The 121,896-nt window shown below is 38.7% G+C and overlaps 1 protein-coding gene across 6 annotated transcripts; it reads right to left on the bottom strand.

The window, feature by feature from the left end:
* Nucleotides 1-11,359: 11,359 nt before the first annotated feature.
* Nucleotides 11,360-119,161, bottom strand: slc2a9l2 (solute carrier family 2 member 9, like 2). Of its 6 annotated transcripts, none has more exons than XM_032514710.1 (13): nt 119,062-119,161; nt 103,295-103,380; nt 100,943-101,044; nt 94,951-95,111; nt 92,781-92,905; nt 90,965-91,110; nt 78,553-78,685; nt 69,868-70,055; nt 68,386-68,496; nt 61,387-61,488; nt 60,931-61,006; nt 36,154-36,281; nt 11,360-12,889 (listed from the first exon to the last, which is right to left on the bottom strand). In XM_032514710.1, exons 2-13 carry the CDS (start codon nt 103,361-103,363, stop codon nt 12,650-12,652), a joined length of 1,581 nt encoding a protein of 526 aa, XP_032370601.1. In that variant the 5' UTR covers nt 103,364-103,380; nt 119,062-119,161; the 3' UTR covers nt 11,360-12,649. The 6 variants fall into 6 exon arrangements, with proteins under 6 accessions (XP_032370601.1, XP_032370603.1, XP_032370602.1 ...); XM_032514712.1 differs by having other exon boundaries at nt 100,943-101,041; nt 119,062-119,139; XM_032514711.1 differs by lacking the exon at nt 119,062-119,161 and adding an exon at nt 110,581-110,867 and having other exon boundaries at nt 100,943-101,041.
* Between the last annotated feature and the right edge of the window lie 2,735 nt (nt 119,162-121,896).

Here is a 121,896-nt window from a genome sequence, read left to right as displayed (position 1 = left end):
CGAAAAGTTTATACTGCAATTGTTTTACTCATCTGTCAATATTCAAGTATGGGCTTACCTGTACATGTGACTTGCCTGATTCAGCTGTCTGGTCTATGGACACAATATCTGACAAATCTGGCGAATTTACAGTATATCACTTGTAATTTAAACTGTGCTATGCCTCTTATAATGCAGGTTTGCTGTGATATTATGAACTTTTCCATGTCACAGAGGTAAAAGCACAAGTTCCACATCACAAATCACAGTCATGTGTTACATTTACTAACATCATTTTGAGATTATGACACTAAGATCAGGTACACCTTAAAGTCAACACAGGACACACAGAGTACAGACACTCACACACACTTCAATCAAAGTCTGGGTTGTCCAGTGTTGCATGGCCATTTAAAAAAAGGCAACATCGCGAAATTTCATCCATCACTGCACCTCAGTAGTTTGAGTGAAAGAAAGTAAAACAAAAAAAAAGTATTAAAAAAACAGAACCCGCTTTGAGATTGAGACTTGAAAATACAGTGTAATGTGAGCACCAGGAACAGTATCTCTCTCAGTGCTTCATGTACTAACTAATTATGTATTCCGCGGTATGTACAAAAACCACACACCTCTATTTGGCGGTGTAAATTTTGTCCGCCCCTTATAAGCATTGAATGTCCGACTCCTCGCTACGTTACAAATATTAATAGTAATTTAGAAAACTGACACTTTTGTTTGATTAACAAACACACTGTCTATTTCACTGTCCATTTCTGTCAATGTCACATAAGTTTGGTCCTCAAATGTGCTTCATAAGCCTGACTTTGACAAGCAAGTCCCTTTTGGCGTTTTTCCATTGCATTGTACCTCCTCGACTCTACTTGTCTTTTTTGGTTTTCCATTACGAAAAAAGTCCCTGGTACCTACCAACAGGTACTTTTTTTTTTAACTTTTGTTTTTGTTTTTGCTGCCTTCAGCTTCTTTTGAAACTAAATTTGTCTTCTGGCTGTGGCAACAGGCACATGCTGAGAATCAAAAACAACACACCTTTGACGTTCCGTGTGTGTTTTGCGTTAGGTCACGGCAGTTTCCTGCTATGACGACCGGCCATGCTCGCCTCATGCATGAGGCAGTACTAATCTGCAGAGGAAACAGGAGAACAGGGCACTGTGGCCGAGTTGAGTCAAGCTGAGTCGAGCCGAGTCAAGTTGAGCAGGTACCATGTGATGGGAAAATGCCATTTGAGACGTGTGGCTGACCCGGAAAAACTATTCTGTCCTCATCGATAATGCAGAATAGATTGACTGTCCACAGTATAAGACTGACTGTCTTGTTCAATCACCTCTATGCCTGAAAACATCAGGTGTGAGATGGCTCAGCTGAATGTTTCCCCCCTGAAACTACACTACAAAGAGAGAGGAAAAATTGCATCGCTGAGTCAGGTGCATTTGGCATACCAAGTGGAGCCACACAGGCTTTCTGAGATGCTCACAGCAGCTGCTCATCTGCTTAACAATGGGGCTCATGGTAAAGCTTCTTCCTAAACAGGGTGGTACATTTTGCAAGTATTTTACATGTTAGACAGATTACCTGAGATTCTCCTGCAGTTTTTTTGACCACACACCACGGTATTCTTGGCCCCCTGGGTAGATGCTGTCATTATAGTAGGTCTCGTCTTTACCTTGACTTTACAAGTGTTATTGCCTGTTGGATGTTTTGAATTGATCCTTCCAAGTCATGAATTAATTTCCACAGCTTAACTCAGCTTTTCCTCTCTATCAGCTGATGGTCAGGGGGTGAGGTTTGGTCTATCCTAGCTTTGTTATATTAATAATATGTGTGTATGTATATGGCTGTATGTAAATTTGGGTCCCAGTATGACATTTGTTTGTTTTTTACAACCAGCGCCACTGTTTTTAAATTGCCTACTTTCTACATGTGCATAGCGACCATGGTATAGTTAGGTTAAGGACAAATTATGATTATATAATAACACATGGTTAATGTTTGGTTTGGGTTCTAAAACACTTGGTTGATACAGTATATAGACAAAAGTTAATTTTATATCTGCAATGGGACATGAATACCAGAACCCTCCATGAAAATCAGTAGACCACCAATCCATACCACTCCGACCTCCACACTGTTAAGCTCAACTCAAGCTCAACTCATGCTTACCACATCGACGTACAAGGGTTGGGTCTGCACAACATGCAGTACATGTCCATGTCCACCAAGGTCCATGCAGACATTACCTGTCTTTGGTCCTACTGTGGTCACACAACATTTTCTTCCTTTGACATTTTCAGTGAATTTTAACAAAGTTGTACTTCCTCTTAAAATCTGCATTGGAAATGTGCATTTTATTTTCTAATGTGTAAAACTCATCTGATTATGCAGACCCCTGATTGTACAAACCATTACTTTTCATGTAGGTGCATAAATGGGGCACTACTTTCTGCACTGGCACTAAAGCATTGGACGTCTTTCAAATTTTGACATAATCCCTAGGGATACTGGGCTGATTTTTCTACGTGACTGTGTTAGGTCGATTTGGTAGGTTTGGTTACATAGGGTTGCTGTCTGTGTGTTTTGTGGCGTAGGAGCTCCATCATCCACGCTGAGTGTAGGTTGAACCTACAGACTTGGATTTGCAGCTGCCTGGAGGTCTTGAGTGCTGTACAATAAGAGCAGCAGTGTTGTTTGTCACTAGCAGCACGCCCATTAGCATAACTGGTTCATTAGCATGACAACCCCCTCCTTCTACCCCTACAGTGATGAGAGGCGATGTATTGCTGCCTGACTAAGTTGGCTTACTTGTACTGTACAAGGCAAAGCCGCTTTATTTGTGTAGCACATTTCAGCAACAGGGCAAATCAAAGTGCTTTACATAAAAAATTAAAAAAAAAACATTTAAATATACAATTAAAAACATAAAATAGGAGAATAAAAGTTACAGTGCAGTGTAAGAAATTAAACATTAAAGAGCAGTTAAAAAAAGTTAAACATATTAAAGCAGTAGCCTTCTTTTTAGGACAATGTACAAAATTCTTAGAGTTTGGAATGGTTCCTTCTTTAAGATAGATAGGTAGCTATGCAGATAGATGACACTGACAATCTTAATCTGGCCCAAAAAGGTTGACTGTTTCTCCAACCAGCATAAACAGCCATTAAAGGGTGCAACACCACAGCAGGGCTCTAGCTGTGCTAACAGAACCAGGCTTACGGCACATGACCATCGTTTCATCAAGTTCCTTTTGGGTAGATCCCAACGTGTAGCTTCTTTGATCTGTGGCAAAATTTAAATAGTGCCATGATGAATCTTGTATTTTACTGTATTTTACACAAAGTCAGTATTGTTTCAGTTGAGACTACACTGGGTGAATCATCTGGATTTGTGTCAAACATTTAAAGAGAAAATGGAAAGGTTTACGAATTTAATTGAGATGTTGGACTATGAGTCACTAATTAACACACTGACTCATATCACACCGCGCAGCATGAAAAACTAAGTTTGAATCCAAAAAGCAAATTAGCCTATTTTTTTTTTTACTTACATTACAGATAATAATTATATTTAGGGGAAACCTACATAACTTTTAAAGAATGCTTCTCTTGCTATCAGAGCAAATTATAATGGGAAATTTTGTATCTCTTGGCATCACTTTCCATTTAGCCTGGTCAACTATAAACAACCAGAGAAAGAAAGGCTTTTCTCACCTGTCTCCAGCACTCTTAAGCCTCTTTCACACAGATATTCCCCAATACTGCTGTAAAGATAATCAGCCATTTGCTCTTTTTACACTTTATACAAACAACAGTATCAAAAATGCTGCCCCAGTGGGTGATTTTAGCATGTCACCAATTCGGGGACAAATGAGGCATGACAACAGCGTAGCTGTGTGTGTGTGTGTGTGTGTGTGTGTGTGTGTGTGTGTGTGTGTGTGTGTGTGTGTGTAACTGAGTGTAGTGCTGCCCTGCCAGCTGTCCCTTTCATACAGATGTTGATAAATACACGACCAAACTCCCAGACAAATTTTCTGTGTCAATATTCAACCCAAAATTTACCTGTGTGTGTGTGAAGTATATTAGCACCACTGAGACTGAAGGAAAAAGCAGCTGTTTTCAAGGGCACAGCAGCATAATGGAACCGCTAGTTGAAGGGCCCTTAAGCTAAATCACTGTTTTTTAAGTGCAAATATCAACAAAGGCTCAACCAACACAACAAACTTGAAATTCTAGTAGTATCTAGAATATACACCCCCCCCCCCCCCTCCCCCCCGGGTGACAGGGATTCAAATAATCAACTCTAAGGTCAGTCTGCAAAAGTGGATCAGAAGATGAATATACCACACAAACAGCAAAGTGCCTAAAGGTGTGGGAGGCTGGGATACAACAGGCCAATGTTACTTTTAATTGTGCAAGTTTGTATTGTGTTCCAGCAAATAAATCAGTCATTATTTTTACAAACATGCAAGCATCCTGGATAGTTTTCAGGACTTGGGGAACAAAAATAATGACACATTACAATAATGCAAATCACCTAATGCATTTTTTCATTGATGCTGGTGTAAAACCTTCAAGCAAGGTGCTTTTTCCTTGTGATACTCATACTTACATCAGTGATGCATGGCATACTACCTTGTGGTTAGATCAATGTGTATGTACAATTGCCACTCATCTCTGTGGATGCCATTGAGATCAATTATGATTTTGCCATTGTTGAGAACCTACCAATTTTATCTACGGTGGCTAATAGTATTAACACGGGAAGATTAGGGTAGTCTAAATGCACCATAGAAAATGTTCAGAAATTTCAGCGTAAGGCGTATAATATCAAGCCTGGCTGGAACAAGCATAGAGCTTCATGCCAAGGCTCGGTGTGCATTTAAAGCCTGGATAGAGTTTGGTAGAGATAGACAGGGTCCTTTATTTGAACAGAGAAAATGTACACATGCACATTTGAAATACACAATTAGAAATTTAGAAATACCCCCAGAATGACCACAACTCTAATCTCACAAATTGTTAACAAAAACATCCCAAAAGGCACCAAGTTACTCAGTTCACTTCAATGTTTGTTTCAGTGAACAATAATGATAAAAATGTCCCCTTTTCACCACTCAGTTGTTCAGAAATGTTCATTAGAACAGTCAAATCACTGTCTATCTAATAAAGTCATTTAATTTTACCCCTGCTGATTGTCATGTAGTTTCAAGAAAAATCTACTTCAGTATAAGAAACAAGCAATCATTTAAAGAAAAAGCCACATAAAAACAAAAAGTCTTCAGCATTGATTTAAAAGAACAGAGAGTTGCGGCGGACCTGCAGTTATTTGGGAGTTTGTTCCAGATATTTGGAGCAGAAAAACTGAACACTGCTTCCTCCTGTTTAGTTCTGACTCTGGGGACAGAAAGTATGATGGGTAATATTCTCATTAATCACCTAATGTACGCAGATGATTTAATAATCTTTTGCCCATATAGTGCTGGTTTACAACAACTTCTTAAAGTTTTTTCCCGATATGGTGTGGATTTTGATATCAAATATGAAGCAAATAATAGCAATACCCCCTTAATGTGTGATGAGATCAAATATCTTGGCCATCATATTGTTAATGATTTATTAGATGATAAAAACATCAATAGACAGTGTCGTAAGATGTATTCTCAAGCTAATGTGCTTGCACGTGTTGTTAATATAAAGGTAGTATTCTGTACACTGCTGTATACCGTCCACTTGTGGTATTCCTCCAGAAAAAGGAACATGTAGAGATTGACTGTTTGTCAATGTTGGTGTGCCTACCTGTTCTGTATAAGAAATCTTATTTGTCGATAAATGTGCAGGATGACAGTCTCAGAATACCTTTAAAGGCTTTGGCCCACACTCATCTTCAGGTTCACATCTAGACTATGGAGACATTGGTGTTAGTGTTTATATATTTCATCTGTGTGCATCCATGTCCCAGAAATGCTTGTTACTGATTTAGCCCTGGGGAGATTATTCCCTGGAGTACTTACGTTATTGTTCACCCAGCAGTATTTCCTGGATTAGGATGGCACCCAGGCGCATAGTCAGTAATGGGCCAGGACGGCACTTTACTCACTGGCTCGTCCAGCCAAGTCTGATCAAAATACATTTTGGTATGAAAACAGAACAGAACTAGGTGTGTGTGTTTAATGCGTCTTCTCTTCTGCTTAAATCAAAACTGTTTAAACCATAGAATAAGGATCAAACAATTAGAAAGCCTTCAGAACATTGGTGGTTACTATGGTAACAACAGGCAGACTCTCCAGGCTGCATTCAGCAGCTAACGCTAGCTACCTGTCTTTTTACATAAATTACCATGGATGTGTTAAGCAATGCACTGTTAAAAGTTACCGCAGCAGCAATGACTTCTCTTTAAAGTTGTATGGACAGTTTTTGTTGAGTTTTAAAAAGTTAAAAACAATGTTTTGAAAGCACTGTACGATGTTTCTGTATGATGTAGCCAGGTTAGGAAAATAGGCATTCTATTTCTCATTGTTTTTCTCTGTAAAGAGGTCAAGACCGACCCTATTGTCTCTCACCTTCCTCCTCTCTTCCTCTGTCTCTAAAGAATTGATTAATCCATATCTATCATTTAGCATACATGTGGAAGCTCATTGACCCCACAGGAAAGGTAATAGCTGCCCCAGCCTTTGGACTGATTGGAACAAAGACTCTGTATTCAGGTAGTTTGAAAATAGGTGACACTGACTTGGATCCTGTGGCCGTGTGTGGTCTTCTTTGACCAATAAGGAGAGTTTTCACTTAAAGAACCACCCTATACTGTAGGGGATAAATGTGTGTGATTTAGAAATTTTCAGGACTGATCTCATGTGACTCCATCAGGGAGAACTATGGATCAAGTCCGCGGTCAGCTGCAGTGTTCTTATGTTTTGTTTCTTATTGTCTTTGTCCTATAATTTTCATCATGCTGTTTCATTAAACCTTTTGTTAGTTTCCATTGGACCAAAGCATCCTCCTTTGAGAGTCAATGAACATGCAGTTAGAGTTTTCTAACACATGGACAAGCTTTTCTGCAGCATGTGCAGACATTTCCCAGCGGAGCTGACAGCCCATCAGCGACAGAGGAGTTTGTTTGAGTGCTGGCCCTCACATTAAGTAGGCTAAAACGTGTTTCATGCTCCTTGTAACCTAGCAGTGTAGAAAAGGCCCCAAAGCTATGTTAGTGTTGATATTATTTAGTACAGTTGACCATATTGTGCTTTATGTTTCGTGTTTACTCCCGTTTATGCAGTGCTTGCCAAAGCACGTGCTGGTTTGTATATTATTGGTGACGTCACACAGTTAATAAGCAGCATGATAGAGTTAGTCGGTCAGTTGAATTGTAGTTGTGAGCGGCACCTTCCTTCAGAGTGTGCGTAAATGAGAAGAGTAATTATACATATCTGCTGCTTCACTTGTGATATTGTATTTTTTCAATGCGACCGTTGTGCTAATTATAGCCACGTTCGTACATGCTAGTTTTGAGCTTCGGCTCATTTGACTTAGTACTGTTGAGTTATAAAAAGTTAAAAACAATGTTTTGAAAACCATGTATTTCTGTTTATGTACAATGCAGCCAGATTAGGAAAATATGCATTGTCTCTGTGAAGAGGTCAAGACCGGCCCTATTGTCTCTCACCTTCCCCCTCTGTTCCTCTGACTCTAAAGAATTGATCAGGTCAAGTCTGGCATTTAACATATAGAAAGAAGCCTTTTTCCTCACACCAGGAAGTAACCTTCTGTCTCCTACCCCCTCCTATCACCTTAAGAATATATCAAGGGTTAAAGGACTTATGTGTAAACAGGACTTGGAAAAACTGGTCCATGCTTTCATCTTCAGTGGACTTGACTACTGTAACGGGGTCTTTACAGGTATCCCTAAAAAATCAATCAGACAGCTGCAGCTGATTCAGAACGCTGCTGCTCGAGTCCTCACTAAGACCAAGAGACTGGATCACATCACTCCAGTTCTGAAATCTTTACACTGGCTTCCTGTGTCTCAAAGAATTGATTTCAAAGTACTCTTGCTAGTTTATAAATCCCTTAACGGTTTAGGTCCAAAATACATTTCTGATCTGCTACTACACTATGACCCCCCCAGACCTCTCAGGTCATCTGGGACAGGTCTACTTTCTGTCCCCAGAGTCAGAACTAAACAGGGTGAAGCAGCTTTCAGTTTCTATGCTCCTCATATCTGGAATAAACTCCCAGAAACCTGCAGATCCGCTGCTACTCTCAGTTCTTTTAAATCAAGGCTGAAGACCTTTCTTTTTGATGCTGCCTTTCTTTAAATGAATGCTCATTTCTTTAAATTTCTTATGCTGCACTGTAACTTTTATTCTTGTGTTTTATGTGTCCTAATGTTTTTATTTTGTTTTTAACTGTCTATTCATGTGTTTTATTAGTTTTTAATGCTTATGATTTTTAACTGTTTGTACCTGTGTTTTATCTGTTTAACTGATTTCGTGTAAAGCACTTTGAATTGCCCTGTTGCTAAAATGTGCTATACAAATAAAGCTGCCTTGCCTTGCCTTGCCTTGAAGTCTAGACTAGGCTAAGACAATACAATGTTGATTAACTGTATTTTTTGTAGAATTTCCTATTAACATGATAGAACTTTTTGATCTGCGACTGAAAACAACCCCAAAGGGGCAGAGTCCTTCCTTTATTGTACAGCAAAGATGCGCTCAACATGTTACCATGCCAACAACGGACTAATGAGAATGGATTTGAATACACCAGGTGAAAAGGAACCACGCCCAGGTCCAGGGGATAAATGTGTGTGATTTAGGAATATTCAGGACTGGTCTCATGTGACTCCATCAGGGAGCAGTATGGATCAAGTCCGCTGTCAGCTGCAGTGTTATCATGTTTTGTGTCTTATTGTCTTTGCCTTATCATCTTCATCATGCTGTTTCATTAAACCCTTTCTTAATTCTCCAAAGGAACCTCAGCCTCTCTTCGTTCTCATCAAATCAAAGAACACGTGATAGTTTTCTAACAGTACATCTGGCCAAAAATATGTAACATCGTGTTTAAACATGTTTCTACTTTTACTACACTGTCTAAGATTTGGCTTCTTGCTGGACACTTTTCATTACATCGTTAATAATTCTAACAATGCTTGAATGGAAGTTTTCATTCTTTAATTTTCTTTTACTGCTGGTAATGCATTTGCTGCTCATGATCCGACCATAGTCCTGAAGCAACAATGCTGTTATGAACGCACAACGCATATGTTACATGTGCAATTTCTGTCTGATGTATTCTGTCATGTAGTATGTAAACGCCTTCTTTGTTGTTAGGGTTCATGTTTAGTTGCCACAGTTGACTGAGCTTTGTTGGTTGAGCATGTTGTAGACAGTACTGCTATTGCCGTTGTAATGCAGTATATGTTGGAAGGTAAAATTGTTGCTGTTTTTTTGAGTTTGTCCTTTTTGCTACTTCTACGTCTTTTAGAAAATGGCCCACTCACTTTTGTACTGGCTTGCCCAAAATACTATTTCTGTCTACGCCACTGATGGCACCTAAATCATGGCTGCAGCAGTTACCATAGTCCCGCCCCACGCCCTGCTATGCCCGGCTACGCTCTGGAGTGCCCTGATTCACCCTGCTTCACCCTGTAACGCCCTTCAGTGCCCTGCTACACCACTGCTACTACAACTACTATTTGTAGTCATAGTTCCATTATCTTTATTGTGACAATTATTGCCACTGTTCATCACACCCTAACCGGCATCATCAGACACCGCCTACCAAGAGCCTGGGTCTGTTTGAGTTTTCTCCCTAAAAGGAAGTTTTTCCACACCACTGTAAATTGTAGAGTGTGGTCTAGACCTACTCCATCTGTAAAGTGTCGTGATATAACTTGTAATGATTTGATACTATAAATAAATTTGAATTGAACACAGGTAAAGTTTGTGGATCTGTTTTTTTAATTTCTATTTATTGTACCATATATTTATTGCTATATGTTTGTATATGTTGTCTATTTTTTTTACTGTATTATGGACCTTCCATTGTGTCCTGAATGAAGTCATTATATTATATTATGATGGTGATTTAAACACTGATGGGATATGAAAGGTCTGACACCTGTAATTTGGATGATAAACCGATTATTCTTTTCAATTACTGGTGATCAGATGGAGAAGCCATATCGAGCAGAGTGCCAAATGCAATAGGCAGGGAGAAACTAAAGTGGGTTAATCCTCCACAGCTGAGATAACTCGGTCGGTTGCAGGAATGACAGAGTGTCAGGGATGTTGAGGAGTTTAATACATGCACACTGATGACAAAGTGTGGATAATGTCAAAATCATGCATGAAGGCATTTGATTAGCCAGGTGTTTATGAATGTTCCAAGTAAACATTGTATCCCTTCAAAACATGGAAAGGAGGCATAGCTTTGTCATTAGTTTGCATGTAAACGTACTGAGGAAAGCATGCAGATGTTTGTATGAATTGCACTTCATGTGCATCCTGAAGACTGCATGATGAAATGTTTTTAAGTTTATGGAGTATAAAGAATGTTTATGGTTTTGAGGACTAGGAAAAGGCACAAAAAAGCCTTTGCATATGCTGACTATTCTGTGGGACCTACTCAGACCGGCATCCATCTGCATAATAAAGAGAGCAAAGACACCTGTACGTGAGATTACATACTGAGGCAGAGTACGTGGAGGAAAAACGAAGCACAATATGGCCCATTCAACACTGAAGTGACACCTGCAGAGAAAAAAGCCCAATCTCCTTTCACTGCAAAGCATGGGGATAATGTTGATTATTCGTTGATCATGAATTATGAATGTTGATTATGAACCTCAAGTCTCCAGAAAACACAGCTGTACTCTGCACTGAAGGTCACATCAGAAAAAGACACTACTGCTGATGGGTCATGGCCACCAAAGTAAGAAATAGTTTTTTTCTTGTTTTCATGCCTCTGCGCCAGTGACAACCATGGCTGGGTTTGGTGACCAAAGGTCAAGATCACTGGAACCTCAAGTCCATGGTCCCATTCTAGTGAACATGATATCTTAAAAACGCCTGGAAACAATGTCTTCAAATTTGGCACAAACATCTACTTGGACTTAACGATGAACTGATTTTGGGGGTCAAAGGTCTAGGTCACTGTGACCTCACGTAACCTTGTTACTTGTTACAATTAAAAAACATTACGAATCATTCTAAACCCTTATTATCACCGCCAGAGCGGTAGCAGTAACATCACATAAAACAAACTAAATAAGAAACAAAAATGTCTAATCTAATTTATCAGTAAATATTCACCTGGTTCCATAAAAGCTGCTTGACCTGTCTTTTATAAAGCCCTCGTGATGATAGGAGTTTAGTAGCAGTAGGCAAACTATTCCATGCCATTATACCAGAGCAAAAGAAAGAATTCTTAATTGCATTATTAGCTCTTGGAACTATGCAGGAGCGGATGCTGGCCGTAGTATTATGACTATGATGCGTGTGGACCATGGTTACATTAGAGCATAAATATTTGGGGGCATGACTATTAACAACTAAGGAGACCACCCCTGGCCCCACTTAGAGTCCATGTTTTCATTTGTCGGACTGAAAGACAAGTCATATACAATGAAGTGCCTACTCTGCCTCCTGAAAAATTGCGAAAATAATGGCCTTCAAAAACGTACCGTTGAATTTGAAGAAACATATTAAGGTAAGTTATAAATATAATACACAAATGGCACACCAGCTTGAGTTATCAAGAAGCTGTCCTAGCTGTCCTTGTTCTGCTGCTACAGCCAAAGGAATTGCAAGTGTCCTTTTAGGCTAAACATTTGAAATAAAATAAACAACATGAAATTCAAACTTTTGACTGCTTTCTTTAATAACTGCACACAACAATACTTGTACTTTTACTTTAAGTACTTGAGTAGTACATTTTAAAATAAACTACTTGCAATACTACAGTACAAACATTTTTGAATATTTTAGTACTTCCACTTAACTGTGGTGCTTTAAGAGCACTTCAACTTCTACTCTTCATTTTTATTCAAGTCTGGGTCTCTGGTACTTTATACATGTCTGCCTAATGGGAAGTTTATTTAACATTTCCTGAGAGAATACGGAAGAGTTTGGACATACACATTTTTAACACAGCATTACCCTACAGTGCATCTAATTAAACATGTAGTATGTATGTCTTTGCTGCTAGGATCTCATAATTACTCTCCCATCAACAATCACCAGGACATCTTTCTGCCAATTAGCCACTAACTAACTCCGCTGAGAGTATAACACCTCGAGAGTAACATGCTGAACAGAATTTTGAGAGACAACACTTCCCATTATTATTCTCCTCACTTCCCTGCCTGCTTTCCAGTTGGAAAAATGCAATCTGTGGAACTCTAGCTCACCGGATATGATCAGGAATTAAACTGAAACGCAGGATATGAAAATGAAATCTCCCTACCTCTCTTCAACAAAATCATTTAAAAACATGGACACCCCTTTACCACATAACACACACCTTTGTATCTGTGTCCAAAATGCATTGGACCTGAATCACTGGTTTTCATTTAATAGACCACATTAAATAATATGTACAAACAACAAATACTTTCACTTTATGTTTCAACCCTGCTTCTCCACCATTAGTGTAGTTTTTTCAGCTAGAAGGAACTCTCCATCTTAGCAATGTCTTGGACTCCATTCATGTCAGGCTTAATGGACAGAATCAGCTCCATTTCATTGCTGGGCGAAGTAGCAGGGATTTTGTTGATCTTGGCAAAGCTCTTACTGATGTCCATAAATGTTTTATTTTTAGTCTCAGGTAGGACAACAAAGAGATAGATAGCTCCCAAGACGCAGACCATCACAAACACCAGGAAGGCGAAGGACTGCAACGTGTCCTACACAAACAGAAAAAAGACAGGTAGGAATTAGACAGATCCGATTAATCTGTGTCAAGAAAATACAGTGTACATTTCCTTAAAAAACTGACAGGTTCATGTATGAGGGTATGGGCAAGTCAGAGGAAATGTCTGCTCCAGATTTTTAAACACTATGTTGAAAAATTGTCCAAGTATCCAAAGTCTGAAAGCTAACCTTGTTCAGTGTGGTATGCCAATAATAGAGATTAGTAACAGATTTAAAAATACACACTTAGTGATTACCCAGAAGGAGATTTAGAATTGGAGGGAGGGATTGTGTGTATGTGTGTGTGTGTGTGTGTGTGTGTGTGTGTTGTGTGTGTGTGTGTGTGTGTGTGTGTGTGTGTGTGTGTGTGTGTGTGTGTGCGGGCTTGTGTGTGTGTGTGTGTTAGAGAGAGAGAGAGAGAGAGAGAGAGATATTTTGTATAAGACAGACTTGACTGACCCTCACCCGTGTGTCACTGAGCTATAATACTTGCTTATGAGGGGACATAACTCCGACAGAATGGAAATGTGGCGCTGTGTAACTCGTATTAGAAATGCAGTGTCCAAACAACCATGACCTCAATGAAAAACTACTTACTGCTTTGATTTCAGCTGTTATATCATCACTGCTGTTTCTCTGACACAGTTTTCCTCTTTTGAGTGTATTTCATAATAGCACTAAAAAACAGAGCATCATGCAAAGGGCTGGCCCAGTTTCCATGCCACCTCTGTGACGTAACGCTCATTTGCAAGTTAGCAATTTCCACAGACAACACTGCCTTCCTCTCACAGTTGTGATATGAGATGATTCATGCTCCAAACAGGTCTGTCATTTATCAAATTTGAGGAAGCCCCATTGATTGAGGAGAATGTGACCCATATTTGATGCAGGGATATGCCTTTGATCTGCTGTAGGCCAAGATAGCCTAAGCTAGAACAGTACAAGATGGAAATGGCAAAAAACAGGACCAGATGGCATAGGACAGAGCAGTGCAAAATAGGACAGACTGGTAGCCTGGCTCCGCCCTCCTACGTACTTCAGCTCAATTTTTATTTTCCTTCAGTACTACGTCAGGGTATGCGGTGTATTCACGGGTTTTCTCCGGCCAAATATTTGGCGGAACAATCAGCGATTTTAGGTTTGGTCATCTTTGGGGAATTCTGTACTAATGGCGGCGGAGAATAATGCGAGCAAAGCAATTCGGTCCGTTGTGGTAACGCTGCCAAGTATCTAGAAGTTAAAGCCTGAACAAGAGCAATCTTTGCTGAGTTTTGTTGGTGGCCATTAGGGCTGAATGATAATGTGTTTTAGCATCGACATTGCAATGTGCGCATGCGCGATAGTCACATCGCAGGACGTTGCAATGTTGACGCTAATATTTTTGCTCCTTGATAGAAAAGTAAACTTTCAACATTCTCCTTTTACATGATTATTACCGGCCGACCCTTCCCCTTTAAGACAGGTGGCCATGTGGGCAAAGTGTGTATGTGACGTTGGTTGAGGGGTTGTTATGGGAAGTGAGGCTCTCCATGTGTACCTTAGGCAGCCGCTACCGCTGACACAGTGGTGCGCATAGTTTTCAATAGGTAGTCAGTGAAGCTACAGTCACTGCAAATAAAAACTAAATCACCTGATTAATGCAATATAATCACAACGTCTCCCGGCCATTTTCCCCTGCAGAAAGCTGCTACCAGCCAGGCTAAAGCTAATATAGTTAGCCTAAAGAAACAAGGGGTCTGTCCGTCCCAGCTAAGGTTACGATTCAGAGCCATAACGCTGGAGACGTAACACTAATCTATTACAGAAATCTGTTTGATCTAATGTAAATTACACTGATTTAATTGTTCTTGGATACACAGAGTCTGTTGCTAGTGCGCGTGTCATGCAGGTCTGATCAATTTATCAAGCAGCCATTGTCATACACTTTAGCCTGGATTGATTATCATATCAATACAATGGTGTCATGCTAGGCAACCAGTGTTTTTCTACCTAATTTCCCTCTCCAAAATATCTTCAGAAGAGTAGTCACAGCGCTTATTTCCTCAAATGTTTGTAAAGCATTAAAGTTCAACAAAGAATGGTTCACATTAGAAAAGATCCTTTTTAATTTTTATCTTCTATGTAGATGCACTCCCCTACAAAATCACAGCAGTAGTCGAGAATTAAGTATTTCCAAATCAAGCTATTTATATCATCTTAAAATTTACTTTTTTCATATCTAAATATATATCGGGGGGGGGGGGGGGGAAATCACAATGTTAGATTTTTTCCAATATTGTGCAGGCTAGTGGCCATAATGTTGTGCCCCTCCTCCACATGGGGTTTGGGAAAAGATTGATTTTCCAGCTTGCTCCGTCAGTGGTGAAGGAGTTACCTAAGGCTAAGGCTAGCAAAGCCGACGTCACGACTGAATGTTTTGGCAGATCCAGAGTGGCTCCAAAATCTTTAAACTTGAACAGTATACCCGCCTTCAAGGAAGTTAACACTTGTCAATGGAGAGTGACCAGACTCTCTGTACAAATGAAATGTACAAGAGTCTGGTAGGACCAGGCTAACAGACTAGGATAGGACAGGGCAGAACAATACAGGGCAGGGCATGGGTAAAGGAGAGGAGAATGTTAAAACACCCACTGTGGACATGTGTGGACTGTCCGTTGCTGGGAGGCATACTCAGATAAGAACTAAGAAAATAAATCATATTTCTCCTGTATTAGCTTCTCTGCATTGGCTTCCTGTAAAATCCAGGATTGTATTTAAAATCCTTCTCCTGACCAACAAAGCTCTAAATGATCTTATCTTTAAGAGCTCTTAGTGCCTCATTGTCACTGGAGCACTATGCTCCCAGAATTCAGAGTTACTTGTGGTTCCTAAAGTCTCTAAAAGTAGAATGGGAGCCAGAGCCTTCAGCTATCAGGCTCCTCTACTGTGGAATCAGCTTCCGGTCTGGGTTTGGGGGGCAGACACCGTCACCATATTTACGAGTTTAACTTGAAACTCTCCTCTTAGATAAAGCTTATAGTTAGGGAGTGATGAGTTGCAGCGTCCGCCTAACCCGGCCCACCTGCTTCTCGTAACAGATTCATTCATAGATTCATTTACCAGATAATCTCAATATAACAAAACTATAGAGAGGCAGGGCAGTACAGCCCGAACAGCCTCCTCTCTTTACCCTGTCTCTCTTAGTTATGCTGTAATAGTTTTAGACTGCCGGGGGACTTCCTTTGACACACTGATATCCTCTCTCCTTTATCTTTCCATTTGTGTGCATCCATATCCCACAAATACCTGTTACAAACCTGGCTCTGGGGAATCATTCCCCAGAGTCCTTATGTTCTTTTTCCCCCAGCATGTTTCCTTGGATCAGGGAAGCTCCAAAATCGTGTTTGCAGCTGTCCCTTTGGTCCCGCTATACATCTTGCGATGCCCTGTTTCATCCTGCTACGCTCTGCAGTGCCCTACTATGTCCTGCTGTGCCTTGTCATGCCGCACAGTGCCCTGCTATGCCATGAACTACTACAAACTTCTATTTTTTTTTAGTCACTGTTCCATTATCTTTTATTGTGACTGTTATTGCCACTCTAAATTTCAACACCAACCGGCCAGTCAGACACCGCCTACTCAGAACCTGGGTCTGTCCGAGGCTTCTTCCTTCCTTCTTCTTCCTTTTTCCTCGCCACTGTCGCTTGCTCTGGAGGGAAATACTAGAACTTTTAGATCTGGTCCTTGTAGATTATAGAGTGCGGTCTAGATCTACTGTATCTGTAAAGTGTCTCAAGATAACTCTTGTTATGAATTGATACTATAAATCAGTCAATCATGGTCACTGGTTTCTGGTCCAACAATTAGTCATCATTGGTGGTAAGGTGTGTAAACTGTGTGCTGTGGTTGTGGGGGTCATTTGAATGTGTATAGGCTCATAGATTGTTTTGAATCTTGAACCCAATGAAAGACACACTCAAGGTCCTTAAGGTCAGTCTCTGCGATGCATAAGAGACTGCTGTACTAAAGATTACAATGCAAATGTGCACCCGGCTGTTTAGAGATTTAATGGATTACCATAAATCAATTCTGTCACAACTTGGGAGCATGACAAAGGAATGGCATACAACCATTTAACGTCACAGTGATGGATCATAGCTACGGTAATCCCAACTCATCAGCAACACAAACACTTTTGTATCCAAAAGCATACAAACTTTTGATGGCTCAGTCTTTACAGATGTCATCAACAAGAGCCTGTTGTCATTTTCTATTTCATAGTGCCATTCAATTATATAATGTCTTAAAGTAATGAAGAAGATCATTTAATGCAAACAAGATGCTAAAGGCCAATTTTCCATAATATCCATAAACAACATGAAATCAAGGAGAGGGTTAACTTCCTGCTAAAGATTTCCCACCATGGTCAGAAAACACAGGGGAGACACTTTGTTTCTCTCACTATGCCCCTAGAGTCGGTACTTGCTCCAGAGCTATTCACCATCAGTCTCTCACTTGCTCTACCACACACTCTCCATGCACACACACATGCCAGCACTGGTATTGTCTTAGACAAATCACCACACAGGAAATGCAAAAGTAAAAAATTCAGGCCACTTTATATAGGCTATAGCAAAAGCTCTGCGGGGAGTCTCCACAGAAGCATAAATCCCTTAAATCGCTAACAATGACCTTCAACACACTGATCAATACACTGCAACAGATAATTCCAAAACATGCATTTCATGAGAAACCTTTGTCCTCATTAAATGATCTAATCTGTCGTGTTCTTCTCCTGCTGCCTGTTCTTCAACCGTGACACATACCTGTCTACCTTATTATAAAGAAGAGTAAAGACTAATGGCGTTTGCACTTGATTGTCACTGCTTTCCTCTATCTTTGGCTTGTTAGGATCAGAACTTCTGTACGAAATTACCCATTAATTCCTTTTGGAAAGGCGATCAAACAACCGCAAAGTGATGCAAAAACAACTACAAAAAAACAATGTGGCCGTGTCTTTTGTGTCTTGCTCATTCCTATGTAGTAGGGACCTATTACATATTTGTGTCAAAGGTCCTGTTGTCCTGTAATGTGTTCATCGCTGTTGGCTATTTGGAGTTACAAATAGCGACTATTTATTATTTATTTGAAATTGTTTTATTGGCATGTGTTTAGTACATTTTATAAACAATGCTACCATCAAAAATATACAGTTTATTATTGTCAAGAATCAGAGCTTTAAATTTGAGTCTCAACCAATTTTTACTCATCTCCCAAATGTGCCACCCTTGTTTGAAACTGTCCAACCCCCCATTCAAAAGTTTCAAAACCCACCCCTGCAGACTCTAGAATGACACCTCAGCGGTGGCCTGTCATGGAGGTAAAGGGATATGACAATGCAGCGGTGTGTTGTCTGAACGAGGGTCAGAGCTGTTTTCATGTGCCAGTCAGTAACCAGTGAGTCGCTGCTGTGAGCTGGTGAGTTCCTGGGAGTAAGTTGGCCTGGCAAAACCCAAACAATACTGCAATATTTGTGGCAACGGGTGACTAAAAATAACCCTCTGTCGCTTTCTCTCTCTCACAGTTGTTTACTCCTTCCTCGCCTTGGTCAGCCTTACACCCCCCCCCCCCCCCCCCCCCACTACCACACACAAACTATTTTCTTTTCCTCTCGATACTATCCATTTCTATGTGTCTCCTATGGCATCAAAACCTCTTTGCTGTATTCCTCTATCGTCTGTCTTATTATATATTCAGCTCCACTTCCACTTGCCCTTTCACTGACTGAGTGATGTATTACCACCAGACTCATTGTACATCAATCAAATTGAAGGATCTATTTCATCATCACATTACATCGCTCCTCTCTTTTTTCCTATCTGTCCATGACACCAGGCAGAAAGCATCATATGTTCATTTATATATATACTGCATTAATATCAGTAAATTAATATATGAGCTCACTAGATCCAATCAGGTATTAGAGCATAATGTGACAGTGCAGAGAGACAGTGGTGAGGCGTGTAATTAGTGGCCTGTGGATTTGCTGACACTCTCCATTCAAGGTTTCACATACCAATTTAGATCTGGTACCGTCCTGATAACACAGCAAGCCCCCTCTAATCATGTAAACTAGTAGACATTAATATGGTAGCCTATAGGATCACACATAGAATAGCCCTTTCCCATTTTCCAAATTGTGCATCCGCAATTCCTCGTTTTGCACCTTAGTCCTGCCCACGGGAGACTCGAGCTGAGGAGTTTGAGCAATAGAATCAAGGAGAGAGGAGTCAAACATGAGACATCTTTGCCTCGGAGCTATTGTTTAAAAGCAACTTCAATTAAATATGACGTGCGGCACAGCTGCATCCGCTGTATGTTTTATCATAAGCTGAATTTTTATGATCACTGTCAGATAAGCAAAACAGTGTTCATGACAACTTCTATAGCCTATTTACATTGAATTCAGTTCACAGCGTGGCATAATGTGATAAGAATGTACGGCTGTCGTACATTTTTATTGGTTGTGTTTTAAACATTTATATAATATAGGCTACATACAGTAAATAGGCTATATATAGCCTTCATAGGCTGTTTTAGTGTAAAACTGTCAAATGTTTCTTTAAAAGAACTCTGGAACTATACAGTAGGGTATATTATATACACCCAAAACACCCTATCTTATCTATTATTATTGCGTGGATTGGCACTTCATCCGAATCTGCATATAGGGTTACTACAAATGCATATAAAATCATCTACCCTCCACCCACCTGAATGACTTATTTTCTCCGATGTAAGAGACCCGCATGGACACTTCCCTGCCCATCAACAAACTCTCTATTCCTTATTTTATCTCTCTCTACCTCTTCTCCTCTCATGTTTTCTCTGTCATGCCTCTTTGTTTACATGCCACGGGGGAAAAGACGTCCACAGAGGATACATCGGTGTGTACATGATTATAGCTCCTCCAGGGAGCCTCCTTGCTCCTCGATCCTCACTCCTCAATGTACATTTCACAAACTGGGACGTTCTGAAACTGAGAATAATTTCCGGGACACAAGCCAGAGGATCGAGGTGGTACAAATTTGACAAATGGGAAAGGCCCCATATGTTTCTGACATGATGAAACCAGTGGAGTTCAGCACTGTAAATGTGTCAAAGTTACTTCCACAACAACACCTTCCTGGCAACAGATATGTATCTATATAGGGGAAAATAGGATACTTACTTACATTAGTATTAAACTTGCTGTGTATTGTTAAATGAGTGGGCCTACTGAATTAGCTGGATATGAAATATGTTTCATTTATTTTAGTTTTTGGCTTCACTATTGGTGTGCCTCTAGGGTGGCAAAGACATTAAAAACATTAAAAGGACCTGGTCCTCAAAACATTATTCTGCAGCACCACTAGTGGTCAAAAAGTCAACAGAGTACCTTAAGCGTCTGTATCTTGACACCTGAGATTTAAAAAAGAATTACACATATTTTCCTTCTGTGAACATTGGGGAGCTAACCCGTATCAAACAGGAAAGTACTGGTATGTTTTGTTTCTTTTAAATATGTTTGTGCCCTGTTTCTGTTTCATCTTCAACTATAAACCAATCATGTTAGAACAACTTAAATAAATAAGTTTCTCCCCTAAGAAACTACTACTATCTGTGTGTTTGATATTCCCCTTTCAGAGTCTTTTGGTCCACTCTTTTCTTCCCTCGCATGACACACTGCTGCAGCTGGCTGAAAAGACAAAATTAGGTTTGTCTGCAGGGGCTGCAGAGACAACCGGCAGAAAACATTTGACGGAAGGTCAACTCAATGTCCAGCATGCCGCAAGCAAAGGTTCACTCGGATCTCAAACTTACGGACTGACTTTTGTCTGAATCTTTCTGTTTCTCTCTATGAAAATGTCCTTCAAGTTACAGTCAAGAGTCTGTCTTTGAGTAGAATAACACATAATAGTTAATCTCTCAGCCTTGTGCAAGCCTTTTCCTCAAGCTTTTAGTGTTTTGTTCACCATGAGCATGTCCTAAACTGTATCTGTATTTTGAGAAAATTTAGTCTATACAGATGGCATTTTCATTAATGAGATTGTTCTGCTGCCACAGGAGGTTCTGCCGGATGTCCCTCATTTTCGTCCAGATGTCCCTCACTTTCTGCTTTCTTTGTGTTGGCATTCTAAACTCTGGGTCGATTGGGAAAACATCCTCGGAGCTAGAACACCCAACATCTTTTTTTTTTGAGTAAAATTCTCATCACACACTCAACAGCCATTTTAGTTCCAGAGCTAGCTTCCCTACTTGCACATGCTCCACCAAAACAAGTTCCTTCCCATGGCTATTTTGCAGAGGCATGGTATGTGCGTCCGGTGCTAAGCGTTGCCCAAGAAGATTGTGATTAGTTTAAAGAAATGCCAATAAACCAGAGCAAGTTTTTCTCCTATCCCTGAATGTTTTTTGGCCTAGCCAGACCTTCCTCCGCAGCACTGTAGAGATGTGACTAGAGAAAGTTTAACTAACGTAATTTACATAGACTATATAAAAGCAGTGGATGTAGCAACAGCAATGTCAGCCACAGAGTTTGACATTTTGGCTGTAGCCATTTTTGTTTTTTGGAGCCATAACTGATCTGTTTGCCCGGGAGGGTGGAGCAGGGGAAGACTGAGTGGTAGATCTGACTTAGAAACCAATAACACTGCTTTAGAAGCAATTTATCAATTACAAGGTGACACATACATACCCTGGTTTATCCTGCCATATTTTAAAATAAATGGGACCATAATTTACAAAGTGAACATCATGCTAAGAAGACTGAAACTAGCGATTGAGACAATAAACTAATTTGCAATACGTTTATTCAAGTAGTAAATCAAGTGAGAAGTAGAGTCATTTTCTCATAGGCTTTTATACAATCTGACTTCTTTTTGCAACCAGTGGAGTCGCCCCAGATTGGAAAGCAAAAAAAATGAAGGTTTAAGGCACTTACTCCGGAGCTTGCCACTTGGTCATTTATAGGGGTTCAGTATTTTTTTTATGATAATATGTGGTATTCAGCTGCAGCAGTAGGAGTAGTATGACAATTATTTAAATGAGGTGTAATTTAGAAAATTGCTTGTGCGCTTATGCAAAAACAGAATTGAGACAGCACCTCACAAAGTCAAGCTGTAGTCAACTGTAATATAAAGTTATTTGAATTTACTGTAACGTTCTGTCACGTAAGCTTTATTGTTGGATACAGCACAGAGATATGTTAATTTCTGAGTCACTCAAGATTTCAGACATTAACAAGGTTACGTCCTGTGTTCATGTCGTTTGTGCTTAGCTTTAGCAGAGTGTGACTGTAACTGAATCCTGCTGGATAAATGCCTGCATCTATTACTAGAGGTCAGACTTATTCTAGGTAGAGAGAACGGTTTCAAAAATGCAATACAATACTTAAGATGCAGATAAGGCCACAAAAGGTCAACAGCCTCTGGATTACACAAATTTAACAAATTCCTTAAAGTAAGAGAAGATACAGGAACAACAATCATAAAATGATACATATTAGGCTTCCTGTAACATTACTGTCTGTCAAAAATCCTGTGTTAAATAAAAAGCTAGTAAGCGCACCAACTCACCCGCTATAAAACTTCATGCATTGGATTTCATAATGGTGCCTCAGTACTAAATATGCACTCAAAGTATATTTATTAAGTAGAGACATATACACGTGTAGATCCACACGTATTACTTGTCCTGCCTCTCAGAGCTTTGAAGCATGAATGCTCTCTTGCATTACGTTTCAGTCAACTAATGTTTTGGGGGGAGTATTCAAGCAGTATATTCAAAGTTTGCTCCCAATATTGGAATTATAATCATGTATGTAATAAGCCATGTTTCAATATCAACAAAACGTGTGTACCTTATTCATTCAATCATAAATTTAATAATATGAGGATGCTATATCCCCTGTAGAGTAAAAGTGAAGCAGTGTTCGGATAAGTTGAGATAACTATAGGATTTAAAGGGCATTAACTTCAGCGTACATATCAATATTCTTTCTGCTCACGAAGATTGAAATGTCAAATGCCATTAGGATATAATGAGGGACAAGTGGGACATTATGGCCGAGGGCAAAGTTGTGCCTCTATAAAAAGCAGAGCTGAACTATGTCCTCGGCACAGAGGGCAATCATAAGGAAGACAGTTGGACTTTGCTCATAATATATAATTGAGTATATAAAATACTATGTTCTGTCTTATAGATAGGTGATAATTATGGTGTAATTGCCTTTTCTTTTATTATGATTCCTCAAGACTTTTTTTAAGACAGTTTCCAGATAATGGCACATTTTGTTTTGTTATTTTTTTTTTCATAATGGAATGTGCTGTTTCATCACTGCTTAAATGAAGGGATATGACCAATGGATGTAACTACAGTAAAGAAATGAAAGAAATGAGAGAGGCAGTTCAAAGTGAGGGACCCAGAGAGAATTGTCAGTTGACTGCAGTTCTCCCCAGCTCGTTCATGCGTTTTAGCATCTTTCAACTCAATGATTTGGTTTCACAGCCCTCTTTACTGTTTTGATTCACTCTCATCAGCCTTCCATCCAACAAAAAACCTTAAAAAAACACTGTAGTCTACCTGCCAAGAAAAAAAGTTAGACAGGGTGATAATATGTCAGCGTTGTGTTCTCAGCTAGTTTCTAGTGGCCAAAAAAGACTGTTAAAGCAGGTTACACCCTGAGAACAGAAACAATGGAAACAAATTAAGCCACCCCTTGCAGTCATATAAAACAAATGCATGAGCAAGTTCTAAGGTAGCACAAAGAGAACAAAACCCTAACATAAACATGGAACCTGCAAAGGAGGCAGTAAATCTTTAAATAACATACTGTACACATACCTTACACACCAAACTACTTTTTTGGGACATTGGGAGATTGCAACGAGCCCTCCAGCCCATACAACCACACAGGTTTTTTGTTCCTACCCTCTAATTTGACTCACAGGAGTGTTTCCTAAATTAGCGCCACTATCGCAGCAGATCAACATGTCCTCATACCTAAACATAACGGTCATAGTTTTTAAACACAGATTTAGGCAACAAAACTGCTCAATTAAGTTTAGGAAAAGATTGTGGTTTCAGCTAAAATAAGTATGTTTGTTACGTTACTTATCTTACAAAGGTAACTATGTGACGTAGTTTCAAACGTGACAAAACTACAAGGTAACGTTATGTATGTTAAAGTTAAAATAAGTCAACAAACAGCCATCTCCTGGGTGAAAGTCCTGTTTGTATGACCTGTCCATCCTCCCTGACCTCCTCCCTACACAGACTTTTGGTGTCACTTGATAATTCATTCCGTTATCATTACTACGCCCACTAGAGACCTCTGCCACTATGACGTAAATATGGGTTGCAATAAGATGCTTGTACAAAGACTTATGGGGTGGTTTTGAGAGAAGACAGTTACAAAGTTTGATCTGTTGTAGAAAGAGCAAGTGAAACAAAAAAAGTAAAAATAAATAAACAGGGCTATTGTACAAGCGCAGGACAAGGGCAGTAAAATAAAGAGCTAGATTTCATCATTTCAAAGTAAAATGTGACAGATTTATCATTACTGCAATTCAATGACAACCCCAATATGCTTGTGTATGGTAGAATTTACAGAAACAGATATATACTTTAGGTCAAGGTATCCACAAAAAACGTCAAATTTAGTGTAAATAGTGATGATTCATGACCCATCACCTCTTGGCCAAGATTTGACATGCAAAAAAACAAACAAATCTGAGAAAGATGATAATTGAAGCGTCAAAGTGCATCGCAACCAGTTGGATCCAACTTGGTGCCGTAACTATGAAAGAGACAAAGACTGTTATAAAACTTTTAATAGAGAGGGAAATGAAGCATAAGGCAGAGAAGGAGACACAGTAAATACAGGATACACATAAAGGCTATGGTACACTTTTTCCCCACAGAAAAACTCCTTTCTCCTCTCTGCTTCATCCCAATGAAATCAGTGATGAGCAAATGCATATCAGGCTCATTGTCTTGTCTACACATTGTGCTAGTAATTCCTTCATGTTGCATTTGCACAAAGTTCTTTTTTCCTCTACTGTTCTCCACAGCTGGTCTTATTAATTCACATTATTTTACTAAAATGAAAAATTGATTTAGTTTCTCTCATGAGGAAACACACAATGGGTCAAGTACACCAATGTCATTAACATCAATAAAAACATGGGGCATTTATTATGGTAATTGAAATGACAACATGTGTGATATTGCATTTTAGCATACAGGGCCTGAGGGATTTGTAATGTTCTCAAAATACAGTAAATAAAAGGCACAATGTGTAGGAATTAATAATGAAAAATAAATCTTTCTCTAGGCAATATTTGCCAATTAGGAGTTATGGTGTGCTATCTCACTGCAACATTTAAAATTGATCTGTAAAATTGACTAATCTTGAGACTTGTGATTGTGAAACAAAGCTTTGACTACACCCAAATCTATAGGTGGTACACAGTAGCACACTGCATTCAACCCGATGGCTCTGAAACCAAGCAGGAATTTACTTGAATGTGATAGAATACCCTGCTCTATTTGTGGCTTGATATGCCAGTAGAGATGATGAGCTGGGATCTGAGAGTCCAGTCTGACTGCAGCAATAAAGAGACATGTCAGAGCTGCTGGTGGGTTTTCAGTTGTCATATTCTGTTGAGAACAGGTGAGGCACATTTATTTGTGAGTTCCATAAGTGGTTTCTTGCCACATAAAGACACTCTACACTGCCGGGTATTGTAAACAAGGTCCTTTTGTGACAAACACTGCTCACAACATGCTTATAATAATAGTGAATAGAAAAATAAGGATAAAACCCAGATGAGCTGCTGATTATGCACCAGAGTGCCTCAAGATGTTCAGTCTGATCGTCATACATTTCGATTCAATAATCATGCATATAAATTCCCAGATTTAGATGAAAAATAAAATCCAACAAGGGAAAAGGCCTAACAACTGGTTACAGCACCCTGGTAGCTTGTACCACCCACCCTGAGGATCACGATCCCAGGCAGACCTCCGGTTCAGGGTGATTCCTCTGAACCAACAGGTTGTCAGCCCGGTTTGGTAGGGATACTGTGAGAGTAAGCCACTATGGATAACTTTCCCTCACAAACAAATACTTAATGTCCTTCTGTCTGGCAGAAAATGATTCCACTGGTTGCCAGACACATGCATCTCCCCTCTAAGCCTGATGCCCCCAACACAGCGACAAAGTTTGCATTCAAGGCGCACAAAGAAATGTAACATTCTCACTCTTTGGTTAACACTCTGGGGCCTGGCTTATGAGGGGCTTAATCAGTATGCTGTCAGTCTGCCCACAAGCATGATGATAACCATTCAAAGTATTCACACTTGCTGCACAAAGTGGCACACATTTAAAATTGGAGTACCAGTAGGCCAGTTATTGTTCTGATGTGTTGTTCTTTCTGCACGATATGACAGAAGAAGTAAAAGCCCTCTCTGCTGGTCTGCACCATGTAGCGGGGCATCACAGACTCATATTCTCTAACCCCACTGGTACTGATATGGGATGTTGTTGTTGGACACCCTCATTCAACATTCCTTTTTAGAAAGTGCAAAGAAAGTCTTATTGCTGAAGACAGCGTTGCTGCTGGCGCTGGCCTTGGCCGGAAAAATGCAAATGGACTCAGTCCACCAGTTTGCCTCAGAGCTGTCCAGGATGGGCCTGCATGCTAAGGCTGCCCACGGTGATGACTTCCTCCCATCTCTGCATGTCAATAGAGCTGATGGTGTCTCACTAATCTCATTGATCTTCTTAAGTAAAATGTCAATTAGCTTCTGTTAGTCCAGTATGTTCTCGTTGATGCAAGTTTTCCACTCTAGGACTTTAGCCCTGATTTTCTGCTCGCAGACAGAACTGGGAAGCTTCATGACTAAAGCCTCAAATTGCAGGAAAATTGGCTTTGGCTGGGTGCTCGCATGTGCAAGCGGATGTTCTCAAACACAAGACGATTGGCTCACTGGTGCCTCGCAGACACATCCTAGATATCTAACAGGCTAAATATCTGGAGTTGTCGCGGACTCTGCCAGGGAGCGCCGCCCAATGAGAGCGCAAGACATGGACTGAGGGGAAACCAGGGTGGAGGGGTCGCCTGTAACTTTACTGTATGTGTTGCATTGGCAACACGGACCGAAGTTATCGTTGCACCTAGAGAAAGCAGCCTATAAATAGTAAAGACATGTGAAAACAAGCTATCTTGTGTCAACCACAACACCCCCTAAAAGCACTCTGTCTGATCTTTCTTTTTGTTTTTGTTTTTTATTGTTGCAAATCAGCCACCAACAACTTAGAGCGCTTGTTTCTGGCAGATATCCAAAAATCGTGTCTGGCATATTATATTTCTCATGTTCCGTGTCACTTCTCGTGTGTGTTTTCTGTGTGTGTGTAGTCTGGATACTAGATTCTGGGATTCCTTCTGGTGAAAGATCTAGTAGTGTGCGAGTCCCTGTCGCAGGTCAGTCAGAGGCCTACTCAGTGGAGCTGTATAACTATTGTCTTCTCTCTGGAGAACAATGAAACATTGTGGGACCTGCAGGACCCGAGCAGAGCTACGATGGTGCCCCAAGTAGGTTAGTAACGTAACTATATGGTCTATTATGACAAATTATTATCCAGCTAACTACAATTTCCTTTATTTTTTATTTTTAATACATACTGTGTATATATGTTTATACTTATATATTCTGGCGCTTGATTCTCTTAGCCTTCTTGTATTTAGAGATTTTTTGACATGCACCCACAGCACCAAAACAAATTCCTTTTAAGTAGTTAAAAAACATACTTGGCAATAAAGCTTTTCTCATTCTGATTAAGTTGTGGCTTTCACAAAACTTTCTTAACTTGAATGAAGTTAAAACTGAGTGTATCATCTTCAGTACTTCATGCATGCCAAACGAGCTCCATGGCTTCATACCTTGAGTCAACTGTTAAAAATGTGGGGGTTACTTTTGATTGCAACATGAAATTTGACAAGCGGATCAACAATGTTGTTTAAATAAGCTTTTTCCAGCTTTGACTCCTGGCTAAAGTGAAGCCCTTCCTTAACAGGCATGATCTAGAAAAAGCGATTCAAGCCTTTATTAGTTCAAGGTTGGATTACTGTAATGCTCTTTCCGTTGGTGTGAATCAAACATCCATCTCCCAACTTCAACTTGTGTAAAATGTTGCTGCTTGCTTTTTTATCAAATACATCTAGATGTGCACACATCACTCCCTTTCTCTACACCCTACGTTGGCTCCCTGTGCCTTTTAGAATCAATTTTAAGATTGTTTTGTTTGTTTATCAAATGGCCTGGCCACCAGTATTTCACCAAGATTTTAAGGCTGCGTGCGCACAAACGGTCATTGCAGTCTTCAAATCAACTGGTTTTAGAAGTCCCAAGGTCAAGGTATAAACAGTGGGGTGATCAGGCTTTTGCAGTTGCTGCCCAGAGACTCTGGAACAAGTTACCCCCTGATATTCACATTATTACAGATGTAGCACTTTTAAAGTCCAAACTCAAAACCTATTTGTTTAAAATGGCTTTTAATATGTAGTAGTCGTTTGACAATTTCACTGTCCTACTCCTGTTTCTATGTAACATTTTCTGATTTTACTGTTTTCTATATTTTATTCTTCTTTTTATTTGTTGGCTTATTGTAGCCACGTTCCTATGCAATGCAAGACAAATTGTGATTTTAATTGAGGCTCAAATTGACCAGTATGTATGTACTGTATGTATTTAAAATAGTATGTTAACAGACACTGATACTACTGGCAGAGTAGGTTTAGGTTGTAGATCATAATGCTCATTAAGTTTTGCTGTATTTACAGAGTCCATCATGTTGATTAAAACAAAAATGAATAAACAATAAATATGTCAAGATCAGTGAACCAAGTCTGGAGGAATTCTTGAATTACGGTAAGTCATCAGTCACACACCACTATAAAAACAAAATTAAAGAACTTGTCAGTTAATGACTTTTACAAATTGTTCAGGGTTATTTTTTTGCATAAATAGAATTGGAATTGTTACTTCTTTTTTTACTTCTTTTTTTTACTTTTTTGGGGTGTGGGATGCCTCTTGATGAAAAGGAAACGCATGACATTATTGCCTCTGGTACTTTATTCTCCTAATTATTTTCTTCAAGGCTTTTTCTTTAATGAGCTTTAACTTTAAAAGAATTGTGTTTTAATTTGTAAAATGATTGTACAATCATGCATCATTTAGCTCTTTTGTTTCTGTATACAGGATAGGATAGTAATCTGTCTTCAATCATTCTCCTCCCCCACCTGATTCCTCCAACAGCCCAAGGGCTGAAAAGGCCATGCAGGGTGTCTGCATCCAAAGCTGAGAAGCACCTTGTCGTGTTCAAGAAGGTTTGTATTATAGCTTATATGGGTTTTTTTCTTTACCTTTTCAGACAGCAGGGGTTCTATTAAAGTTAGGAAAAAAACACAATATGTTTCCCATGTCTGAGGGCGGTAGAAGTTCAGTCTGTAAAGATTTGGCTTGGGTACCGGAGGGTGGCTGGTTCAAGTCCAGCATGGACCAAAGTATGGTGGACTGGTAGCTGGAGTGGAGCCAGTTCGCCTCCTGGGCACTGCCGATGTACTGAAGGTATCAAACCCCCTAAGTGCTCCCAGGGTGCCACTATGTGGCTGTCCATCACTCCACCATCTCTCAAAATTTGCATGTCTATGAGCCCTTTGTGTGTGTTGTTGTATTTTGGGCCTATGAATATAAAAAAATTGAGTGAAAAAAGAACTTCCCCTAGAGGAATCAATACAGTCTCTATTCTATTCCTGTGTATAGTATAGTGTAAGTAAATTAATTAAATGTTTTGTTTTTTGTTGTTGTAGTTTTTTTAGAGTGGAAAAAGCATCCAGGAACACACTGATGCCATTAACAGCACCACTTAACCTTATCTACTTACTGTTGGCATGAAGAGGAGCGCAATCCATTAGTTCTTCATCGTTCTGGACAAGCAGGTCAAACCATGCAAGTCAACCACTTCACTTGGAGCTTTTGATGAACTTGTTTAGGCACACTTTGTATTTGGGACTCTTTACAATCAGATGCTCCAGAACATGTACACCTTCATACAGTCAACTGTCTACAACAATGATTTGGGTCAAGTCCAGGAGAGCCCAAGTGTTGCTGAGATTAGGGATAGACTTCTGCATTCTACAGGCTAGTTCATGCATACACTGACATATGGAACAGGCAACATATTTTCTGTTAATTTATCAATGTTGTCTTGAGTTTTGGATATTGTGAGATTTTCTTTGACCCATTTCACCCATTTTTTTATCAGACTTTAACATCTTACTTGATTTAGGAAGCATCCAAATACAAAGCATGCTTTTAAAATGTTTATCTTTACAGGACACTAGTATGAAAGCTAAAACTGGTCGGTAAACCAATAGCTGAAGAGTTACCGGTATTTTGTAAGATCAGGACTATTATTGTAAAAGATGAGCAAGTTATACCTGCTGGTTCTGGTGTAGAAACCATTTGTTACAATGTATTTAGAGTTATGTCAAAGCCCCTGCAGCCAATTAAGGTGTAAAACGTTCAAGATTTGCTCTACTTTAAACCATCTGATATAATGGCATATGGACCAACAGATGCCTCCCTTTTTATAGTTCCATATTGCCATCACATGGAACTTGATATTCACATGGACCTGGATTATTAAGGGCAAATTGTTCATGTTCTTTATATTCTGTATGAACATTTTCTGGTCTGTTAAATTGTATTTATATTCATGTTAATACATACTTGTTAAGACATGGATATAATGGTGTTTTTTAAACCTCTACACACATTTTAGGTTTTACTTTTAAGTGTCGGCAAGAGAGTAAAGTAGAAAATTGCAAAAGACTTTGAAAGTCCAGGAGTTAGGTAAGAATAACACTACACAATACGTGAAAAGTAAACTCCTTGTAACACTAGCACTAACACTGTGTCTGGAGTAAATACTTAATGAACACTTAGTGTTAAGTAGGTTTAACACTTGTGGAGAGTAAAGTTGAAGAGTTAATTCTGTTTGACACTTAAAAACTGTTAGTGTAAAATGGAAACAACACTAAGGGTTGCTGAATTTACTGTGTACTTTGATTTCATAAGTCCACGTTTATTTATTTCAAGAAACTCATTTCATAAATCCATATTTATTTATTTCTGTGGACATTTGTTTAATTATCTATTTATCTAATATCCCATATAATGATTTCCCTCTCTATTTATTTCCAGTTCTTATATGCAAATCATATCTCTCACATTCAGAACAGAGCCATGGGGGGGAAAAAAAAGGCTGCCGAATTGAGAGTGCACCCCAACCAGCAGCTCGTAGGGGCTCTACCCAGCGCACAGTCACCTATTCTGGGGTAACTGAACCACCAACTAACACTGAACTGACAGAGCAACACGACCGGCAGTTTGCAGTTATATTCATGTATTTACTGCCTCATTTATTTATTTATTTCATAATGTATTTAAAAGGCATATTTATTTATTCATGTAATTATTCATTTATGTACGTATTTATTCATTTATTTAATATTGAATAAAATGGCATTCCATATGTTCCTGAGCTATTTTGCCATGGGAATCATGTAAGCTAATGAGGCCTTAGTCAGTGGAGCTGTATTAATTATTTTCTTCTCTCTGTAGAACAATGAAACATTGTGGGACCTGCAGGACCCGTGCAGAGCTGCAATGCTGTCCCAGGTAGGTCAGTAACATAATTATATGGTCTATTATGACAAATTATTATCCAACTAACTACAAATTGTTGTGGTTGCTATTGATCTGATAACACACAATGCTAGGGTATTGGTATAGAAGCTTTGACTATACAGGGCTCCCGACTAACTGTGTTTACTACGAGCATTGTAGCCCCTAACAAAAGAATTTAGGGGCACATGCAGAAAATTTAGGGGCGCACAACTTAAATCGACCTGCAACCGAATTTTTCACATTTCCCCCATGTTAACTGTTTTTGTAATAAATGCTTTGGTAACAAATACAGAAACTACAATGTGCGGTTTTATTTCAGTTCAGTCACAATTTAATTGAATGGTGCTTAACAAAAATATTCAGAAATGTAATGTCTGTCTCTTTTTTTGTTTACACTGAAAAAAGGTGTTTAAACTACCATGGAACTGGGATTATCTTGGTTAACTAAATATTCTAACACCCAGCGTGAGAAATATTAAGTGATTAGGGAGCCAGAAAGAGAGGAGCTCACAACACTCACACAAACACTATTTGTTTTTACGTGGTAAATAGTTATAGTAAGCATCGTATGTGTATTTTTTCTCTCCAAAGAAGCGGTCTACGCTCTCTGCTGTCACATTTCTACAAAAATAATCCCATACTGTTGTGGTACTCAGCACACTGATCCGATTAAAAAAGGTGCTAGAAACACTTCACTCAGTGATGATTGTGGCTGTTCCTTTTCATCAAAGAAAATACCTCAAGAGCTGAATGGAGCAACAAGGGAAAAAAAGGGTTTTCAGATTGTTTCTCAGTGCATGGCTGCCCACAGCTCTTACCATTCGGTAACAACCCCACTTACAAACGCAAACCAGATCTAGTGTTTAGGTAAATGTCTGTATAGGTTTCCTCTGATTCTAAAGGTACTATACTGAAAGTATTTGATGGAAACATGGTTTATCTGGATAGGTTGGCTTGGAAGGGCATCAGTATGGGAGCTGTCTATCTCCTATAGATGCTGAATTAATTTCAACGAGGCAGCAGTTCCTTACCTTGTCCATGTTTCAGATTTTACTCATGTTTATACATGTTTGGAAATCTAACTGATAAGACTACAAGGAGGCAATGAATAAACTAGAATGTGCTTTGGATAAAGCAGTCTATATATTTTTCTCAGTGTTCTTAAATGTTTTGTTACATTAGTCAAATGCAAAAGCGTGAGGCCTGGGGACAATTAATGGAATAAGAAGACAGCAGTAAGGGACTCAGGCCATTTATCTGGAGGGGAGATTAAGTCTTGTAGAATAAGTGGAAAACTGCACACCACATCAGACAAGTCTCACTATCAGTGGCACAACAACTGCTGTGGCATAGGCCTACCGATATATTCATACTTTTAAACATCATTCTTGCATCAATGACAAGTGGTTCTTTAGTTATTGTGTGATAATTACACAGACACTCAATAAATCACTTCCTGATAGAAATATTTTCAATCACTGACATCTTATATTGATTCCAGCTACTTGTAGGACTTCACATTACATGTCATTTAGTTGACACTTTTATCCAAAGCGACTTACAATGGCTATATATCAGAGGTCGCACACTTCTGGAGCACATAGGGGTTAAGTGTCTTGCTCAGGGACACACTGGTTGATGTATTGCAGTGGAAATCAAATCCAGATCTCCTACACCAAAGGCATGTGTCATATCTACTGCGCCATCACCACCCACTCAGGACTCACTCATTCACAACTCCCTACAAACAGTAAATAGAGACTGAATAATTTACTCTATAGTGAGCAGGACATTGAAATTTGGGACACTTTTGAAACATCCTAATCTGTGTAGTGACACAGTCACGCACTGGTTATTTTTTATAAAACTGTTCACTGTGGATTTGTTGGCAAAAAGTAGTGTATATGCCACATGCATTACTTTTGTTTCGCTCTGCTGTAGAAATTTTAGAGTGCACTAAATTTCAAACCTGAATGAATTGCTGAACGAAAAGTGAAAACAGCTACATCCAGCAATGCAGGAATAAGTCAATTACCCCAGCCACAAATGGCTCTGCCTGCTGCTCTCTGACAGACAATACAGCAACATCCAGTCCCACACCACCAGGCTCAGGTTCATCCCACAGGCCATAAGACTGCTCAACCTTTGACTCCTCAACTCTCATCACTTTACTCACACTGCATTGGTACACTTCAACTTTATACTACTTCTACTACCTACTTACACCTGCACACACTGCAGTTTATATCTATATTCAGTAGCTGATTCATTGCATCACTACTGTACACCAGTCTACCACAGTATTATATTTTAAATTTTTTATATATGTTATATTTTATTCCTTTATCAAACCTCTGCACAATTTTATGTTTTATGTCTTGGATTCTCTTGACTTTTTACTAGCGTGTTTCTCTATTATACATTTTGTACTGTAGCAACAACAAGAAATCAATTACTAATGACTGATCCACTGTAATTGTAAACAGGTCCCAAAATCCCTTTAACACTACCAAAAATTTTACACTACCAAAACCAATTCTATGTTATACAAACACTATGCGTTAGGAAGGTGCGTTAGCAAACACATACAGTTAAAGTAGTAAAGCCAGAAGAAAGAGTTAAAAGAAGCTTTGAATCCAAAGAAAGAGGCACAGAGGGAAAAAAATGGACGAGGTAAAATGAGAGGAGGCAGTGATGTGAAGCCGCCAGGAGCAACAGTCAGGTTTTAGAAGTTGAAAGCGGACCCTGCAGTTTCTTGGTAAAGTATTCCTAATAGACACTAATTGGTCTTCTGTCTAAAAACTGTTACATTTGCTTATCATTTGCCTTAAAAAACAGTCCTTAAAGTGAAGTTCTCTCACAGGTCAAAAACAAAGCACAACAAAGATGCTCATTATTTTTAACAAAAAGATCAAGTAACAGTTAAATAGGATTAAAGGATTCTACTGTAGAGGGCCAAAGCCTGGCCAGCTTCTGCGTTCGCCTCTGCATCACTGCATTTCATTGGATGTGTATTTGCTTATAGGTTTCGTTTAAAAGGTCTTTTTGTAAAGCTAAAAACAGGATAAAGTGTTTTTTTTCTGTTTATATTTTAAGATACCAGATATCGACCTCTGCACTAACTAAAAAAACATATGAACACCTCCTTATTTCAACCGAAATAAACAACAGTTTAGTTTATTTTGGTTACAGCTCCTATGAGGCTTTGGAAATGTATAATACTTTCAATTCAGCTTTCCTGCAATGTCTCGCAGTTCACCCGTAACATCTTGCTTACAGGGCCAGGCAGCAAAAGTAGCATGTCAGCAGGACAACAGTCCATGTCCCCCTCTGTTCAGGCACAGTACTGCTGGGCACTCAAAGTACACAATACAAAATCAGGTACCCAAATCAATCTGCATAAGAGGTGAAAAAAATGAGTTGAAAAACACATATGAAACATGTAATATGATGTAGGCGAGGTTTGAGACTCCAGTGATTTAGCATTGCACTTCCAATAAGTCACAACAGACGAGCTCTAAAACACCAGATCCTACATCTCCCATAGTGCACCTCAATGGTAGAAACCCTGGTGACATAACAAGGGGTATTTTCTAAACTTAATAATGCAGAGCCACGAAACACATTACACAACTGTTCCTGAGAAATAGCTCTGTGTTGTGCTCCTTAACAGTTTGTTTTACTGCCAATAGCTTGCAGTTATAATGAGAAAATCTCACAGATTGCCACATTAACAAGGAAAATAAAAACTGTGCTTTGTAATCTGTGTTGAGTAATAAAAGCAAATGCTCACTGGAACACCCTTCATAGTTTAGCTGCTGTTCCCATAGATACACTATTGTTTAATATCTTTGACGGTTTCTTACTGCTCTGCCAGCCAATGTGGTGATCCTACTGGCTCACAGGAAGTGGGACAGGAGTTTTCATTTCCAAGTCTTGTATTTTTAGGTCAGGTCTGAATTTAAAAGAATTTGCACCAAAGCTGAGAGGACATTACCTTATGGTTAGGTTGACAAGTATAATAAAGTAGAGGACATCTGCAACAGCTTGCTTTGTATAATCTAGTGTTTATATTCAGTTTACTAAAAAGGAACAAAATGTACAGTACATGTTCAGTCAGGAACGCTTATCATTAAGTTAATACCATTGTTGGGAAAAGCCTGTAAATTAGTCACCAACTCTCCAAGAACAACCATTAGAGCTCAGTGTTGCATGTAATTAGAATATGAAATACATAATGTAATGTGATAGGAAGTTGTGGAAGTGCTGGTAGAGAGCAGGCAACCAGTCAACAATATGCTTTAACAAGCAGCCACTACAGGGATTAATGAGGGGTTGACAACTTTAATGGGCTGTGAAAAGCGAAAGCAACGAACCTGGTGTTAGGTTGGATTAGCTGACAATCAGTTGATGACTTGAAAACTGAAAAAAGTGTCACTTGCCTCTGTTGACGTTGTTAACTGAGGTAGCAGTAACTCACCTGAATAAATGGGAACAAGAGGCCCACAGCAAAGTTGGAAAGCCAGTTAACTATGCCAGCAATCATGAAAGCGGCAGGTCGGTAGGATTGTTCAAACAGTTCCCCGGTCAGAACAAACGGGATGCCACCTGACAAAGAAGGGAGAAGATCATTAGTAACAACACACCACTGACAGCAAATAACAGAAACACAATTTTGCTCTGAGCATTGTTCTTTGCTTACAAACTACATAAAGAAAATAATTACCCATTGTTTTACTCCTACTGCAGGGTAAACATGTTTAATTCAGATAAGGCACAGTTAATATAATTGTGATGTCATTATTAAGTGATATTTTCTCATTTTTCTTGTCCTCTTACCACAGTGTAATGGATAGCAGTGCATGTCTAACACCATACAGCATCCTCCTGCTAAATTCCCACAACACATAATCCCTTCTATCACAAAAAAACCTAATATTAGCATTTAACGGCCACTTTATAGATACAATCAACAATTTATTTGACTGAATTGAAATCTTGAGTACATGTCCATGTTGCGTATGACTCATGTGGATAAACACTTTTCACACTTTATTTGACTGTTACTGTAGAACGTAGTTGCACTTCACTCCAGAAAAAAACAAAAACTTAATAAACAAAAAGTGCATGTAAAATAAATTAAAATTCTGCTAATAATTTTGGAATGTGAAAACAAAAATGATAATTTGTAATAAATACTTCAACAATTCAGTTTGTAAATACAGCCATGAGTAATGCTACTATGTTTCAATAAGGGCTGACATACCACAATCACAGTGTAATCATTTTAATACATTGGCCCTTATGTTAAAAGTCAAAATTCCTCTGGCCTCTCACAAAGTACAATGTGCAACCAACATTTTCAAACCTCCGAGAGCAGAAGTTGACATTTGGATGTTTTGATGGGCAATGACATCCAACTATAAGGCTGAAATTGTAAAACTTGTCCCACAGAGTTCAAATCTAAAAGGGAGTAATTCATCTTGACAGATTATTGCAAGATCAGTGGAGAGCACAGGGCCATAATTCCAAACACATATTCTTATATTAGGAGTAAGGAAAAATGCTGCTGCTGTCTCATTTAGCTGTCTAAAAAAACTGGTAGATTTATTTTTATTTTCTCTTCCCCCTAAATATGCATTTGGGTGTTCACTTTTGACAATAATTTAATTTTTTTCTCAACACAAACCCAAGAGTCTACTGAAAAATAAGTTCACAGTTAGGGCCCTATCTTGCACCCGGCGCAGTGCAAAGCCCGACGCAAGTGTCTTTGGTATTTTAAGACCGACACAGTTAAATAGCAAATGCACCTGCGCCCATCTTTGCGCCCATCTTTGCACCCATGGGCGTGCTGCTAGAAGCAGAAAATGATCCCGCCATTGACCAACAAAAACCTTGTCTAAAGTCAGTAGTGCAACATTTCATTGTTATTTAACAGTGCACTGGTAAAATGCGCCTAGGCTAGTGCACAGTGCTTGCACACTTTGCTTGTTACATACATACATACACAGGGAAGCGCAGCACACACACATGCAAAAGATAAAAAATAAAAAATATGATGGTGCAAATCCACCATCATAATAGCAATGTGCCAAGGTACAAACACACCTGGCATTTAAAGGGAATGGGAGATGACGCTGATTGGTTTATTGCATGTTACGCCGAAAACACACCTATGAATTAATGAAAACACTGAGTAGTACAACTCTTTTGAACCATGCACACGGTGCACGGACCCTTTTTTCCGCTGTCAAACTAGCAAACATGGATTTAGACACACCCTAAACGCACTTGTGCCATGCACGTCACGCCGTGCACTTAAATTGTTAAAATAGGGCCCTTAGTCTTAAAGCAACAGTAATAAGTTAGAAGAACGTTTTCAGCTTTTAAAGGACTGTGGAGGCCCATTTTAAGACTTTTTGAGGTTTAGGGGCATTCAATCAGGGAGAGTGGCTTTGAGCTGAGTGATGTGTTTCTTACCTCAGTGATCATTTAGGTTGAATCTGTTTTTTTCCCCTAACACATTTTTAAACAAATAGATTGAACTAATGATTCAATCAGGAGAGCTTCAATTTCATTACATGAGATAACGTTTCATTTAGCTGACGCTTTTATCCAAAGCAACTTACAATTTTTAGGCTGCATGTCTCTGGAGCACCTAGGGGTTAAACGTCTTGCTCAGGGACACATTGGTGGATGTATCGCAGTGGGAACTGAACCCAGATCTCCCACACCAAAGGTATGTGTCATATCCACTGTGCCAGCAGCAAAAAAAAAATAAAGAAAAGTAACTTCTCCAACCCTGATTGCTCAATTGCTTATCGATTCCAAATATATTTTTCTGTCAATTTCAGAAAAGGACAGCATAAGCAGAAGGTCATGGGCACACTTAATGATATAATAGATAATATATGAAGCAACTATAAAACATTATAAAATGATGCAACTCTATACTTTTTAAATAAACGTTATCACTTCTGGTCTATTGAAAGGGAGAAAGTTTTTACTGTATTGAAACAAAATTGTTTTACATTTTTCCTGAACACATCAGACTCATCTACACAGGATTTGAAAATTTCCATTGACCCTACAGTATTTCAGCAGAGAATAAACCTTCAGGCATTTTTATATGAACCCCTGCATGGGGTCAACCCTGCCCACTCTGCCGGCGATTTTTTTTTCACCCTGCAGCTCGGTCTGGAAACCTGCATGTTTAATTCTCTTGCTTTAGTTCACAATTGGCGCTATTGGCGGGTTTAACACGGAGACGATAGAGGAGTGACCAAGCAGCTACTTGTTTACATTCAACATAGCGGCTGTCACTACCCGATGTGAATCGAGTGCAGATGTGAGTTGCATGTGAGTCACTTTGCGACAAGTAGCCTACAAGATACTAACGAGAGACTTCTGCCTCTTGTGCAGAGAAAACACAGAGCAGACTCCCCAAACCAATGCTCAATCTCAAATCTGTTTGCTTGAATATGTAACTGATAACATTTCAAAGTTTGAATTTCCACATTATCAGTACTATTCTAGAAAATGCACAAACAACATGATAAAAATGATTGAGAAGAGACATGAACAAGTACACAGAAGTAAACACTGTTATTTACAGCCAAGGCACTTGATAATATTATAGTTATGTCTTATCTAGACCATGTGTTATTTGGCCCTTTCTGAATAACCTGCAGCCTGACAGTAAAGGCTTATGGGTGTAGATAGTGTTCATTGTGGGGAAGGCATGCTGTGCAATGGTGTACAGTATATAAGCCATCTCAGGGAGCTAGCTAGCTAGGTAGCCACATATCTCATAGTTGTCCCTTAGATATATTGGCCCGGTTAAGCCTGTTTTACATTAATCTACTTGTTAATGGTATGATTGACTTAAGACTTTAGTTCTGTAACATTATGCACTGTAAATGTTTCTGCAGGCTTGTGTTTTATCATCTTAAAAACCCACAAAAACATAAACACCGGTTACAGAATTGTACTGTGTATAGCTTAAAATCTGAGGATGTTGCATTTTATCCACACAATATGTTATTTATTATACATAATTGTCTCTGAGACTGAGCTACAAGACAGATGAGCATTTTTTATTAGGGCTGAAGAAGGGAGGTATGGCTTACAGCATCCCTCAGCATCTTGTAGATTTAATTGCTTGCGATAATAAACCAGCTCATTACTTGAATAACATGCCTTACAAAAGTGACCAGCTAATTAAAAGGGACTTTGTGTGTGTTCATTCATGCACAGAGTTGGACAGATTGCATACAACAATAATGTGCATAGTAAAGATTAATCACAAAAAATACAAAAAATGAAATATTGGTTACTAAAAAGAAATGAAGATGTCCTTCCCCTGAGAGTACATTACATCCACATGTGTCTACACTAGCGTTTTGAGGTAGTTTCTGAAAAGTTCTTCCACAGTAAAATACCAAAGCAATATCAAAATTGCTAATATTTCTTTTTTAATAGATTCTTTATTGTCCTTTAACAAGGAAATGTGTTGCCCCTGCGCATACAAAGGCGTCACATTAATATATACTACAGCACAACACGACTACATAGACATCAGATACATTCACACACACCTATACACATAGAACCCATAGTAAACATGTTTTCTTTCCACTTATTTCATTCAGAAAACCCCCCATAATTGTGCATTAAGGGGCAGACACAGCCTGGTTACTCTGCTTAAAAATAATGTTTGAGGTGAAATGTTGCCTCTTAACTTAAAGGTCGAGTGTGCAACGTGTTTAGCTGTTTGTTATCAAAATCCGTGTTGCATGTTCACAAACTTGTCCTTTTTCATGAATATTTACAACCACCATCGATTACAAGTAATTCTTTTGGATTGAAATTTTACATTGCATTTGCATAAACTAGGGTAGACGTTCCATATTCATGCGCCATTTTGAAATACGTTAGCCGGTAAGGGACATACAGAATATACTTCTCCGCCTTTCGCATTTTCGCTGCCACATTATAAACTCACAGGTGTTGCTAATCTGCTAATGGGTATTGTTGCTTCCCGGCCCCTGCAAGTTTGAAGAAGGAAACTTGGAGGACCACACATATTCAAAATCCAAATTTCAGGAACAGGAGTTGTCTTCTTCGCCCAGAAAAAGAAAAAGGATATTGAAAAGAGCAAGAGACCGGCTTTTTGAAGCATGAAGGCTACCGTAGCTGTAATACGTACTTTGAACTGCGTGGTGCGAGAGAGTTTCCTCATTTTTCCACGTCCACACTAAGGCCCCAGTTATACCTGGTGTTAACACGTGGTCTGTATCGGGATACATTATTTAGATTTTTGTCCTTGTTTTAGATGTCTATTCTGTGTAAGTACTGTACATGTGTCAGTACACCTAAGTTCAAATAAAGTGAATTTCACTCACGCCATTTGAATGTTATTTTTTTTTTCTTTCTTGAACCTGTACACACACGTTTCCATTAAAACTGATTCTAATTATGACATCATATCCACTGGCCTTTGCATTTACACCTGGTATGATTAAACTATTTATTTTTAAATAAATTATCTCAAATCTGCCCGCATTGGGATCGGATCTCAATATGCAAATTAGTACTGCAATACTGACAGACTTTTCAAAACAGATGCCAAGCAGGCCACCTCCAGACATGGCCTCTCCTATGTGTCCTGCTTGGTCACATACTGATCCCAATTGCATGTATGCCTTGGATTGCATGCTAACGTAATGTGTAAATTAGGTCTATACCTTGAGGCCTTAATTTTCAGATTCACCAACTTTAAATTTTTGAAAAGCTCAGTATTAGTGTGTATAAAAAGATAAAACAGAGAAAAATATGTATTTCCAATTTTAGCTGACTTAGCGTGAGCGTACTGTGGCCTGAAATTTAGGGAACAACCAAAAAAGACAACTGTAGCAGATAATGAAAAAACAGAACCGAACATTGTAATTTCTGATGTGAAAGGTAAAAATTATCTGCATTATTTGCAACTTAAACATTGTATGCAATATGAACACATACTGCATTGTACAAAGATATTGAACAGTTTTATTACTATTCCTCTAATTTTGACAACAAAATAAATCAAGTCGTTATTAACACAGTACTGCACTAATGAACATGTTTTACATTGTGTGCACCCAATACAATACATGCACTAGAGACTACAAAACTGCACGTCAAGTGCAATCACAAATTGCATGGGCACTATCTGGGAAATGTTAGTAGGTACGTCCTGTTCCTCTCTACTGTTACAGTAGGAATCCCTCCAACAAAGGAAATGCAGCTTTAATCAATATAAATGTAATATGTTTCCAATGAAAGTAGGAGGAGGAGCAAGAAACAGGAAACATTAGTAAGGGATACGTTTTTTTCTGGATGCAGCAGCCACAACAACACTGATCTCAGTTCTAGAAGAGGACGAATCTGCTTCACAAATGATGCAGGGAAGGTGGGGTTTCTAGCCAACGTGTGTGTGTGTGTGTGTGTGCGTGTGTGTGTGTGTGTGTGTGTGTGCGTGTGTGTGTGTGTGTGTGTGTGTGTGTGTGTGTGTGTGTGTGCGTGCGTGTGTGTGTGTGTGTGTGTGCGTGTGTGCGTGCGTGTGTGTGTGTGTGTGGTCTGTGTGTGTGTGTGTGTGTGCGTGCATATCCACACTGAGAAATATTATGTATTTTATGTATGTTTCCCTGCTGGAGGGATTGACATATATCAATGTCAAACTGGCTAATGTCATCCATCAAAAACGTCTGTGAATTCTCAGATTAAAATCTTTTTAATGCTGCAAGTGAAACACAAAGCGGGTGGGCGGAGAATGATTAAATTCCCACAATCTGAAATAACACATTCATGTCCTTGACAACTCAAATAGACTATGGGCCCTATTTTAACGATATAAGTTAATGGTGCAATCAATTCCCGCTGCTTCAAAATAGCAATCAGTCCCTCCAGGACTTCGCAATGTCGCAATCGCACTAATTCACGCAAATTTAACCAATCAACGTGACTTTGGTGCAACTCGCAATTTTGACAAATCACTGCAACTTTTTCACAAATTTGACCAATAGCCGAATTTTCCCACAACTTAAACCAATCCCAGCAGTCCCACGTGCCAGACTTTGTATCCGTATGTGACTCTGAAATCCAACAACCAAGCGGGAGTGAGACAGATTGATGTCAGACGTCCGTGGCCACATTCATTTCCTTGTTTACTGAGACGCCTTTGACTCAAACATCTCACATTTACCAACAAAACGTTCAGCGAGAGACCGTGTTAGACCGTCCTGCCAACTTGTATACATCATGTACGCTGTAATGATTTTTCACTCTAATGTCAGGGCTGTTGAATTTCACCCGTGACTGACGCGTGCGCACACACACACACACACACACACACACACACACAAACACACACAGTGGATGCAGGAAAAGCCAGACATGAGGCGTACGTGATGACATAAATTGAGGACAGCTATGCTCGTTATTGTCAGTGCAATGATAAGTCAAAGTCCAATTAGTACTTTATCAAACTGCATGAATTTGTGTCCCAGGCCAGGATAGAAAATTAACGAACATTGTGAAGATTAACAAGCCACTGACAGATATGTTCAAATTTGATTCATTCAATAATGATTTATTTTTTCTTAAATCCACCAGCCGTTTTCATATTATACCAACATTTGCAGCATCCTTTGCTTTTTTGGTAAGGTTCCTGGGAAAACTCAACCTAGAGTGATGTTATACTCCCCAAAAGAACTTCCTAACTATACAAAAAAAGAATCACAACTTTTTTTGCAACTTTGTCTTTCTCCCAAAACTTCATTGCAACAAACATACAAAAAACATTGCAACTTCTATCGCAATTTTTTGCAAAAGCATCAGGCATTTTGGGCCGCCACAATCTCAAAAAAAGTCAGTGAAATCCTGGAGGGACTGAACAATATGCCAAGAATACACCTCAACACACCTCCTTGAAAGACCAGCACGCCCAAGGGCGCAAAGATGGGCGCAGGTGCATTTGCTATTTAAATGACGCGGGTGCTGGACGGGACATGAACAACTGTGTCGGCCTTAAAATAGCAAAGACACAAGCTTAACAAGAGTTATCTCAAGACACTTTACAGATAGAGTAGGTCTAGGCCACACTCTGTAATTTACAAGGACCCAACAATTCTAGTAATAAGCCAGTTGGGGGTGCAATAAAAAGTGGCAATAACAGTCACAATAAAAGATAATGGAACAGTGATTAGAAATAGTAGTTTTTAGTAGTTCATAGCATAGCAGGGCACTGCACTGCATTACAGGGCAAAGCAGGACACTAGTGCTTTGCTGGTACAAGTTCTTACATCCGCATTGCAAAAATTCCCTCAAAATCCGATTTGGGATCCTCTCTTGTAATAAGTTCAAAGTCACTACCTCTTGAATGTTTATGGTTTCCATTCTAGCCATGGAATCAGTAATTGTTACGGCTCTGGAAACTCTGGGCTTCTGGGAGGACCCAGAAGTGGAGAGTAGGCAGGCAAAAGTTGAACTAGAGGATTTATTTGATCAACAAAACAAATTTCACATGAACAAAGGGTGTTCCGAGTACAGCAGGCAAAAACTTACTTCTTCCAGAAAGTAGCAGACAAGAGAACAGGGAATTCAAACAAAAAAGGTAATCCAAAAACAGGAACTGGAGGAGAAAGAAAATCCCAGAACAGAAAACAGCACAGAACCCGACTGAAACTGGCACATGAAAACACTACAATGATCTGACACAAGACAAGTTTTACAAGCTTAATTCATTTACTGCATTTCCCCAACTAAGATAAACTAAGTCTGTTTATCTCTGCCATTTTGTCACATAGAAGCAGGCTGGTTTAGTGTTAACTTTTAATGTAGGCCTAAACTGTACTGTTTCGGCAGAGATTAGCACTGTTCTCTTAATACATCCATGGTTAACACGTCAGCTAACTTGTGGCTTATTGTAGCCAAGTCTCCTGCCGGGGATGTCAATCTATCTTCTATAATCTAGTATTTATAATAACAGTAATTCCTGTCTTTTATGACTCCTAAGGCCAGTGTTATTGCCGGTGCACAAGACTTGACTCGCTTGTATCTCTCATTAGCTCCGTCATGGACGTATTAAGAGAACGAGCTCCACTTTCTCTACCTGCTGCTGACACTGGCACAGAACCTTAACGCCCCTCCCCCATAACGCTCCTCCAATCACAAGTATAGCTGCTGAGTGACAGGTTTCTAGGCAAATCACACACTCACTAAAAGGCAGAACACGTTCACTGACTTAACAGTTAGTCAGTAAATGTGTTTTCCCAGTTTTAGGAGATGTTCCAGATAAACTTGAGGAAGACATTGCAGATACGCGGTTTTAACACATCTGTGAGGATTCCTGTGGAGGTGCGGTCTCTCGCAAGTAGCCTATGTAAATTACCTCTGAACCACGCCCTCTTTGTCCCTCTCCTCAGGCCCCTCCTCCCTACGCCAAAACAGTGACAGAAAGTTGAAACTGAAAACCAGTGACAATGTAAAAATCTTGACAGCGTAAAAAGAACTTTCACTGAAAAGACACAGACATCAAAAAAAAAATGTGGATTGACATTGAAAAACCTATCATAATGCAAACAAATGTCAAAGTGAAATAATATCATAGGATTGTGAGATTATTACTTTTTGATGTTTGTGTTTTATAAATCAGTTCAACATTTTTCAGTGCCAATATCTGTTGTTTCAATTCCAAATTTTATTTTTAATAGCACAGGTTACTGTCACTGTTCTAGCTCCATATAAATCAGGCTCAGGCTAAAATCACAGTTAATGTGCCTACGTGCACGGGCTCGGGTAGGGTCGGGCTTGATTTTTTGGGCCATGCCAGTTATTTCATTGAGTCATGATACTTTCCATGATACTATGCATCCTGTTTCTTTGGCCATTGGAATTAAAATAGCCCCACATCATCACATACCCTCCACCATACCTAGAGATTGGCATGGTTTTATTGCAGTTAGCCTGCAGGGGCGGCTGTGGCTCAGTGGTAGAGCGGTTGCCTGCCAATCGAAAGGTTGGTGGTTCGATCCCCGCCCCTGCAGTCATTGTCGAAGTGTCCTTGGGCAAGACACTGAACCCCGACTTGCCCCCGGTGCTGCGCATCGGAGTGTGTACGTGTGTGAATGTTTATCTGATGAGCAGGTGGCACCGTGTACGGCAGCCCCTGCCACAGTGTGTGAATGGTGAATGTTCCCTGTATGATGGAAAAGCGCTTTGAGCAGTTGTTAAGACTGGAAAAGCGCTATATAAATACAGCACATTTACATTTAATAGCTGGTTTGATTTGCATTGAGAGATGATTTTATGCAAAGAAGCCCATGCCAATCTCTAGGTTTGTTGAAGGGTCCATGAAATAACTGGTCTTTAAAAATAAAAATCTGCCTGTCTCTGTGGGAATTTAACATAGGGGTGTGTATACTTATGCCCCCCGTATTTTAAGGAAGAACATTTATTTATTTACGATTCATTATTCATTCACAAAGAAAATTGGTGTCCTTAAAGTATAACTCTTGCCAAAATGAAACCTATGGTCTTTTTGTGAATGTACCCAAGTCAAACTTTTGTTTAAAAGTAAATTAGGACAGAAGCATGGGCCGAATGTGTTTGCTCGCATCTTTCTCCGCCGCTATTACGGAACTACAACTTTAGTGCATGGCCTCAACATCATCGTTCTAGGCAACTCCCTCTGTAAGCTGATTGGAGCACCAAAAATTTGGCTGGAGAAAACCCAACACTATACTGTGAATCCAGACGTAGTATTCAAGGGAAATGAAAATTGAGTGTAAGTACGTAGGAGGGCGGAGCCAGGCTACTTTTGAATGGGAGGGCTAGAGAAACTTCTATGATAACATCAAAATCACTATTTTTAAATCACTAAGAAGGTTCAACACAACGTAAAACTTTGATCGAAGTATCACCAAGGGCTCTACACATTAACGCTAGCATAGATAACATTGTTTGTATACACAGAGTTTACTAAAAAGAAAGGTTTTATCAACTCACTGTAGCTGTTGGTTTTTCCGGTCGCCATCTAGCAAGTCAAAAATAGTCGAGGGAGGGGAGTAAAGATGGAAAGCTTCTAAAGCTTAGTTCCATATAAATACACAGATAATTTGTTCTTTTGACATTGTTGAAAAAGGAGCCTCATATAGCAATGACATTTCCTCCTATGAAGTCAGTTCATTCGCATTCAGAGATCAATTCTTTTTGACTGGCAAAGATGGCTGTCAGCGAAGGGAGTTGTTCAAAACATATCTTTTTAGTAAACTATGTACACAAACAATGTTGTCAATGTTTGAGTTCATGTGTAGAACGTCTGGTGATACTTGGAGCAAAGTTTCACATTGTGTCGAGCCTTCTTAGTGTTTTAAAAATAGTGATTTTGATGCTATCATAGAAGTGCCCCTAGCACTCCCATTCAAAAGGCCATTTGACCAAATACGATGACACGATAAATCTTAAAAGTGGCGTTTCGGTCCTAATTATGCTTTTATACAAAGGTTTGGCTCGGGTACATTTAAAAAAAGACCGTAGGTTGTACCTTGGCATGAGTTATGCTTTAAAGGTTGGATTTTTCCAATTCTTTTTAAATTAAGGCATTAAGATTAATTTCCAAAAGATGATTTTGTAATTTCTCTTTTTAGTTAACTTTGGCATAGGTTCATAAACTTACAAGCACCAATGTAAATGGGCCATTCATTTTCTGGGGTTTAAGGACCAGAACTGGATTAAAGGACAACTTTCCTGATGATTATTAAGTTAACGGATAATTACTGGTGGTGACAGATTTAAAAACCCAATTATAAAAGATCTACATCACATCAGCAGCCCAAAATGACATTATAACACAAAGATGATCAGACGGAAATGAAACAGCAATTCTTTTTGGTTTGGATTTGTGACAAGAGCTTGTGCGCCGCCTTCTGTTTCAGCTTGACCTTGTGAGACATCACATTTCTGTGGGTGGGCCACACTCGACCAGTGCCAGAGCCTTGATTTGTTGTCCCTCAGGCAGAGAGCCACAGATGACAGGACAGCAATGAGAAGGTAGCACCCCCGGCCACTGCTTTTTTCACTCGCAATTGGTTCTGACAGAGGTTTTAACTAGCTTATCTGTATAGTTTATCAGTGTATCAGCAATCGTATTTCATGGAGATGTGTGGATTATAAACCACATTTTGATACCCTACATTATAAATACTGAAATATTAATAATTGGATTTTTTTTTCCAGGCACATTATTTTAACAGCAATGAATGGTTGCATCAATCTAAAAAGAATTTTCTCATAGTACTACCTTTGCCCTTATAGTGACTCACGTGGTTTGCTGCACTGCTCACAGGTTTATGCTTGTGATATTATCCAACAAAAGCACACAAGGTATAAATAAAGACTAATTTTACAATAGGATAATAATGTCACACTAGCTTAATACTGCCCTCCCACACAAATGAATGAAACATGTCAAACATACAGCAGCATGAGCCAAGTGACATTGTGTATGCATGCAGACACACAACAAGCATGTAAGATTTGGCATACAGTAGATCTAAGGGTTAAATGATTTATCACAATGCTTTAGTGTTTTGCTAGATTCCAGCTCAGGAAACGAAAGGTCTGTCAGTCTGTCTGTCGATCAGTCCACCACTTTGGTCCAAACTAAAATATCTCTACTACTGGATGGATTGAGATAATATTTTATACACACATACATAGTCCCTAGAAGTTAATTTACTACTTGAAAATCTCTTAACATTTCCTTTAGTGCCACAAGCTTGTTGACATTTCGTGCATGTAGTATTACTAAAAAAATTGCCATGGGATTTGCTACGGACATGTATGGTGCTCATAGGAGGAATTGTAATTATGACATTCATGTAGTGCCATGTTCAAGTTAAATTTTTTTGGTTTATGACCAAATACCTGCAAAAACCATACACTATAAACCTATACTGACCGCTGTGTTTTGTTTTTACTGCTTATTAGTACATGTTAGCATGCTAAACTAAGATGGTGTTAATGTTAACATTATACCTGCTAAACATCAGCATGTTAGCATTGTCATTTGAGCATGATAGCATTCCATTGTTAGCATTAAGCACAACGTACCAGCATGTATAAGTACAACCTCACAGAGAGGCTGGCATGGCTGAAGACTTTTAAGACTTGTCATCACTTTTGGGATGTTTTGTTAAAAGGCTTATTCTTCTCATTTCCTTTTCTTTTCAACATTCCGCTTGGTCACGCCAAGGCTATACAACAGCACTTTAACTTCTCAGCTACTGGATCACCTAACACACCCTGTTTTCTCTGAGGCCTGTGACAACAAATTGCAGGGACTTTAGCTCATATTCTGCCCAGTCTGGAAAAGGACTAGCTGAAGTACAACACTGAATCAATTGCTCTCAGCTTGGACTATATATTGTAGATGGAAACCAAAGGAAAGGGTTGTTGTGCTGCCCAGGAGAGAACAGAGTTGTGACACACATGGGTGGATCTGATTAGAAACAATATTACATGACCCTCCAATGAGACAGAAAACATGATGATTGATCCCACTGGTTGTTTGATTTGTTGATGGTAATTTTGGGCTGTGGAATTAAAAGAGCAGCCTTTAAGATCCTGTCAGCAAGAACCATGATATTGGAGTGAACTGTGGCGTGAGAGAGGAAGGCCACGATTAAAATCCAGTGACAACAAGACCAAGGTTGCCTGGAGGACTTTAACTGAGTACATGTGGAGCTCGCAGTCACAAGGGAATAAATGTCCCACCTCGGAAGCACCGTCCATTATGAATTAGTGTAGAAGGTCAGGGATTCTCAATACTGGGGCAATGATTCAGCTGCACTTTAACTATTGAAAATGCATGTTCAGCCTTTGCACTGTATAAAATTAGCATTCTTTGTGCTAGTGAGAGCATTGGTGCAGCTGTGTGTGCAAAACACAAATTGTTTGAGGTACAGTGGCCAGGGCCAATGTACAACAGTCCAGACTTTTTAAGCAATTATAGCATAGCACATGTTGAGTGTGTTGCTGACAGCAGCACATTTTGTGGTAACATATTATAATTTATACAACCTAATTTATATAACCTTCTTATTAGAAGGTATCTTATTGGGGCGGCTGTGGATCAGTGGTAGAGCGGTTGCCTGCCAATCGGAAGGTTGGTGGCTCGATCCCCGCCCCTGCAGTCATTGTCGAAGTGTCCTTGGGCAAGACACTGAACCCCGAGTTGCCCCCGGTGCTGCGCATCGGAGTGTGAATGTGTATGAATGTTTATCTGATGAGCAGGTGGCACCTTGTACGGCAGCCCCGGCCACAGTGTATGAATGTGTGTGAATGGTGAATGTTTACTGTAGATGTAAAAGCGCTTTGAGCAGTTGTTAAGACTGGAAAAACGCTATATAAATACAGCACATTTATTAGAAGGTAAATTGGTAGTCAATTAATCTATAGTTAATTATCATTTAACTGGTAGAAACTGGTCATGCATTACTAGCAATAACTAACTATGCAAAACATCAGTCAGAACTTTACAATAGCCATCTAGATAATGGTTATAGATGGTTTACAAAGTATTTATGAACTAAAAGGTATTATAGTCATCTGTTGCAATTTCATTATAACCATCCAGACACTGTTTATAGACGGTTTACCAATCAACTAGTAACCATTAACAAAGCGTTATACATATTATATATATGTATGAATATCTGGTCCATGTACTGTATCTATAGATGTTTTAAAAATGGTTTCTTAAAGGTTTACGAACAACATTTAATCATTATCCGATACCTAATATAATATATGAGAAATATAATGTGTGTAACAATAAACTGTTAATTTTCAAGCACTACTAATAATAACTAATCGTTATTAATTATAAATCAATTTTTTGTTAACGGTCAATGACAAGTAACTAAAGATTAACTATCAATTTACCATCTATTAATGATGGTTATTAAGTGTTACACATTTTCTTATCTAGACTGACAAAAACAAATTGTTAAGAATCTCTTGGAGGGCGTTATTCATCCTAAAAGGGTGTGAAACGAGGCCAAACTGCATCACCACATACACCTTTTTCTTTCACAGGCACAGTTCAGCCCACTTTAATTGCACCAAGCAGTGAACAAATACTGCGGCCTCACAACAAGAGACCATCAAGCAAACTCATATTGTTGTGGTTTGATAGCAGGTCTGTGTTCATTTCACATTGCCTTTAAAATGTGTCACTGAATCGCTGTGGTTTGGAGTTCAGACGCACTCCTCCATTCAGTTTCTTACTTTCAACCTGGTATTACTTTTGATTGATGGAGTTGTGTTAAATTACTGCAGACAACTAAAGAAAAACCTGCTGCAGCTGAGCAAGGGATAAATCCAGATGTGAGGACAGTTATTTTTTTTATTTTTTTTACATTTTAGGCCTTTATTTGATAGGACAGCTAAAGACATGAAAGGGGAAAGAGGGGGAAATGACATGCAGCAAAGGGCCGAGGGTTGGAGTCAAACCCGGGCCCGCTGCGTTGAGGACTAAACCTCTATAAATGGGCGGCCACTCTGCCAACTGAGCTATCTGGGCGCCCAAGGACATATTAAGTATACTCTACCACAGCGGATGTTTCAGGACCCCAAGGAGAATAAATCCTTCCCTGTCAAGAACAGGCTTCTGACAGAAGATCAATGTCATTAAACGTGTGTGAAGAAAATGTTGTTTCCTGCTTTTTATCAAACACCTCTCAGGGGTTTGTGTACACAAGGGGAATATTACATAAGTCTGTCTAACAAGAGACATCAGTCTTGGGAAGCACCACAATATTTGTGGGGAAAACTAGGCAAGGAATGACAACATCAGGACTCTTCTCCTAAGGAAACCAGGGGCAAGTGAAAATTACAGGGGATTCTTGAGATTCATGGATATACTTTATTTTTTAATGCTAAAAGTTAATGTGGCATGGTGCTCATTATTCAAAACCACATTGAGCATGGCAAGACCGGAATATTAAATAGTAATCTTTGTACTATCAAGATACAATAAATAACAAGACATTACCAAATGAGGTAATAACCCCACACAAATAAATTCACTTGTTCAGAGACAATTTCTCTTCCACAGATTTGTAATCCATCAGCCTTTAATTATTCCTTCATTTCTTTTGCCCTTCTAATTAAATCTCGAGCTAACGCTGTTTGTCACACATCATTAAGTTTCACCTTGGCTCGAGTTCAGTCGCCTCTCATTATCTCTGCCCCTGTATATGTTGCTCATGGCTCCTAAAAGCAGCAGGTGCCACTCTTGTCAGGACGTGTTCACATCTCACCCCGGGTATTTCTTATTACCTGCTAACTCTCACAACAGCAAATATATAGTAGTTGGTTCCTAGGTGAAAAGTGAAGTGGTGTTATGTCTTATTCTCTATGGCCTGTCTGTCACCAGCACTTTGTAACCCTCTGTCTATTTCTCTTCCACTTATTTTTTCTCTTCCCAGGAGAATTGAGTGAACACACCATCCAACTATATGATAATATCACAGGGTCTGCTCAACCATGCTGTGTGTGCACTCACTGCAGAAGAATCCATGGCATTCAAGCAAAAATGCACTTGTTCAAAAGGGAAAGTTGCACAGTTGCTGCATTTACAAACTTTAATTGCTGTACTTTTGAAAACAATTGGAAAAAAATGGATCTGGGATTGCCTCCATGGCTCTTACCGACTATTCCCTAACTTGTCAAATACGCTTTGTCACAACCCCTTAATACCGACGCACAAGGCACTCACATGCACTCCCACGGCTGGACTGGCTATCAAAACAAAGAACAGAGAAGCTCAGTTTACAACAAACAAAGAGAGAGTGTGACTTCAGTCTTGCTCAGGACGCAAATACTGCACTATATCTTTACATAGCAAATAGTTGTTTACTGCTATATTAATGTTCCGAAAATTGAGCACAGCCCCTTACATTTAGACATAATTGAATACCTTAATTACATGTACAACACATTATTTGTGACACAACAACTGTGATTTCATTTGATGCCCATAAAGGCTCCAATAACATTCATATTAAAACATTTCCAAAATGAGAATAGATTCAACCCATGAAAATACAATACTCCATTAGAAGTATAAAGCAGTAAAAATTTGAAACATTTAAAGCACTCAAGTCCACCACATGTTACTGTATGTGCTGTCTGTGTAGTATACAGTATGTGACCTATGTGTATGAGAGACCTATATAGGAACTGATCAGAAATAGCTTAAAGTTGTTAATTGTATGTAAAAAGACTCAGTGTAATGTGCAAGAGATGCTTAAATACTGCAGATCCTCACTGCTGCTTAATGTTGTTATGGTTGTGTATGTTCTGTTTCCTGTTTTATTTTGACGGTCTTGTTTCTGATTCTGCCTTTTTCTATTTTTGTATTTCGCCTGATGTTCCAGGATACCTTTTGTTTGTTGGATTTCAGTATAATAAATCCCTGAGCTTACTCGTATGTCTGCCATCTTGCACTTGGGTCCTACGTTTCCTGAAGCTCCATGACAAATGCAGCTTTAAGAGCACATTGAAAATGCTCAACATACTTTATTGTTTGGTGAGTGAGGGGAAGCAGTAATTCATTTTTTGATTAGCCAAGCTGCTTCTTTCAATTAACAAACATCAATTAACTGTCACAACCAATTCATTCAATTACATTGTATGTATATTGTCAAATCGTAACATACGTTATCTTGGGACACTTAACAGATTTTACAGATAAAGCAGGTCTAGTTCACACTCTATAACTTACAGAGACCCAACAAATCCCCACAAATTTGGTGTGACAATGGCAAGGAAAAACATCTTTTAACAGGCAGAAACCTTGGACTGAACCTAACTCTTGGTGGGCGGCCATCTGATGCTGCCGGCAGCATTAAGTGCTTTAGTATAGTCCACAAGTATTTTATTCAAATCATGGATACACATATTTTTGATAAATTAAATGTATTCAAGAAGAGACAAAGATTAAACAAAACCAGGGGAGCATTTGTATCTCGTCATCTGCCTGTAAAAAGTGAGGACCACGCCATATTTTTTTTTTATGTTGACACACAATTTACATTAGAACAATTAAGTGTTCAGTGTGATTTTACAGGTGACAATTATCACTGAACAATGTGAATCTATAGTTAGTGCTTTAATTGCTTTTCCATATTCAACTTCAAGCAGTCTCACCATAGTGCACAATTGAATATTATTAGCATTTTTTCATACAAATAAAATTCAAAAAACATGAAAAATTAAATGTGTGAAGCTCATAACTGTGTCGAAAAAGCACAAAAGTATTAACTATGTTTGTATTACACAAAAGCGGCACAGGCTCTGTGGAGTTGCATGACAAACTCGCAACACACATATGTAGGTGTTCAGTGTGAGGGATGGCAGCATGGGTGTGAAGTTTATTTTTATCCAAGGCAACAATTTTATCTCTGTTTTATGAGAAAAATGAGTCACCAGAATTAATCAATGTCATTTTTCTTCTGTGAATTGAGCAGACTCCAAGGCAATTGCACATTATGATTAAATCTGAAAGTATGATACCTTAATGAAAGAAGGCCACTGTGCCGAGCATATTGCGTATATAGTCTCAAACTGCCAGACCTTTCTTCACACTAGATTTGCACTGCTGACAGAGCAAGCTGAACACACACTAATACATATAGACACATTCATTTTCACGCATAGGGACAATGTACAGATTTGCAAGTTGCATGTCTTCAGACGCCTTTAAGCCGCCTACATATTATCAGAGGTAAAATTGTAAGAAATGGCACTGGGCTTAGTGTAGACACTACAGAAGCAAAGTGTAACACAGGTAAACATCATCTTTGCTTCTGGCTGACTACTTTTCTCATTGGTTGCACTTTGAAAGACCAACAGCAAAAAGGTCAAAATTTAGATAATTTCAAATATGAATTAAGATTGAACAATATAAAGTTGAAGATGTCAGAATGTGTGATGATGTATATGTGTTGTTTTGGTGTCTGATAAAGCTTTAAACAAGGGCTAAGCTTTAAATTCAAGTAATTCAAACTGTGGAGCAACAACTAGCATCTGCAACTACAGCTGAGTCACTGCTGTCATCAAGAGTACAGCAGGACCATAAAGTATGATGAAGCTGCCCCAAATGTTGAGTGAGACACAAGCTGAGAATATTGGTTCCTTCAATGAGATGCCTGCCACACAATTATACTGCATGCAGTATAAATCCAAAAGAAACTTGTTTATGAAATAATCAAAAATTTTGAATACATTTGCACATAACATCTTGACCCAAACCCTCGCTAAATCAAATGTTCAGAAGCAGCTAACTGCATATTCCACATGTGTTAATATCATCCAATCTAATAAAAAGGTAAATCTTTCACATGTTGTTAATTAGTGTGAGTTTATACACTGTACTACTGCCATAAAAACATCACATTGGAAAAACTAGAAAAAAAACATCTTCCAAATCTGAAACAAAATTACACCAAAGAAAGCGCAAAATATATGTTTCTCAATAATGAATGCAAAACTAAACATAAGGAAGTAGATCATGCTGTAGGTGTTTGCCATTTTGTCCTCGTTGTCTAAGGCGTTACATTAAAGCTGCTTGATTTTAGGGTTGTACACAGTATCTCACAGCCACTTAAATAAAAATAAGTACTGCAGAAAAAGCTTCTGGTCCCAAACTAATGAGCACATCAGTGTATCCTTGGGGAAGTGTTGGTCTCTGCTGTCCCACATGAACAGTAAGAACCTGTTCAGTGTCAACACTATGACTTATTGCCAGGATAGAAGAGACAGGCAGTAGGAAAATGTTTGTCCACAATTTCTCAATTTTCAGGAGGTTAATATTCATTGACTTCTGTCATGTGTGATTTCTTCTACATCGACAGCTCCAGGTGTTATAATTATAATGTATACAACACAATTCCAAATGACAACTTACATCCTATCCTGTGTGCAGAATTCAGAAACACAGGCGTATGTGGTCTGTTTTGTTTGTCATATTTGGTCTTGTTAGTATTTCATATACAGTATATGCACCGTCATTATAAGGGTTGTGAAACAGCTCGGGCAGCGTTGTTTTCTCTGGTTTGACAAGTTGGCAGAATCTGACACACTCAACAGGAGAATCAGAAAGAGAGAATCAACAATGTCCAGTTAATGAGATGACAGTGTCAGCCTGCAACAAGAGGCAAAAAAAGAGCCAAGAACCTTTGCACTGAGTAAAAATCTCTCTGTTTTGATTTCTTTGTTTTGAATGGAAACGTGTTTTAGGGTCTAAAATTGAGTCTAAATGTCAGCTTTTAAAACAATACTGTATAAGAACTTTGGAAAGCATGTTTTGATCCACCGAATTAAGAAAGTGGAAATACAGGAATAGAATAATCCTGCAACTACAGCATTGCTATAACTATTGCCATTCCCATAAACGTCAAATTAGGATCGCCATTCACCATTTGTTCGCTGTCTCTATGGTGACAGATGAACAAATACAGTGGAACAAATACAGTGACTCCCTATCACGCACGCCTCCAGCAAGGAAAGGACCCAATTAACCTTGCCTATATATATCTGAACCATGGGTGCTCCTCACTAGTGTATTATAGACATGGGCTTGGGAAAAAAAACAAAAACATGATTAAGCAGCAATTATACAGATTTATTATGATACTTAACCTTATTGGTCCTTATAAAAAAATCTTTATAATGTGGTATGATTGTTGTTATAGCATTATGAATATTTCTGAGTGCTTATAACTATACCTAAACAATGCTATAAGCAGATTATAACACATTATAAATGCGTTTACAATGCATAGAGACAGGCTTTATAGAAAATGTTACCAATAATAACCTTCTTAACTTGTAATATTAAAGGTGCAGTAGGTAAGAGTTATAAAACTAACCTTCACTTTATCATATTTTTGCTGAAAATTACCCTGTGTTTGAGGAGAACTACATGAAGCAGGTAATCTTTGGCACCACCTACAGCCTGTAGTGTGATTTGTAAAAATCCACAGCTCCCTGTTCAGATGCGCCAATCAGGGGCAGGGGGGTGTCTAATTGTGTTTCAGTCACTGCTCATGCACACACATTCATTCTCCCTTGTGGGGGAAGGGGCTTAGGAGACTGTTTTGGAGTTTAGCAAAAAGGGGGAAGGGACAGAGATGTTGTTAATGTTAAATTATTTTGTCCTAAATCTTTGCAATCCTACCTATATCACCTTTAAAGAAACCTATTCCAAATCAATAAAAAAATATCTTGTCAATATTTGCAGTGGTCAAACTGTTTCAAGAACATGAACTGTTTTCTTGAAGGATAGTGTTTTTATCCAAAGCCATTTAAAATCTCTTGGAAAACCCATTAAAGAGACATATACTTTAATTCTAGTGCTATATACAATAATATCTTTATTACAATGAACATAGCTAGCGTACTTAATTCTGAAACAACCCTGCAACTGCATTATAATGAAAATGTCACATGTTGGCTTTGAGGCGGGTTTTTTATTGCTTCAGTATCGCTTTATTATTGTATAAACAGGGGAGTTCTATTGCACAGGGGAATAAACACAAAGAATACCTGTTCATAATATACATTTTTTGTTGGGTTTGTTGATAGTAAAAATGTAAAATAACAGCTTTATCCTTTGCATTTTTACTAGCTGACCCCATGATACATGGATTTTATCTGACTGCAGTAATTTGTTATGCTGGATTTCATAGGGTTCACGCTCACTAGCACCTACAGTGGAAAAAATATCTTAAATACAAACCAGCTTATTTATAAACTGCAGCCTGTAATTCAAAATGTCTGTCACACCAGAAAATGATTGCTGAAAGAACAATTTATTACAACTTACAAATTCCAAAAAACATTTCTCTTGATATGTTTTTATGAGTTTTTTCTATTTTGCCTCACATCTTGTTGCATTTTACTGTTAAAATGCTAAATGAGTCTGCTTTATAACAGCTGTACCATCTGAGTGGTTTGCACACACTCCCCGGGTTCAGCATCATCCATCATCAAGTGACTGCTTGGCCCACATGTGATATTACCCTCAGGTGCAGAGCATTTAACAGAGACACATTTCAAAACATGTAGTTTTGTAATTATGGCATGTATCATTACAAGTATGTGTGAGTTTTTGTGTACCAAGCGTGTAATTGCTACAAGGGATGGGGCGTGATGTCCCCCCCAAGACATCACAGCCTTCAAAATTCATTCAGAAAAAGGGTAAGATGTACTGTACACTCCTGGCTCAATCTTCATAACAACTCTAATTATATATCCATCTGTGTGGTGGAGATACACACAAACTGGCATATTAATGTTTAGTAGTTGGATTGCCAAAGCCAATAAAGATAATTAAAAACACAGCCAGCTCAGTGGAAGCTCCACATGTCACTTACTATGTGTATACTCCTGCATTAAAGTCAACTATAAGCTCACAACATTAACACAAGCTGGTGCAGTTTTCCACTTTTATGGCTGATTTAAATAAGCAACAGGCTTTTAAACAACCCAAAGCAACTTCCTTATCTTTGCTACAGACCCAACTGCTGCAAAGGGCAGCAACTTGCAGGAAATTATAGTTTTTAGCATCAAGATTTTAATTAAACGGTTTTCACTCAAGCCTAATCATCTCAGTAGGTGACAAAGTGAACAGTCCCCGGATGAAAGAAACCCCTCTACACCGGGACCTGAGACACAGCAAAGAAATTAAACTGAAGCCAAATTGTCTACATGTCCTTTTGCCATTCATTTATAGAACACTACAATACAAGCCACAAAGATAGGACACTGAAGCCGCCGATATAGCATGGCAACAACACCACAACACAAAGTATAGGCAAAGTTTGACCTGTAGAGCACATGACCAAAACAGAACATACAGTAACTTCATATTTCCTTATGATGTCTTATGTACAAAGTACACCTGCTCAGTTTATAATTCCACTATAGAATCAAGAGCCTAAATCTAACTTCATTTTACAATGCCAGGAAAAGGGTAGGTGAAGTAAAAGGCCATTTACTTTGTTCAATAACCAGATTTTTGATGAGGCCAGCTCAGGCAAAAATCAGCAGGCTGATAGAACACCTACAACAGGATGTCAAATCAGTATGTAGTTACATAAATTGATGGAAGATGACGGCAAAGATGCAACATACAGTAGACAATCTGGCAAACAAGATGTTTGCAAGGGCAGTCAGGTGTTTCACAGAGAAGGAAAATCAATGAATGGGCCCAATGGGTATGGCTACAGTTTACAATAGACTTAGAGGCCAGAGAACGAGAATGTGAGGTTGAACAGAGAGAGTGATGGCGCAGGTGTTGCACAAAGATATTCATGGCATAGTTTACAAATAAGTTTAATAAAAGGATTTATGGGTGGCTGGAAAGTCACACATATTGTAGCTTCCCCCCACCAACTGAAAGCAAGATTTAAATATTGACTGCTAGAAAACCTGATTTGTAACATTGCCTTCTCTGAATACAATTATAGAAATGTGGGATTTGCTGGCAATTGGAAAGTGAAAATGCCGTATATAAACATTGTTACAGGTCGTTGGTTGTTTACAGAGATCTCTATCGCAAAGTGGCTAATCTCACTCACTATTGTATATAGTGTTTTAGCACTCGGGTTATTTGTAATTAAACACACAGATTGTCATATTCCTGGAGAGAGTGGAGAGTTAAATGAAAATGCAAAGTAATATGAACAGAATATTTTATATAAAGCATTACACTATTTAAAAGGTAGGAAATATTCAGTGTCTTATTTGAAAACTAAGCACTACTACAAACCTACTGCCCTTTAATTTATCAGACAAAAACAAAAATCACCCCCAATTAAATTTGTATGGTCAGATAATCTTTGTGTTTCCATAAACAATTAAATATCTGGGACACTGCTTTCATGGTAAAATGACTTGAGAGGATTTGTGGCTAGTCACATTGTTTACAAGCTCAAAGCACCACTGGGGTTATCCCTCATGCACATTTTCTTTTCTTTCCCTCCCAGTCATTCAGCATCCCCAAGCAATGAGGGACATCATTTGTTTCAAAAGGCCATAAATCATTGCTGTGAGGTTGAAATAAACAAGAAATGATCTCTCTTCCTTTAACAATTACCACAGATGTGGACCTGAACAATGCACTGAACGATTAAAAGCTAGTGTTAAACAGTGACGGCACTGTGCAGCTTGCAGTTGTGTGGATGTTTTGACGTTTTGTGACTTCTTTCTCTTTTTCATTTTATTAACGAACACAGCCTCTACGGTTGAAAATGTAATGTGCTCGCTCTAGTATTCTGATTGCGATAGTTGTGAAAAGTTTTTCCACACTTTCTACCGCTCCACAGTTCTCATCTCATCCTGATACACTGAGGCACTTCATTGGATTAACACTCCCTGGAGACATTATTACTCAGAAGTGAAGTATATGTGTGATGACAGCAATAGCCTCACCTTGAATCTCAAAGTCAACCTCCCTCCGAGATCTACTGTGCACACTCACACTGTCCCCTGTGCATCTGCAGTGCAGTGCAATATACAGTATATACTGTACAACTCCCATTTAATACGCTAACACAGGGGTCTTCAACGTTTTCCAGGCCAAGGACACCCAAACTGACGGCAAGATGGAGCGGGGACCCCCTAATTATATATATTGTATAAAATTGTGTTATATCAAACTGGTCCTATAGTGCCATGTGTGCATTGATGACTGAAAGACATCTTCTGCCTCCATTTATCTGTTTACTACAGTGTGTTAAATTCATGTTAATGTGTATTTAAAGACATTTCAATTAGTGGAAAAAATTGCAGGGGGGGGGGAATATAAAAAAAAGTCTAATCAACCAAAACTTTCGCGACCCCCATGCAGTACCTCCGCGGACCCCCTAGGGGTCGCGGACCCCCTGTTGAAGACCCCTGCGCTAACATATGACAGCACCTTCAACTGTGATTCTAATCATAGACACACTTGGCTGACAAAGTATTTAAGTCTAAAAAAGCAGTGCAAATACAGCTCCCTTTGCCAGTTTTAAAAGTAAACGCAATCTGATAACAATATGCAGGGTATTTTCTCATTCTCTTTCAGGTGCAATTTAAGATGAAACATTAAGAAAGAAAAGAAGAAAAAGGAGAAATCACAGCCAGTAATGTACGTCAGTAGTCTTACCTGGCCCAGAGCAAAAGGACGCTATCACAGCCAGTATAGAGATGTAACTGAGGTAGGGCATCCATGACAGCCTGTCCTGGATAAGAGAGCGAGAGAAAAGATATTGCAAAGACCATAATTATTATGTTGGCAATAAAACTCTAAATTACAACTCTGACTTCTGAGCAGGAATATCACAGAAAATATTTCAGTGAAATGAATAATTAACTTCCTATATTTTAGTTTGCTTATGTTATAGCAGCAAACATCCACAAATAATTCCAGAAAAATGTAAGCAATACATTATGATAATGTGAGATATATATAGTACATGCTGCAGATATGATGTATAATAACTTCAGAATAGGAATCCTGATGGCAATTTGTTCACACTATAATTGGCCCCCAGAACAGAGCACCTTTTCACTTACAGTGTGTCTGGAATGAGGTCAGTAAGGGAGAGAAAGAGTGGCTTGCCTGGAAATTGAGGAACACTGTGAGTAGGCTGAAGAATACGGCCATGGCACAGAACCCAAAGATGAGGAGGGGCCTCCTCCCGATTCGTTCAATCACTAAGCCCTTGGAACAGGACAAAAAAACAGTATAATATTAGAAGCATTCCAAGGGGTTTCTGCACAATGGCTGTGTGACTGATTATCAACCTGTTTTTGCTAGAGGCATGGCTCTAGGGAGGGCAATGTTTGTCTGTACGTTAGTCCCACTTTGGTCCAGGATAAAATATCTTAACTGCTTACTGAATTGATAGCCTTGAAATTTGATGTCTATTTTCATGGTGCCCAGAGGATGAATCCTAATGACTTTGATGATCACTTAACTTTTTACCTAAAGCCATACTAAGCAGACACGGCGTCAGCCGATTTTGCTGAGGTTTGAGCCCCAAATGTTTTGAGTGTAGCCCTGAACGTATGTTGAAAAGTTGACCGATGAAGCAGACCTGTACGTCGCTTTAGGCTCCACTCTCATTGTGCAGCTTCAGGTTTATGATGCTGTGGAGATGCTGCGGTAGATGTGTCACGTTTGTGCTCTTTCCACCTCTGACGTAGAGAAACGTAGAGCCACTTTCCTGAACTTTGTCTCATCCAGAGAGAGTCTCAAACTGGGCTCACAGTCTGTCACAAGGTCTGTGATCTACCTTATCAGCAGGGCAATCAGGTAGGCTGGTGCATAGCAGACTATGGTCAGGTATTATTTTCTGAAATATAGTGACTTTATTCTTGTAATAGCCTATTATCACTTTATTTTTCTCAAAATATCACCTAAATCACAGAGAACCCGGATACATTTTGAATGTGCACAAAGTAATGAACGTGAGCAGAAATACTGCTCAAACACATCTGAAATATTACAGTCCAGGGGTTTATCAATTTATTAAAATGAATCCATGTATCACTGAGGTGAATAATTGTCATATGCACATTTAACGAAGTTAATTCCCCAACAAAAGATGCAAAAGAGGAGGGAAGAATAAATCATGCATGTGTGCTGACTCAGATACAATTTAGAAAAGTCAATCTACAGGAGAATAAATAGTTGAAAGCAATACAGAATGCCTACAGCCTTGATGAAAAAATATTCAATTATGTTTTTATATTTTGAATTGTCCCCAATGTTTCCCTTTGCATAAATATATTTCCAGCATAAACTAATTCAAGAAAAGGTAGAATTAGGTGCATTAAATTTCATCTGACATTAGCTTTTAACCCAAAGCATAGCTATGTCTAAGTACAGCCTCACAGAGCTGCTACAATGACTGAAGACTCTTAGGCAGACTGACTTTAACCCTGCATTAAAAAACACAGCGCTCACATTCATTTCAATGAAATCAGTCCGGTGACGAAGCGGGGGTGCCAATACAGGGGTCTCTGGCAAAAAAGTTGAACCAAGCTCAACTTCTGCTACATGTCATCCAATAAGGCAATTTGTTTCTTAATCAAAAATGTGCAAATACATGTTCCTAGTAGATACTTTGTAATGTAAAACTATTTCTACTGACTGACCTGCGATTGTTGTGACAAAAGATAAAATAGTTTTATCACGCCATGTTGTGTGTTGTTGAGTTATGTAGTTGTAACACAGGGCTGTTTTCGGTCTAAATGCTCACTTAGACTTATAGCACCATATTAAATTGTTTTCTCATAGCAGATGAAACATGAAGATGTGTGATCAACATGTTACAGTCTATTAAGAATGTGTGCATTTTCCCAGCTTTCCATATCATACTGCATGCATCATAGGTAACATGACAGTCCAAGGCACATAAATAAAAACAAATTTGAAAGCAAAGATTTGCTGAAAGAAGAGGTAGCATAAATACATTTATTTGCTTAACCCTTCAAACCCCACGGGAATTATACAGAAAGCTGGTGGTGGAGAATACTCTATCCATAAATTATCATATGATGAGATTTACTCACAATACTGCATGTGGCTCATCAATAATTTCACAGGCACTTATCATTTTCCACCGAGAGAAAGATAACTTGGTTTTCCATGTGAATGTGCGTGTGGTGTAGGAGAGGTGCTGGGTTGCCTTACAACAAGTAAACAGGATCAAGAACGTCTTTTCCATTGCGTGCGTGCGTGCGTGCGTGCGTGCGTGCGTGCGTTCGTGCGTGCGTCTGTACATCCCACAGGTCCCTGAAGGCATTGGACATTTCTTTGCAGCCACACACAGACAGAAGCGCGCGCACACACACACACACACACACACACACACAACACACACACACACACACACACACACACACACACACACACACACACACCACACACACACATATTAAGGGTCTCTAAAGGTACAAGAGGCTATAAAAACACTATGAACTACTGAAACTGTAATAAATGACAGCACTCACACAATAATAAACACAACTGTGCAGAATCGCATAAACACACTGACGATGCTTTAATCGTTTTCACACTGGCGACAATCAATGCACAAATTACCTCGTAGAACAAAGATTAAAGATGAATTCTGATATGTTTGCCTCTTAGATTGTGCCAACCATCTACTGTAGGCTGCCATTTTGCTTTATATGATCCCTGCTTATGTCGTCAATCCAAGATAATAGGGCTTGTGTTCGTGCCTGCACAGTGAGTCATTTGCAGGTAATCGTATTTGTAAAGCTAAATTACTTACACAGGCAGAATTAGTCAGACTAGAAAATCCATCATAATGAACACAAGGCATTAGCTTAGTTTTGTTAGTGGGACTGTTACAATTCTTTCATTTCCTCGCTACCATAAGGTCAGTTTTTGTATTCCGTGATCATTTCTTCCCGTATAGACTGTAACAGTCTAGTGTAACAGAGTGTAACAACTCGGCCGGATGTGTTTGATTTAATGTGGGGTGGCACACACTCCACAGTTCTTGTGTGTGGGCCAGCGGTATAGTGACAAGTGTGCCACAGTGAAAGGGTGATGGCCGAGTAGGGCACTAGTAAAGGTGGGAGGAGGTGAGTGGATAGCATTTTGCATTAAGTAATCATGCATTGTAACAGTTTTCTTTTTTCTTAATGTGTTTCACAATGATGCTATAATAGCTGTTTTGCAATCCAACTATAGTGAGCAGCAACAGAAAATTTAAAATAGAATAAATAAATTAAACAGAGATTAAAAAAAGCAGAAAACTTGAATTGATAAAAATGTAACACCAGGAGGGCGCAAGTGGTGAGGAAGATGTTCAACTTGTTAACATCTTAACTTATATAATCTAATTTAACATGTCCACTGATGTTGTCACAGTTCGCACTTGATGTGAAGAAAACTTGCCACTTGTTTGTTCCAGCTGGAAACTTTTCGGACCAACTCATTTTTGGGTTGAAATGCTCCAAATTTGATAAAAAAGGAGTAACTGTAGATTCACAAATAAACTGTGTACACACAAGCACAAAAATATGCAGACGCCGGCGCCCAGACAGCTCAGTTGATAGAGCAGGCGCCTATGTTTAGAGGTTTACTCCTCAACGCAGCGGCCGGTCCGTCTCCGACCTGCAGCCCTTTGCTGCATGTCATTTCCCCTCTCTCTCTCCCCTTTGTATTCAGCTGTCCTGTCAAAATAAAAGCCGAAAATACCCCCAAAAAAGAAGAAAAAAAAAAGATATATGCATACCCGGTCGTTTTATCAGATTTACTGTATATAGCTGCACGTACGGCTGGTTCTGTTTTACAAATCCTAATCAATTAGAGAAATACATTATGTTATACAGTATATTAAGGTCTAGTTATGCAAAACCCGGTTGACAAGCGGGGCATGTATTGTATGTATATGTTAATGGAAGATATTGGATGTATTTTTTAAAGATTTGACAAGAAATATGAAGCGAGAGAGGGGAAAACGTTGACAGAAAAAAAGTGCCCACTGTGGGTCTAAATAAGGTTATAGGGTAGGCCACATCAACATTCAGGAATCAATGTTTCTAAAGTGATTTCCTGCAGCTTTCACAGTCAGCGACAATTTTAAAGTAAATTATCATTTTATCAGTGCCTGCCTCTGTCCACAGGTGTACACATTACTGGCAAATACAGTAATTCAATAGAAAGGCTGGAATAGACACATCTGTCCATCCTATTTATTACACACAATTTATGTTCAGTGTTACTGGAGCCTATTACAGGATGCGTTGTTAGAACGACAGAAACAGCTTTCAGGTGTGTTACAACAGGGCTAACACGAACACACGCGCACACACACACACACACACACACACACACACACACACACACACACAATGTACTCAAACATATATTTTTATTACAAACTGTTAACAATGTGTCATGCCATATTATGCCAGAGTCTTCTGATAATGCCAGTAGCAGAACGGTTCTATCATGCCTGCAACAAGGAACCAATGTCCTTGCCCTTGGAGGTGCAAAATGATGGCAAGAAACTATAAGATCTCCTTAATAAGCCGCTGAAGACAGAAGGTGTAAATTAGTTCAGGAAAAGATAACACATTTGGTTGTCCCGGGCGGAGGACAAACCATCGCCTGTATGCACAGTTTAATGTTGTTACATTAATGATGTTACTCTTGGGTAGGTGATTACTGAATTAAAGCATCTATTTATGTTAATTATCACATAAACAAATGATTGCAAATACCTGTGAAGGACATTTTCTTTGGATTGTGGCCTGTTAATCATCAGTCAGATGTTCTGTTTAATGTTGCTTTCTGTGCTCATGGTGCGTAGCAACAGAACTTGATCATTCACATGTGTTAAATTAAAGATACTTCTAGCCTTCTTTAAAAAACGAAAAAGAGAACCAATCCTCATCATGAATTACAGAAATATGTTACCATCGTATTTGTTTTACTTGTGATACAGTCACTGCTTCATTCTTTACTCTCAAAAAAATCTGACATAGTAATATGTCACATTAACATAGTCATTTTCACGCAAAAAAACATAACCGAGAGCCCTCTTCTTTTGGTGTGCTTATCTTAAATTTTTCTATACAATGATGCCAGGTAAAATGGTGTCTTCACAGTGCACTTGTTGCCCAAAACTCCACACACCAGTCACCAGAATGCAAAAATACGATACATTTTTCCTTAGATTTTGCAGATGACTTATGCCGCCATAAACCAAGCTTTCTCCCTTTTTTAGATTATTTTTGGGACTTTTTTAATTTTTATTAGATAATGCAGACAGACAGGCACTGCATGTTTCTCTTTCCTTTCTGAAAATTGTAAATATGTTTAAGCCTATGTCAGAAATTGCTGTTTGTGTGTTGACAGCTTTGTGTAGTTTAAAGGAATTAATAGTGGAATAAGGTTAGAGCTACAGCTAAATAGGATGGATGTATTAAGATGGAGGATGTGGTGTATTAAGAAGCATATATCCCAGGATCTTGGGATTAAATCTCACCTTGGAAATGTTTCCCACTTAAATGAAAGCCAGGTGTAGACTCTGATGCTCTGATTTGAAAGCATAAATATTTGAAGCCCCTGAAACCATGAATCAAATTAATCTTTCTCACCAGATGTCATGAACATGAGACTCATACAAATGGTATCTCTTCAATGGCAATTAAATATTAACACACCCCTGTTAAACTCTTGAGGCTTCTCTCAAAGAGAAAGATGTCAAATATTCTGATTTTTGCAATTTGTTTTTTCTTTTTTTTCTGCTTCCTGACAGTGCATGAAAGCTTGTACAGTTTATGGTTATGAGATCTTGTTTACGGTTATAGCATGAAAAAAACGGATTTATTTAGATCTGTCTATTTCATTAATTAAAAATCTGTTTTACAACTGATGGATATGTGAATTTAACAGAGCCTTATATCATCTATCAGCTCAATGTTTTGGTTTTAAAGTATGACCTGCAACTTTACACATTGTGTATATTCTTCAAAATTCAAGAAAGGTTTCTGAAAAATCGTATTCCTGTGGTCAAAAACGGTCATCGGGCCTAAGGAAATCAGCCAGCCTTTCAAGCTTCTGTGCAGGAAAGTAACCGGACGACACAATCTTCTGAACATAGCCATTCTTAGAAATACATGGAGTTTTGTGAAGCTTACAGTCTTAATTAGCTTTGTAGCAACTCGTTTGGCAATGGTTTGAATGTAACAAACATCAAAAAGTGCACTGAAGCTTTAAGGTAGTTATGTGTATTATATATATATGTGTGTGTGTGTGTGTATATTTTTGTGTACATATATACATATATTTTATTTTTGTTCAGAACAAAAAAAGAAATGAAATGTAATGAATTGTGTGAGGGGATAATACAACACAGCCTGCACAGTTCTATGTCACTCAATGTAGTCTGAATCAATAGCACACTGCCATCAGTAGGTCAGTATTCCTACAGCAGCAGTTTACTGGATTAAAATTGAATACAGCTGACTATCGACTCCTTTTCTCTCCTGTGGAATCCTTGTGCCAAAGCAATTTGTTGCTTCGGAACAGAAGATGTGGTGGAGCTAAGACAACACCGAATCCGGACTCGTCTCTTGGGTATGTGATACTGCTACATGTTAAGACAGTGGTCAGTGGATAGAAATCATCACACATTGCTCTGGAGTGGAATGCTACAATGTCTGCCTAACAAGCTGCCAACAGAGACACTCCCACGTCACGATGTTTGAGCAGCTTTGCAGTTTGCGAGGTTCCTCCACAACAACCAAGCCTAACAGACCTTTGGTCAAGTGTGTTAGAATTACGAGTGGAAACCCGCAATATTTGGTTTGGTAAAAATGTGCTGTCTTTTTAATCAACTGTGCATAATGACAAACTGGTCACACACGTAATTATTAAAGTCCTTTTTAATTGATATACAGACAATAATCCATATATTAAAAAGAGGCTGGTAAAATTAAACTTTAGAAAGCGTATTTAAAGAAAATGGTTAAAATAGCCCAAAAAGTAGGGTAGATTTTAACAATGGATATACATTAAGGATTATGCCCAGAAATGCAAGTTTGATTGATTTAAAGTAACAATACTCACCGAGATGATGGCAGCCAAAGTCTCTATGGCCCCAGTGCTCAGTGTGATGTAGGGGATAATGTTTTTGGCAAAGCCTGCATCCCGAAGAATCCCATTGGTGTAGTACCAGATCTATGAAAAAATGATATGCAGTATTCATAAAAAAGAATTTTGATGAGCTGACATTGTGACAGAATATTTCTCAGCTGTCAACCAAATCAGCACAACACTCTCTGTAACATCGCTCAGTCACTGTCAGACTACAATATGTACTGTCTTTTGCCAGGTCTGATGGTGATAGCAAATTAAAATAAGACATCCAGATTGACCTAAATTAAATTCCTGTCTTCTTGAAATGAAAATATATGTAAATCAAGTCATGTTTATATCTGTGATAAACCAGATGAGCTTTGTTATTTGAAAAAAGTCAATCAACCTATCAAATGTGAAAACTGAGCAGCACAAATATAATTCTTTTTGATATTCATCCTGGAGATGTTTTAGGGGACATGATAATTATCAATAACAATTTGTTTGCATTTTATTCAGCCTACAATATGTCAGTTAGTGTTTTTTCCCCACTTTCATTTTAGTAATATGACCAGTTTGGATTGCATCCTTCTTGCGAGTAGAGCCTTAGACACATGGAAGTTAAAAACCACCCATTTTTCAATAGAACAGGAGCGCCCTTCTTCTGATAAAATATTTAAAGGATACAGTTTTAACTTTTAAAATATACTTTTTTATTTTTTTTGTTTTTTTACAGTATTCTTGATGTGGATGGAATGTATATAATTTATGTCAGTTAAGTCAGTTTTTTCTAAGTTCTCCGTTGTACTGGATGGCAGAAAGAAGCAGCAACTCTCCTTCATGGCATCTATATGGAAATTGTATTGGAAAAGCCATTTGCTGCTACACCTTATCCACTGACAAGCAGCTTTGTCACTGATAAAACGATGATAGGACTCCACACCCAAGTGTTTCTGCAGTTACCTGTCAGTTCTGTAATTCTCTGTCCGGCATTCCTGCACAGCGATTTTTAAACTAAGAGTTAGAAATGCTTTGGCTTATGCATAAATCTACTATTGCTCCATTTTAATGCACCAGGGAGTTAGCATTCACATGTCATAAAGGCTATGTAGAAAGCGAAAGTTGTTTCTCAACTCAATAAAAGCCTTAAAGGGAAGTTTGATTTGACAAAAAACTACAGCTCTAATTTGAGGGTAAACCAGGGTAAGCATTAAAGCTACACTCACTAATATTGATATATTATGTCATCCAAAGGGTGTTCAAAGAAGGTTTATCTATAGTTCCATTCCATACAAAATGTATTTAATGTTTAAATTTTGTAAATGATATACACACCAAATAACAAAGAAGTAGCTGATTTTTTAAAATAGAAAAGAAATAGTAACAATGTGTCCTTAACATGATGGCAAGATAGTATAAAGAGCAGGATTCCACTGACAATCTGAGAAAAGTGAAACAAGAAGTGCATCTCACAGCATTGAGGCCACATAGCTGATAGCAGGCCATGGTTATGATGATGGTGATGAGCTGCCAGCGAACAGCTGGGCTCCTCAGCAGCTGTAACACAGAGGCGGTGTGTAGGCTGTCCTGAGCCCGAGCCTCTGTGTGGACCTCCTCCAGCTCCTGGGACACATCTTTCTTTCCCAAAAGCCTTTGAAAGGCTGACACACACATACACACAGCGTTAAAAATGATCCATGAATAAAAACAACCATCATGCCGAGATCAAAGAAGTTGAGGATTTCTTACACGGCAAATGAAGACATCCTCATAAATGGATGAAATAGTTAAGAACTGGACACTCAGACTAAACTATAATCAATTTTCTTTAGCGTTATCAAGTGTGTAAGCGCTGTATCTTTGTGTTGTTTAATCTGAATTCCAACCATTAATTATGCCACTTTATTTGACTCTTTCGGCATTCATAAATTGAGTATTATAGATAATGCAGTGTTGCAGCACCCAGCTTGAATGTGATTGATGTGGATATTAATAGTGGAGTCTTTGACTGCTCAAGGTGGAGAATTTTTGTAGAAAACAGAATAAGCAGACCAATTTATTTCAATTCATGGCTTTATGTATTTATAGGCTTTTATGTTTTTACTATTTAAACAAATCACTCAGCAACTTGTATCAAGTGTTCTGTGTGAGTTAACCAAGAGGGACTAATGACCAATGTTTTGAGTTGTTCATAGTTATTTTTATATGGCGATTTCTTTTCTTTTTTTCTTTTTTTGAATTGGTTTTGCAATTGTTTAATGAGGATGGAAATGCATTTGTACATTTGTCAAGCCTCAGGTGCACACACTATGCCTATTGATGAGAATAATGAACATGAACTAAACTGATCTTAAAGTGATGTATGTGTAACCTATAATATAAAGATTGACATCTAGGGACTGAGAGCCAGGGAAAATACTGGAAGCCATTGAGAAACGGACTATGCATTATTGTTTAGGTCTTCTTATGGGACTTGTTGACAATAATAAAAGTATAAAATAAAGCCACTCTTACCGTTTAAATTACAACACAAACGCCTCCACATTAACCATTTCCGACCCTTTTTAAATATTGAACTCTTGTTTCAAAACGGTTTCTCTTTTTTTTCAGCCAGGACCACAACAGTGACATGGAGTGGAGCCCCACTGTCTTCCTGCAAGGAAAATAAAATAGAATGCCGTGGGTGCAATGCCACAGTTAAAACTGATCTTGACTGCTCCAGTCATTCTGAATTAAAGCAGGTTTCCATAGTTTCTATCCGCAGGGAGAGCCAAATGAATGTTCACTTAGCTACTCATCTGGAGGATAATGTTGAGGTAAGATCTCACGGTGGGCAACTTATTCTGGAATCAGAGAATCATTTTGGCATGATGTGTATTTTTTCTTCTTTTCTGCTGTTTCCATTAATTTCTTTTGTTTTTTTTAAATCACTGTATATTCTTTAAATAATGGGTTTAATACATCTGCCATTGTACTTAGGTGCTGGTAAAGCAGATCAAATAGCAATGTATTTTCATTGACGGGTTTGTAGGATATCGAATGAAAAGTGGTGCACACTAAAACGTATGACATCATACAAAAATTAGGCGATCGCCGGCTGGTCCCGTGACATCGGCTACAGAGCTCCGTGCTACAGAGTGGCAGTTTCTAGCTGTTTATGCCGCTGCAGAGCTTCATGACGCGGCTTCAGACCTCCGTCACAGCTCGTCGTATCAGCAGCAGTTAGTAGATGTGTTTGGGCGCAACAGAGCTCTGCGCAACCAGCTACGGTGCTCCGCATGATTATCCGTCACGTCAGCGGTAGTTGGTGGTTAAATTACCCAAGACAAGCTGACTGTGAGCCGGGTACAGAGCATTGCAAGCTGTCTGTCATTTCAGCGGCGATTACGATTAACTTTAAGCAAGAAAAAGTAAACAATAAGCAGCAACGAAAGTTAAGTTTCAAAACGACTAGTTAAGTTTAGGAAAAATATTGTGGTTTGTATTAAAACACTCCCAAGGGACAAGCATTTCCTGGGTGAAAGTCTTTAGTTTTCCCCAGGAAGCAAACTCAGCTCCCTGGCTTGAAAGTCCTGTGTGTAACGCCCACCCATCACCCCGACTTCCTCCCGCGTTCTTATACAGAAGCGCTCAATGTGGTGCTTACAGCAAAAAAACAACAACTTGGAAATCATACGAATTACAGCGCTTATCTATTTGTAGCTTTTCAAATATATGGTTCATATGAACAGGCTGAAAATAAATATAGGCTAAATGCAGACAATTGTAAAACAAAAACACTTCTAGCTATGTGTAAAAATAAGAGTTTCGATTAATTTGTACTATTGTACCAGGTAGCTTCCTCTGCACTCACACATTGTTGAGGAATTATGTTACAGTAAGTGATTTATGTTACTTTTTGACATTGGTTATTTCCTTCTTGCAGATGCAGAACATACATTCCTAATACTTTGGTATAAGGATAAAAATATGGAATATGAAATAGTGGGACATTCACTTACAGTACCCTTATAAGTTTCAATCTGGCAGTGGTTATTTAAGTATCAAAATCGTGCCCCCCCCCAGGCGCGCACACACGCACACGCACACGCACGCACACACACACACACACACACACTCTCACACACTCTCTCACACACACACACACGCACACACACACACACACACACACTCTCACACACACACACACACACACACACAGTCTTCGTGCTGTACAGATGCTGTAGCATGCCACCCAGGAGTCCTTGGACTAGGCTTTAGTTTGTCAGGTTTTTCTGCCACATGTGTGGTCACCGTTCACACTGTGAGCCATTACACTCCCACATCCTAATGACCTTTAGACCCTGTCGGTGTATAGAGAGTTGCTATTTTGGGTCATGTCCTCAGCCTGTACCCACCTTGAATTCCCATGACACCAGGGGATTCACATTTGCAGGAGAAAGAATTAAAGTGAGTTAAGAGGATTCTTCCCTCCTTCAGTCCATCACATTTCAACAACCTTCATCGGTCCAAGCTGCAAATGATTGCCAGAAACCTGGTTAGCTCTGCACACCCACATATAAAATGTGTGTGTACTTCTGTTTTGTTTCCCTGCCTTTTAAATGGAAATGAGAAAATATATACACACAAAAATCCCTGTTTACCGTTTATTTGAAAAGCACCGGGCACAACAGCTGCTAGACCGCGGCGCTGTAAGATGACGTAGTATTAAGAGCGACAACAATAGCAATTAGTATTAAAAACTTAAAATCAGCATAAGAAGGATGGTTTGGGTGGTGGACAACACAGGACTTTCACCCAGAACACTGAGGTACGTGTCCCTGTTCTGGTCCTGCGTGTCACTGATATTGGGCCCCATCAGTAAGGTTAAACCGGATTTTAACGAACAGCAGTAAGTTTAGATAAATTTAAACTGATCTATGAGGGACAAACAAAAACATGGAGCTACAGACAAATGACGTTTATCCACTGCATGGTATCTACTCGACAGAGACATGTCAGCTACATGTCTGTCTGCTTTTATTGCTTTGTTGTAGTTTGTAAAAAGGTATTTAAGTTTTGATGAATGGATAATTATTCATTGGCCATTGATAATTTTGAAGTTAAATAAATTCTACTATACTTTAAATAGTTGTGGTGATTATTTTGTGTATTATAATAATGGTTGAACACGCCAGTGCTCACATTCAACCTTCTTCTGTCCCCTTTAGAGATACAAGATAAATTAATCCAATTAATTAAGATCTGTTTTTTAAAAGGAAACCACAGTTTAACAGTGGTCCTTGATTCCCGTTTTGATTGTCTGTCAATTTGGTGAAGTTATGCGCCAGTCCGCTGTCTGGTGTCCTCCAGTATCTCTTCGACCTGAGCTTGATTCTGCAGAGGGTGTTGCTGCTGTGGAAGATATCCTGCCTGTCCCGGTCCCCAAGAAGTCGACACCATCTGGCCTGAAGGACTACCACCCAGTGGCTCTCACATTCCATGTGATGAACGTGCTGTTCTTGGCCTATCTGAGGCCCCAGATTAGTTCTTCTCTGGACCCTTTGCAGTTTGTCTACCAGCCTCGTCTGGAAGTGGACGACGCTGTCATCTATCTTCTGCAGCGAGCTCATTTGCACCTGGATGCCAGTGGCGGCACTTTTGATTCCTTCAGTGCATTCAACACCATCCAGGCACTGCTACTAGGTGAGAATCTGCAGGTGGTGGGAGATGGGTGTTGGTGCGTCCAAGGCCTCCAGGATTACTGACTACCTGAAAGACAGACCACAGTTTGTCCGCCTGGACCGTGTTCTGTCTGATGTGGTGGTGAGTGGTACAGGGGGCCCACAGGGGACTGTGCTGTCTCCTTTTCTGTTCACCTTATACACCACTGACTTCCAGTACAAGTCAAACTCATGTCACCTACAGAAGTTTTCTGATGACTCTGCAGTTGTGGGGCGTATAAGGGATGGGCAGGAGGGAGAGTACAGAGCGCTGGTGGATGACTTTGTGGAGTCATCTGGTAAGAACTGCCTGCTGCTGAATGTGGATAAGACAAGAGAGATGGTGATTGACTTCAGGAGGAAGGGAACTGCTCCGCAGCCCCTTGGCATCCTGGGAAGAGACGTGGACATGGTTGTGGAGAACAGATACCTGGGTGTCAACATCAACAGCAGGTTGAACTGGAAAATCAACAGCACTGCTGTTTACAATAAGGGGATGAGCCGACTACTTCCTCAGGGAGCTGAGATCCTTTAACGTGTGCAGCAGAATGTTGGAGATGTTCTACCAGTCTGTTGTGGCCAGCGCTCTGTTCTCCTCCGCCGTCTGCTGAGCCAGCAGCACCGGAGCCAGCAACATAAACAGAATGAACCTTTATATTTTATCCTATTATTATTTCATGTATATTGTATGTATGTATATTGTTTCCTAGCATTTCATTTATATTTATATTCTGTGCTGTGTGACTGATTTTGCTGCTGTAACACTATAATTTCCAAGATATATTGGGATCAATAAATATCTATCTATCTATCTATCTATCTATCACCGGTGACAAGAGTGGGGACACAAACCCCATTCTCTTGGATGAAAGTCTTGTGTTGTTTGACTCATCCACCACCCAACCAACCTCTTTGTGCGGATTTTCGGTCTTTTATAATACTCACTACCGTTGTCGCTCTTAATACTAAGAGATCTTACAGCGCCGCGTCGAGCAGCTGCTCTGTCCGGTGCGATCCAAGCACCATCCTTGAATTCCAAACCCTTTTAGCATTAATAAGCAAAAACAATGCGGCTTCAAACTTTCAGTTATCAAATCATGCCAAACAGTATTATAAACTTGGTGTGGCGTGGCGTCTGATAAACCTTTAAACTCATAGACCTGTTACTCAAAAGTACAAGAAGCAACACACCCCCAGCAGTACCACTAATTTCAACATGGCTAATTTATCCAACAGAGGCAGTCAACCTCCTATGCATGGTATGATCTTCTCCCACATAACATTCTCAAGCTGGTCACAAGCAAAACACTAGACTGAAATGCCAATGGCTATCACCCCTGCCACAAACGAATAATTGATCTAATTTGAATAGTTTTAAACGGTTTGCAGATGCTTGGAACACTACCAGAGAGGTCTGTGTTGTACAATATCAATGTTGCATGTGTGGGCAAAAAGTCTTCTCAGTCGGAGCCGTCCACTACTGGAATAATCTCCTTATTAATTCCCTAACCTTTAACCATAAACTTAAGAGATGGCTTAAAGCAAACCAAACTTGCAATCATGAGTTATACAACCCACAACCTGGCACTGCCTTTATTTCATTGCATATAAGTTCTACTTGTAATGCATTTATGTATTTTATCATTTTTTTATTGTATTGTACTGTAGTATTTATCATTAGGCCAATGGTGATAACCCACAAAAGGGACAACAGATGAAAAATAGCTCATTACCTTACTCTGGCACATTTACATTGAGGTAGAAACTTAAATGTTGAATAATGTGCATTAAAGTGATTTTTGTCATTAATCTAATTTGGTGTATGCTGAACCAACATTTCCGCTAAAAGGGGACATATGTGGTGTAATCATCATGTATTGTTCTTAATATCTTATTATATTTCTATGAGATATTGTTAATACCTTATTATATTCCAATGAATGAGAAATATATGTCTCACATGCTGTACAGTACATGAGCAGTGATGATAACTTCATCAGCTATGTTCAAATGTCTTAAAATCAATCATTAAATGTTTGCCTTTTTTAATGTTGTTTCATAATTAGTTTCTACGTATGGCTGTATTTTGGATGCATTAGACGCATTTTTGGAATTGCATGAAAGATACAGTATAAGAAGTCAGGTAACCCCAACCATTTGAGCCCTAGTGTCACCTGTTCCTTGTTTTCTTGTTTACCCTATCTATATGTTCCCTTTGTCTGTTGTCAGATCATTGTGTTTCTGTTAGTGTATTCATGCATGGAGTCTACCTTTTGCTTCTGAGTTCCAGTTTTTTTGAGATCCTGTTCTGGAATTAGTTTTTGCCTGTTGCTTTCTGGACTTTTTTTCTACATGCATCATTAACATGCAGTTTGAGCTTCTGTATGCCTCTGCCCCATGCTGTTCCTTCTCATGTTCTTAAGTCACTTCCACTTCCACTTCCACTTCCACACTTCCACTTCCTCTCTGACAAATTGTTGTGTCAAGTGACAAACCTTTCCTGTTTAGTTTTGTTCAACATCTGCTTTTTGAAACTACAGTATGTTTACACACTTTAGCCACTAGAATAATTTGGTTTAGGAAAGATTGTGGGGATAGGATATTAAAGGAAGATAAGCAGATTCCCATCTGCTTTGCTGAATAAAAGATATTGTGCTGAATAGGAATGGGGGGTTATTTTATATTTTTAATGGTAATGGAATATTTAAAAAACAATAATTAATGTGCAACTTGTACTGACCTCAGACTCAAAAACTCTCACAGTACAGTAGCACATTAACTGAAAAGATCTGTAGCACACAAGGACATTAAGCAAAGATGCTCTGTAAGGTGAATTTGGGTAACAAATTGTACTTTAAACCATAACTTGGTTAAATCTTATAGCAATAAAGCTTAGTTTCTGTCGCTCCATGAGGTAATGAAAACAAAACTGTTGCCACTGTTGCTTGGAATGAGTTTTTCAAGAGATGTGAACAGTTTAGTTCAGGTGACTGTTGGTAGTGCAGACTGTGGTTTGAGTTTTGCGATGTGGCTTCAGTTGTGCCCACTGTCGTTTAGCAATAAAAAAAATAGTTATTGACTCGTCTGTTATACTACAATGCTGCAAAGCATATAACATTAAACTGTAATTTAAATTGCTGTAAAAGCATTAAATGCATTTTGACAAATGCAATTTCACCATCAAAAGAAAATAAATTGCTTGTCTTACATGTATTATGTAATATAAATAAATGAGGTGGCTATACTCTGTGGCTGAGGACTGAGCCTGTAATTTTATGTTTTACACTTTGTATGTAAGCAGAACATTTTAATTTTAAACGTATGAATTCAGCGAGTCAGCTTTGCATTACGAGGAAGTTCAAACCAAACTTCAGAGTAGTCATTTATAATGTACAGACATAGACATGAAAGAGTTCAAACGTCCACCAAAGTCATATTTGATGTCATCTTTTTTTTACAAGCTTTATTAACACATGCCGTTTGAGCTATAGCTTTTCCCCATGGTGTTCATTCTCATGTCATTTTAATATTCATCTAGATCATATGAAGTTACTCCAATAAAGTCTTTGAAGTCTAAAACTATTGGTTGGGCGAGATGATGATATGTGGAGAGTATGTACCTAAATCATTTCACACAAGCTATAGGGACATTTCAGTATTTTGACTGACAGATTCTTGAGTTTCCAGACTTCATATTCTTTAAGGATACCGTAAGAACTGTATTGAGCCATAACACATGTACAGCTTGTTGGTCCTTCAATATCTGCTCATGGATGCGAAAGTATGGTTAAGGTATGGTTACACTAAAATAATTTGGTTTGGGAAAGATTTTTGTGATGGCATATGAAACATGGGTAAGGTGTTGTTGAAGATGAGGAGATCCAATCTGCTTTGCTGAATGAAAGATATTGCAGGTGGCAGGTGATTTCACAGCATTTCTAAATAATGGATATTACAAAACATTAACTAATGGATGACTTTTAGTGATGACATAATGATTTTATAGGATGAGGACATGAAGCAAAGAAACTGCTTTAAAGCAATGTCCGAATGGAAAAGGAATATTGTTTGCAATGTCCATATGGGAACATGACTATTCTTTAAGAGTTTTGCACATTGAAGCTGTGTTGTAAAACTAAGCTAAAGCAATCGTAAAATACTGTAAAAGCCACAAATCTCAGCAATGAGAAAAGTTATCAATGAGTCTGCGATCTTGGTAAACAGCTCTATCAATCCCCTTACAGATATACTCTGGTAATTTGTGCAATGGTACATTGACATTCTTCCCTTTGTAGAATGATTTTTCAAGCTTCAAGAGTGTGTGGATGTGATTGTTACAGACCAGAAAGGTCTTAAAACATAACAATCATTGCAATGTATTTAAGACATGAAAGCATTCTGCAGATGTTCTTGAGTGAGACGGATGGCTAATGTGTTTCTGTACTGCATATAATACCTCTTTCTGCTCCAGCCTCATCCCTCCTCTCTATCAGCAGGTAGCGAGGACTCTCGGGGAGGAAGGGCAGCACACACAGCTGCAGCATTGCAGGCAACGCCAGGAAGGAAAACAGGTAGCTCCACCTGGATTCCTGCAGTCAAAACATCCACAAAAGAGCTACATCAAAGCTTCAGACACGGTATATAATACATGTCATATTATACAAAAGAAATACACAAAACTGGTGCTTCATGGAATAAGTCGAGGCACATCATATTCTCATTAAGAATTTCTGCAATCAGTAATGACGATAAACATTTTAATGTAACATAATATGTTACATTGCTTGTAGAAAATAGGGCATAGTAAATGTTTTTACTTACTTTTACTATGCTCTAAGTTTTTAAGTGGCACCCCCCTTTTGTATTAGAAGTGATTTTGGTCAAGGGCATTTCTGCCTTAATAGATGCAATAAACTGAAAAATGTAGTTGGCTTTTTTTCCCACAACTATGTTATGGAGTGAATATAGCCTGCATGGATGCAGAGAAGACAAATAGCCAAAAACAAGTGCATTAGGGTGCCGTTACTCATCTAGGTTGACTCAGTTCCATTTCACATTGATTTATTTCACAAAATGCCTGAAGCTAAATATTTATCAAAGCCTGCTAGATTCATGGAAGCTGGTACTAAACATGGTCGATGAAGCAGCAGCAAAGAGCACTGGAGTCCTTCTAAATAACCTTGGATTTTAAATCATCCCTCTTCGCAGGCAAGACAATCTACCACGTGTTTACTCAAAAAATGTTCTATTCTAAAATAAGATATCCTACTTGATATTAAGTGTTCCTATACTGTATCAACCCAAATCCGAAAGTGTAGTCATCCTTCTGGGCTTATAAACTAAGACGAGTGTGAGAACCAGCATGTGTTGATGAAGGTCACCACCATCATACACACAGACATACCGTACGTATATACCTCATACGAAGCTTTGCCCTTAGGAAAGACAACAGGATGCACAGCCCTATCTACTTGGCAGATCTATATGCTTCATGATCTCCCTTGCACAAACGGGAGGGAGACATTTGTTGTTATCCAGAGACTGTGGAAAGAAGCTGCCCTTTGGAGAGAAAATGTCAGCATCTCAATCTGTTGGGGATTGTTCAACTTTTGTGAATTTTGTTTTATTAGACTGTAAAACTTTTAGAACATATAATTAACTCTTCTTTAACAGATGTGATGTATTTATGAACTGCAAATTCACAAGTTATGTAGCCTGCAGAACTACCACCCAAAGAAAATGGCCTGAGGATGAAAGTTGTCCCTCAGCCTCGAGATGTTTGTACATCCTGCCAGAGTGCACACATGTGAAAACACCTGTGTTGGGGTGGTTTGAGTCTTTGATGATGCTGCAGGCTCTTCTGTTGACTCTGTGCAAATGGTACGGGCATCCTGGTGATCTTCTCAGCAGTCCTTATCACTCTCTGCATGCGTTTACGGTTCTTAGTGGTTATTTTCCCATACCAAACAGTGATGTAGCTGGTGATGCAAATGGAGAAGCTGCTGAGAACCCTGGGTGACATGCTGAATCTCGGTCTCCTTAGAAAGTACAGCCGCTGTTGTACTTTCTGGACCAGCTGGATGATGTTACATGCCCAGGAGATGGCATGACTGAAAGCTGCTAACCCTTTCCACCTCAGATTCTGAATTGTCAGTGGTTAATGAGGTTGTGTCTCCTTTCTCATGTCCATTATTATCTCCTTGGTCTGGTGATCTGTGTTGAGCGAGAGGTTGTTGTTGTCACACAATGTCAGACTGGCCACCTCTCTCCTGCAGGCTGTTTCATCACTCCCAGTGATCCGACCAATGACTGGTGTTGTCAGCAAATTTCAGTGTAGTTTTGACCTTGTGTGCGGCGACACAGTCATAGGTGAATAGCGAGAAGAGCATTCGGCTAAGGATATATCCTTGTGTGGTTCCAGCGTTCGTCACCACATTGTTAGAGGTTAGATTTCTAATCCTGACAGATTGCAGTTTCTCAGTAAGGAAGTCTAACAGCCAGTCACATAGTGTGGGTTTCAGGCAAAGATTGTAGCGTTTGTGGAGGAGTGCTGTATTAAAGAATGAGCTGTAATCGATGAAGAGCATTCTGATGTCTTTGTGTTCCACGTGGGAGAGGGCTTTGTGCAGAGCTGCAGAGACAGCATCCTCATTGGATCCTTTAGGGGACTGGGGTGGTGGTGGTGGTTTTACTGCAGGTTGGGACTGTGGCCTGTGCAAGAGACATGTTAAAGATGGAGGTGAAAACATGAGCCAATTGTGTAGCTCATGTCTTGAGGGCACGACAAGTGGAATTTATCTGGGCCTGCTGCCTTACGGGGGTTAACTCTCTTTGTCTACATCAGCTGATGAGACAGTCAGTGTGGGTTAGTGCATTTTCTGAGTGTATGTTTGTAATGTGTATTTAATCAATAACCTCTACGGCAGTAGGTAAATGTGCTGAAATAAAAAAATATAAATCACATTTACACGTAACAATTATTAAAAATAAGAAAGGGAAGGAAGAACAGGAACCAGATTGAGTTAACCCTTACCTAGCTATCTTATGCAACATTGAAGTTTTGAGCTTAACTATCTTTCTCTGCAAGGCCCCTTAATATTTCTTGGATTATGAAAAAAACTGAAGATGTACGCTTTTTTGCCTCTGACTAATAACACGGACTTGTCTACACTGGTGACAGTCCAACTCTTCTTTTTGATCCTCTGTGCACTAAATCCTGGGTGAGCTGTGTAAATATAAGCATGTTGCACTGAGCTGTGGCTCGTCTCATCCCAGATGGAGATGAGAGTGGGCGTTAAGATTAGACCTCTCAGAGGCTGCTACACAAAGAGTTGAATTCATGTTCTACAAGCTGTGGTGTGATGCTGTGGTCTGTATAACATACATCTCATAAAAAACAAAAACATTTTTACCTCTGTATCCTTTTCTGGTACAATAGAATATAGGCTGCTGATGTTGATTGCACTCACATACTGATTATTTCTGTTGACAGGCATGTTAGTCATTTCCTAAAAATAAAAAGTTGACTGAATGAAAGAAAGCCCTGCTATGACCAGAGGGCTATACTATGAATCCAGAGATTAGAGATCAACTGGTATAAAAGCACCGCATACTGACTAATCAATACTCGAGTTATAACGGCGTCACCGTTCTTAGATCAGCTGGACCTCGGTGTGCAGAGAGAGAGGTCATAATAGTTCAAACATTTGCGACAAGCCCGTTAACATTCCCAAAGGTTAGTTCTCTTTATGAAAGATATACATTTTAATCAGAGACAATTATGTATACGCTATTTGTGTTTTATGATGATAGAAGTACTGATTATTTAAAGATGCTCTAATTGATGTCACACGTGTTTTAGGCTACAACATTTGTTGTCAAATAAAGCAAACAGCTCCTCACTATCCACGAGCTGCCTGTCCCCTGAACACACTGTAAAAAAACACGGTCTGTCCACAAACAGCAACAAAAACAAACTGTGCCCACCTGCACCACGAAGCATACACAAACAGTGTTCCAGTGTTCCAGCCAATAACCAACAAGAAGGATTTGGGGTTGGGGGAGGGGGGTTAGTCCACAGAAGCACAGAAGGGAGATGAAATGGGGATGAGAGAGGGGCAAGCTAGTCTCAATTTGTTTGAAAAAACTTTGTCAACAAGAAATAACGTCGCTCAACATCGCTTAGAGCACCTTTAAATTGAGTCTGCTGGGTTTGTTGATAGTGATTTTGCCATTAAATAAATAAATATGAAACCAAATTCAAATGTTGGCTGAGTGAGTATAGCCTACGGGATTAGGGTCGGCTTCTTGAGCTGTGTGTTGCCAATGTGCACATTTGAACTATGTTTTTAATATTTTTTATTTGCTCTCAGATTGCTTCCCATTGCCAGGGCTGCAACTGAAATAATAGGCTAAAGCAACGACAGTTCATGGAAAGCACAAGTGTAATTATGGTTAGATCTTGTGCCTGATTGATGGAGAAGTTATTTACTTAAACTTCTCTTTATTAATCCTTTTGGGATGACTCCCGCAAGGAAATTGAAATTTCCAGCATCCGTTTTGGCAAGAATATATAGTATAGTTAGTATAGTATAGTTGACAGTATAAAGATAACAATAATAACAATAAGAACCTTCGGCTATAAAAAGACATTAACCATAAATTATCAGTCAAAAGTGTCTGTTGAGTGTTAAAGTGACCAGGTATTAATGTAAGTCCAGGTGTGTATGTATGTATCTATGTACTGTATGTATTGTCCTCTCTGCCCTATTTCCTCCAGCCCCTGAGTGAGGAGTTGTATAGTCTGATGGCATGAGGGACAAAGGAGTCCTTGAGTCTGCTGGTCCGACACTTGGGAAGGAGCAGCCTTCCACTGAACAGGCTCCTCTGGTTGCTGATGACGGTGTGCCGGGGGTGGCCGTCACCGTCACCAGTGAGTCCAGCTTCATGCCGACCACAAGGCCTCAGTTTATCCAGCCTGAAGGTGTCCTTCTTGGATATGCTACCCCCCCCCCCCCCCCCAGCACACCACAGTGTAGAAGAGGACACAGGTGACCACGGAATATTTGATAAGCGGTTTGCGACTTAACAGCGTCTGCTTTTTTGCCGACGGGACCGCGGTTGTTAGGTTAGGTGAAGCCGGCTAACTGAAAGAAATCCAAGGCATGTTGATCTTGATTTGTAGCAGAATTTATAAATCCAGGATAGCCAATAAAGCGAGGCTTTATCCAGTCTAATCTGTGCATCCTGGCTTGGTGCGTTTCACGAAGGCCAAGCCAGGCTGAGGAGGCACAACTAGGTTGAGCCAGTCTGAAGTATTCCGGATAGATGCTTTCACGGCTTTCCTTAACAGACCTCAAGGTTGATCATAGATTTATTGATGCTAAAATGGAGAATACGTATTGTTCATACTTTATACAGAGTGAGCAGCAGCTTCTTTTGGAAGTATAATAATATGAAACACAATATTTGTAGAAAAGGAAAAAAAGAAGCATGGCAGATGATTGTGGATCAACTGAATGCGTAAGCAGCCGAAATATATACATTTACTGACCACTGCTCTGAAACTGTCATAAATCGTACCATTCAAGGATTAGGCTACTACTCATTTATACAAATTAACAGTTGTACTCTTTGCTTAAAAGTAAGCAGAATATAATTTTGTACCATGAAGATCAATTTTCCACAACGCTAAAATATGATGCATAAATACATCGTTTCTCCCTTTCATTGGCTAAAATATAAATTTCCTAAGTCATATTAACCTCCACTGCTCGCTTTCAATGCAAAGTGTACAATTGGTCGTGTTTGCAAATGACAACTGACTCATTGAAGGGTTTCAGTTAAGATCGGTAGTTTGTAAATGTATATTTTTAGACTATCAATCAGTTGTGCCATGCTTTTTGTCACGTTTCTTTCCTTCCTAGTTTTCTTGTTCACATATTATATGCTTAGCTCCCTCGTATATATGGACAGAAGAGAAAGACGAAATTGGACTCTAAAATCCAGAAACTATAAAGATAATTAAGTGATATACAGTACATAAACTTTATTTCAGACCCAGGGGGATCCATATCACAATAAAAACATACACAATCACAAAAATACAAAATACAGAGCCTTCCACAATGTTCAGTGTCTAATTTACAGACATGTCCGCCAATGGTTCCACGGTCTGGAAGAGAATCTGACAGAACTGCGTACAGGGTCAGCCAAAACAGTGACTGTGTCATTTTCTGACTCAGATACCCTACACATAAATCTATACTCTTGCACTGGAGCTTCTTGGAACTCTCAGCAGCAGCCTCATGCTGTCATTATAAGCCACCATGAGTTTTCTAATGCTGCCTTCACCACAGATAGGCCGTAAACAAACACTTCATGCTCACTGTAAACATGAATGTAACAGATATTCATCAGTTATTTCCACACAGCAAAATATCATGTCAAAAGCCATTAAGGTGTTCTCTCCCTGTTGTTTCATGAATGGACAGTAGTCTACACTATATAGTTATTGGTTCAGTTAACTTACACTGTAATTTGGTAGGATTGTACAATTAGGATATGTTTTTACAATTGTACAATCCTCCCAAATTAGTTGTTAGAGAATACAAAAAAAATTAATCAACTCAATTAATTTAAGGTGCATTGGTCCACTATAGAAACACACATCTACAGCACTTGCCCTTAGCAACAGACTTAATTTAAAACACATTTGCAACTTTATCAGCCTTTTCTAATTATTGCCACAACTGCGGTAATATATTCAAACTTCTAAAAACAATATATTTTCAAACAGTAATATAACAGTAACAATGTCACATGAATAATTATAAAAAAATAACGGTCACAACTTTAAATAATAACAGTACTTAACTGAACAACAATATGCACCTGTTGTTTTTAATCCAGGCTGACAAGGTTAAAAAAAATAAGGTAAAACCTGAGTGAACAGAAAAGGCTCCAGGATTATTAAATCCTGGCTGTTAGCCTGGTCAGGACCAGGCTAGCTGTACAGAATAAATCTCCATGGTAACTTAGGTGCCTCTGCTTTTGTGAAACCGAGTCAAGGCTAAACTGAGCCAGGATAACCGGGAAATCCCAGCTTAATCCCTTATCTTGGTTTTGTGAAATAGCCCTATGGCCTCTGGAGCGATACTCATTTACAGCAAACTCAACAAAGCAGACAAATGTTTGGTGCTCTATTCCACAAGCTTTGCTGTGTTTCCTTTCAATAATCTCCTCTATGAATGCATGACGCTGCAGGGTACATTGTCATGCTGTGATTGTACATAAGCAGAGAATTTGTGTTGAGCCAAGAGGAACAAAACAGAAAAGAATGGGCAACTTATGAAACCCCAGCCAAAGCCAGAGAATGTTTTAATGTGAACAAGTAACTTCTCAGAAAAGTAATGGAAATGTCAGGTGCCTACATCTGTGATGTTTCCAATTTCACAAGCTAATATTATCTGTGTTGGGTTAATTACTTTACCTTGCTGGACCATTCCCTAAGAGAGAAATGAACATGGGCCATACTAATCTTTACTAAGTTTGGTACAGGCAGCAGTAGTTCATTGAAAATCTTTATTGCCACAGAGGACGGTGAAATGTAATTGGCTGCCACTCACTGTCCGCTGGTGTAGCCAAATGGCCCCTGAATCGCTGCCATGCAGGGTACAAGCCTTAAAAGGTCTCCCATTGTGTTTGTCAAAACAAGCACATGGCCAAAAAGCCAACCTACAACAAGGCACGGCTGGCAGCCACTAATCACCGCCTCCAGCTGCCTCGTTTGCCCTCATCAGGCCAGGACAAAAGGTGCCACACCGACCACATCAAGTCAGACTTGGATCAGAAGGAGAAGGAGAGGAGATAAGAATCACCAGAACAACTACTTAGATTTTTAAAAGAAACAGGGTTGATGAATAGAGCTGCTGCACTAATAAATATATTTCACTGTAATTTGATTTGGGTACATTTTTTTCCCACCACATGGGTTAGAAACTAATACAAGATGGATTGCAAGATGCATTTTAGGACAAAACCTTGAGATTGCCTGATATTTATTTTATATGTTCTGCTATTCTGGAAGAGCAAATAAGTTGCATAAGTATAATTAAGAACTGTTTTATCAATCCAGTGATACCAAATGATGGCATCTGCTCAGATAGCAATCTGCTTTTCCATTTATACTCGTCATGACTTAGTTTGCCACTCAGCTGATAGATCGTTTCTCTGGAGTTGTTTGTCTGTAACAAGGATTAGCACAACAGCCCTTCCACATTAAATTCCCACGAAATGAAAATCTTCTTGGTTAAAAACGTCACGTTGCCAGAATCTTGCCTTCAGAATACTATATGGGTGGAGCTCTGCCAGATCAGGAGAAAAGCCCATCATCCCTGTGCCTGCAGCTGTTTGTAATGAATAGCACCTGCTCTATAAACCTATTTTCCCGACGCTCGGTCAGAAGAGCAAAGTGGCAGTTGGCCCTTACAGGTGTGTGCTGCTCCATTCTTAAAATATTAACCCTTGTATGGTGTTCTGGTCAAATTGACCCATTTCAAATTTTTACAAGAAGAAAAATTGTGTAAGTATACATTTTTTCTACCTGAAAAGCTATGGCCTTACCTTATTTTCTATGATAAACATGTATTCCTGTCTCAATTCAGAAAATTATTCTGGATATGACCAGTTATGTTTTTTTCCATAGTGGACTTTTAACAATAATTATAACCTCATGACAAAAGAATCAGACTTCCATTTTAATGTTCTAGTAGAGACTGATTGCATTCCCACATGTTATCTCAATTGTTTGAAATTGAGAGACAATATTTATTAATGGATTATGAAGTAACATTTTATTTCAGAATTGTTTTTAAAACCTCAAATACGTCATGGATCAATTTGACCCGAGGGATAGAAGAGGGTACCGAAAGTGAAGGGTTAAAGCAGTGCTCCTTATAGTGTGGTTAACATGGTTTTCCACTGGGATTCACACCTTATAGGAGGGGTGAAAATAGCTGTGCTTATAGTTGTTTTTATAGAAACAATGTATCAAATGAGAATTTAATATACAATATGACAAGGAAAAGGGCTCGCTCTTAGCAATGAACCAACAGTATTATCACCTGAATCTACCCTCAGCAACTATTCCTTAAATGACTGTACAAAACAATTACTTTTGGTTTTGTCTTTTTTTTCTTTTTTCATAGTCAACAATGGCTGAATGTTTATCAGACATTTGGAATTCAATCTGACCAAAATAGCGTTTCATGCTCTTCACAATAGGTCACGCACAGTACCTTTTACGATGGGTCATGTTTCAAAAAACACCAAGTGCTCTTTTTTTTAGTTTTGTGTATGGATATGCAGCATGCTGTGTACTGTTAAACTGTAAAGAGCTGAAAGCATACACATACAGTACACACAAGGTATCTTATATCAATAGTCGTCAGTAATTTAGAACATGTTCTGATATGTGCACGTATAACTCATGCGTCTGATACCCAGTGTGACAACCATCTAAAATGAATTGCACTACAGTGACCATCCCCACGTGTAACAATCGTCTTTTTTCCTTTTACATAACCTAAAGCAGGTGTGATGGGGGATATAAGAGGACAGATAAGAGCCCATTATGGGCATTGACTCTAACCTTGCTGGTGTAGGCTGCATTTGAAGCATGCTGATGAGTTCCATCTCTTAGGGGAGTCTAGTGACAGCCTGCTAAAAGCCTGTTCTTGTAATAAACATGCATCCATACTGGTAGAAGGTCAGTGGCTAAGCATGAAGGTTAGAGTAATTATCATTTGTCAAAGCGTATCAACATGTTGCTCACCACAAAGGGACATCTTAGACTAGCTCCCATTGCTGTAACAGAAGCCTCCACTGAGCCCAGCTTAACTAAAACCGGTTTAAGTCTCATGATAAAAAGCTACTTGAAAAGTAAAAATACATTGGTTTACAGGAGAATACATTTGCTTTCTATTTTAAGGGTTAGAGATCAAAGTGTTAAGTTCAGGGGATTATAGGACCAAAATGCAGAGATAAAGGAAGGCATGAAAAAAATTGAGATCAGGATTTATTAACCAAAAAAACAGGACAAAAACAAAAAGGATCCAGAAAGGCAAAAAAACAAATGACACTAGGAATACAAACTGAGGCTGGTAAAAACTTAGAAATGCAGAAATGGGGAAAAAGCAGGATAACAAAACGAGAGCCCAGATACCACGAGGAAACACAAGGCAGGGGACACAAGGGCTGGGAAACAGGTGAACAACATAAGGTAATCACAAGGGCGGGAAAACACAGGAAGTAAAACAAGACTAGACTAGCCAGAAACTCAGACTATCAAAACAGGAAACAGAACATACAGACACTTATAGGAAAACAAGACAGGAACAACAACAACAACAAGACCAGGGGCCCTTTGCACGAAAGTAGAATGAAGATATCCAGGATAAGTGAAAAAGCGCAGCTTGACTTAGTGTGAGCCACTCGACACACTCGAGGCTTAATCGGTTGCACGTTTGCCAAGCCAGGATGAACAGGTGAAGCTATGTCAAGCCAGGGGTAGATAGCTGGGATAAATGCACGTTAACGGCTTTCTCAAATAGACCACGGTATCAATCACAGATTAACTGATGCAGAATTGAGAAGACGCATGCGCCATACGTTTCACCCAATGAGCAGCAGCTTCTAATGGAAAGCAACGTGGAGGTGAAGAATATGCAAAAAGGGAAATATGGCTCTTATCAAACCAAAATAAAAAGATTAAGAAGCATTGTGGTGTTCCCGGTGGGATGAATGTAAACTACACTATATACGTACGTATAAAGGCCACCTTATTGGTCCAGGAATGAGAGACTAATTGAGAAGGTTATGAAACCGTAAGCTAAAATAAAAAACATTAGGCCTACATATTAAGGAGTAACACAAAACTGTCCTTTTATTAAAGAAGGACAAGCAACAAGAAAATGAAATCATAAATATATTGGTCTCTGATCAGTCTGCCATTATTATCACACCAGCGCAGTACATCTATGCTGACATTGAAATGTGTATCAGGCAGTTTTCCAATCTGAGTGTTTTGCAACTATGTACCACCAACAAGTTCAACTGAATTTAATGACAGATTTCCAACACGACCAAGCATGTGCCGATGTTGAGAATGTTATCTGGTACACACTGGCCCAATTTCAATCCAGCCCCTACACCCTCAACCTACCCACCTTCACTCTGCTTTTGCATTTGCATGGAGGGTAGCCAAATGTCACAACCCACACGCTTACTGAACAGAAATATCTGCCAAAAAGTGCATGTTTTGAATTTTGGAAAGCAATTTAGAAGAAATGCATTCATCATTAGTGTTTTAATACAGTGCCAAAAGTGAGCTACAGTCAACAGAATCTGTTCACAATACACAACTGAATTTATTTGGCTTTTAAAGCATAAGTGTCATAGGCTAATGCCTTTCATCCCTAAATAATATACAGACAAAGGAGCATGAATAATCAATTAAATAAAGACTGGATCCCTGTCATGAAAATGACTCACAAATAGGCTGAGTCAACGATGCTTAAATTGTGGGCATTAAGGTGAGAAGGGGGAAAAGTTGATTGCATTTCCTCTGGGTGGTCTGGCTCAACAGATGTACATTAATAGGATGTTCCTCCCCTCTCGCTGTCTCCGCTATTAAGGCTTAACGCCACCCAGGACGGTTGTGATTGCTTTGAAGAAATACAAAAAAGCCAGAGCTCTATGCCAGAATAGATAGTTGGTGTAGCCAGACCATACTGCAGTGCTGACACAGCACCGTGGAGATACTGTAGGTCTGGCAATGCAAGAATTCCTTCAAGGTCAACAAGGTGTGAGAATTCCTGCTGCTATCTTATTGAAACAAGGGACAGAATCAATCAGATACTGGGCAGGATTCTGTCTTTATTCTCAGGTAGGCCTACAAGCTCACACTTGTCCGCTGTAGCTGTAACTGTAGAGTTAAAGAAGTCTGCCACTCCAAGAGGCTTCATCAGCTCTACTGACGGACGAAAAGGTCCTTGGAAATTATATCTAATCACACCGGGATGTCACATGAGAGCCGCTGAGGTTGTTTAAAAGACGTGTCAGACACAAGAACTACAAGAATTAAGGTATGAATTGGTGTAAAACCGAGAGGATATCAGCATGGCTTTAGAGGAAATGGGGATGGCACCGGCTCCAAATACCCCAAATAAACTGACAGTACACTTGTTACCAGTTTCAATTAACTGATAATTTATTTAGTTTTTATCCCAAAGCTCAATTGTTCCTATCCCTTTAGGAATTTCAAAGTTTGCAATATGTGTTATGACATCAATCTTATCATCGTGTGTGATTTAAGGAAGATTCTGAAATCTGATGTATTAACCTGTGCATATACTTTTATTACAAATGTTTTACCAAACAGGATTACAATATAACTGATTTGATATAAACTGAAAGGTTGGGTTTGTAACTTTTATAAAAATAACTTTTTGTCATATTGTTTATATTACTTTGTTTGTTTTTGCTTTCATTGTAGAGAATTGCTGCTGTAACAAAGGAATTTCCCCGTTGTGGGATGAATAAAGTATCATCTAATCTACTGAAACTGTCACTATATTCTGACAGTACTACACAAGATGGATATGTACAAACAATCAGGTTCTCTGCCTCCTCCCAGTGATCCCGATGACATTTGTAAGATGCCAATGATAGGAAAGATTGCACAAAGCTTAATCTAAACTTCAGCCTTTCAAATGTCCTTTAGGAAAACCTATAAAGTTAGGTATAAGTGAAATAACAAATATTACTTCTATGTGTTCCTATAGCCTACAATCTCTAACAACACTGACCTGACCCAGCAGCTCGGGCAGCCCCAGCACTTGTCCTGTGAACACTCCTAAGCAGATCAGGATGGCATTGAACTGGCCTATTGAACCTCGGATATGTCTTGGCGTAATTTCTCCAAGGTACATGGGGAGGGCGCTGAGAGCTATGCCTGTAAAAGAAGAAAAAAAAACTTCAAATCTTGCTATGAAAAAGACAAAAGACTCATGTTTGATGTGATACATCACACTAAAGAGGCAAGGTGATCGAGCTTTTGAGTCCATAGCACATATACTATGGAAGCTCTGCCTCATCCCTAAACAACGGTCAGCTGTTTCTGAGGATTCTTTTAAAAATCAGATAAAGACATACCTGGTTAGACAGGCGTTTTGGTTTGACCGGTCTGCACTTGGTCTGCACTTTCAATATTATTATGTAATACTAATTGTGTATCGTGTTCTGATTCTGTTTTATGTTTCTTGTTTTTGCCCCTGTAAAGCACTTTGTGACTTTTGTCTGTCAAAAGTGCTTCATAGATACATTTTACACCGGCCTAAACACTCAACACTAAACAAATTATAGAGGGAGCGTCACTTTTTGTACGTGATACCAGTCCCCTGAATGGTGAGTCGAAAAACAATGTAAGTAGCTGGGTAGAACTGATACCAATAGTAAGCATCTCTCAATGTTTCTATTTTCTTGAAATTGTATGGCTGAATTGTTTCTGAATCTATTGTTTCTCTATAGAAATCCACAAACCCAGACAAAACCAGCAACCTTAAACCCATACTGACTGATGATTCAACATCCAGCAACAATTGAGAAATACTGTCTTGAATTGTGTGGCAATGTCCTGGGTACTCACATGGCATCGCCTGGGCATTAGAAATGGTCTGCTTTGGTGGAACATTTAGTCCTTAGACAGCTTTTTGAACAAATCAATTTCCATGGTTTAGAAATTGTGATCGTGCTCTGCAGGAAATAAGTTTATTTCTTTAGGTAACACACATCCAAGCTGAGCTGGATATTGTTCCCGGGACTCTGAACATTAAGACCTCAGACTTGCTTGAGGATGTAGGCAGCGCTTGTTCTGCAAAATCATTGTTACTTAACTTACACATGATCAATTTCTACCACGAGCAGATTTTTTTTAGTAATTACAATTTCTTAAAATCTCTAGGAAATGTGTCTGCAGAGATGAATGAAAACTGATTTTAAACTCTTCCTCCATGATTGGAGAAATTCTCTCAGAAGAGAAAGTTAGACCAGTAATCAGTGTCTAGATGATCAGTGCATTCAGGTTTGTCAAGTTAACCCCCCTCAATATCTGCCAATTCCAATAGATGTTTCTTTTTCCCTGGGATGGGTTTAGACCACAAGTCTTTATTCATCTTTATGATCTGCAACTTTATAATTAGTTTTCATTTAAATGTGGTAAAATTTTTGATCTATTGTGGTGGTTATTTTCTTTTTAAGTTGACGGTTTCTCTGAGGCGATGTTCAGCAACTCAGGTAAATGTGTGCCTATTTTTTTTAAGATGCTCCGTTTACTGTAGCTGTAAATCCAAAGATGGTTACCCAAGTTAATATCTAAGTTTTGGGAACATTAATATGTGGCATTGTTGGGAACATAAGTATTTTTACAACGTTAAGCCCACACAGTTTAAGGTTTCTTTCACAGGTAAGTTTCTTTGTGCAACTTTTGATATTATTAGTTCAGTATGCTGTCAATGTCTGTATTTGACTTACATTATTACATTTTCTTTCCACTCTCTACCATGTAGTAGTTTCCTCCACAATGTCTTTTCTGTACTGCCTGGTGAGTATAAAATAATTACTTACCAGAGTTTACCCCGATAATGAGCCGGCCAATGATGAGCATCTCAAAAGATTTGGCCCTTTCACCCAGAGTCAGCAGCAGAGCAGATGTTACAGCAAAGCTGTTATTCAGCAGCAAGGTTCCCTTTCTAAAGTCAAAAAAATAAAGTTTGTAAAAAGAGAGAAACATCACATACTGGCAAAGGTGAAAAGGATTTCACTCAAATGCTAAACAAATTTTAATCTCAGATAATGTATTCACTTCAGCGCAATTTGTCAAAATGAGCGCAATTAGTTATTTGTGATATAATATTGAAATAGCAGAATAGTTCACAGCTAGATAAACTAACTACTGAAACATTTATATAATAAAATGTACTTATACAGCACTGCAGATAAAAGCAAAAAACAAATAAAAACAGGGACACTCAAAAACCCTGGAGGATAAAACCTAAAAAAATGTAAAATAACAAGAGTCGAATGATAAATACTAGAAGCATATTAAATGTTGGGAAACATTTTTCCATTAAAAAACCTTTTAAGAAGGGGCATTCAACAAATTGTTTTGGAGCAAAACTGGCAAGTTAAAAAGCCTTTCTAAAAATGAAAATAAGAGTGGCAATTCATGGCTTCAAGAGGATAAAAAGAGTAAGGAGGTGGTGTAATATTCTTCAAAGCCAGCAAAGCAGAAAAATCAATGTGTATTCTCCAACGGAAGCTGCTCAGGGCAGGTCAAGCTTTGTGTGGCTTTATGTGTGAGAAAAAACACTGAATGCATGATCACTTTAGAATTATCTTTATAAAGACTGAAAGGTGTTTTGTGTCTTAATAAGTGAGAGAATAATGACAACCATTTACATATATCACCCTTGGGTCACATGAATTATACCAAATTAAAGGAACACATCGACTTTTTGGGACTTCAGCTTATTCACCGTATTCCCCTGAGTTAGACAAGTCGACACATACCCTTCTCATCTCTGTTATTTAGTCACTTATAAGAGCTAGTAGCTAGTTGGACTCGGGTACCTGCAGGATCTTTGCTAGGCTAAGCTAATGCTAGGGGCATCAGACAGAGTTACAACAAGCACAGAGACGAGAAGGGTATGTATCGACTTGTCTAACTCTGGGGGGATACAGTGAATAAGCTAAAGTCCCAAAAAGTTGGCGTGTTCCTGTATTCATGATGTGGGTGCAATGTCACCCTCATAGAAAGAACAAACAGATCCACACCAAGTAGCTCTCGTCAGAAGGATTTTAATGATTGTGACATTTCGAGCCAAAATGGCTCCTCCTCAGACAATGTCACCCACACCACACTATGTATGTGTTGTAATTGGGTTCTGGATCTACCAAAAGACGCAGCTGATGAACATGGCTTCTTTCAGAATAAAGCCAGTCTGAATATTGGCATATTCTCATCATCTACTCCTTACAAGACTCAAACTAATGGTGCATTCAGGCAGAGAGACCTGCCCATTTTCCACCTAAACATTTGTTTTTTTTCCATTCTGCTGTTTTTGCACATTTTGGCCAGACCGTAGGATCGTGGGACAAGCCCTCCAACTTCAAAATTCTGTCACTGAGTGATGAAGTTCCTCCACTGGTCGGAGTGTGACGGAGTGTGATGATGTGAGTATATGACTGTATATTTATGTACTTTATATTCAAAGTATATTTATGTATGACTCTATACATGTATATAGACAGCTTCCAGACTTTACAGGTAGACATGGAGTAACAGTAGTAGAGAGTTGTTAGGGCAACTTGGGGGCCAAAATCAACAGGAGTTTTAATGTCAAACTTATGCCTATTTCATGGTCGGGCTGCTGCGATGTTTACCTGCAAGCCCCATCTAGCGCCACCTATGTATCCAACATAGACAAGTTTTAGCTTGTGAAGAAAAGGATTGTAAAAACAGATAATCCAGAAGAAACAAACTGTAACAAACAAGACATGATTGACACAGAGGAGATCTCAATGTGAAATCGAAGGTACAGTCATGGGAGGTTTTCAAGTTGTTTTAGCTTATTGGCTGTTTTTAAAATAAGAGTATGTTTATGTTGCAGTTCTTGTGACAAAATTCAAAGAAATCTGACAGATATACAAACAGTTTAGGAGTTAGGAATGTACTTTAAACATGAAAAAATAAATTACTTTACAAATCAATATATGTGCGAGTGAGTCAACTTACCTTCCCAGTACTTTGAGGATTAGAGAGACAGCAAGCGTTCCAAAAACGCCACCAATAGCAAATATGGACACCGTGACGGACCAGAGGAGGGTGGCTGTCTCTGCTGCAAGAGGCTCCCCATATCTCTCAATCCATGTGGTATTGTAGAAAGCTTTAATGAACTGAATACAAAGAATTCACTCACAATTTAAATGTAACCAAAAGGTAGTTCCACTATGACAACTTAAACATAAGACTGCATCCCACAATACAGAATGGGTATGTATTAAGTGTTTCATATCTAAGTGTGTAAACAAATGCACACTGACTTGTGCAATGTGGCTTCATGATCCAAACCAACATACACCATGTCTAGTTAAAAATATTTAAAATAAAATGAATTTTACTAAATGAGTTCTCAATTATCTGAGGAACTCATTTACAAGTGTACAGATATTGACACACGTATTTAATGTCTATTTACATATCTTAATACATGTTTAATAGCAGACAACTTTTAAACCGTATAAACCTAGTGGTGATAGTCTGATGCACAGCGGCACTGCAGTCATTTCCATTGCCTGCTATGGCTGTCCTTGCAAGCGTCAGGCAGACTTTTGATGTGACATCTAAAAAGACCATTATCCTTACTTATTGAGATTAATAGAAGGTACTACACTGGTTTTTACAGGGGTTTTTAATGTAGTTTTTTTCATTGCAGTTCAGGCAGTCAACAGGAACAGATTAATAATTACCAAGGATATGACTTTGTTACTCCCTGCACCAAGCTCAGTCAGTAATGAGTTCACCCAACCTCTAATTCCCTTTGTTAAAGCAATTCCTGTGAATTTGCTATGTCACAAATGAATGAAAAAGTATTTGTTAAAATGGCAATTTAGTTTTTGGATTTTAATAATGGAACTAATTGTTTTTTGCTGTGACATTTTTTTTTTTACAACACAGAAAACTAAATGAGGTGCATTGCATTTGAGAATCACAATGAAATTTATTTACAAATTAAATTTTCACTTGCATGGAATTTGCCTTGGTGTGTTACAACAAACATAAGAAAAAGGAATACACAAACAAAGCAAAGTAGTGCAACAATTAATATTAATGTAGAATAGAAATATTGCAATAAAAATATATAAAAAGATTTCTATCCGTGCATGGACTCTTTCATTCTTGGATGTCGTGTACATGGAACTGTTGACGGCGTGCAAACATATTAATCAGAGGATGTACAACAGTACAGTTCACAGTATATATCTGCAATGGTCAGGGATAATAGTCCAAGATGCGTGTTGATGTAGTTTCAGTGTTAACCTGCAGAAAACAGGTCCGTCAATACTATATGCAAAGTGGTGGTGCAATACACAGGGTACACACCTTTTCCAAGGTCAAATTCAAGCACTTTTTAAGCACTTTTAAAGGTCCATTTTAAAGCTTTTCCAGCACCTTACACCATCGTTAATTACATACCAATACAGTCAAAATTATTATTTAGTGTTTTTGTCACATTAAACGACATAATGCTATAAACAGCCAAAATTGCGTTTCATAATAGCATGAGGATCAGATATTTAATCAAATCACAAGTTTTATTTTCAAAATATTTCACTGTCTAAGTAGACTTTGCTTGCTATCTAACCCGCCTGAGTCAATGTAAGTGGGAGGATTTGAGCCAAATGACATGCAGCTGTGTCATTCTGTGTCAAATCAGACTAAATCCAGGAAAACAACTGCACCCTCTTAGATTTTGCTCAAAGTTTATGGTAACCTTACTGGCAGTCTTTTCACACTTTTCCCCAAATCTAGGGCATGCTATACAAACTTGTAATGGTTCAGTCATATTGACATTTTTGTCTTCCACCCTACAAAGTTTGGGCTGCCTGTCTCTCTCTCTAACCTGTCTCTCTCTAACCTGAATAATACCTTCCATTATATTAATGTCCAGATATTGCTTCCCGGATAATGTCATTTTCAGGCTGTAAAACTGAAGTAATTTTAAGGGCTGAAAATATGAAGACATAGGATTTGAACAGAAATATTTTACAGGACTTGGTTTTGGGACACATTCTTGATATACACAAGGTTTGATCAAAATCTGAGACAGTAACAACAACCTGTAATTCCATTTTAACACAGAAGACAAACCTGCCTGAAAAATAGCCTATATTACTTTAAAAAAATGTATTTCATTGCCAAGACATGTAAATACTGGAATAAAGCAGTGTAAATATTATACAAGGCCATCCTCAACCTTACAGTGGGCTACTAGCTACATAGCTAGTAACGTTCACTCAGCATTTGGATGTTAAATTGTGTGCAAAAAGAGCGTTGCGGTCAAATCCCCGGTTTCAGGTACATTCGGTACCGACTGAATGATTAAGGTAACGGTAGGTAGCTAACGTTAGCAGATAAGCCGGAGTAAAAAGAAACCATTGACTACACTGTTGCATGTAGTTCAAAGTCAAGATCATGTTTATTGTTTCACAATCAACTATATCAACATTTTATTTTGATGCACTACTATATGTTCTTATTTTATGTTGACAAATGGGCCTTACAACTGGCCTCTTCATCTACCTCTGTCCCTCTCTCTGAATTTGCAGCCTCCTCTTCCTCCCTCACATCAATTCTTCCTTTCCCTCTTGTCTTTCACTTATTTCTGCATCTCCATCTGTGTTCTCCTGCTCTAACCCACTCGGTCTTTCCCGTTTACTGCCTTCTCCTTCATTTCCCCCCTCCTCTTCCAACTGTGCACTACTCAGAATTTGAAAATAAATGATCGATCTCAGCACGCACTGTGTAGTGTGTGGTAATATAACGCCACCAACACAGCGACCCTCTTAACGTTAGGAATTAGTATTTAGTTAGGAATTAGTAATAAGTATTTGATCCCCTGCTGATTTTGTACATTTGCCCACTGACAAAGAAATGATCAGTCTATAATTCTATTGGTAGATTTATTTGAACAGTGAGAGACAGAATAACAACCAAAAAAACAGAAAAACACATGTCAAAAATGTTATAAATTGATTTGCATTTTAATGAGGGAAATACAGTGGTGCTCAAAAGTTTACATACACATGCTTAAGTTGACTAAAAAGAGGAATAAAAAAATCATGTTTTGGAAATTTATTTTAATACCTAAATTAAAAAATGAGGTAAAATCCAACCTTTAAGGACACCAATTTTCTTTGTGAATGAATAACGTATTGTAAATAAATAAATGTTCTTATTTAAAATACAGGGGTCATAAGTATACATACCCCTATGTTAAATTCCCATAGAGGCAGGCAGATTTTTATTATTAAAGGCCAGTTATTTCCTGGATTCAGGATATTATGCATCCTGATAAAGTTCCCTTGGCCTTTAGAATTAAAATAGCCCCACATCCTCACATACTCTTCACCATGCTTAGAGATAGGCATGGTTTTATTTCAGTTAGACTAATACCTGGTTTGATTTGCATTGAGAGATGATTTTATAGAAAGTATCCCATGCCTATCTCTAAGCATGGTGAAGAGTATGTGATGATGTGGGCTATTTTAATTCTAAAGGCCAAGGGAACTTTATCAGGATGCATAATATCCTGAATCCAGGAAATAACTGGCCTTATAATAAAAATCTGCCTGCCTCTATGGGAATTTAACATAGGGGTATGTATACTTATGACCCCTGTATTTAAATAAGAACATTATTTATTTACAATACGTTATTCATTCACAAAGAAAATTGGTGTCCTTAAAGGTTGGATTTTACCTCATTTTTTAATTTAGGTATTAAAATAAATTTCCAAAACATGATTTTTTTATTCCTCTTTTTAGTCAACTTAAGCATGTGTATGTAAACTTTTGAGCACCACTGTATGTATTTGGCTCCTCTGCAAACGTGACTCAGTACTTTGTGGTAAGGTCTGGAGACTGGCTAGGCCACTCCAGGACCTCAATGTGCTTCTTCTGGAGCCACTCCTTTGTTGCCTTGGCTGTGTGTTTTGGGTCATTGTCATGCTGGAATACCCATCCATGACCCATTTTCAATGCCCTGCTGAGGTTCTCACCCAAGATTTGACGGTAATTGGCCCCGTCCATCGTCCCTTTGAAGCAACTTGAATTGATGCCATAGAGCTCCATTTTGGTCTCATCTGACCACAACATTTTCACCCATTTTTCCTCTGAATCATTCAGATGTTCATTGGCAAACTTCAGACGGGCATGTATATGTGCTTTCTTGAGCAGTGGGACCTTCCTTCTTCCTTTTGCGAATAATCGCACCAACTATTGTCACCTTCTCACCAAGCTGCTTGGCAATGGTCTTGTAGCCCATTCCAGACTTCTGTAGGTCTACAATCTTGTCCTTGACATCCTTGGAGAGTTCTTTGGTCTTGGCCATGGTGGAGAGTTTGGAATATGATTGATAGATTGCTTCTGTGGACAGGTGTCTTTTATACAGGTAACAAGCTAAGATTAGGAGCACTGCTCCTCATCTCTGCTCATTACCTGTATAAAAGACACCTGGGAGCCAGAGATCTTTCTGATTGAGAGGGGGTCAAATACTCATTTCTGTCATTAAAATGCAAATCAACTTATTTTTTTACATTGTTGACATGTGTTTTTCTGGATTTTCTTGTGATTCTGTCTCTCGCTGTTCAAATAAATCTACCATTAAAATTATAGACTGATAAGCAGCTCAGTCGCACCAGTCTTTGCCGGGATGCAGGGCCGGCACACCCCAGCAGACTCGCTGTGGCAGACCATGGTAAAGTTGGTTTTATATTGGACATTGGCTATTAGACACTTTGAAAAATCTTTTATGCAGTTCGACCTTCCAATATTAAACCAACTTTACCACGGTCTGTGACAGCTCATCCTCGCTTGCTCCTACAGACGATCAAATACAAATTCAAACATTTTCAAGCATTGTATCAAAAATTCAAGCACATTTCAAGATTTACAGCTTTTTTTTTTTTAAATGGAAACCTAACTTTCATGCCAAAGTGAAACATAATCAACTGTAAAATCAAACTTAGGTGCAAGGCCATGGGCAGACATTATCATCCCTGACATGAGCTGCCCTCTGCTGATCAACACTGATATTTTTTTTTATGTTGCTTCCGGTTTTTCATGTGTTTGAGTCACATCATTTGGCCCATTAGTACAAAGAGAGGAAAGGCGTTGTAATGAGAGCACAGTTTTTCCTGGTGTAGTCTTGCATTGCCAGAGTACTACACATGTGAAAAAGTTATTTGCAAAACGGGTTAAGCAAACAAATCTGGCTGGGTAAATCAGATCAGAAAATCTGATTTCTCAAAAAACAAAAACGTTAACTCCACAAAGCCAACAGTATTTTATCACCTTCCAACTAATTTGGAATGGAAGAAAGAAGAGTGATCAGCTTTTGTTCTTGCGAGCAGAAGCAATAAAATTAAGTTTAAGCTCAACATATGAACTGCTAAATCAGTTGCATTGGCAGACACAGAGTATCTGGGACTTTGACAGGAGTTACTAAATGAACGAGAAATGACAATAAGAAATATGTCTCTAATTCCTTAAGTGAGCTGCCCAGACAGGGATCTGTTGGCTGTCCGTGGTGCTTGAGGTAATGCTTGATATAGCGTAACTTTGCTTATATAACAGTCTGTAATCCATGTTATATTTAAAAAAATAAACCACAAAGCAGAAGTGCTGTCAACAACACAAATGAAAGTCAATTATGTAAGAGATTTACTTTTTGGCCAACATTTCACCTTGCCTCTCAGGACTTCCGTACAAAACCCTGTGTCTAGTTATTAAATGACAGACAATAGACAACTCTACAGCAACGCATAAGCTATGTAATGGGGTTTAGTTAACTGATACTCTCTTTAAAGCCGTGAACGTGTGTATTTTTGGTTTTGAAGCACCGTCTAAATGAATTATTGATTTTCTAGTAGTGCAAACAAATGGATCGAAATCCTTGAGGCTTCTCCAGGAGCCAACCTGCAAGACATCCTAACAGTTTGACTCACCAAAGCAGGAGCATTGACCACGGAGAGGTTGTAGCCATAAATGAAAGATGACCCCAGGGCACCGAAGAAGGCTGCGCTCAACAGACAGGCTGTGATTGGCTGCTAAAGAGAGAGCACACATAGATAACATACAGGTGGTTCATACTAAGCTACAAACACAAACAAGTTAGAGGACTTGTCAGTGGCAGTTACATTGATGTTTATTATTGTCAAGATTGGACCAAAACCAAACCAATTCAGCATGGGCCCAGGTATCTAGGCCAGGAGACTGGGTTATTCCCTTCATTTAGCCTCTGAGTGCATTGTTGACAACATGCATGCACTGACAAAGGGTGAGCAAATAAAGACCACTTGATGTAAAATGATAAATGCATCTGTCATACCAGGGCTTTTAATGGAATAAGAACTGGACTTTAGACAATATGCTGTAGCTGTCATCAAAAATGGTATGCTACTAAGGAGACACATAACCGATCATACAGAAAAGTAAATGGCATTGACAAAATATAGGACTCCAGTAATATTAGATTAAAATAATGCTGTGAACAGGTAACAGGTGCAAAAGTAAATCATTGCAAAAGTAAAAGTATGAAGGCTCTCAAGTACTTCATTAAAAAAAAATCTGAATTTGTCTTGCTACTCAGACAGCCCTCAGCACTTAATAAAAAAGGTTTAATAATATGTTTATTTTATATAGCACCTTTTACAGACAAAGTCACAAAGTGCTTCAAATTATAATCATTTGTTACAGTAGGTTCCAACATAAAATGAGGAAAAATAAATGAAAGACCAATGAAAATCATTTCAAAGATTAAAAACCTAAATCCCAAAGTTACAGACATGAGACAAAAGCAAGTCCAAACAAATGCTTCTTCAGCTGCTTTTTAAAAGCCTCAACAGAGACTGCAAAATGTAAGACAATAGAAAGTGTGTTTTACAGGGCCACCACTTCAAAGGAACGGTCACCTTTAGTTTTTGAGCGAGTGTGAGTGGGACCACCAAAAATCCTTGGTTAGGAAACCTGAGTGACCTGTAAGTAATGTATGGATGGAGCAGGTTGGATATGTAAACAGGAGCCTGACCATGCAAAGCTTTATAAGGCAGAACAAGAACTCTAAATTGGATCCTGAACTTGATTGGAAGCCAATGTAACAAGGATAAAATAGAAGTGATGTATGACATCCTGCTGCACCTGGTCAACAACCTTGCAGCAGCGTTCTGTACACAAAAACAGGTAAATGTCATTACATAAAATAAAAATTGACCTTGTAAATCATTTCTAAGTGTGTCCAGGGGGAGTTGCGGTGTTTGCTTATGGTCAGCCAATCAGAGATACAGTATGAAGATACAGCCAGATTGAAGACAAACCACGCTAATTTTTATATAAGTTACATTGACAGGAAAGGAAAAGGAAATTAAACATCTGCTAAAAATAACAAAAAAAAATTAAGAGCCAGCAAAAGACAAATGGAAGAGTGCAACAAATTTGTTTATTTTATAGTGTATATGTTTAAGTATTTGGAGATAAGGTAAAAAATGTTTTGTGATCAATGTACCATTAAATTAACTCACTGTACAAGTGTCCAATTATATTTTTCACCCATCAAGTATCTTATGGAGACAAAATTTGTCCCTCTTCCTCTCACACACACACACACACACACACCACACACACACACACACACACACACACACACACACACACACACACACACACACACACACACACACACACACACACACACACACACACCACCTTACATGACAGCAGTTTATGCATTTTATTCATCACATTCCTACTGAGGAAGTAGGAAGCTATGAATAAAAGGTATACATATAGGTGGGTGAATATACACCTGTTTGATAAATGCTCTTCACATTTGAATTAAAGTGTATATTATTGATCATTTGATAATTGTGTGTGTCAAAGGTTACAGCTTAATTATATAACCAATACCGTTTTTTCCCTTGTTATATAGACAAAGATATGTGATTGAAGCACAGAATGAAACAGTGGAGAGGGCCTCTGTTTCAGCAGCAGGTCAAAGCCTCACAAAGTAACAGCGGGCATCAGGAATACAGGATTGCATCACAGAAATTAGTTAATATTTACATTTCAAAGTTCATTTTAAGTACATATTTACTGAAGTGCAGTTTGCTCACAAATACATCCTGCCAATGCCTACTACCATCATAACTGGATAAGGTATGATATAAAAGGCAAATAACAAAAACATGTCCTGGCCATATTATGTATGTTACCAGGACATGACTGTCCATCTGTCCAGCCAGTCAAATTTGACTAAAAGACATGAGCTTTTCAATTGCATATTCAGTGAGTTGATGACTAACCTGTTCAGAGGTCTTCCTAGAGTCGCTTATCCTGTGATCCGCTGGGTGGTCATTCTGTGGTTTGCCCATCTTAACGTTTCAGCAATCTTAAATGAGAAGGTCATATAATATAAGACATCTAGCTTACACAGAATATAGGAAGAGAAGACATGTTTCACAACAAAGAGGGAAGTGGAATTTATTAAACTGATGAGTGAAACATTTGCTGGAAAGGAAATAACAGTGCCTCAACGTGCTGACGTAGTGACGCTGGTACAAGAACACAAAGGACAATGGATCAGAACTTGGTTACAAGTTTAGGATTCACCCAGAAGTCAGATCGGTTTTCCAACATACGACAACAACATACAGTTTGAAGCATTGGATTCTTTTTCAGTTTTTGAAGAAAAAAAAACAAGTCTGAACTTCTACTGCATCACATTATAGAAAAAGTATCCCACCTAGTGGTTGCAAGAATGATAACACTCAGAAATACTAGAGAGCAGACATGTAAAAATGCAGAAATTGTATGAAATCTAGAGGTCTCTAAATTAGGCATACTATTTTACCAAACACAGTTGGTGCAAGGCACGTTGGGGTGTATTCCAAGCATTTTATATCTTTTTGGGGGTGGAGCAACTAGGCTTTTACCTTCTAAACAAAAAGACAACAAAGCATTTCACACAAAGGAGTCAGTGACCTGCATTGCTGCTGATTTCCTCTCCTACCCCACACTTGATAACATTTAATAACATTTGGTCAGCTTCCAGAATGCAAATGAGTCCCTGATTGGATGACTAGAATGAAAACCAGCAGGACTCTGTGTCCCGAGGAGCAGGATTAAAAGCCACAGCTGTGAAGTGAATTCATAAGAAGACCTTCCCTCTATTATCTATCTTTGATTAAACTACTGCTTTGATTTGTGTCATGTATTCCAATGACAGTTCAAACTGGATCATTTCTATTTAAGCTTTCAGAGATTCTTTTGTAACCCAAATTGCTGTGAAGCTAAAACAGTGAACCGTTTAAGTACAATTTAAAAAAAAAGAAAAAAATCACAGTTCATGTTAAATTTGTCTTCACTCTCGAGGCTCCAATATCACCAAATGTAATATATATTTTTTTTGTGATCACATTTTTCATTTAAAGAGTTAAACAAAAGTGCAAAACATTGGTCCAGATAACATACAGAAAAGTACACTACTCACACCAAAGAAGGCACAGTGCACCTTTTCCACAATCCTTCCTTGCAATCAAGTGTTTCACTCTAAAACAAAGAGGAATTACAGGAAGGAGGGAGACACAACAAAAACATAACAGCAAGAACGATAGATATCACCAAGAACTGATAAAGCCTTGATACCATACCACAGATTTTAGGCTGCATAGTAAATAACTTTTGGGTGGGATGGATGAGCAGAGCCTTCTGCCAGGGACACCGTATGCCTTGAGTGCTGATCTTAGTTGAAGGTAAAAGAAGAAAAAGAGGAACATGGTAGTGCGTTTTGTAAGTCAGAAAAGGGTAACAAGCCAACGTCACTAAAAATGTCTTTTAGACAATGAACCCCCCTCTGTTCCCACTGTGGAGCTGGTCCAGGCCTCTCAACAATCAGGAGCGCTGTATTGTTGAATAATGGAGAAAATGTGCGTCAGTTACAAGCTATATGGCAATATGTTTTAGTCAATCTCCAAGTTTTGCCAAAAGTAATATAGTGGAGCATTAAAGTTCACCCTTGACAACACTTTGACAAATAAAATCTGAATTCAAGCTCAAATTACCACATGAAGAATTTCCTGTGTGATAACTGAGCAAACCAGAAGTTGCAGTTAAAAGGCCCCAAATTGATATACTGTACATATACATGCAACTGCATTCTCGTCAGACCGAAGCACAGTAGCAGGCTCCTAAGCTTAAGGATCAAACCAACACTCTTCTTCAGACGGATCAAGGAGGAAAAGTGATTGATCAAGCAGGTGACTGCATCCATCTTCTCTTCAGCCTGTACAGCATTCACCATCAAGCTCATCTTGACTTCAGGGTCGTCCGGTAAGATTCTCCCAGAGCCATCAGGGTTTCAGGCCACCTCTTCTTCCAGTCCAACAAGAAACTGAGGTCCAGACACCCAAATATTATCTTTCAGTAGCGTTGCCACCTTTACTCCCCTAGAAGCGAGGTCAGCAGGATTGCTTGTGGTGTTAACGTATCTCCGCTGAGATGGATTTGATATGCTGATTATCTTTGGAACCCAATTGGCTACAAAAGGTCCGAAACTTTGAGATCTCATTACTGATGTATCATAGTACAGAAGTACTATCTGTCCAAAAAATTGGAGTCTTGAAGTTTCATCTGCAAGTCCTTCCTCCACAACTCATCCATTCGACTTGCAACCATGGCAGCTGTCAACTCCATACGAGAAATGGTAATTGGTTTCAATGGGGCCCCTCTGGCCTTACCCATTAGGAAAGCACAGTGAACTTGTCTGTGAATGTTGTGTAAAAGCAGGTAGGTAACTGTTCCATAGCCACTCTCACAGGCATCTGCAAAGTGGTGTAACTGATTACTTCCCCAAAGTCCACAGGTCATCTGACAACCTTAAAACTTTCAAGCTGACAGGGTTCCTTCAGCCAACTTCTCCACTCTTGTACAGCCGAGTCAGGTACAACATCATCCCAACCAAGGTTGTTTCTGCACAAATCTTGAAGGATCTTTTTTGAACGTGGAGAGGATCCTTCTTCTGGTAAAGGGTTGCTCTTTGATACTGACTTTGAACTTAAAAAAAGGTATTGGACTAAACACACCACTGTACGCCCAAAGCTCTTTCTACAGGAAGCTTTCACTCTCTCTGCGGTAGGTATAGCCGCCAGCTAATTCCCTTCTTGAGTTGAAAGCCCTCTCTAGCACAAAAGGGCACGAAGGTCTTTGTAGAGTGTCAATGCCTCTTCCTCAGAAGCCACTGATGTAAGGCAATCATCCACATAGAAATCGTGCAGAACTCTTTCAATTACCTTGGGGCTGAACTTTTCCCAATTATCCTCGGCACATTTCCTGAGGGCAAAACTTGCTCAACTTGGCAACGATGTAGCTCCAAACAATTGCGCAACCATTCTGTGCTCTACCAGGTTCTGATTATGGTCTCCATTCCACCACCAAAGAAATCTCAACAGATCTGAATCCTTAGCTGGTGCTTTGAGCTGATGAAACATTGCCTCAATGTCTGCTATGAGTGAGCAAATGAGTGAATTCTGAGCTCTGTTCAGAATGATGCTGAGCTCCCAAGATCCAGAAAGGCGTAGGTGATCAAAGTCTTACATCCCTTCTTAGACTTGAACTACAGGGAGTGTACAGTCTTGCTCAAAGGCCCCTGTTGTTAGACCACTGGATTGAACAGAGATCAGAGCACTGCTCATTGCTGTCTCCGTTTCTCCTTTGGCTTGCACAAAATTTGTTTCCTTCTCCTTTGGAGAAATATAGAGTACACTAGGGTGCCTCCGACTGCATACCTTGCATGAGAGACACTTCCTGCATTCTCTCCTCAAGTGCCCAATGCGTATAAGCAGTCTTTAGGACTGTCTGTTTTCTCTTCGATGCTGTGTTCAAAAGCCCTTATGAAGGTGTGATATAGCGTCAAACTCTTCAAGATCTCGTTTCGGCAGAAAGGAAAGAGATTGTTTCTGAACTAATAATGTAGTTAATTAATTTTTTTTTCCAAAACCGTAACTATTTGACTGTAATCATTGCTGCTTGGCAAGCACTGGTGGCTGTGATTGAATGTTTTGTATTGCACCTTCCTGCCACCTGAGCTCTGGGCATCCTGATGATGTAATTTGGGTTTGGGTCGGCTGGATGATATTTTCCACTTGAGGGTTAGCGCCAAAACATTGTAGACTAGGTTTTGCCAGTATTGGGATATTTGTATCAGGCACAAATGGTTTTTCTCTCCTTTGTCCTCTTTCAAAATAAGAATCCATGCCATTGGACTTCACAGATGGATGACTTGAAACACGAGAACCTCCTGAGCTTCTAAGCACATTCACTTTAGCCATTGTTGCAGCTATTTCCACTTCCAGTGCAAGTGGTTCCTTTTTTTTTTCTTAGTTGCTCTTCCATTTCTTTTAACTCATGTTTATCCTTCAATAGCCTTTGTTGTGCAAGGGAGCAGCCATATTGGCCTCAGCTTTAATGCCTGCTAAGGATGTTGTTGAGACACTTGACCTAGATCCAGCCGAGCTCCTCCCATTAGACCTTCTACTTATGGTGTTTGACACACTGTCACTTGGTTTAACTTCATCTTGTATGACAGAGGATTGTCCTAATTGTTGTGAAACATGATAATTATTCTCATCTTGATGTACATCCAGCTCCTGTTGTTCCTTTTGTGATACAGACAGGGCAACATCATTTGTGGAAATATGAGTGATTATATTGCTTCTTTGTCTTTGAAAGCCATCCTTTTACGTCCTCTTGCAGTCCGTTATGCCGTTTAACTGCATTTGAAAACCATTATGTTTGTTTTTCATGCAACTGAGTAGCTTCAACAACCACTTGATTTATAATCTCCAGGTGAAATTGCACCTGTGAGGCATTGTCATCATTTTGCATAAGATCCTTTGTCAGTAGCGTACCGTGGGCTTTCAGTCAGGGCCTTAATTCTGCAACGACCTCCAACACCACACAGCACTGTGCATTAAACATCTTTAAGCACATCAACACAGCATCACCATCTATACCCCACACAATAACAATACAAATGTATGAAATACCACAATAACGTTAGCTAGATCCTGAGCTTGTTTTTTTTCTGTGACATCCTCAAACTTTAAAAATGTCTCTTTTACTTCGGTGTCAGTAACATACCGAAGTACAAATGACAGCTGTGCAGTCTTGCTTTAATCTGTGGTCTCATCCACCATAACTGCAACAAACTTGGTGTTGTTGATCTCTTTTTTGATGGCATCATTTAGCACCTCAGCAACAGCACTTATGAGATCATTTTCAATTCTTCCACATGTTCCAGTTTTTTCTCACTCTCTCATTGTGCAGGCTTGTCTCTCGTCTCCGCTGCTCATCCAGTGTCAAATCCACCCTGGACTCACCAAAGGTCTTCAAATGTACCACCATTGTGAGGTGTCGCTCGGATGCCTGATGTTTGCTAGCTGCCTTGGTGAAGCTATTAAGGCTGTTAAAACCTGTGGGGTTCCATGTTCCCTGACTGGTATTATAAAGCAAACACGCCCGGCAAGATAGCTTGTTCCGCTCGATGCTAGCTGTTAGCCAGTCATAGCGGTCGTAGCTGCCCTCAATGAAGTGCCGCGCAAAACCTTTGCCAGCCTTGGTCAGCCCATCCAGCTTAGGTGTAGATCTTCCTCTTAAAATGATTTATTTCTTATCTCCAAACAAACACCTTGAAAAAGGCACATGAAGGAGCTCGGAAACTGAATCGTTAGGAGGTGTGAAGGCAGCGGCCAATACTAGTTCACTTCTGGTTCACTCACAACCCGCTAAGAAGTTCAAGCTTTGAGGACAAATTTTATTGAACAATATGGACATACAGTAGAAAGAAACATCTTCTGCACATCTCAGAAGTCTATGTTCTAAAAGAGCCAGGGGGTTACTAAAGAAAAAAAAAAAAAAGGAAAAAGAAAAGCAAACCACTTCATACAAATATTCTGTAAAGCTTACAGAGGTCATATGATCTGACAGCTTTCTTGTTCGTACAGGTGGAAATGGAGGCAATGTATTGTTTAAGATTAAGAGCCAGCTCAAAAAAGCTTGGCTTCTTTTTCAAAACCTTCGATTTATGCAAATACAATTTGGTTAATATAATAATTAGATTTATTGTGTAAAACTTATGTTGAGTGAATCCAAACAATACATTATTCCAGTGTAATGTAAAATGAGGGTAAATATGAACAGCAATAAAATGTGATAACCTGCTCCAAAGTTTCTTGGTGTACTGGCAAGACCAAAATAAGTGAACCAGTGTTTCATTTAGCTCTCCACAAAAAGTACAGCTGATATTAATGTCTTTTTTCATTTTCTGCAGATAATGGTTAGTTGGGTAAAATCTGTGAAGCATTTTAAAGGATATCTCTTTAACTTTGTCGGTTAAGAAAAACTTGTGCGGCAATAGCCAAACCTTTTCCCAACAAATCTCTTCAACATGTGAAGACCAGTACGATAAAGCAGCAGGTGTACTCCTAACGTCGTGTAGATGAGTTGACGAGTTGCCTTATTCTTGCTTTTGGCCTGTAGAGAAAAACAGATTTTTCCAACAATTGTTTCATTCACATTTAACATTGTGGGGTGAACATCGACTCCATTAAAACCTTTAAAGAGTGCAATAACAGCTGGCGGTATTGCATCAAAAACAATAGAGAAGTCCTTCGGAGAGACAGGAATGCCATAGTGATGAATAAATTCAACATAATTAAAAAGCTGACCACGTTGGTTGAGTAGCCTAACTGAGATAGGCTACAAGCAATATGTTGTTGTCAACTCACTGTTGAAAGAAAATTGATTTGTTTTAATACAAAATGTATCTGTTGTTCCAAATATAAAACCTATGAGGACTGAAATTATGCTTGTAAATCAAAGACCAAGCCAGCAACATTTGTTTATGAAATGAAGAAAGTTTAAGAGGAATTTTTCAAGCTTTGAGGACATCAGGGGGGCTAGCGCCGACACGACGCTGGGCCCCTAGGGCGTTCTGTCACTACACGTAAAAATTTGATTGGCTGATACACACGTCACTCAAAGTTTTAATCAAATGGGAAATGACAGCTTCAATGAAGGACTAGCAATGCTACTGTACCGACAGCTACTAGTGCTGGTCCACGGAGCTGTGATGCGTTTAGATGACATGGAAAATCCAGCTACCATATTCTTTCTGGAAATATAATCGTAATGTACTGAAAAAGTAAGTGATTTTTCGATACACATTCATTTAATTGAGAAAAAATATATTTTAGATTTTGACTGTTAACCTTCCCTTTGCGTTCTTTCTGAAGTTTCTCAATTTTATTCTCCAAAGCTTTAGAGGTGAGTGTGATTTCTCTTTTTTGTCCTCTTTGAGAAAATGACATTTGAAATGGCTTATGATCCACTTGTTGGCTTTTCCCAAGGTATCACAAATTACAGTAATCCACACCGTTCAATCAATCAATCAATCCAGTGATGCCTCACCAACCACATCAAGACAATAAACCATACAAGGAAACAACAATGCGTCCCCATAGGACACGCGGCTGTAACCTATTTACACTGTGTACACAGTAGGCCTACTAATGTACACAAAGTTACTACATACCGCTTGGCTGTGCTGCTTGCGGCCCGGTCTTTTGTTTTCGGAGCTCGTGCCTTCAATATTTCCTCCGATAGCCAATGCATTCGTTGTGATCCGAGGAATCCGCAGAGAATATAGTATTTCCTTAGATCCACTCTGATGTATCACTTTTTGTTGACTAATATTGACTATTGCGCTCCCAGCTTCACCCCCTCTCCGTCAAAGTGCACAGGTGAAGCAAACAAAACAAAAAAAAACAGGTGAAGCAAACAAATATATCACTTCGCTCAAACCGTCATGGAAACGCCCACCACCTACAATATCAGCGCATAACACAATCACACACCAAAATAAATGAGACCATAAACAACATGTGGCTCCGAGTAGGCCTACCTGTCAAGCACTTTGGTAAAATGTTGTTGAATTAAATGTGCCAAGTTTAACTTGATTTGAATGGATTTACATGCAAATGAAATCAGGTTTGGTTGGTTATCAGGAATGTCAAGGTATTGGCTTTGGGAAACTGTAAACGCCCTGGGCATGAGGCGAGGCACAGTGGAAAGATCCGGAAAAGGATGAGACCGCCAACAGTGTTTCCTTTATTATACACATTCAGTGCAACTGTGCTTTAACTGTGTTCTCAATTTCACATTTTTTATCATGACCAAGTAGCATAATCACACAACATAACTTAAATGCAGTGTTTTAACGTGACATGGGCCTTACCAAATATTATCACAAAGGAGCCTCAAAATAGGCTGTTAGTTCTGTAAGTGAAGTTATCTTGCACACCTATAGCTGTACCATTCCAACCATCGGTGTGTTTGGTAAATGATAAGACCGGCAACAGGTAGCCTACTGTGTTTCCTTCTCTCGCTTCTGCCAGACTGAAACAGCTACAGCCAAAGCTCTTTAATTGTTTGTGAGGATGCGCGGACTGAGTGATGTGGTTGAAATCATCAAGTACTTGGTCAACCAAGGATATTTCCTGATATTGTCATGGATCATGATAAGGCAAATGTAGACAAAAATCATACACAGCCTACTACTATGGTAAAATAATCAAACTGATGTCCACAGTGGGCATTGGACAGCTAAAACTTGTAAAATGATAACATATGATACAGTATAATTCAGCTGAAAGTCAGATAATAGTTACATATACTACAGAGGCTAATACTTCCAAATCCATAAAGTTCTGTGGATAACAGCTAAAAAAAATAGTTTGGTACAATAAGTACATAGGTAGGCCTACAATGCCAACAGACCAAGACATTTTTCAACAGACTCAGTGAAAAGTATCCCTACGGGTAAACTTACCCTCACAAATACTGTGTATCTAATGCTTCCAAGAAAACTGGTGACCCAATATTACCTAGACATGTTTAACTTTGATAAGTCCCTCCCTTTGTCGCACTTATTGCAGTCATATTTGGGTCGGCTACACTCCAGAGAAGAGAAACATTAACTACATTTTTGGGTTATTTGAGAGAACGGCTCTACTGAGAAAAACAGGACATTGCTATAACAAGATGCACCTAAGCTGTCCTCTGTACAGCTCTAATCACAATTATATTAACAAAAAACAGTTACACTAGTAAGGGCAAGGGTGGTAAAAAAATAGGACAGTGTTGAACGATAAAGGTACTTATTCATTAACGTGGTCCACAGTCATGTGGGAAATTATCATTTCAGATTTAGAAGTAAGGGAGACCGGGTATGGTTTTAACACTTTTTTCTTCAGCACCTAAAATTACCTTTTTTTTTAGCTACACGTCTGAAATGTTTAGGCATACATAGGGAAGGTTGTAACACATACTGGGTAAGTTGTAACAGGTAGACAAAATGCACCAAAACTAACATTCACCTAAAGATATCTATACCTTTATTCATATTTTCCTACTTCCTCAGTAGGAATGTGATAAATAAAATGCATAGATGCATAAACCGCTGTCATGTAGAACGTGTGTGTGAGCAAATTAACATAAACATATTTATCCCCATTCCCCGAAACGAACATATGAAATGCATTCTTTATCAGTCACAATGGTGACAAGAACAAACAAATTCAACGCATTGTTAGTCAGAGTTACAATGGTGTCAAATAAAATTGGCATCAACTCCATGATCTGTTTTTCTCACCCAAGTTCTAGGCATTCTGTAGAATTATGAAAATCACAAAAATGTATTTAGTTGTATGTAATGGGATGGTTGTAACACTTTCAAAACACGTGTTACAACCATAGACTGTACAGACTATCTACCCTGCCACTGTCACCCATTGTTTAGCTAACTGTATTACCATGGTGCTTTGAAATTAGTAGAAGGTTGAGACACCATTCTTTATTAGAGAAAGTACTGTTTGACCTGATATCACTCATACAACATTATCTACAACGGTAGAAGTACTAAACTAAATATTATCTTGTTTTTTTGTTTTTTTTACTTTCTTACCTCATGATTAGATTTTCTGCTGTAGCTTCAGGAGAGATAGCAACAGGCTGGAAAACCTCTATGTGGGATCGTAAAGGAAGCCTGAGGAAACTAAAACTGTCACGACTCCTATCTTATCCTTGATTTGTGGAATTAGTAGTGTTACAACTCTCCCAGTGTTGCAACTATACCCAGTCTCCCCTATTTATTTTGGGGATGCCTGTGATTCTCTGTGTATTTGGAGGTAATCAAATGAGAGTCAGCTCAGCTGAGTCAACTGAGAGTTAACTTTAAAGGGCCATTGTACTGAGGAAAAAAGAAAGATAAGATAAAACCGACTTTATTAATCCCACACTGGGGAAATTCCCTGGAGCAACTCAAAACTTGTCACACAAATCTAAATAAGACAAATACACTTTGATTAGACCTAGGACAATTATACAAAAAGTATTATAGGAAACAGAAAAAATAGAATAAGAGTAATAATAATAAAAGTAAATTGTACACTATAAACACCCTTATTACAAACAGACAGGTAATAAAGAAAAAATACAGTGTACATAAGTGTCACAGTACTGTTCAGCAAGGTTTTTATACTCTCGTTGTTTTGAACCCTTCCTCCTCATCTTGCTGTCTGTTATGAGATAAGGTGAGGATGGATAGAAATGGCATAATGCACAGAAGGAGGTGTATTAACTAAATAAATAAATATGCATTTTGCAGAATATTGTCAAGTGATGGCTAATGTTGCAGAATCAGCTATCAGTGTTAAGTCTCTCCTAAAACAAGATTAAAGCTTGGCAGACACAATGCATTTTTATGAATCTTGTACGTTGTTTCAACTTACAATGCATATTTTCATTAGCAAGAATCTGTAACTTTTATGCTCACACCATACGGGTCACATATGAATTGAGCAGCTAAAAAATGAACGTAAGCATGAAAACCCCTGTCAATTTTGTCCCCTGACAGTTCAATCAAACTAGACGATTTCACCCTCAACAATGTCGACAAAAGAAGAGAAAGACAGCATTACTTTGTACTGCTATGAATGGAAATTAATATTGAGCTGCAAGCTGGAAGATACAGACACTATGGTCTGTCTGTTTAGTCTCAAATCATAGCAGTCTCACAACATGTTAAATACTTCTCCAATAATATCAAAACAAGCTCACAATAGTTCATAACTGCAAGACAAAACTTTGGACAGGCCAGAAATCCAATAAATCGTCCAAGAGCCCAACAGGATATGGATATGAAAAGAATTGGTTGCTCCCACTGATTGGTCATTCATTTGCAAATTAGCACTAAACACAAAGTACAGCTGAGGCCATGGGAATCTCATTAGTTTTGTGGGTATTTAGTCGTAAACCAAAGTATTTGACAAATTTAAAAATCTGACCTGATGATGGCACTGATGAAATGTCAGTAGATCACAAAAGCCATTAGGATTGAGGGACCACTTTCAATCAGAACTATATCAACACATCGTCATCTCCATGAGTTAACTTTGCCACCAAATAAAAGGTTCAACATCACATTCATATTAGTTGTGACGCCTTTATTAACTGAGTAATTCTTTTCTCTGAATAACACACTGAAAGAAAATGTGCACAACAAACTACCAATACAAGCAGTCAAGTATGATGTACTATTTATAGAGATGATCTACTTTATTTAAATTAACCTAACCCAGCAGTCTGGATGAGGTTCAACTTTATGCATTTAATTACATCAGATACAATGCTCACATTAGTGAACTGTACACCAACTATTTATTGACTGATATCTTTCATGGCTGACCAATAACACCTCATCTATTAATAACGGAATATTAAATGCATGTAAAAAGAAAAATGTATTATATAGAGAGTTTTTAAAGAAGAGGACAAAAGATGCAGAAATAATACAAGGTATACAAAAACAAACTGACCAGAATCATGAGAAGCAATAAAAAGAATATTATGATAAATTACTAGAGGACAAAGAAGTAATATAAGAAACACTGGAAGGTACTGAATGAAATTATCAAGATAATAAAGGCACAAAAGTAGACCACTAACTATTTCCTGCACAAAAAACAATATAGAGGTTAAGGATATGAACTTAGCTTCAAATGAATTAATGATTATTTTGTTGGAGTAGGTCCAGGTTTAGCTGAAGAGTTTGCAAAGACTGACAATATGAATGATGTGTTAAAGAAAAATGTAAATTTAATGAATCTGTGGTTTTTTAAAGGGCCTAAATGAAAAAATTTGGGATCGTTAAAAAATTTAAGATAAAAAGTCCCCCAAAGGGAATGGTATTGACAGGGTTCAGGGTAAAAAGGGTATATTGGCTTTTTTGGCCAAACCCTACGCATGTTTTTAAATAAAATCTCAAAAACCTGGAGTTTTTCCCAGATAAAAGAAAAGGGAAAAGGTGTCCCCAATATACAAGGCGGGAAAAAAACCATAAAATATAAAACCAGCCCTTTTTTCCCCTGCTCTCCCCAATTTCTAAAAAAATTTAGAAAAAATATTTTCAAAAAGGGATTGTAGCTTCTTTACTAAACATAAATTTTTCGTGTCAGAAATAGGGTTTTTCAGGGCTAATAGGAAATTTACATGAAATTAAAACAATTTTGTAAAAAATAAAAACAGCAAAGAACAAAAAATATGCGGGGGATTTCTTGGATTTTTAAGAAGGCATTTGATACAGAAACCCACTTTCTGATCATAAATTACGCAAATAGGGAAATTGGGGGGGACTGCTTTTAAAGGGTTTAAAATAGCTATTTCAAAAACAGAAAACATTTTTGGGGAATTGCAAAACCATAAATAAAAGAAAAAAAAAACATGGGGGGGTTTCCCCCAGGGGTCAGTTTTGGGGGCCATTGTTTTTTAAAAACTTTATATAAATATAAGGGAGGGGTCCCAAAAAAACTGACAACCATTTTATTTGGGGGGATGATACAATTTAATCGGGTTTTGGGGAAAAAATTTTGGGAAAAACTCTTGGGGTTTTAGCAAAAAGGAAAAAAAAAAGTGAAGAGCGGGTTTATGCTAATAAAAAAACACAAACTTAAAGTAAAACTAAATTTTAATTTTTGGAAATCGTAAAAACCCAAACCTTTCAAAAAAAAATTATGAGAAATGATATTGAAATTGAAAGAGGAAAAGAAATTAAATTTCTGGGGTATAATCGACGAAAAAAATTTTGTTTGGAAACCCCAATACGCTTAAATTTAAAGGTTAAAAAAAATTAAACAATTCTATACTGTTAAACCAATTTTTTTTAAACCACGCTCATTAATTTCTGTATTGCCTTTATACTTCCATACATTACTTATTGTTTGGAGATATGGGGAAACACTTACAAAACCAACACTGAACCCATATTTATTCTTCAAAAAAGAGCCCCCTTTGAATTTTAAATAAAAACCCCTTATTAAAACCAAACCTAAACCCCTGTTTTTTAAATTTAAAAAAACCAAATAAAATTTAGAATATTGTTTTTACCCTTTAAAACTGCACAAAAAATTTTCAAAATAAAAAATCATCACTTCAAACCGGGGCCAAAAGGGGGGTTCCAAAAAAGGAGCAAAAATCCTTTAAGAGGGAAATTTTTATAAAAAACAAAACCTATTTAAAAAACGAATCTTTAAAAATCACTGCATTTTCAACTAAAGGGGTTCTTTTTGGGGGAAAACTGCAGTGAAGGGTTGGGAAAACATCTATAACAAGGGTAATTTTTAAGAGTTTTTAAAGTGAATAATTAAAGGGATACGAAAAAAGGGCTTGAAGTGTGGTTTTAGTAGACTGTATGGTTTTTTGGCATTTATATGCTGGGAAGGGTTTTTATTTAATATATTTAAATATTAAAAAAAAGAGGGGTTTTTAAATGTTGTGTATTTAAAGCACTGTGTCAGATTGTAAAAAAAAATGTTTAAATAACTGAAGAATAAAAATTTCCAAAGGGTAAAAATTTAAAAAAAGGGGGTTTGGACTTGATAAGTTGTTTACAACTTCTTTCCCACTCCTTTTGAACATGGAAAATTTTTTTTGCGTTTTAATGACTTTCAATATTGGAAGACTGTGCTAAAAAGTACATGACCTTATTTATGTCATTTTAATTATATATGTATGCAGGAATGCATGTATATAAATCTTTTATTTTAATGTTGTTGTTTTTTTTATGTTCAAATAAACTATTAAAACTAAACTATTTTCTTGCATTTACTGCACAACATCACAGAGCAAAATATAACGGCGTGGCACCTGTTTGACTGGCAAATTGAAAGAATTAAACCCCTTATAAACAGAGCAAAGGAAATGCGGCCCATCTAAGTGTAGGTCACAGGTCAGATGTGGCCGACATGCAGGAAGTTGAAATCATTATTCTTATGCCATGTGTCTCCATAGGCTGGGCAGAAGACCCTTCTTTCCTAAACTCTTTCTCAAAACATCCGAGGTCATTTAACTTTGAAAGATTATAGAAATATTGAAATTCTCCCTACAATCATTACAACTGCTGCTCTGTATGTGCAAAATGGACAGTGCTGTTGAGTTACTGTTTCAAAACTCTTACAACCAAAGCAAACATTGGCATTTGCTTTAAACAGGGTCTTGCCTGATAATCAAAAGTGTATTAAGTAATTATTTCCAAAACTAAAATGCCAAACAATGTTAAGTGACAAGTTCAGTGACATTGAGCCCTTCTTCCTCGCTTTCTAAGTAAACACTGCAGCCAGACATGAGGACAATAGTTAGATCAGGGGCCTTATTGATTCTTAATAGTAAATGAATCCTGGTACTTACCTTGAGAAGTGTATAGATACATCATTGGTCAAAATTTTAAATCCAAACGTACAGATACTGTATTGGAAGTAAATGTCAGTTTCTCCTACCGTTACAATTTCTAGAACAATGGACAGTGCCCTTCCCGTGTATGACCATTGTACTGGAGCATTCCTTGCAGCATTCCTAATACTGGTGGAGCTTTTGCACACACACTATAATGTGTAGCGCAAGAACTTGGTCTTCAATCCGCTAAAAAATCCCTCTCCTCATGCAGCTTTTTCACTGATCAATGGCTACTTTATTCTCCCTTGGCTTCACATTAATTATGTTATTGAATTTACTGGCTGGCAGCTGTCTATATTACAAACATGTGAGCCACATTTCTGCTATGTGGAAACTGCATGAAAGAGCACCTCCTGTACCATTAACGGAATCAAAACACATAATAGTTTAATGGTTTGATAGCTGCAGTGCATGGCTGGAGGATTGAGCAACTCAAAGTGTACAAGGTTTAGGTCAGGAACTGCCATGGAAAAAAAAGGACAGGGCCAAGTAATGAAACTCAGGCTTGTAAATTGAACACTCCCTCTGGGAGATCTTTTCGCAGCCCTGGAGTCTAGGTAACCGACATATTGTATTAGGTTCCCCAGGGTGTAGATAGACCTTGCAGTGAGAAAGGAATCCATGGGCAGAGTGTCAAACTATTGAAAGTATAGTTGAGGTAACTAAAATCGTTTTGTTTTTTTCTGAAATTTACATTTCAATTTAACCCATTCACTTTTAACAACTTTTAGCAATATAAGATCATGTTTGCCACATTTTTACACAGCACATTTTCTAAAATCTTGCGTTACTCATGTTTGCAGAAGAGTCCACTCCGGACTACATAATTCCAGCTAAGGTGTGTCTCTCTGTTCAATTGGGCACTGCTACAGATATTAAATAATATATTATCTATGCATGGTTTATTGTCCTAAATAAGTTAGCAATTAAAGGCAATATACACTTGATTCTGTCAACAGTGCAAAGTTCTTTCCATAGCTCATGTCCTTGATTTGTTAAATCTCAGACATCATTTTTTTTTCAGCTGTGGTGCATGGTCCTTAAAACTGATGTCAGCAGTTGTGTTAAACATTGACTCTTCCACTGTGTCACCTTCAAAGAGCTATTTCTGTACACACCAGTTATTGTGAAGGAGGGGAACAATTAAAAGATCATAGGTGTTAAATGTACTTCTTACAACAAAGAATCATTCACTCTGTAAGAAATCAATTAGAAAAAGAAAACTTACAAGCCACTCTCAAGACTTTCGGCGTCCAAAATCAGGCTATTCTTGCAGATTCCACAACCAAAGTAACTGCAGGCACATAATGAAAAAAACATCATTTATCACATGAGAACTAGCTGGCTAACTTAATTTACTGTGGCTGGACATGAACCAAAAGTGGTTGGAGGCACAGTGTAGAGTGATGCTAAAAGAGGCCACCGTCATTTCTGATCAGTCAATCATCTACACTGTACCGTGTGTTCTGCACGGTGAAGTTAATAAATAACTTAATATTACAACTTGTCCAAACTGTGTATTTATATTTTGAATAAATCCTCCACGTTTTGAAAAACCAACAATTAATTAATGGAGACGTTCCCAATGTAATGCATCACTGTTGTGTGTGAAGTCCCTGTAGACCAATATGTAGTTTGGGTCATTTTCATGTAAACATCAATTGAAACCCTTTAAATGTTTACATGCTCTTTTGTTATTTATCTTAAATACATTTTAACTTTTAGAGTTAAACCTTTTGAGATTAACTCCAAAATGCATGGTGGTCAGGCTGAAACAGGGTTTATTTTCATGAACTAACATTAGTGACACATAATTCATCCCATAGTATGACTACATCTAAACTTAACACAGTATACTATGCTACTCTCACAACCTGAACTGCATGAGTGTGTGTGTGTGATCCACTTACCTTTTTATATTTCCTTACAGATTGCTCTGACAAACCCAGCCAAGTTTTTCCATTCCAACACAAATGATGGTGACGGAATCAAGCAATTTGTTAAATTATCTACCGCTTCTTCTAACTGTTAGAATCTAACAGAAGCATTAAAGTGTTATATATACGCTGTGCTGTCAGCCAATAGGCACATCGTTGTTTGACCCAACTAACCTGTGGCGGTTGAGGGTGAAGAATGGCTCCTCAGTTAACTCTTATCTGTTTTTTAGGAGCAAACTGCTTGCATAAATATTGTGAGAGAAATATGGCCCCCTATTTCCCTCCTCCTCCCTGGAGCAGCAGGACTGGAAAGAAACTGGACTTGAGAATACACTCCGTTTGGCCACTTGCATGTTACAGAATTCTCTAAAGATAAAAGAAAGAAATGGCTGGTGATAAATATTATTTATGTTTGCTTTCTTGTGTTCTACTCTGTGTCTAAATGAAGGTAAGTCAAAGTAGTTTTGTAGAGAATGGTTATAAATGAATAGTGTTGTAAATTGAAGATTGGCATATAAACATTAAAGCCTGAGGTTAGAAGTAAAAAGTAGACCCTAATGAAAGGTCTATTTGCAAAGCAGCACTATTTAGCACTAGTTTCACTGTCTTCTCAGACAAGGAAATTAAATACAGAGCTATGGCCCTGGTAGGTGAGGTAGACCTACTAACTTTATTAGGCTTACGTAAAGCTTAATTACAATGGTTAGCAAGGCCATGGACCTTTCTCTTCTCTGATTCTATTCAGGACAGTAACAAAGAGACATAATTAAAAACCTATACTATAAAAAATATTATAAACCAGGATATGATGTTTACATGTGCAACACATGACCAGGGGCATGTTGCCACGAAAGTAGAATAAAGATATCCAGGATAAGTGAAAAAGCGCAGCTTGACTTAGTGTGACCTGCTCATCGCGGCTTTAATCGGTTGCACGTTTGCCGAGCCAAGATAAACAGGTGGAGCTTGTCAAGCCAGGGGTAGATAGCCAGGATAAAGTGCACGTTTTACGGCTTTTCTCAAATAGACACGTTATCGATCACAGATTTACTGAGGCAGAGATGAGAAGACGCATGCGCCAAATGTTTCACCCAATGAGCACATCTTCTAATGGAAAATACGAGGAGGGGAAGAATATGGAAAAAGGGAAATATGGCTATTATCAAACGGAGAAAAAAAGCCCAACATAGCGGACCCTACTGAATGTGTGGTGGTTTAAAAACATCTCTTTGCCTCAAAGTGAGCGGAGGGAACCAATGTTCCTCGGGAATGGACCCTACGGACTTTAGGCTTAATTTCAAACCCTTAGTCACAACGCGAGAACATGTTTTACAACCATGCACAAATCTCTATAAGCTTTTTATCTAATTCTTTGTACAATTAATGTTCATACAGAACAATCAGAAAGGGACAACAACTAGAAAAAAAAGTAATGACTTTTAAAAAGGGGAAAATATATGTAAAACAATTTCTTTTTTTTCCGGGGCAAGGAGAAAAAAAAAAAAAATTTTAAGGAACAAAATTTTTTTTTTTTTCCCCTTTGGGAAAAATTAAAATACACATATTTTAATTCTTATTAAGGAACCGGGGGGGGTTTTCAAATTGGAGGGGTTTTAAACCCCAAAAAAAAAAAAAAAACTAGGCCCCCCATTAAGGGGGAACCCAAAAACCCCTTTTTTTAAACCAAAGGGGAAAATTTAAAAATGAAAGTTTTGGGCCGACCATTTGCCAAATTTAAAATTGGGAACCCTAATTTTCGTAAAGTTTCCCAGGGCAGGTTTGATTAAACGAAACTTTCCACACTTTTGGGTTTTCACCATTTAAAAAAAATGAGCAGAAGGGTGGACAATCCGGCCCGGGGGGGGCCCGGGAAACCCGGAACCGGGGGGCCCGGGGGTAAATTTAAGATGGCTAATTTATTCAAGATGCAAAAGGGAAAAATCCGGAAGGAGCTTTCTCTGCTCCTCTAGTCTATGTCCCACTAAGAGGGACCCCTACTGGTAACGTGTGTGTGTGTGTCTGAATACCATGTAATGGTGATGAAGATTCCCACTATACAGCCTGCACTTAAATGTGTTTGACAAGTAGAAAGAGTGTGCATGAAAGGGAAAATGCATAAAAAGTTT

The sequence above is a fragment of the Etheostoma spectabile genome, chromosome 4 (genome assembly GCF_008692095.1).
Source record: "Etheostoma spectabile isolate EspeVRDwgs_2016 chromosome 4, UIUC_Espe_1.0, whole genome shotgun sequence".
Classification (NCBI taxonomy): Eukaryota; Metazoa; Chordata; class Actinopteri; order Perciformes; family Percidae; genus Etheostoma; species Etheostoma spectabile.
The sequence above is the reverse complement of the archived record's forward strand: the minus strand, read 5'-3'. Positions and strand labels throughout refer to the sequence as shown.

Excerpts from the sequence above, each read along its gene's own strand:
- slc2a9l2 (XM_032514710.1), bottom strand. The coding sequence starts at position 103,363 with ATGGGCAAACCACAGAATGACCACCCAGCGGATCACAGGATAAGCGAC. Across the intron at positions 91,111-92,780 it reads CATTATCGGGGTAAACTCTG|GCATAGCTCTCAGCGCCCTC; the intron begins GTAAGTAATTAT and ends CTTCTTTTACAG. Across the intron at positions 68,497-69,867 it reads AGCTATGTGGCCTCAATGCT|ATCTGGTACTACACCAATGG; the intron begins GTGAGATGCACT and ends ATTTTTTCATAG.